This window comes from Bufo bufo, chromosome 3 (genome assembly GCF_905171765.1).
Source record: "Bufo bufo chromosome 3, aBufBuf1.1, whole genome shotgun sequence".
In the NCBI taxonomy this organism is placed as follows: domain Eukaryota; kingdom Metazoa; phylum Chordata; class Amphibia; order Anura; family Bufonidae; genus Bufo; species Bufo bufo.
Genome location: NC_053391.1, coordinates 345,501,548 through 345,645,726, shown reverse-complemented (window position 1 = coordinate 345,645,726; position 144,179 = coordinate 345,501,548). Strand labels below are relative to the sequence as shown.

At 43.8% G+C, this 144,179-nt stretch overlaps 1 protein-coding gene across 2 annotated transcripts; it reads right to left on the bottom strand.

Moving 5' to 3' along the window:
* Nucleotides 1-29,564: 29,564 nt before the first annotated feature.
* Nucleotides 29,565-107,947, bottom strand: FHL3 (four and a half LIM domains 3). Of its 2 annotated transcripts, none has more exons than XM_040424436.1 (6): nt 107,815-107,947; nt 42,619-42,787; nt 38,684-38,858; nt 32,177-32,346; nt 31,846-32,032; nt 29,565-30,410 (listed from the first exon to the last, which is right to left on the bottom strand). In XM_040424436.1, exons 2-6 carry the CDS (start codon nt 42,772-42,774, stop codon nt 30,256-30,258), a joined length of 843 nt encoding a protein of 280 aa, XP_040280370.1. In that variant the 5' UTR covers nt 42,775-42,787; nt 107,815-107,947; the 3' UTR covers nt 29,565-30,255. The 2 variants fall into 2 exon arrangements, with proteins under 2 accessions (XP_040280370.1, XP_040280371.1); XM_040424437.1 differs by lacking the exon at nt 107,815-107,947 and adding an exon at nt 61,255-61,260.
* Between the last annotated feature and the right edge of the window lie 36,232 nt (nt 107,948-144,179).

Here is a 144,179-nt window from a genome sequence, read left to right as displayed (position 1 = left end):
TAAGGAAAGACACCATTTATCACTGTGAAACCTGCCCTGAAAAAGCTGGCCTGTGCATGCAGGATTGTTTCAGAATCTATCACACATCCATGGAGTATTAATTTAATTTTATCCTGTATGCTCCCTGTAATATTTCCACTTTATATCTCTGATTTAGTCCACCTCGCTTGCATATCCACTTTCCAGCAACCACTACATTTTTTTTTCTGTGAGACAGCCGTGCCCTTTCCACCCCTTAAAATGTTCGCACGGGGGTGCACTTTACAAAAAGGGGTCCCTTCTTGTTTGTTTTTTCTGGGGACCCCCAATTTTTTAAATGCGACATTGCACCTAAAATCCATGTCTGTTTATTCAGGCCTACAAAAACCTAATATTGCACTTTGCCTCTAGAGCCCTTCTGTGAGGCTACAAGCACATATGGGGTGTTTGCAAAAAGGGGAGAAAATGGGGAACATATACTGGGGTGCATTTTCTCCTTTAACCCCTTGTGAAAGTGAAAAATGGGAGTCTGCTAGTAAATTTTCATTTTTACAAATGTGTTCTTTGAAATCCTTTCTCTAGTATTTCTGCCTTCTGTGAGACACCTGTTTGCTGAAAAGTACCCTTTTCACCACTTAAAATGTTCATATGGGGGTGCTATTTCTGAAATAGGGTCACTTCTTGGGGTTTCTCATTTCTGGGGACCTCAGGAATGTATTTAATGCGACATGGCACCTAAATAACATGTCTACCAATTCAGGTCAGCAAAATCCATATTTCGCTGTTTGACTCTAGAGCCCTGCCATGCGCCCATACATCACAAATCGGGTGTTGGCATATTCAGGGGGAAATGGTGAACAAAATGTGGCGTGCATTTTGTCCTGTTACCCCTTGTGAAAGTGAAAAATGTGGGTGTAAAGCAACTTTTTCTGGAAAAATTTTTAATTCTTAATTTTCATAGCCAAGCGTTTCCTAATTCTGTGAAACGCCCGATGGGTCAATGTGCTCTCTACACACTTTGAAATATTCCTTGAGGGGTTTAGTTTCTGGAATGGGGTCACTTTTTGGAGGTTTCCACTCTAGGGCCACCTCAGGGTGTCTTCACATGCGACATAGCTCCCAATTACCATTCCAGCTAAATCCACTCTCCTAACGCCATATGGTGCTCCTTCCACTCTGAAGCCTGCTATGTGCCAATACATCAGTTTTTGAGCACATATTGGGTCTTATCGTATTCAGGGGAAATGGGGAACAAAATGTGGGGTGCATTTTGTCCTGTTACCCCTTGTAAAAGGGAAAAATGAGGGTGTAAAGCAACTTTTTCTGGAAAAAATTGTAATGTTTCATTTTCACAGCCAAGCGTTTCCTAATTCTGTGAATCGCCCGATGGGTTAAATTGCTCACTACACACCTTGAAATATTCCTTGAGGGGTGCAGTTTCCGGAATGGGGTCACTTTTTGGGGGTTTCCACTCTAGGAGTACCTCAGGGTGTGTTCAATTGCAAGATGGCGCCTGTCAATTATTCTGGTGAAATCTGCCTTCCAGAAACCATTTGGTGCTCCTTTCCTTCTGACCCCTGTGGTATGTCAATATAGCAGTATACAAGCACATATGGGGTATTGCTGTAATCAGGAGAAAATTGGCAATAAATTGGGGGGTACATTTTCTCCAGTTCCTCCTTGTGAAAGTGAAAAATTTGGGCCTAAAGTTCATTTTTCTGGAAAAAAAATGTAATTTTTCATTTTCACAGTCAATTCCATGAATCACTGTTGAGCACAAAGTTCTCAATACACATCTTTAAATATACCTTGAGGGGTGTACTTTCCAGAATTTTTGGGGGTTTCCACTCTAGGGGTGCCCCCAGGGTGTCTTTATATGCGACATAGCTCCCAATTACTATTCCAGCTAAATCCGCTCTCCTAACGCCATATGGTGCTCCTTCCACTCTGAAGCCTGCTGTGAGCCCATACATCAGTTTTTGAGCACATATGGGATGTTGTCGCATTCAGGGGGAAATGGGGAACAAAATGTGGGGTGCATTTTGTCCTGTTACCCCTTGTAAAAGTGAAAAATGTGGGTGTAAAGAAAGTTTTTCTGGAAAAAATATAAAAAAAATTAATTTTTATAGCCAAGGGTTTCGTAATTCTGTGAAACGCCTGATGGGACAAAGTGCTCACTACACACCTTGAAATATTCCTTGAGGGGTGTAGTTTCTGTAATGGGGTCACTTTTTGGGCCCATACATCAGTTTTTGAGCACATATTGGGTGTTATCGTATTCAGGGGAGAAATGAGGAACAAAATATGAGGTGCATTTTGTCCTGTTACCCCTTGTGAAAGTGAAAAATGTTGGTGCAAAGCAACTTTTTCTGGCAAAAATTGCAATTTTTCATTTTCACAGCCAATCGTTTCCTCATTCTCGTGGGGCACCTAAAGGGTTAACAAAGTTTGTAAGATCCGTTTTGAATAGCTTGAGGGGTGTAGTTTCTAAAATGGGGTGATTTATGGGTGGTTTCTAATATGTAAGCCCCAGAAAGTTACTTCATAACTGAACTGGTCCTGAAAAAATTGGGGTTTGGAAATGTTTTGAAGATTTGCTTCTAAACTTCTAAGCCTTCTAACGTCCCCAAAAAATAAAATGTAATTTTTTAAATGATCCAAACATGAAGTAAACATATTGGGAATGTAAAGTAATAACTATTTTTGGAGGTATTACTATCTATTATAAAAGTAGAGAAGTTGAAATTTGTAAATTTGCTAATTTTTCCAAATTTTTTGTACATTTGGTATTTTTTTATAAATAAAAATTACATTTTTTGACTCAATTTTACCAGTGTCATGAAGAACAATATGTGACGAGAAATCAGTCTCAGAATGGCTTGGATAAGTAAAAGCGTTTTAAAGTTATTACCACATAAAGTGATACGCCAGATTTGCTAAAAATGGCCGGGGCAGAAAGGTGAAAAATGGCCCGGTCCTGAAAGGGTTAAACACTTGGGATTGATGAGGAAAGGTTCAATATGGGGCATTGCAGTAATATGGATACTAAAACGTTACTGCAGCAATCATCTAACTTCAGGCAAGTACAAGACAGGATACAACTTAAAGTTATATAACTTTCTACATATTGGGGGTCATTTATCATTAGGAGAATAGTTTAAGTCAGTTTTGCTTTAGTCTGCGATGGAGTACTTTATGCCACATTTACCAAATGTCTCATGTTGTTTGGAAAATTTGTCTTATTCTTAAACCTAACACCTTTGTCTAGAGAAGCTACTCCAGCTTCAACCTTCTCCTGGAGTGAGATTGTGACTTTCTAAAAAGGTTCATTGAGAAAACTAGGCCATGTAACCACATGCCACAGCAAAGAGCCAAAGTACATTATAGTGCAGGGATCAGCAACCTTTGGCACTCCAGCTGTTGTGAAACTACAATTCCCAGCATGCTCCATTCATTTCGATGTGAGTTCTAAGAAGAGCAGAACAAGTATGCATGCTGGGAGTTGTAGTTTCTCAACAGCTGGAGTGCCGGAGGTTGCCTACCCCTGTTATAGTGGATAACACGGTCATTCAAGTATGTGCGAGATAACCTTATGTCTGGACTAACATTGCCCTCAGCACAGAGCCTTGTGGGGTTGACCTATCATCATGGCCTCCTTTAGCACTACATACAGACTCTCTGTTCTCCAGACGGCTCCGCTAGATCACATGAATGAGTCACTCGCTTTTTAAGTTGATGATTTCATTTTTAACTGACGTAATTCTCAACTTCTCTGCCAGCTGTTCCAAATTACCTAGCAGATCTATAAGGCTCCACATTCACTCTCAGGCTGGGTTTCCATGTGGAGGATTTTGATGCAGTTTCAAAAGTCAAAGCTGGAGTGGATCATACATTCAGTGCACTTAGATAGGAAAGGTCGAGTCTGCTCCTCTTTTTGAATCTTTGGATTAAAAAACTGCAGTGAAAAACCGGAACGTAGAAGAAACAGCCTGCAAAGCGTTGTTTCAACCCATTCAGGGATCTTGCTGCTTGAACATGCTCAGCAACACTTGCATTTATGAACAATATGTACAGTTATTATTGTACTATAATTTTATAGTTTGGATCCATGTTAGTGGAACACTCCAGGAAAAACTGATCTACTGTGTTGCCTAGTGCGCTGCCTGAGGGACCTATGCATGACTCAGGGATTCAAAGAATACCAAAGACAGAAGTCATGCACCACCCCCTCAAGCCCTGCACTGGGCATATGAGTTTTAAATGGAGTGTTTCGTTCATGTTAATATTCACAAATCTTTCAAAAATTACTCATTCCCCTACCTGCTAAACTTTCTCATTATTCCTACTAGAGTGTAAGCTTTTGTGCAATACGTATTGTCAAGGTGTTTCTATTTTCCTTGCTATAGTAGAATGTCTTGATGGGCTTCTTAGGGCTCATGCACACGGCCGTTGTTCAGCCATGCCTGTATTGCAGCCGCGTGCACCCCGCATCATGGATGCGGACCCATTCATTTGAATGGGTTAGCAATCCAGGAGGTCGGTGTGGAATAGAGGCATGGAACCCCACGGAAGCACCACGGAGCGTGGGGATCATGGACCCATTCAAGTGAATTGATCTGGATACTTCACAGCAGCTGCATGGATGATGTTTTGCATTGAGGACCACAATTTGCAGCCTCCAATGTACGGAGCGGCCATGTGAATGAGCCCTTAGAAATATAATACCTGTAAATGTACGATTTCATTAAATTTGGAAAAATAATAAAAATAATTGTTTCTACCAGCAGTTATAAGAAGAATTTAAAGGGAATCTGTCACTAGCATATTATCAAAAATTTTTTTTTATGAATCCATGTGTAATAAAGTACCTTATTTCCATATGTCTTGTTCTTTTTATTCTGTGTCTTGTCATTTCTTAAAAAAAAAACGCTTTTTATGATATTCAAATGAAGCTGTAAGGAGCCCAGAGGGGCGTTATTCTTTGTCCACGGTGCCCAGGAACGCCCCTCTGAAGTGCCGTGCCCGCCTAAATTTGAAAACTAAGAACTCCTCCAAGATCGCCTAAATCGCCTCCCAGAGGCGAGGCTAAGTGCTTCCCCCCCCCCCCCCAGCGCCACGCTCTGCGGCAAACACCCCCGATCCTCCTCTCGCCTGCATCCGAAATCCGGCGCAGGCGCAGTGCTGGCGATTTATGTGGAGGGGGGGGGGGTGTTTCACATGTTTTAGCACATTATTTCAACCCTCAGCCATATATAATATAAAAAGATGTGGGAGCTTTTTATATCATATATGTTTGAGGGTTTTATTTGTGTGTGTGTGTGTGTGTGTGTGTGTGTGTGGGGGAGTGTATAGGATCATATGGCCATATATTATATTGATATGTAACTAGTGTAGGACAATAAATATACGTTGGTGTATAGTGGTAGTTATTAAAAAAAACATTTCCATCTCTACCTATACAGACTCAAATCCTCTGGTTGACGTCGGGACAGGGGACAGCGCCTTCAGCTTCCAGCTGGCTGAGGAAAAAGCGAACACGTCACTGGGATCGGCACATGCCCAGTGACGCTGTTGAAGCTGTTGCCCTCAGTCGTCTTATCATTGCGCAGGCAATCGCCGGCACTGCGCCTGCGCGGGATTTCGGATGCGGGCGAGAGGAGGAACGGGGGTGTTTGCCGCAGAGCGCGGCGCTGGGGGGGGCAGCACTTAGCCTCGCCTCTGGGAGGCGATTTAGGCGATCTTGGAGGAGTTCTTAGTTTTCAAATTTAGGCGGGCACGGCCCTTCAGAAGGGCGTTCCTGGGGACCGTGGACAAAGAATAACGCCCCTCTGGGCTCCTTACAGCTTCATTTGAATATCATAAAAAGCGTTTTTTTGAAGAAATGACAAGACACAGAATAAAAAGAACAAGACATATGGAAATAAGGTACTTTATTACACATGGATTCATTAAAAATATTTTTTGCTAATATGCTAGATTCCCTTTAACCACCTCCGGACCGCTGTACGCACAGACGCGTCCTGGAGGTGGTTGATTCATTCCTCCTGGACGCGCCGGCGCGTCATCTCGCGAGACGCGAGATTTCGGTCACAGCCGGCCCGCGCATGCGCATCGCGGGCCGGCAAAAGTTAGAGGAGTATTTCATCAGCAACCTGCCAGCCAATGATCGTCGCTGGCAGGTTGCTGATTTTTAAAAAATCGAATCACAAGCCAGATAACAGATCATATTAGTAAATATGATCTGTTATATGGCTTCTCTGCTTCTCTGCTGGTCCTTTTCGTCGGTTGGATCCAGCAGAGAAGCAGACATCACTGTGAGTACACACCAAACACTGCCCTTAGCCCCTGATCACCATCCATCACCCCCATCATCCAAATTAACCCCTTGATCGCCCCCTGTCAATCACTTAGTGAAAGACAAAAAGTGATCAGTGTAAACTGACACTTTTTTTTTCCACTAGTATTGGCTGTTAGGTTTTAGGGATAGTTTAGGCCCCTTGGTTAGGTAGTTAGCGTCAGTTAGCGCCCACCCCACCGCACCGCAGTCACTTTTATTCGCTGTTTAGCGTATCGCTAATCAGCATTTGTACTTTTATAGTATCTGTAAGTGATCAAAACTGATCACGGTCAGATCTATAATAGTATTAGTGTCACTTTAGTTCGCCCTCCACCCAAAACGCAGTGTTTGCCCGATCAGGCCTGATCGGTCGCCCACACGTGCGTTCACCCACGCCCGCCCCACCGCAGTGACAAAAAAATTTTTTTTTTTGATCACTGCACATTCACTTTACACGCTCTGCGGCGATAAAAAAATCAGTTTTGATATTTTTTATCAACCGCAGCGGCCTCCGGTACTTCGCTAGCCTCCCCTTTGTAAGACAGGCTTGCTTTTTTTCTTGGGTAGTCTCAGGGAATACCCCTAAATTTAGTAGTCCAAATGTCAAACAGGGGGTATTCTTCTGAAGAGGCCTACAGGATTCTGACCCAGTCGGATGAGGAGTGGGAACCCTCATCTGATGAATCTAGCGGGTCAGAATATGAACCTGTAGAAAGCAGTGGCTCTCTGACCCAAAGTTCGGACGAGGAGGTTGAGGTCCCTGGCAGCACCAGGCGTACCCGGCCCCGTGTCGCTAGACCACAGGTTATGCAGGATCCGCTTCAAGAGCAGCAGAGTGGGGCTGTCGCTGCCGGATCACGTGGTGAGGCATACACCAGCAGCGCAGCCCTTCCTGGACCTAGTACCAGCACTGCCGTACAACATGGTGAAGTAGCGAGCACCAGAAGGGCAGTTGAAGCTGGTACGGTGGCACGTGCACTAGTTACCCCGTCGCAGCCACCGCACAGACAGGCCCGTAGAGCCCCTAGAATCCCTGAGGTGCTGGCAAACCCTGATTGGCAGTCACCAACTTCAGCCGCACCAGTAGTTCCCCCTTTCACCGCCCAGTCTGGAGTTCGGGTTGAGACGGCTCAGATCAGTACGGCCCTGGGATTTTTTGAGCTGTTCTTGACTGCGGAGCTCTTGGACTTAGTCGTGGCAGAGACCAACCAATATGCCACACAATTTATAACCGCAAACCCGGGAAGCTTTTATGCCCAGCCTTTCCGGTGGAAACCAGTCCAAGTTTCCGAACTTAAAATTTTTCTGGGCCTTCTCCTCAACATGGGCCTGACAAAAAAGCATGAATTGCGGTCATATTGGTCAACGCACCCAATTCATCACATGCCCATGTTCTCTGCTGCTATGTCCAGGACACGATTTGAGGCCATCCTGCGTTTCCTGCACTTTAGCGACAACACCACCTCCCGTCCCAGAGGCCACCCAGCTTTTGACCGGCTCCACAAAATTCGGCCCCTCATAGACCATTTCAACCAGAAATTTGCAGATTTGTATACCCCTGAGCAAAACATCTGCGTAGACGAGTCCCTAATACATTTTACCGGGCGCCTTGGCTTCAAACAGTACATCCCAAGCAAGCGTGCCCGGTATGGGGTCAAATTGTATAAGCTCTGTGAAAGGGCCACAGGCTATACCCACAAATTTCGGATCTATGAGGGAAAAGATCAGACCCTGGAGCCGGTCGGTTGCCCTGACTACCTGGGGAGCAGTGGGAAGACAGTCTGGGACTTGGTGTCACCCTTATTCGGCAAGGGGTACCATCTTTATGTGGACAATTTTTACACAAGTGTGGCCCTCTTTAGGCATTTGTTTCTAGAACGGATTTGCGCCTGTGGCACCGCGCGAACTAGTCGCGTGGGCTTCCCCCAACGGCTTGTAACCACCCGTCTTGCAAGGGGGGAGAGGGCTGCCTTGTGTAACGAAGAACTGCTCGCGGTGAAATGGAGAGACAAGCGTGACGTTTACATGCTCTCCTCCATTCACGCAGACACGACAATACAAATTCAAAGGGCAACCCGTGTCATTGAAAAGCCCCTCTCAGTCCACGACTATAATGCGCTCATGGGAGGGGTGGACTTCAATGACCAGATGTTGGCTCCCTATTTAGTTTCCCGCAGAACCAGACGCTGGTATAAGAAGGTGTCTGTATATTTAATTCAATTGGCGCTCTACAATAGTTTTGTTCTCTACAGTAAGGCTGGGAGAACACGATCCTTCCTCAAATTCCAGGAAGAGATCATCGAGAACCTCCTTTACCCAGGAGGTTCCGTGGCCCCATCCACCAGTGTAGTTAGCCGTCTACACGAGCGACATTTCCCCAGTGTCGTTGCTGGTACCTCAACCCAACCGCCACCCCGAAAAAAATGTCGTGTCTGTAGCAGGAGTGGAATAAGGCGTGACACCCGCTATTTCTGTCCTGACTGTCCGGACCACCCTGCCCTATGCTTAGGAGAGTGTTTCCGGAAGTACCACACACAGGTACACCTAGCATAGGGATCACATCTCACCAGGACAGGCACACAGGGCTATTAGGGCCCTTTCTCTCACAGCTGCTGCAAACCTCTCCTTTCACCTGGGATAAAGTGCATAACGTACTTCGCCACATCTTTGGGCGATTTGCGCTTTGCACATTGTCCCATGGGGAAGGAGAGGTTTGTTCTATAAAGGTAAAAAAAACAAAACAAAAAAAAAATTACCGGTAAGTAAAAAAGTTTAAAAAGTTTAAAAAAGTTAATATGTTCTGTTCTAAAGTTAATAAAGTTATTGCTTTGCGGCCTGGTTTTTTCTTTTTTGTTTTGTTTTTTTTACCTTCCAGGTGGACCATCCGATCGACCAGCTGCAGCACTGATGTGCATTCGGACAGAAGCATTGCGCTGCTGTCAGATTACACGCAAGTCGGTGTATGCGGCGCTGCAAGACGAGATTTCTCCTCTGCAGTAAAAGATATGTTTGCCAAGGCATATGAGCTGAGGAGGTGGCGGTGTTCATATACTTTGGCAAACACTTTGTATATATATAAAAAAAAAAATCCCGGCAATGATTTATTCATCCACATCGATTGATGTGAATGGAGAAATCTGGTTTGCCAGGGCATACGAGCTGAAGTGGGTATGGATGTTGGGCGGAGCTCCTATGTCCTGGCAGACGCCTTTCCCCTCCTTTTTTCTTTTTTTGGCCGAGATTTTTTCATCCACATTGATCGATGCGAATGAAGAAATCTGTGCCGTTCATTTTTTTCTTTCAGCCCAGAGGCTGAACGGAAAAAAAAAATCTCATTACCCGTATGCTCAATATAAGGAGAATAGCAGAAACTCCTAATGCTGGGCATACATGTAATGATTGCGGAGACCCTCAAATGCCAGGGCAGTACAAACACCCCACAAATAACACCATTTTGGAAAGAAGACACCCCAAGGTATTCGCTGAGGGGCATATTGAGTCCATGAAAGATTGAAATTTTTGTCCCAAGTTAGCGGAAAGGGAGACTTTGTGAGAACAAAATCAAAAAAATCAATTTCCGCTAACTTGTGCCAAAATTTTTTTTTTTCAATGAACTCGCCATGCCCCTCATTGAATACCTTGGGGTGTCTTCTTTCCAAAATGGGGTCACATGTGGGGTATTTATACTGCCCTGGCATTTTAGGGGCCCCAAAGCGTGAGAAGAAGTCTGGTAACCAAATGTCTAAAAATGCCCTGCTAAAAGGAATTTGGGCCCCTTTGCCCACCTAGGCTGCAAAAAAGTGTCACACATCTGGTATCTCCGTACTCAGGAGAAGTTGAGGAATGTGTTTTGGGGTGTCTTTTTACATATACCCATGCTGGGTGAGATAAATATCTTGGTCAAATGCAAACTTTGTATAAAAAAAATGGGAAAAGTTGTCTTTGCCAAGATATTTCTCTCACCCAGCATGGGTATATGTAAAATGACACCCCAAAACACATTCCCCACCTTCTCCTGAGTACGGAGATACCAGATGTGTGACACTTTTTTGCAGCCTAGGTGGGCAAAGGGGCCCACATTCCAAAGAGCACCTTTCGGATTTCACAGGTCATTTACCTACTTACCACACATTAGGGCCCCTGTAAAATGCCAGGGCAGTATAACTACCCCACAAGTGACCCCATTTTGGAAAGAAGACACCCCAAGGTATTCCGTGAGGGGCATGGCAAGTTCCTAGAATTTTTAATTTTTAGTCACAAGTTAGTGGAAAATGATGATTTTTTTTTTTTTTTTTTTTTTCATACAAAGTCTCATATTCCACTAACTTGTGACAAAAAATAAAAACTTCCATGAACTCACTATGCCCATCAGCGAATACCTTGGGGTCTCTTCTTTCCAAAATGGGGTCACTTGTGGGGTAGTTATACTGCCCTGGCATTCTAGGGGCCCAAATGTGTGGTAAGGAGTTTGAAATCAAATTCAGTAAAAAATGACCTGTGAAATCCGAAAGGTGCTCTTTGGAATGTGGGCCCCTTTGCCCACCTAGGCTGCAAAAAAGTGTCACACATCTGGTATCTCCGTACTCAGGAGAAGTTGAGGAATGTGTTTTGGGGTGTCTTTTTACATATACCCATGCTGGGTGAGATAAATATCTTGGTCAAATGCCAACTTTGTATAAAAAAATGGGAAAAGTTGTCTTTTGCCAAGATATTTCTCTCACCCAGCATGGGTATATATAAAATGACACCCCAAAACACATTCCCCACCTTCTCCTGAGTACGGAGATACCAGATGTGTGACACTTTTTTGCAGCCTAGGTGGGCAAAGGGGCCCATATTCCAAAGAGCACCTTTCGGATTTCACAGGTCAATTTTTACAGAATTTGATTTCAAACTCCTTACCACACATTTGGGCCCCTAGAATGCCAGGGCAGTATAACTACCCCACAAGTGACCCCATTTTGGAAAGAAGACACCCCAAGGTATTCCGTGAGGGGCATAGTGAGTTCCTAGAATTTTTTATTTTTTGTCACAAGTTAGTGGAAAATGATGATTTTTTTTTTTTTTTTTTTTTTCATACAAAGTCTCATATTCCACTAACTTGTGACAAAAAATAAAAACTTCCATGAACTCACTATGCCCATCAGAGAATACCTTGGGGTCTCTTCTTTCCAAAATGGGGTCACTTGTGGGGTAGTTATACTGCCCTGGCATTCTAGGGGCCCAAATGTGTGGTAAGGAGTTTGAAATCAAATTCTGTAAAAATTGACCTGTGAAATCCGAAAGGTGCTCTTTGGAATATGGGCCCCTTTGCCCACCTAGGCTGCAAAAAAGTGTCACACATCTGGTATCTCCGTACTCAGGAGAAGGTGGGGAATGTGTTTTGGGGTGTCATTTTATATATACCCATGCTGGGTGAGAGAAATATCTTGGCAAAAGACAACTTTTCCCATTTTTTTATACAAAGTTGGCATTTGACCAAGATATTTATCTCACCCAGCATGGGTATATGTAAAAAGACACCCCAAAACACATTCCTCAACTTCTCCTGAGTACGTAGATACCAGATGTGTGACACTTTTTTGCAGCCTAGGTGGGCAAAGGGGCCCACATTCCAAAGAGCACCTTTCGGATTTCACAGGTCATTTTTTACTGAATTTGATTTCAAACTCCTTACCACACATTTGGGCCCCTAGAATGCCAGGGCAGTATAACTACCCCACAAGTGACCCCATTTTGGAAAGAAGACACCCCAAGGTATTCCGTGAGGGGCATGGTTAGTTCCTAGAATTTTTTATTTTTTGTCACAAGTTAGTGGAAAATGATGATTTTTTTTTTTTTTTTTTTTTTCATACAAAGTCTCATATTCCACTAACTTGTGACAAAAAATAAAAACTTCCATGAACTCACTATGCCCATCAGCGAATACCTTGGGGTCTCTTCTTTCCAAAATGGGGTCACTTGTGGGGTAGTTATACTGCCCTGGCATTCTAGGGGCCCAAATGTGTGGTAAGGAGTTTGAAATCAAATTCTGTAAAAATTGACCTGTGAAATCCGAAAGGTGCTCTTTGGAATATGGGCCCCTTTGCCCACCTAGGCTGCAAAAAAGTGTCACACATCTGGTATCTCCGTACTCAGGAGAAGTTGAGGAATGTGTTTTGGGGTGTCTTTTTACATATACCCATGCTGGGTGAGATAAATATCTTGGTCAAATGCCAACTTTGTATAAAAAAATGGGAAAAGTTGTCTTTTGCCAAGATATTTCTCTCACCCAGCATGGGTATATATAAAATGACACCCCAAAACACATTCCCCACCTTCTCCTGAGTACGGAGATACCAGATGTGTGACACTTTTTTGCAGCCTAGGTGGGCAAAGGGGCCCATATTCCAAAGAGCACCTTTCGGATTTCACAGGTCAATTTTTACAGAATTTGATTTCAAACTCCTTACCACACATTTGGGCCCCTAGAATGCCAGGGCAGTATAACTACCCCACAAGTGACCCCATTTTGGAAAGAAGAGACCCCAAGGTATTCGCTGATGGGCATAGTGAGTTCATAGAACTTTTTATTTTTTGTCACAAGTTAGTGGAATATGAGACTTTGTAAGAAAAAAAAAAAATAAAAAAAAAAAATCATCATTTTCCGCTAACTTGTGACAAAAAATAAAAAGTTCTATGAACTCACTATGCCCATCAGTGAATACCTTAGGGTGTCTACTTTCAGAAATGGGGTCATTTGTGGGGTGTTTGTACTGTCTGGGCATTGTAGAACCTCAGGAAACATGACAGGTGCTCAGAAAGTCAGAGCTGCTTCAAAAAGCGGAAATTCACATTTTTGTACCATAGTTTGTAAACGCTATAACTTTTACCCAAACCATTTTTTTTTTACCCAAACATTTTTTTTTTATCAAAGACATGTAGAACTATAAATTTAGAGCAAAATTTCTATATGGATGTCGTTTTTTTTGCAAAATTTTACACCTGAAAGTGAAAAATGTCATTTTTTTGCAAAAAAATCGTTAAATTTCGATTAATAACAAAAAAAGTAAAAATGTCAGCAGCAAAGAAATACCACCAAATGAAAGCTCTATTAGTGAGAAGAAAAGGAGGTAAAATTCATTTGGGTGGTAAGTTGCATGACCGAGCAATAAACGGTGAAAGTAGTGTAGGTCAGAAGTGTAAAAAGTGGCCTGGTCTTTCAGGGTGTTTAAGCACTGGGGGCTGAGGTGGTTAAATTACAGGGCCATATTCCGTACATATGGATTGATCTCTTAGCACCTACAGCAGGGATCAGCAACCTTCAGTTGCTGTGAAACTCCCATAGAAGTGAATGGAGAATTCTGGGAGTTGTAGTTTCAGAACATCTGGAGTGCCGGAGGTTGCAGATCCTTGCCCTACAGCATAACTGACATTGGATTTTTAAATCGCAATGGGTTAGTATATACTAGGCTAATTGTATCTACATTTTCAGACTTTTCTGTGTTATTCATGACCAGGCTGTTTTTATTTACAGTAGTATATACCGTATTTTTCGGACAATAAGACGCACCTAGGATTTGGAGGTGGAAAGTAAGTAAAAAAAAAAAAAATATATATATATATATTTTTTTTTTTCATCAGACCTCAGAGCAGACCCCCAAATTAGATCCCCATTCTTCATCAGACCTTCAAATATCATCAGGCCGCCATTCTTTATCACACCACAGATAATACCCCAAAATCATATCCCCAACCTCCATCAGCCTCAGATAAGACCCCTCAGCCTACACCAGCCTCAGATCAGACTCTCTAGCCCCCAGCAGACCCCCCCCAGCTTCCATCAGACTCAGACTTGACCCCCCCCAACCTCCATTAGACCTTAGATCAGACATTACAAAAATAAATAAACTTACCTCGCTGGCTGTGGACTGCGGGGCAGATCCAAGACTGTGTACGGTTATCTAACGGCACACAGCATCAGGTCATAGTGCATGCCCCATAGTGTGCAGTCAGGACACAACGTGACCAGGGAGGGCGAGTACAGCCAGCACAGGGCTTCCCGCACCTCCCTGGGCTTCCCACATGCTGATGACTGCTTCCATAATAGAAGAGGTCATTAGCATTTGGACTATAAGACGGACCACCAATTTATTTTTTTTTTATTTTTTTTATGCTTCTTATAGTCTGAAAAATACAGTAGCTGGACCTGACTTTCCCAGTTTTCATTTGAAGCCTATTGGCACAAGGAGAGAGGTGGATGGACACGATTGTTTTTGAGCAAAATATATTTGGCAAGTACCTAATATTCATTTAAATATATTGAATGTAGCATTAGTAAAATGTATCTTCCATATATTAAATGTTTGCAGAGTGCTGTTTTATTGTGTTTTCTTCTGTATTTCAGCCACAGCACATTTATTTCATTTTACAGAATGTGCTGACTAGCTCTGTTATTCTATTCATCACAAGTGTGATTACAATTTTGTGGTTAAAAAGGTGTACAGATGAAGATCATTAAAGAAAATACACAGCTACATCTAAACAATACTGTTATCAGCAAAATACCGTGGTTCCCTCCCATCACCTGAATATTTAAGAAAAAAAGTAAAGTCAGAAAAAATAGTTGCAGACTCATGAAAAACCCATATCTTAAAGCACTGAGCACGGTTTTGGATAAAGAGCTTTAATCCTAAGGTTACGCAAACACAGCCCCTGCTATCTGTCTAGCTGTAGAAAGGGGAGCTCTACTGACCTTGTCTGTCTGGAATGTCCTTATGGAGAAATACTAGCTGACTTTCACTAGATATTATAGGCCATTTATGTGGAGATACTTCATATAAGCATCACAAATCGGTTCATCTTTAGGGCTATTGAACAAATCTAGACCAGAAATTCAGTATGCATCAGGATTAGTGTTGAACGAGCATGCTCGGCCAAACACCAGTTCGGCTCGAGCATCGCTATGCTCGGCACATCGCGGAGTTCGGCCGAACACCGCGTCTGCTCGGGTCAGTGTATTTAAAGGGACACTGACAGGCCCTATAAACATATTTAGTTATTCCTATGCAGTCATAGATCTATTAAAGTGTATTCCAATGATATAAGAGTACCCCCTGTCCGCATTGTAAACCATGTAAAAACAACTTTATATTCATCTGTCAATCACATTTCTTTGTGCCCAAGGGGCGTTTTTTCTCATACCTTTGTGCCCAGCCGCGCCTCAGCTGTCGATTCCTACCACCGCCCAGCTCATTATTATTCACTGCGCTGGGCGGCTCTTACATTCCCCGATCCTGTCAGTTCCCGCGCATGCCCGATAGAGACTTATGGGCATCGGCCTCAATCGGACCATCTGCGCATGCGCCGGCACCCTCCCAAGCCTGTAATTGAATGCGCCTGCGTCCGATCTCTCCTCCAAGGCACTCGTATCCAGCCCTAAAGAGCGCTGATGTCATCAGAAATTCAGATAGTTAATGCGCCTGCGCCGGCCAAGAAACTCTTCTCTCCGCTGACAGGATCGGGGAATGTAAGAGCCGCCCAGCGCAGTGAATAATAATGAGCTGGGCGGCGGTAGGAATCGACAGTTGAGGCGCGGCTGGGCACAAAGGTATGAGAAAAAAACGCCCTTGGGCACAAAGAAATGTGATTGACAGATGAATATAAAGTTGTTTTTACATGGTTTACAATGCGGACAGGGGGTACTCTTATATCATTGGAATATACTTTAATAGATCTATGACTGCATAGGAATAACTAAATATGTTTATAGGGCCTGTCAGTGTCCCTTTAAATTTAATTTAGCCTCTATTTCTATGCAGTAGATCGCTGTACAGTGAGGGAATCCCTCAGTGTGAGTCCACGGCTTAGGAGTCCCTGCTCTGACTCCATATATAGTTATGTCCATAGATGGAGTCAGTGCTTGGGGACACCCCAGTGTATTAAAATCAAATTTAGCCTTTATTTCAAAAAAGTTTCTCCCAGGAAATAAAAACATGATAACATTTAATTATTTGTGTGTGATTAGTTTAAACGGACTGTGATTGTCTATTGTTGTGACTTAGATGAAGATCAGATCACATTTTATGACCAATTTGTGCAGAAATCATATTCTGGTGAGAAGCAATTAGGACATATGCACTATGCAGACCCCCACCCCCCCCAGAACAAGGGACTCCATTTCCTCATTGTAGCGGCGGACAAGAATGCTCTACTGCTCCACACAAAGTATACTGATGAAAACAGATGACCACCATTTCATTCAAACTCCTTCAAGCCATGGTCTAGCACCTGGGGGAAACCGGGGACTGCCAATCTAGCATTTATCCCCTCTCTCTTGGATAAGTGACAAGTACTTCTAACTGGAACCCTCTTTATCTGTATATAGTCCACAAATGCAGAGTCACCTTTTTTTTTTTCAATTAGTGCAGTGAAGAAAGAAAATGTATAGCTATCTAGTACCCTTTAAAGTGGGTCTACAGGATTCTACGACTGACGGCCTATCCTCAGGGTAGGCCATCAATATCAGACTCCCAGCCCCCCGTCAGTCAGCTGTCTTGCCTTCACATTGGTGGGAGCAGCACTGCAGTAACTATTTGTGCCCACTACATGAGCTGTGTAATTCTGGCACTGCTTTCCAGCACTGGAGCTACCCTGAAATGGCCGATTTGCTGGGGGGCAAGGTGGCAGACCCCTCATGGTCAAATATTGTTGGAATATTTAAATCCTGGCCAACCCCTTTAACCTCAAGCTAAGTGCAGTTAATAGATGTGTTATGATGGCTTGTGTTAAAGGGATTATTAATATTTTGGGTTAATATAAATAATTAATATTCATAAATAGGTGTGAGTCTATTGATAACTCTGCCTATTTATACTTTAAAAATACTAACTAACTAGCTTGTTGCTCTACCTCTTTAACTACATGTGCTATATTACGGCGGCGACTACAAATGACCATAAACTGTTTTGAACAACAAAGGAATTTATTAACAATCACAAGTCTACAGTCTATTATATTTGCTATATCTATATATATTTATATCAATGGTTATAAATATATATATACACTGCGTGCAGAATTATTAGGCAAATGAGTATTTTGACCACATCATCCTCTTTATGCATGTTGTCTTACTCCAAGCTGTATAGGCTCGAAAGCCTACTACCAATTAAGCATATTAGGTGATGTGCATCTCTGTAATGAGAAGGGGTGTGGTCTAATGACATCAACACCCTATATTAGGTGTGCATAATTATTAGGCAACTTTCTTTCCTTTGGCAAAATGGGTCAAAAGACTGACTTGACAGGCTCAGAAAAGTCAAAAATAGTGAGATATCTTGCAGAGGGATGCAGCACTCTTAAAATTGCAAAGCTTCTGAAGCGTGATCATTGAACAATCAAGCGTTTCATTCAAAATAGTCAACAGGGTCGCAAGAAGCGTGTGGAAAAACCAAGGCGCAAAATAACTGCCCATGAACTGAGAAAAGTCAAGCGTGCAGCTGCCAAGATGCCACTTGCCACCAGTTTGGCCATATTTCAGAGCTGCAACATCACTGGAGTGCCCAAAATCACAAGGTGTGCAATACTCAGAGACATGGCCAAGGTAAGAAAGGCTGAAAGACGACCACCACTGAACAAGACACACAAGCTGAAACGTCAAGACTGGGCCAAGAAATATCTCAAGACTAATTTTTCTAAGGTTTTATGGACTGATGAAATGAAAGTGAGTCTTGATGGGCCAGATGGATGGGCCCGTGGCTGGATTGGTAAAGGGCAGAGAGCTCCAGTCCGACTCAGACGCCAGCAAGGTGGAGGTGGAGTACTGGTTTGGGCTGGTATCATCAAAGATGAGCTTGTGGGGCCTTTTCGGGTTGAGGATGGAGTCAAGCTCAACTCCCAGTCCTACTGCCAGTTTCTGGAAGACACCTTCTTCAAGCAGTGGTACAGGAAGAAGTCTGCATCCTTCAAGAAAAACATGATTTTCATGCAGGACAATGCTCCATCACACGCGTCCAAGTACTCCACAGCGTGGCTGGCAAGAAAGGGTATAAAATAAGAAAATCTAATGACATGGCCTCCTTGTTCACCTGATCTGAACCCCATTGAGAACCTGTGGTCCATCATCAAATGTGAGATTTACAAGGAGGGAAAACAGTACACCTCTCTGAACAGTGTCTGGGAGGCTGTGGTTGCTGCTGCACGCAATGTTGATGGTGAACAGATCAAAACACTGACAGAATCCATGGATGGCAGGCTTTTGAGTGTCCTTGCAAAGAAAGGTGGCTATATTGGTCACTGATTTGTTTTTGTTTTGTTTTTGAATGTCAGAAATGTATATTTGTGAATGTTGAGATGTTATATTGGTTTCACTGGTAAAAATAAATAATTGAAATGGGTATATATTTGTTTTTTGTTAAGTTGCCTAATAATTATGCACAGTAATAGTCACCTGCACACACAGATATCCCCCTAAAATAGCTAAAACTAAAAACAAACTAAAAACTACTTCCAAAAATATTCAGCTTTGATATTAATGAGTTTTTGGGGTTCATTGAGAACATGGTTGTTGTTCAATAATAAAATTAATCCTCAAAAATACAACTTGCCTAATAATTCTGCACTCCCTGTACACACATATAGAATAACACTACAATACACCTAAAGTACGCTAACACAACACAATACACAATTACACCCCACAAAACTATCTAAATAACACACTTACATAACAGCACCCACCCACCCACCTGGCTACACACTGTCCCTATGGGGTATAAAGGGTTAACAGCAGGGGTTCAGGGGAGCTGTATCAATGCAGAGCAGGGAGATAGGGGTTTTAATGGGCAGGGTTTCAGGGATTGCAGGGGTTAATGATATAATGATGGGGGGTACAGCAGGGATAACAAAGGCTTCAGAGGTTAATCAATGCAGTGAGGGACTGCAGGGGTTAATTCTGGCATTTAACTGTGATGGTATAAGGGGTGGATAAATGCTGGTGTTCTAAGGAGTAGGGAAAGGGTACTTAGCCATTCATGCTCATCATCCTGGGGATGATTCTCTTCTTGCCTCAACTTCCCTTCCCTCCTTCCAACCATTGAGTGCAGCGCCGCCGGGTTATTTAAACCGTGTGGCGCTCGCTCCCAAGCCTCCCGCACTGCAGGCATGCGAACACGCCTGCAGCCAAATACAAGTGGGCTGGCGCGGTGATATGACGTCACCGCACCATCCCGCGCATGCTTCCAGGTGAGGGATGCTTTGATCCTCCCGCCTGTGAAGGGACTGCATATCTCTGGCGCTGTAATTACAGCGCCAGAGGTACGCGGAATACAGGGGCAGGGGAACTTTGTTCCCCTGTCTTTGTAATGTAAAACATCTCCGGCCCTGCCGGAAATGTTTTATCAAAAGGCAGAGGCTCTTTATTGATCCTCTGTTCTTTTGAAGTGACTGAAACTGGACATAATTGTCCAGTTATCGGCATCTCCCCCCTGCAGGCGCGCTGGTATGCACCTACAGGAGGATTAATCAGCTGGGGGGACATGCTGGCCACATTTAGATACAAATATATATAATTGGGGCATATATATTACATAATGCCTACATATACTGGGCACATGACAGGGGGGTATATATCTCCTAACTGGCCACTCAAGGCCAATATATATTAAAGAAACTCTGCGGCACTTCCGTGGATGTGTGTTTATTCACCCGGTATCATGCGACGTCTTAGTCCTCTCAGTGGGACAATTCTTAATCCGTAGTAACCACTGCTTGAGAATAGTCCCACTGAAAGGACTGAAACGTCGCATGATACCGGATGAATAAACGCACATTCACGGAAGTGCTGCAGAGTTTCTTTATTTTTTGTATTTTTGAGCTTGAGGGAATCGCCCTTCAGCTGCTGGCACTCCAGCATTTGCTTGATTTACAGCGGTGCTTCCTGATATATATACACTGCTCAAAAAAATAAAGGGAACACTTAAACAACACAATGTAACTCCAAGTCAATCACACTTCTGTGAAATCAAACTGTCCACTTAGGAAGCAACACTGAGTGACAATCAATTTCACATGCTGTTGTGCAAATGGGATAGACAACAGGTGGAAATTATAGGCAATTAGCAAGACACCCCCAATAAAGGAGTGGTTCTGCAGGTGGTGACCACAGACCAATTCTCAGTTCCTATGCTTCCTGGCTGATGTTTTGGTCACTTTTGAATGCTGGCGGTGCTTTCACTCTAGTGGTAGCAAGAGACGGAGTCTACAACCCACACAAGTGGCTCAGGTAGTGCAGCTTATCCAGGATGGCACATCAATGCGAGCTGTGGCACGAAGGTTTGCTGTGTCTGTCAGCGTAGTGTCCAGAGCATGGAGGCGCTACCAGGAGACAGGCCAGTACATCAGGAGACGTGGAGGCGGCCGTAGGAGGGCAACAACCCAGCAGCAGGACCGCTACCTCCGCCTTTGTGCAAGGAGGAACAGGAGGAGCACTGCCAGAGTCCTGCAAAATGACTTCCAGCAGGCCACAAATGTGCATGTGTCTGCTCAAACGGTCAGAAACAGACTCCATAAGGGTGATATGAGGGCCCGACGTCCACAGGTGGGGGTTGTGATTACAGCCCAACACCGTGCAGGACGTTTGGCATTTGCCAGAGAACACCAAGATTGGCAAATTCGCCACTGGCGCCCTGTGCTCTTCACAGATGAAAGCAGGTTCACACTGAGCACATGTGACAGACGTGACAGAGTCTGGAGACGCCGTGGAGAACGTTCTGCTGCCTGCAACATCCTCCAGTATGACCGGTTTGGCATTGGGTCAGTAATGGTGTGGAGTGGCATTTCTTTGGAGGGCCGCACAGCCCTCCATGTGCTCGCCAGAGGTAGCCTGACTGCCATTAGGTACCGAGATGAGATGCTCAGACCCCTTGTGAGACCATATGCTGGTGCGGTTGGCCCTGGGTTCCTCCTAATGCAAGACAATGCTAGACCTCATGTGGCTGGAGTGTGTCAGCAGTTCCTGCAAGACGAAGGCATTGATGCTATGGACTGGCCCGCCCGTTCCCCAGACCTGAATCCAATTGAGCACATCTGGGACATCATGTCTCGCTCTATCCACCAACGTCACGTTGCACCACAGACTGTCCAGGAGTTGGCAGATGCTTAAGTCCAGGTCTGGGAGGAGATCCCTCAGGAGACCGTCCGCCACCTCATCAGGAGCATGCACAGGCATTGTAGGGAGGTCATACAGGCACGTGGAGGCCACACACACTACTGAGCCTCATTTTGACTTGTTTTAAGGACATTACATCAAAGTTGGATCAGCCTGTAGTGTGTTTTTCCACTTTAATTTTGAGGGTGACTCCAAATCCAGACCTCCATGGGTTGAAAAATTTGATTTCCATTTTTTAATTTTTGTGTTATTTTGTTGTCAGCACATTCAACTATGTAAAGAACAAAGTATTTCAGAAGAATATTTAATTAATTCAGATCTAGGATGTGTTATTTTTGTGTTCCCTTTATTTTTTTGAGCAGTGTATATATATATATATATCTATATAAAATTATACCACTTCCCTCTACAGCTTGTGTACCCTAATAGTATTTAGTTCCAACGTCTTTTCAGTAAAATAGTCAGTTTAGCATATGACAGGCCAGTACTTGTGTACAAGCAGCACTGCAGAGGTGTTAATGTTATACTATCTTCCATAATAAGAGGATCAGATCTGACAGCAGCTCCTTGCTGATTGATTACAGGCATGGTAAAATATATACATATCTTGCTCAGAAACAAAGGGGTTGTTCCATTGCAAACCATTCTAATACTGACCCGGTCCTAAGGACTATTTTCCCATAATATATACAATCTTTAAGTCATGCAATTTCCTTATTCCAAAATCTGTTTCATTTTGGGGTTGCCCTTCGGCCCCCACTTTTTCTCTTATTCTCAGATTAAAGGAGTAGTATAATGAGGTCTGTAATTTAACTGACAATGTTACAACAAATAAAATAAAAAAAGACTGGACCATTTTAGAATGCCACCCAGTCAAAAATAAAAAAAAAACGGATATAATCTAAAACAGAGCGAGGTCTGCAAGTAATTTTAGATGATGCAGACATTTACTGCACCTAGCAAGAACGAAAAGGCAGCAAATAGTTAATATTTTCTTCCTTCTTAACATGTGTACAGGAGAGCTGCTGAGAGCCCTTCTACATAGGAGACAAGTGCTGTGAATACCCATGACAAGGATAAAATCCAGATGTGTCCCAGGCTTCCTCCGCCCCCAAGCTCAGCCTTCACAAATCCTTTTTCATTTCCTTTTTTGGCTAAAATTACAGAGCTCCCAGTCCATTTCAGGAGCACCCTGAAGCCTGTTAGTAATAAACTTTGCACAGTTACCAACACTATTTTAACCCATCCCTCACCGCTTTACACCAGTACTGATGTGAGGGGAATTTCTGTATACATTAGGGCATTCCGTAAACTGTTAATGTACTTGAAATGAACAGACGGCAGGACTCCTATTAGCAGTAAGATGTATACGATTCCTCGTTCATTGCACTTTCTGGGTCATTTAATAAGCAATACTAGGGAGTGCACCCTTCTTTTGATTCAAAGCTCCAATATTTGGAAAATAAAAATGCTAAAGAACCGTAGAAAAACTGCATTTTAGTGTACAGCTATACCACTAAAATAAGTCTAATAGGCACATTTATTTCTTTATTTAATTTGCCTTCAATTGTGTTATATGATTTATGCTAAAAATCTGTTTCTGATAATCCAGATACCTCTGATTTAAAGAAGTTGTGTCATCATAGACCGCAGTGGTGACATATCGCTAAGAACTATGAAAAAGTGGTATTCACAATAGGAAAGTGCAGTGTCAATTTTTCTCCTGTCTACAGCATGGATGAAAAGGGATTTGCAGCAGCATGAGATGATGTGGCAGTGCACGAACCCTGGTCTACATCAGCAGTGTCCGGACCGCTGTGGCAGATTCTAGAGATATGTCACCAATGCTTATGCTTAGAGAACTACCAAGCATCTTATTCTATATATGCATTTTATGCTTGGAGGGTTTTAAAGTGGAGCAGATTAATATACAGTTTTATAGGAATCTCTGCAAGGGTGGACTGGAAACTTAAAGTGGCCCTGTTTTGTAGTTGGGTCCAAGTTGATGGAAGGCAGGGCCAGCAATACCATATTGTGGCACATTATACTCCCCTAACAGAGCCAAATACCACAGTCCATCACAAAATACTGCCAGCAATACAAAATACATCCCCAAAAACTTCCACTGGCCGGCCGTGAGGAGGGCTCAGGTGTCCCCCTGTGCATCGGTCCACCAGGAAATTTCACTGTAAGGTCTATGGCCAATCCGCCCCTGCATCTCTGCTGTTCCAATTCTTAAAGTGAATCTGTCTAGAGAATAAATATTAAACCAACAGTATGTCTTGTATTATATTTTCATAAAATCCACTTTAAGCCATATGCTAATGAGCCATTGAGGAGTGCTTGGGCTCTGTAAGGAGGCGGGCCCTGGGCACCTAATGCCCCTCTGCGCACCTAAATGCCCCACTAGCTTATGGGTTAAAAGTGGATTTTATAAAGATTAATACAAGTTCCAAAGAAAAACATATGGATAAAAGGTATGAAGTACTATAAGGACATCTGTTTAATATCGATTCTCTAGGTGACCGATACCCTTTAACAGTCATGTGGACAGCACCTAACTGAATGACAAAACAGAGGGAAGGCCATCAGTCACTGAGCAGGACACCCACATGACTCCTAAGCATTAGAAGAGCAGAGGTTTAGAATGAATAAATTACAAGTTTTATGGAATCACTCAAAACTATACATCACTCTGCTCAGCTCCTCCGACTCTATAACATGCTGCCTGCAGATTGCACTGCATTTTCACGGTGACAGTTTTCTATAAACCATTATAAGAACAATTTTTCAGTACTGGACTAGTAATTGAGAAGGTTTCATAATCGGGTGCATTTTTTCTGTGCGGAAATTGATCTGCCACACAGTTTCTAAATCCGCAGCATGTCAATTATGTTTGCAGTTTTAGCTGCAGATTTCACTCTTTTCCAATGAAGGGTGAGACCAGCTGCAAAACTGCATCAAATGTGGATTTTGGTGTGGTTATGGTGCAGAAACGCACATAAATCTGCACGGAAATTCATGCAGATCTTATGGGCATTCACCGGCACTTGTGTGTAGGTGGTCTAAAGGGGTCGTCCACTTTCAAGAGAAAACTGGATAACCTTGGGAGGCAAGGACTTACCTGTACATCCTGCACTGGTTCTTCTGGCTGGGCTCGATTTACCCAACTGCAGTGATGACATAAAATTGTCAACATGTGACATCACCGCTGCAGCCGGGTAAATACAGCTCAGCCAAGAGAACCAGAGTGGCAGCAGGGGAACTGCCAGATATGTACCGGATCTTTATTGCAGGTAGAGCCCAAGAGTTGTCCGCTGGAACAATTTAATGATTTTATTTTACTCATTTGGGGTTAAAATATTTATTTTCAATTGGTCTTAAAAATATTGAGACCTTCACTTTGGGTCATCCAATAACCTTTATCTCTAAATTACCAAGAGGTCACTTATTTAAGCCACATTCTTCTTATCAGTAAGATAAAGATTGAGCTTTGATGAGTGTTTAATGTCTGAGAGCAGAAATAAAGAGCCAGCCTGAGAGCAGAGAAAATTCAGATCCTGCTAGTAGAGCATCTCAGCTCTGTACCGAGAAAAGGACTCCATATTTTTTTTTAATAAAGACCAGTTAAAAAAAAAAATAACTTAACTCATGAGTACAATGCACTAACAAAAAAAATTGCCCTGAAAAGGTGTACATAGCCTTTAAGGCTGCACTGAAAGTATCTTATAGTCATTTAACTTTGAGTTTCATTCTATATATCCACAGAGATACAACATAATATACCTGTTTTGCTGAAATTTTGGTGCAAAGGATTACAATATCCGATTACAAATCGCTACTAGTTTTCATTTATAAAACTCATATTTTAGTTTACTCTACATCCTCCTTTCCCATGTATTTTCTTGCTAATCAGAGTACATATATTTATTAACGTTGCAGAAGAAATTGCTCGAGTCAAAAACGACGCTTCTTAGGTTTCTTGTTTTACAAACTTTACCAAAATGTTTTTATTGCATAAACTTAAACATTAACATGATTACATGGTTATTATGCAAACACTATAAAAGAAAAAAACACTTTGATTATTCTCCAAACTGCAACTCTGATATGCCCGCATCAAAGTTCTTATAACAAAATAATGTATATTAAAAAAAACATGCAGATGCCCAGGTTCACACCGTGCAGTTTGCCTTTTGTTTTATAAAGCCTTTTTAATAATTTTCCTCCATTGGTTCTGGACAAAAATAAACCACACCAAAAACTTCTCCAAACTGCCCTTTGTGAACTATAGGCCCTAAAAACATTGCCCTGCAATACTTCAGGCAGTGAATTTATCATTGCACACAAGTGGGACACTTTGAGAACTGGTGTACAGTAATTGGATTATGTCTGATTAGGAGGTGTCCAGAGCCATGGGGCTTTGCTTCTGTTCATTCATAGGGCAACTTACTCTAGTTTTGGGCCAGCTCACTTTTGACAAGTAATTTTAACAACAAATCACCCATTCCCTTAAAAGGGACTCTGTCAGCCTATAACACACACACAATATATATATATATATATATATATATATATATATATATATATATATTTTACACATACACACACACATATATATACATATACACACACACACACACATATACACAGTACAGACCAAAAGTTTGGACACCTTCTCATTCAAAGTTTTTATTTTCATGACTATGAAAATTGTAGATTCACACTGAAGGCATCAAAACTGAATTCACACATGTTTGTTATGTATATAATTCCACAACTGTGAAACAACTGAAAATATGTCATATTCTAGGTTCTTCAAAGTAGCCACCTTTTGCTTTGATTACTGCTTTGCACATTCTTGGCATTCTCTTGATGAGCTTCAAGGAGTAGTCCCCTGAAATGGTTTTCACTTCACAGGTGTGCCCTGTCAGGTTTAATAAGTGGGATTTCTTGCCTTATAAAATGGGATTGGGACCATCAGTTGCGTTGAGGAGAAGTCAGGTAGATACACAGCTGATAGTCCTACTGAATAGACTGTTAGAATTTGTATTATGGCAAGAAAAAAGCAGCTAAGTAAAGAAAAACGAGTGGCCATCATTACTTTAAGAAATGAAGGTCAGTCAGATGAAAAATTGGGAAAACTTTGAAAGTAAGGGCTATTTGACCATGAAGGAGAGTGATGGGGTGCTGCGCCAGATGACCTGCCCTCCACAATCACCGGACCTGAACCCAATCGAGATGGTTTGGGGTGAGCTGGACCGCAGAGTGAAGGCAAAAAGGGCCAACAAGTGCTAAGCATCTCTGGGAACTCCTTCAAGACTGTTGGAAGACCATTTCAGGGGACTACCTCTTGAAGCTCATCAAGAGAATGCCAAGAGTGTGCAAAGCAGTAATTAAAGCAAAAGGTGGCTACTTTGAAGAACCTAGAATATGACATATTTTCAGTTGTTTCACACTTGTTTGTTATGTATATAATTCCACATGTGTTAATTCATAGTTTTGATGCCTTCATAGTCATGAAAATAAAGAAAACTCTTTGAATGAGAAGGTGTGTCCAAACTATTGGTCTGTACTGTATATAATCTCCTTTAGGTAATGGAGATGTGTCCTGGTCAGTGCCATCACAATCCGTGCTTTCAATTTCAAGAAATCAGCCTTTTAATTTAATGTAAACTAGCCCCTTGGTGAAAGGAGGGCATTGCCATTGCTCCCAGAGGCTCCATTTATTTTCTTCAGGCTTTGACTGACAGGGCTCCACATTGCACCAAGGGGCTAATCTGCATAAATTAAAAGACCGATTTCTTGAACTTGGAGGCACAGATCATGATGGGACAAAAACATTAGAATGTGCAGACCAGTGCAGATCAACCAAGGCAGATGCATATATATCTCAAGTTATGAGCCAACAGATTCCTTTTAATTAACCAAAGTCAAACTGTTTTCCGATGAACAATCACCCTAGAAACTGAGAAAATGAATTGGCTGCTTTAAGTAATATGATATTTCTTTGCACCTATTACAATAACTGTCCCCAGTAGATCTAAGAAATATAGAAGAGTAGACAGAGACCTTAAAAAAAAAAAAAAAAAAAATACAAATTGTAGTGAGAAAAAAGGACAGTTTATACTAGAGACCCAAAGAAAGAATGCCAATGTTCTGTATGAATAACTGATCAGACATTGCACATGCCAGATAATGGCTAAACAGGATGATTCAAATGTCTCCATACATAGGAAGTAGTGGGCATAACTGTTGTCTGGTTCCTTGATTGGTTGCTGTGGATAGGTCTCTAAGGCCCCCTGATCACAGCCCATGTATTACTGTGTGGGCACTGGTAGATCATGGATTTTCAGTATCAAGGAACATATTACAACTGCAACTATATACAAGTTGGAGACATATCGCAATGTGTTGTCAATGGAAATGTTAACCATGGAGCATATACTGTGAATGACCTACACACACACGGTATAAAGCCTTATTCACACTTCAGTGTTTTGGTCAGTGAATTCCATCAATGATTTTGAGCCAAAAACAGGTGCGGCTCTAAACGGAATAGGTGCAGATATTTCCCTTATACCTTACAGTAGGTCTGTAGCCTCCACACATGGTTTTGGCTCACAATCACTGATGGACATCACGGACCAAAACACTGACGTGTGAATGAGGCTTAAGACGGGATCAGCAACCTTCGGCCCTCCAGCTGCCGTGAAACTACAACTCCTATCATGCACACTTACTAGGCTGTTCTTGTAACTCCCATAGAAGTCAAAGATGGATTTTGGAAGTTACAGTTTCAGAACAGCTGGAGTGTCAGAGGTTGATGATCCCCGGTATAAAGGGTTCCCTATGTAGAGAGAGTTAGAATAATTCTGTATATGACCTGAAGAACAAACAGAAAATGAAAATCCGTTTGGAAATGAAACTACAAAATACACAATACGCATTTTACAGCTTTTTTTTTAATTATATATTGAAATATGTATTTGGTTTGTAAGAACATGACTGGCCAAATGTGAACAATCTCCTGTTATTGAGATACCACTACTGGGTATTTCTGTCTCTTTCCCAGCCCTATTTAGAGCAAAAAATAAAATTCTGATCTGGATACGCAAATGACTGACTCCATACACCAGTTCTGCAAGGTGTTGACCTTTCACTCCGGTGTACTTGCGCTCAACAGAAAAAGGCCAGTTGTTTGCATACCTGTGCCAATAAGGTTTACAACCGAGATCGGTGGGGGTCTGAACGCCATCTTCAGAACTCCTAAAGAAATGAATGGAGTGGCTGCACACATGCCAGACCAGCGGTTCATTTAGGAGGTTTCCAAGGGGTATGAGGTCCCTGTTCTCGTGATAGATCGGTGGGACTCCCACCTAATAGTTATAGTAATAACTTTACATAACTGTAATACCTCTTTAAGATATGTGGTGCACAACAGGCCATAAAGTGCTGTTCTATGGTATAATTTTTATCTGAAGGTCATAATCCAAATACAAAATTATTGCTGTGAAGCCAGTTATTGCTTGGGAATTCTTGCTGTAGCCCTTGTAGTGGATAAAGCCATTTTATATTTCAGAAGTGTATCAATGAACGATAAAAGGGTAACAGTAATTTTTTATTTATTTGCTAGTTTATTAGAGCTAGGCATCTATACCTGAGTTAGTCTGTCAATGATTGTCAAAAGATCTGTAATTACCTTATAATAACAGCTTTCATTATTTTCCCCTGTCCCTTTCCACTGCTCCCTTAAAAGACCGTAACTATGGCTCATCTGTCTCTGGCTAGGAAGACAGAGGGGCGGTCCTTCACACTGCATGCCTGCATTAGGCTTCAGAGTGAGGAGGCGTGTCTCTCAGTAATCCAATCTGATTGGCTGGCAGGAAGCTGCTGGCTACAGCAAGTTTGTATGTGACCTGAGGGAATGCAGTTTTGGCCTCAGAACTGGCAGAGGAGCCATCTTGAGAAGGTCCTCATATTGTAAATGTTTAAACAGCCGTAACTAAGGGAAAAACTCAAGGAAAAGTGGTATGTGAAGAAACTAAAGATTGCTTTATGCATAATGCTGCAGCAGCAGTAACATATGCAGATTTTTGGATGAAAACATGACAGTTACCCTTTAAATTATGAGAAAGATCATTTATTCTGCAGCCCCATTTTAAAGACTGCAGGCAATATTTAGCACATTTGTTTTATTTTTACTTCACCAAAATGTAGATTTGTCATTTGAAGACAGTGAAGGAAGCCATTTTGTAAGCCGGTCCAATATTTACTAGAGCAGAGACCAATAATCATGAATTCAACATTGCTTCCTAAATGAGGGAGTGTACAACTGTTGTAAGTGGACATCTACTTGCATTTACCAAGTCTTCACATCAAGTTTATTTTAAATAGTAAAGTTATAGAACAGAAAAATATGCATCAAAGAGCAACACCAAAAGCCACAGATGATTTTTTTTAACTTTACAATCATTTTATGTTAAACTTTTTATCCACTATTTAAGAATATTTAAATTACAAAGCATGTTCGGTAACTACTGAACAATAACACTTTACTGCAGAATCCAAACTGAATGAACCACTGTACTGCAGCAATGGAAAAGATAAGCAATGCAGACAAATGCTGGAGTGTCAAAAGGTGTTATAAGTACACAAAGTTACTGTGCAGTCCACAAGAATGTTTTTTGGGAAGAAAGCCTATTTGCTCCATAGCTTTGCCTTATGTGGACTCCAGACAAATGAAGGCGTACACACAGGGGTGCAGATAACACCTGCCCTCTTGAGAAGTTTATAGGTCACTGTTGCAGTCACGGCACAGAATGTCCTCATTATCTGGATAAAATCCTTTCCCTACCAGGGAACATGAGCAACGGGAGCAGTTAAAGCAGCTGTTATGCCAGTGCTTGTCTTCAAAGGAGACATACTTATCTCCTCCAAAAAAACCTAAACAGAACCAAACATGGAAAAGTTACAAAAAGCCAGAAATGAATCTTGTACAATGACGTGCTTTCTCGAACTGAAATATGGGATATTGTGCAGCTCAGTGTATGATCACAGCTTTAAAGGGTTTGTCAGATTTTTTTTTTTTATATTGATGATCTATACTCAGGATAGGTCATCAATATCAGATTGGCAGGGGTCCTACTCACAGCACCCCCACTGATCAGCTATTTGAAGAGAAAGCAGCGCTCTTACGAGAACTGCCTTTTCTTTATTGTTTAACTGCTTGCAGTTGCAACTGCAGCGGTGAGCAGGTGTAATTACTGTACAACTTTGCTGTCCCCTTCACTTCTATGGGACAGCTCTTTCCTGTTCAAGTGAATAGGAGGGAGCCGTCACACTGAAGTGAATGGGGACGGAGCAGTTTTAATGACACCTACTCACCGATGAAGTTGCAATGACTAGCAGAGCTTTCTCTTCAAACAGGTATGCCAGAAGTGGGTCCCCCACGATCTGATATTGATGACCTATCCTCAGGCTAGGTCATCAATATAAAAAAAAAAAAAAAAAAAAAAAAGCAGACAACTCCTTTAAGGGTACTTGGATGTAACTTTTTTAAATAGGGGGTACTTGACTTAAGGTGAATCTGTCACCTCTCCTTAGTATTATACATGTAGTACTGTACTTAATAGGGCCGTTTCTACTGACTCCTAGTCACTAATATTTATGTCTGTATACTGGCCCCCTTTCCTCAACTGTGATACCCATTAGATCAGCAGGACATCCACCAATCATGAGAATGGGTACCCTGTACCCCTCGAAGCCCCCCAAAATAAACAGAGGCGCAGGTCAGGCATGTTAACTGCCACTTCATTCACCTCTATGGGAATTCCAGAAAACTGAGCTCTGTACTGAATGGTGGCGGAAGAAAGGAGCACTCACTGGATCAGGAAGACAAAGGAATCATAGGTGTACGCAAAAATATAGGGAGTCATTTACTAATCTGAAATACACCTAAATTAGTTGTATTTCAGGAGCTGCTACCTGCAACTTTTCCCTGACTCGTGCCAGGTCTAAAATTGTGGGCGATGGCAGAGAAGGGTTGGCAGGCCCTTCTCACTTATTTTCTGGTTTAGGCGTAGAAAATGGTCTACATGTAAGACAGCTCGGAAGCGGTCTTACATTTAGAACAGGCGCTGGATGCGGCGAAGTTATGGAGAGGCCTGCGGCTCTTCATAACTTCGGTGGAACCACCGCCAGCTTAGGCCTTTATTTAGCCCGGCATCTAGAATTACATAATTACAAAACAATGCAAAAATGCTCAAAACCCACATGAGCAAAAACATCAACATCAGTATGCAATAAAGAGGCTCTGAAACTACATCCCTAATGTATTCATTTTTTTACATTGTGCAAAATAAAAGCAGAGCAAAAATACCTGTAATAGGTTTAGTACACCCAAAGCATTTCCTGGCATATAAGTTCCCAAAACACTTGATACAATAAGGCTTCTCATCCTGAGAGGTAAACTGTTGACCGGCCAACTGGGTCTTACACCCAGTACAGACAAAACATTCCTTGTGCCATGGCTCATCCCTGTAAGTTACGCCTCCTTTGGTCAGTGACTGGAAAGTAAAAGGATTGTGGTAATGATTAGTAAAACTTCAGGCAGTTATTACAATGAGTCACAAACCAACCAGATAATCCCCCATTTTAGATATTAAGACCACCACAAGTAAAAAGTCTATCCTTCAGCCAACATCTATTACCTTTTTGCAATGTGTGCAGCGAGGGGCAAACTTGCTCTCATAACATGGGATGCAATAATGGGCCTGGTTGTCAGGAATGAATGAGCGAGATCCGATGGGCTGCTTACAGCTATTGCATATGAAGCAATGCTCATGCCAAGTCTGTCCATTGTATTCCAATTTGCGAGATCCTACAGGAAAAATAAAAACCATACTAATGGAGACATTTAAGACAATTCTAATAGAGAATGTTTGAAAGAAACAGTGGAATCTGGCAAGTCACATTTCCAGCTTAGGGTACTTTCACACTAGCGTCGCTGGATTCCGCCAGGCAGTTCTGTCGCTGGAACTGCCTGCCGGATCCGGTAATCTGTATGCAAACGGATGCCAGCCTGCAGATCGATCCGTCTCACAAATGTATTACAATACCGGATCTGTCTCTCCGGTTGTTATCTGGAAAAAAAGGATCCGGTATTTATCTTTTTCACATTTTAAAAAGGTCTGAGCATGTGCAGACCGCAAAACCGGATCAGTTTTACCGGGACACTTAGAGCTGGATCCGGCATTAATGCATTTTAATGTAAAATAATTCCAGATCCAGCATTCCGGCAAGTGTTCCAGAATTTTGGACGCTGAGATTGGACAGCGCTACAGCCAGAGGAGAAGGAGACGCCCACAGAGAAAGGACTGCATCTCCTCCCCATTGCTCCGATGCTCCGTATTAGCATATTGAGCGTGGAATTTGTGGGGGGCCATAACGGGGCACAGGAGCGGTATTTAAAAAAAAAAAAACAGGCAGGGTGGCAGCACAGCAGAGGGTTCCCCGCAGGTACAGATATTTATATCACACACTACAAACCAATGAAAGGTCATCTGTCATAGATCTGAAACTGGCTGATCTGTTACATGTGCACTTGGCAGCTGAAGACATCTGTGTTGGTCCTATGTTCATATGTGCCCGCATTGCTGAGAAAAATTTGGTTTTAATATATGCAGATGAGCCTCTAGGAGCAATAGGGGTGTTGCCGTTCGTCCTAGAGGCTCTGCTCTCTCTGCAACGGCTATGCCCTCTGCACTTTGAAAGGATCAGGCATTGAGTGTCACGACACCTGGCCTTGGGCTGCGCCATGCACTTTAATATCTGGCACAGGGCAGTACAGGAAAGGGCTTTTTCTGTACTGTGCCGGATACTGAAGCACATGGCGCAGTGCAAGACTTTTGGAAAAGTCAGTGCCAGGAGTGATTACATTTACACTGCCTAGACCTGTCAAAGTGGAGAGGGCATGGCAGTTGGAGAGAGCAGAGCCTCTAGGTGTAATGGCAATGCCTCCGGTGTTCCTAAAATCTAATTTGCATATATTAAAAAACAATTTTTCTCAGCAATGCGGACACATGAACATGGGACCAACGCACATGCCTTTAACTACCAAGTGCATGTGTTAGGCCTCTTTCACACGGCCGTTTTTTTTTCCCGTTTACTGGCCGTTTTTTGCGGTCCGTATACGGTCCGTATACGGAGCCATTGATTTCAATGGGTCCGCAAAAAAAACGGAATGTACTCCGTATGCATTCCGTTTCCGTTTTTCCGTTCCGTTTTAACATAGAACATGTCCTATATTTGGCTGCAAATCACGTTCCGTGGCTCCATTAAAGTCTATGGGTCCGCAAAAAAACGGAATGCATACGGAAGTGCATCCGTATGTCTTCCGTATCCGTTCCGTTTTTTGCGGATCCATCTATTGAAAATGTTATGCCCAGCCCAATTTTTTCTATGAAATAACTGTATACTGTATTTGCCATACGGAAAAACGGAACGGAAAAACGGAACGGAAACAAAAAACGGAACAACGGATCCGTTTAAAACGGATCGCAAAACACTGAAAAAGCCATACGGTCGTGTGCAATAGGCCTAACAGGTCAGCCAGTTTCATAGGAACAAATCTGCTGACAAATGCCTTTTAACTAATGCTACTCATATTTAATCTAAAAAAAAAAATAGTACTCAGTCAAAAAGCCTTTTTAGAAAATATATCAATGGCAAGGAGAATACAACTGCTCTAAGTTTTTTAGCTCAGCCTTAACTTTTCCTTCTCTTCTGTAAACTCAGGGGAGCATGGTTATCTGTTTTCTAAGAAAAATCCACATCGGCTTACGGTATTTTAAATATTTATAGCTTGAAGAAGCCTTTAATCCTATTACTGCTGTCCCAAGAAGACTTCAGTCCAGAGCCAAGGCATAAAGTGAACTGTGATGTATCTAATCCCAGAGAACGTAGCAGATAGATATAGCACACTTGAACTAAGATATGAAAGATCACAGCCTAATTAAGTGATAACACAATCCAACGTGTAATCTAATCCTCAAGATAATGGAGTCTAATAGGTTTTGCATGGGCTAAAGCAGACTAAAGACATTGCATAACAGTCCAGTACAATTAGCATGCATGCATGAAGGGGCCATACTGTATTTATTTTAGGGTGGAGATGTAGAATATGGAATTGGCTTCTTCAGTAGATGAAATCCCAACGGCCTAATTTACTGTGAAAGGGCTGTGTGCTAGCTTGTACACACTGATACCTTTTGGCGCAACACCACAAAAGACATCATTCGCTTTTGTGGTTTTGCGCCAAAAGGTATCACAGTGTGTACAAGCTAGCACACAGCCCTTTTACAGTAATCTACATCACTCCTCTGGAGTACTGGCGACTCCTAGGATTGAGAAAGATACCGGCAGCATACCTCATCCGGATTGAACCCTTCTTCCCGCCCACCTTTGCAAGTGTTGTGCTGACACAAGCACAACACCAGAAGGTGCGTACAACTTTTAATTCAGTACTCCCTAAAACTATTCACTAAAAATTACTACCCTATGAGCGCCTTGTTTCTCGTTTATCTCGCCAACGGCCTAATTTGTCTGGCAGCCCCCAGAGATGGTCTATGGTCAAGAAATAGTGATGAAAAAAAAAATTAAGGGATTTGCTAATGGCATAGTTTATATGCCATTGCACATTTTATATACAGTATCAGCGCTCCAGATGGTGAGCAAAATGGTCACTGATGCGACATAGAATTTGCAGATGGTGACAAGACTTTTTAGTCTTGCCACCATCTGCGACTGGAGCGCTGCCGTGCCACATGGCACGGGAGCGCATAGTTCCCTGCCCCGCCGCCAATCACCACCATAGGTTTTAGGCCTAGTAGACCTGAGGCCTATGCGGTAGTAAAATTCTGGTGCAGGCGGGCGTGATGACATCATTGCGCGCCTGTGCTGGGATGCAACGCAGTGACGTGTGCATGTCTGCCTCACCACCCCGGCCTATACCATCTGCAAGCGAGCACCAGGACACAGGCGAGTATTTGCTTTTAGTTTTTTTTTTGTGTGTGTCAACTTTGGGGGACATTACTGCCACATGCGTGCAAGCTACTACATGGGGGCAGTGTGAGGGCAAACTACTACATGGGGCAGTGTGGGGGGAAATTACTATGTGGGGGGCATTGCTATTGGGGAGGAACTGTAGGTGCATTTCTATTACTGGGACATATTAGGGGACATTATTTTTGGGGACACTATACAGGCATTATTACCTGAAGCACAATATAGGGTGTTATTACTGGGGTCACGCTAGAGGGCATTATAATTGCTGTAGATACTATAGGGACATTTGGGGTCATTTATCAAACTGGTGTAAAGTAGAACTGGCTTCGTTGCCCATAGCAAACTGTCAGATTCCACCTTCCTTTTTGTCAGCTCCTTTGGAAAATGAAAGGTGGAATCTGATTGGTTGCTATGGGCAACTAAGCCACTTCTACTTTACACCAAATTACCCCAATTAGGTCTCCTGGGGTCAGTGTTTTTTTTTAGCAGTATAGTACCTGGGGAATTGGGGAGCACAGTGGGCACAGTATTGGGAGTGGCAGCAGGATGATATTGTCGGGACACCAGAATGGGAAGGTTGATGGAAAAATGTAGAAATCTAACATGTCTGTTAGAGACGAGATGCAGCTGAAAGAATTGATGGCGGTCTGGGTCAAACGGAGGAGAAGAGGAAAGAGAAGGTCTACATGACCGGAGATGTCACTGGAAGTAAGAGGTATGTAGTGCTGGCTCACTACTGTGACCCGTGTCTCATGTCCAAGAATTTATTATAAATTATATGTATTTTAAATTTGGCAACTAAAGATTTAATTTGGCTCCTAAATTTTTCAGTTTAGTAGCCAGTGGCTCATTGGTATTTTTGGGACACTGAGTATTATGGACTGGCATCTACGACATTATGCTCAATTCTACATACACATTTTGTAAATGAATTATATGCAAAAGTCTTTGCTTGGACTCTAAGCATCAGTTTAATGCAGCACTGTTTGCTATGGTTAGATATTTTTAAAGGGGTTGCTCAAGCAGAAACTGGATAACTCGGGGGCCTGACCTGTAATAAAGAAGAGATGATAATTTACCTGACAGATCTCTTGCTGCCCCATTTCTCCTGGCATGGCTCTGTCTTCCTAGTTGAAGTGTGACATTACATCAACAGCATGTGACCAGGGCGGAGCACTGAAGAGGCCAAAGACTGGCTGAAGCAGTCACGTGTTGTCACCACTGCAACTAGGAAGACAAGGTCATGCCGAGAAAACCAGAAAAAAATGCTATCCTTTCTTACAAGTTAATCCCCTGAGTTGCCCGATTTCCTCCTGAAACCAGAAAACCCTATTAACCGCCTAACAGTTTTGCCTGAGTTCTGTTCATGCTTCGGGAAAAGGACCTAACATCCTAAAGCAGAAATGTTTAATCTATAAAGGGTCTATAAATTCTAGATTTTTACTTATTTGGATTTGGCAGCATACATTCAGGTCATTAATAGTTACACTGATTTGGAAGGAAGTTCCAGGTACGTCATTAGAGAATGTTCTGGCACTGTCAAACACTTGCGAACAATTTGGCCCGCACACTACAAATGTACCATATGCCAAGAATTTCTGAACCTTGATTTATTTCCTTTTCTCGTGAATATTCTCTGAAGTCATTGAAGGATGGTGTGTTAGTTAGATGCAGAGTAGTTTTTCAGCCCTTTCATAAAAAGGCATGTTAATCAAAGTTGTAAATGACACTGAAAACTGGAAAAGAAACCCAGCCTTTTTTATACATGTAAAAAAGACACTTTTCTCCCCCCAAGGTACACTAGGCAAAACTGATGCACTTTACACGGGCCGCAAATCTGCAGATAATCTGGCAGTGTAAATGTACCGCCAATTACCCGATTAAAAGAACGAAATGCTTGTTCATTGGGTAATAGATCAATTGTACAGTCACCAATAATTATTGTTTGCCCGCTGCAGATGGTGCTGTGCAAACAACTAGGCGGTATGGGGACGAGCAATGGCATTAGCGATCACTCCTCCCCATACTGTGAAAGAGATTGTTGCATATAAATACAGCAGTCTCCTCCAACAGCGATCAGGCAATTGTCGGCAAGGAATGCTTCTTTACTGACAATCTGCTGCTGTATCATCCCATGTAAAAAGACCTTTAGTCATGCCTAGTGCAGATGGGCAGTTGCATGACAGATTGAAAAAGCCATAATAAAAAAATAAAAAATAAAAAGCCCTGGATCATGCACTACTCTTTCAGGCCTTGTACTAGCCTCACACTAGTCACAGCTCCTGAGATGTCCTTTTCAATAAATCTTTGTATTGCCCATTAAAGAGCAATTCTGGAGCATAATTCATGATTCCATTTTAGGCTGTTCCACCGATTTAAACCTGACTGTGACCGTACCCCAATACTTGCAGTACTGATTGGACAATGAAGCGATGCACCCCCAACTAGCGACATCCAGATGTTCATTCATAAATTTCTGATGAGTGCCACAACATAGTAAATGCTTATATTCATGAAATAACTAACATTTCAAGAGAGCTGATAAAAAGAAATGTTGGAGTTTTATAAAACGGTCAGGTTTAAAAAAAATAAAAATATTTATGTTCTATCCCTGTTTTAATTCAGTATAGAACCTCTTCAGAAGGGTTATTCCCACGTCAGATATTTAACCTGCTCAGCTTTCCTTGTAATTCTCATATATGCAGTTTGCCAAACTGTAATCAGTTGACCTATATTCTCCTGATAACTGAGTGGAGGTCCAAGTGCCGAGACCCCATGCATTTCTAAAATGAAGGGGCAGATGAGCTCTCTGGAGAATCAAGCATGGGCTTGCTTGGCTTGCTGTCTGAGGAGAGCCAAACAAAGCAAATCAGAACTGAAGGGGCTTCTGCACCCCTATTTAGTAATCAGTGAGGGTGATAAAGAACCCTTCCAGGAAAACCAGAGCAGCGGCATTGGATCTGCAGTAGAAGTACTGATCTATTCTTTAAAGCAGGCTGATCCCCTGTGTTGTCCTTTTTCTCCTGAAACCTGACAATCCCTTTAAACAGACTTCTAGAACTGAATATTCTGAAACATAATTACGGTTAAAGTATTGGCCTTTAGTGCTACTTTACTACTGGCACACCTTCACATTTCTCATTTTGCAGTACCTGGCATGACTGTCTTTTCACAGCTGACACACTTGGAGGAGAATTCACTGCAATAACAATCATTACATAGTAGTTCTTCATCTTGGCAAGTGAAGGGCTCATCAGCCAGTGATCGTTCACATCGAAAGCACCGGAAACAGTTCTCATGGTAATGACGATCCTCATAATAGAGCTCCTGTAATAAGTAGATAGTGAGCATTATTATAGAGCTGCATGTCACTACATAAAATGTAAAGTGAGTAAATCAAACCACGACCTCTCTGGCAGATGGTACCGGAAAAGCTGACAATGTGTATTGATACACGTGACTATCCCTTGAACTGAATGCTAGTGACAATATTGTATTTCAACAGAAAACAAAAAGCAAGGAGAAGACAACCTACTAAATTTTTTGGCCTTCTAAGGTTCTAGAGGACTTTGGTAGGGAGTTGTGGAGGATTGCTAGAAAATCCATGCAAAGTCCGAGTGCAGAAACTAGAAAGAAATAGCTGATGATTTCTGGGCCCAAATGCAAACATACAAAATGCTATGAAGCAGCATCAGAAATTCAGGATGTTTAAAAAAGGTATACAGGAGTTGATTTGGGGAAGGGTGCCCATATCCCTTTTGTGAGGAATTATGATCTAATTCCAGCCATTTGCTGTGAGATAACAGAGGGAGTGAACTCTGCAAGGGTCCTGGCTTCAAGCAGGCCACATGCGTACAATTCACACTTTACTCAGCCAGCACGGAGGTCAACTCATCCTACAGGAAAACCACCATCCATCAGAGATCATGGTACTGGGGATTCACAAGGAATTATGAATTGCCCGTCCATCACAGGCATAAACCAGTTATATATCTGCGACCCTGGGGCCAAGATGGACATGTCCCTGGTCGTAGTTTGGGGGTCAGGTGCCGGGAAGGAAATAAGAGATCACTCAGCAGGAACCTAATAACAGAGCCATTTTTGGTCTCCACCTGTAGCCGGAACCCAGGCGGACCAGTTTGTCGCAGAACCATCTCCCTATGACCTTCCGGTCTGGAGCTATGGGCCATAATGGATGTTGTGGGTCTTTGGCTACCAGGACAAGGAAGGGAGGGTGGACTCCTCGCAGAGGGAGGGGCGTGACAGACTACAGGAGAAAAGGCCCATGCAGGCCCGGGTATTTTTCTGAAGGGGGTCAGATCGAGTAATGGTGTTTGGAGGGACCGTGGACAAACTGCTGACATCACTGCCCCCCATGTGACTACAGCCAAGCCTTACAGCACCCCAGAACTCATCGTAACCCAAAGGACTACTCATCCATCTGGTAACTGACCCTTGCTCTGTTTAATTCTGTTGTATCATACCACCTGTATGTAGGTGTGGTCTTAATCACACCTTTAATAGCTGTTGGCTGAACGCTTGCTTTGCCAAAAGCGGTCTCTTCTGTCTTACATGCTCGGCAGAGTCGAGGATACATGTGTTTTCACTGGGATGAGAGGAGAAAACTGCTGGCAGACACCCTAAGGCTGGAGTCAGATGCGATATGTACACAGTGTCTGTATTCTGACTTAGTCCCAGGCCTCCCTGCCATTGTGCTTATCTGAACTTTGATCATCATAGGGTTCTGTAGAAGAACTGCAGGGGGTTTTGGTGTTGTGGCCATAATATGTATGCCAATAGGTGGAAACATTATGGCTCTCTTTATACAAACTTACCAATTTAATGGTTAAAGGACTTTTTCTGGGCTAGAATATTAATAATCTATACACAGGATAGGCCATCAATATCAGATTGTTGGAGGTCTGACACCGAGCAACACCACTGATCAACAGTTTGGAGAGGCCACATATACTTTTTGTAATAAAGTATATTACAAAAACATTTTTGGCTTATTTAGAACATTTTAAAGGAAAGCTGTAGAAAAGTTTAGTTACTCTTTAACCTTTTCCTTAGGAAAAGAATATGATATTTTGCCAGGATGAGAACAATTAAGTCCTGTTATTTCGATATAAAAAAGACTGTTCATCCTAACCACTAATTTCATATAGCAATATGATTAACCCCTTCCTCAGAAGAAATGGACATAATGAAACCAAAGCGCATTACAATTTTGGAATAAAGAGTCAAGCTTGGTGTCTGGGCCTGTGTATTAAGTTTTCCTTTTTTTTAATTAAACTAACCATCTTCTGCACAAGCCTGACATCTGGAAAGCATCCATGATGAGGCATCCACCCTGGCAGCCATCATCACACTTAAGTGATCCCCACATGCGACTGTTCACAACCATTAAAGATGACAGCATTACCTTAAAGATGAACTCCCACTAACATTTTTATTCTCTGTCCTGCTAGAACGGTGCATGATGTAATCTGTGACTATTTGCGAGTTCTCCTCCCTTCTGATCCTTAGCTGTGTCATGTGACCAACACTCTGATCTCCAACTGACACAGGACAGGAAGTCAGTTACTTCTCAATTCATTCCTATTTGACTGACATTGAGGCTCTCATAGGAATACAGGGGTTAACTGTCCGGACCCCTGCTGTCCCTTCCATTACATAGGAAGCAGCACAGCTATTAGGCTGCTTCCTAATCTGCTAGTATGCCACTAGGAAAGAGCTGGGGCACAAGCTCCTCCCCATGGAGGTGTGGGATGGAAGGGGAGGAGCGTGCTGAGGGAGATAGGTTCCCCCACATGCAGGCAACTTGTCTCTCAGCGCTTTCATCCGGCACCTGCACGTGGAGGAAGCTGTCTCAGCGCGCTCAGTGTTTACAGGTCCTTCCTCTCCTGCAGCAGCGGCATGTAAGGGAGCTTCAAGATCCAAAGGGCACTTACAGTACGTGCTGCTGGAGAAGAGGACTGACATCACCACTGCCACCAATGGAATAAGGTCCACAGTTTGCTGGGAGGGGACTGAGGAGTAGACACAGGCGGGAACGCATCACTGACTGCAGCAAAGGACTTCCTTCTACAGCTGACGTGTTCCCATCTTGGATGTGGAACAAAAATACATGTGTCTGTTCTGGGGCTGGGGTTGCCACCTGGCTGGCATCTCACCGGCAAGGCTGGTATTTTAGTGGCCCTGCCAGTGCTGGAAATTATTTTTACTACCGACAATATTAATGGACGGTATTTTACTGTGTGGACTGTTACTAATGAGGCTTCCATTGTGGAGCATGCATTAGTAAACACTTTACCTCCACCACCACTTACATTACTAAAAAAAAAAAAAAAAAAAAAAAAAAAAAAAAGTAAAAACCTCGCCTCGTCTATTTGCTCGCGCTGTGGGGGAACAGTCATTACTCACTGGAAGCTCAGGACAGGACCTGCGAGACGTCATCAGGCTGGAGTGCAGGTCCTCTCCTGAGCCTCCAGTCAGCAGAGAGTGTTCACCACGGAGTGAGCAAATGGAGGAGGCAATTTTATTATTTTTTTGCAAAAGCAGAGAAGGGGGCAATAATGGGGACATTATTCTTACTGGGGGTATTCATCTTGGACCTTCATCTGACTAAAGGTATGTGGACCTTTAATAAAACTAGTTGAGTACCCCTGACAGAGAAACTGGCTTCCTGTCCACATAACATTCTGTGTCATTTGGAAAGTCTGATTGCTGGTCACATGACAGGTGATAATCAGAAGGGATGGGATTTCTCACAAATGCAGTCACTGGTAAGAAGATTACATTCCCTACAGATTACATCAGGTACCCTTCTAACAGGTCCGAGAATTATATATATTTTTTTTTTAAGAGTTCTTCTTTAAGCTCTGTAATTTCAAAATTATTTTTTGGGTCATACTGTACTACTCCATGAATAATTTGCCGCTGTTTGATTTGATTTTGGATGTGATAGGCTTTATCATTATCGTAGAGGATTATTTCTTACATTTACATTGAACGTGTCTAGTAGTGTAAGCCCTTTCTTCACAAGTTTAATATGAAAACATGAAATTTAGACAGGTTGACCTACCCTTGAATCGTGGCCAATCAGCTCTTTACACTCATCACATGTGTTGGCAAACAGGCTGTCATAGCACGGTATACAGTAAGGACCTCCTTCCATCTGGATATACTTCCTTCCATATAGAGACTCCTTACAGCTATCACAGTTAAATTGTTCACTCATTTTTGTGCTGGTTCTTAGAGAGCAAAAAGAAAAAGACTCCCGGTTAAAATAGTTTTACTTTGGTAATTCTTCATACAAACTTGTGCAATATAATTTATAACGGATGAAGCACTGCTTACTGAGGACAGTCACAACTTTAATATTCATCCCATGGTTTTACGTTTCCTCCCACAATACTCCATTCACTTGCCTATATAACCAGAGCAGACGGACACCCCTCTTAATAACATAGTTTAAATGTTTCAGCCACATGCATTGCAAACTTAAAATCAAGCACTCAGACATGCAATCTCTATATACAAATACAAGAACTGCACATCAGGATTTCCATGTTAAAGAGGCTGCACGGGAGCCTACGTTCACCATGTGCAATGTGAAGAGTTTGCTGGAGTGGTATACAGAAAGCCAGAGACTGAGCATATGTGTCCACCTCAGTACATTTACTGTGGTGGACACAGAAAAGCTGTTCAATAGAAACAGCAGGGGTTGCTACTCTAACATTATTCCTATAAGTTAAATAAAAAAAAAGCTTATAATTATGTCCTGGATTTAAACAGCACTGGTCAGCAGGATCAAAACTATCAAACCAGGTGTACTGCCTGATAGGGTTGATCCTGGTGATTAAAAAGATGCCCGTCTGGTCAAAATCAGTTGCAGCATTCCTGAGGGAAAAAAAACCAAACAGAACCACATTTGCTTTGCAAAGGAGGGTTTCAGTGCACAGAGAAGTACGGCCAAGCTCCTCAGTGCACTTAAGCTTTCCAGTGCTGGCCATGCCATTTGGTTCACATTTAAATGGTTTAATTTGGACCATTTAATTTATCATATCTTGTATTGAAAAAAAAAAAAAAAAAAATTCCACCATGATTTTTGGGGTTTTGTTACGGCATTCCCTATGCACTTAAAATGATATGATGGCCTTATTCTGCGGGTCAGTAAGATTATGGAGATGCCATCTGTAAAGTTTTACTACTTTTAAAAATTAGAAAACCTTTGAAGAAAAAAAACAAACTTTTTTTATATCTGTCTACAGAGCTGTGTAAGGGCATGTTCTTGTATGGCAAACTATACACTACCATTTTGGGGTACCATTAACTTTTTCCATGACTATTGAATTTCAGTGGGGAACAAAATGACAAAAAAAAAAAAAAAAAAAAAAAAAAAAAAGGCAAATATATGGTATGGGGTAATATCTTTATATAACATCCTCTGTCAAACTCACTCCGGAGGTAGGAGGTAGCACTCCTGTCCCTGTTCCCAGGCCACACAAAAGATTATCCTGAGAGGTGGAAATCCTCCGTTCCTCCTTCCTGGACACAATGGGTAGAAGCCATCATGATAATAAGATAACGAGGATGGAGACGCTTGGAGCGGAGGATGCTAAAGCGAAGACTACCTTTCTTAAGACTTGGCTGCCCTGGTCTCAAATTAGGTCACCCCTGGTCATGCCATTCCCAGTGGGTGTCCGCTGTATTATAAAGACAGCACTTGCCAACATCAGATATCACAAGCACCAAAATAAAAAAGTGTTGAATTCTATCGAAGGCTTTTCAGTGAAAGGAGATTTTGGAGAAGCGAAACTGAGAAAGCAAGCATTAAAATAAGCCTCATCTAATCACAGAAAACGGTCTACGATGACAGACTGGTTGCTTCAAGTTATATACACACACACACACACACACACACACACACACACAAATAAAATGAATTTAGGCCCTTTCACACTGTTTTAGTGGTTTGTTTGGCTTATACACTGGAAAACCACTTGATGCATACGTCAAACAGATTTATTGGCCACCATTCAATAAATGGAGGCCCTTTTCTGCTGGGTAGGCCCAATAGAACGGCCAAGTTTTTGGTGGGGATGCACTGTGTGCTGTCTGCATTTTTTGAGGCCCCATTGAAATGAATGTGGATTGGATGCAGACTGAACATATGGTTGTGTCCATGAGCCCCAACAGTGCAGAATCATTGTAACAGATTCTCTTTAAAGGGGTTTTCTGAGATTTTTATACTGATGAACTATCCTCTAGACAGGTCATCAGTATCTGATCCGTGGGGGTCCGACACCCGAGACCCCTGCCAATCAGCTGTTTTGAGAAGACAGTGCCACTCACAGGAGCCTTCTTGCAGCTTACCAAGCACCGTGGCAGTGCTTGGTATCGTGCTCAGACCCATTCACTTCCAGAGGAGTACTGCTGCCTTCTCAAACAGCTAATTGGCGGGGCCCCGATCAGATACTGATGACCTTGTCCAGAGGATAGGTCATCACTATAAAAATTTTGGAAAACCCCTTTAAGGACTCTTTACATGGACCGACGATCAGAGCAATTATTTTGAACAAACATTCCTAGGGATGCTCATTCCCGATAATTGCCCTGTGTACCACCTATTACGCAATGAACTGATGAAAGCATAGGTTTATGCGCACACCAAAATCTGCAGATCGTCCTGTGTAAACTGAGCTACGGCCAGGAAACCAATCAATATGAGTGATTGCAGCAGCGATTGTCGTCCCCGTACAGAAGAGATCATTACTGTATGTAAATGCAGCTCTCACCTCCTCTGATTAACAGGCAGTTATCCTGAACAGATTGTGCTCGATAATTGCCTGCTGAGTCAACCCTTTCGGCTACCTCCATGTCTGCAATCGCAATTGTGGTTTTCTGTTTTGGCATATGCCGGACACCGTTGGGTGCTGGAAGTCAGGGGTATGCCGGATACGGCAATTCTGGTATCTATTCCTACACTAGATCAGGATACTGAAATTGTGATTACAGATGTGGACGTAGCGTTATACTGTTAAATAGTAGCAATCGCTAGTGCTTATGGGTTGTCCTACACCTTAGCCTACTAACACTGGCGTTTTGGTTTCCGTTTTCGAGATCCATTCAGGGCTCTCACAAGCGGTCCAAAATGGATCAGTTTTGCCCTTAATGCATTCTAAATGGAAAAGGATCCACTCAGAATGCATCAGTTTGGCTCCGTTCAGTCTTTATTCCACTTTTGAGGCGGATACCAAAACGCTGCTTGCAACGTTTTGGTGTCCATCTGACGAAACGGAGCTAAACGGATCTGTCCTGACACACAATGCAAGTCAATGGGGACGGATCCATTTTCACGCACAATAGAAAAAGGATCTGTCCCCTATTGACTTTTGATGGTGTTCAAGACGGAACCGTCTTGGCTATGTTAAAGATGATACAAACTGATCCTTTCTGAACGGATGCAGACAGTTGTATTATCTGAACAGATAAGTCTTGGCTATGTTAAAGATAATACATGTGGATCAGTTCTGAACGGATGAGTTTGTGCAGATCCATGACGGATCCACACCAAACGCGAGTGTGAAAGTAGCCTTACATTTCACAAGCAAATAGTGCTGTAACAATTCTGCACTAATGGTTTTCCTTTTGAGCTCCGTTTATTCAGCGCACTGAAATAACCTTTGTTCTGCTGCGGACATATCTTTGCCATGGTGGTGCACTGATTCACTGGAACTTTATCAGTGTAGGTTGTTCTTTATATAAAAGGCTAGGAACGCAGTCCATAAAAATCTGTCATACCTAATGTTGCACACAAAACAAACAGTCTTATCAGCATACACATCCCAGGAGCAAGTCTGAAAATCAAACACGCTTCAGCCCTTTCCCTTTTCGGTCAACAAAATGAAAACCACTCCCTGTACTATATCACGGGGATAAAGGTGAAAGCAAAAATAGGTCTTCAGTCTGTCTCAAGGTGTGTGGGCAAAGTGATACAAGAGAACCCGTCACCACAATTGTAGCCATTATAGGAGTTCTAGAATATTTTCTGCTGTATATGCATTTCTTCCTTTAAATTGCAGCTGGCCTGGTTTTATATAGCAAAATGGCTGCAATAAAATATTCATTAGGGGATCTGCCTTTATCCCACTGTCCTAAGCTGTGGGATAAAACTCGTCCAAACATACCAACCTGACTGGCCCACCATATAAATGTTTATGGGAGGCCTCCGACGACAGATGTTAGGGGAGATAAGAACCTGGCAGTTGGACTTCAACTGCCCACTCCTTTTGTTCTATGTGACTTAGAGGTATTCTGGTTATAACAAGTTCTCCTATCCATACGATAGGGAATAACTACAGCTAGGACTCCCACCAATCAGGAGAACAGGGGCGAAGTACCCTGTGAAGCCCCCTCTTAAATTGACAAAGTGGTTGGTAGGAAATGTGCCACTTATATGGGAGTGAAGGAGAGAGCCGAAAGCTCTCCTGTGGATAGGGGATAACTTGTTAAAACCAGAATATACCCCCTTTCAGCTGCTGCCAGGTGTCTGGAAGGGGCTTTCTCCCGTCTTCCCAATCAGGACACATGCAGTCTTGCAGGTAGTTATACATGAAAGACCATTTCTTATTACCCTTAATATGGGATAAAAGTTTCATACATACTGTACAGCTAAAAGGAATCTCAGATTTCTAAATTACTAACTGCATTGAAACCAATTACCGGCATCCTCATTGGCCGCAGAATATGCCGGTAAGAAGCCAGGAAGAGCGAGCTTCTTGGTTTTTCAACCTTTTAGCTGCCGTGATCTCACTTGATCTCGGCATCTAAAAAGGCTTTAATGACCGCGATCAGCATTATTGCAGGTCGAAGTCATTAGCCAAAGGTCCCTGCTGTTTGAAACAGCGCAGACCCACCGGCCATGACGCTTGGCTGCACATGCAAGCTAGCCCCATGTTTGCACTTTGCTCCAGCGCTGTACTTGTACGGCACTGGTAGCAAAGGAGTGAAGTATAATAGGGTCCAGCGGATATCCGTACGATGTTCCAGCAGACAAGCAGAGTCGGCCGGACACAAACTGCTGCATGCTGCGGTTCGTGCCCGGACGATTCTCCACGTTTCTGCTGGAACAGGGTGCCGGAGGTATGAAACTAGCCTTAGTGTTTTGTTAATGGAGAGATAAGCTGTTGTCAGAGAAGCCTGGCAGCAGCTTTCTCCCCTCTCCTTATTAAAGGGTTTTGTCACTTCAGCAAACAGCATTTATTATGTAGAGAAAGTGAATACACTTACTAATGTATTGCGATTGTTCATATTGCCCGCTTTGCTGGCGTGGTTCATTTTTCCATTACATTATACATTGCTCGTTTCCATGGTTACGACCACCCTGCAATCCATCAGCAGTGGTCATGCTTGCACGCTACAGGAAAAAGCACCAGCCTATGTGATCTCCCATGCATTATTTCCTATAGTGTGCAAACAAGCACCACTGCTGGATTGCAGGGTTGTTGTAATCATGGAAATGAGCAGTGTATAATATGATGGAAAAATGAATCTACCCAGCAAAGGAAGCAATATGGACCATCACAATACATTAGTAAGTGCCTTGTATTGACTTTCTCTACATGATAAATGCCCCTTGCTGAAGTGACAAAACCCCTTTAACTACATATGTCTGTTAGGCCAATTCTGCATGTTTTTGAGGAACAGGAGAGATATCGTGTATGGCCAGCTTTAAGCCAAACCACTTGGAACAAGGCCAGTGTTGGCACTTTATATTTAGCATCAATTAGCAGAGCGCATAAAGTAATTTGAGCGTCAAATCAGATTAGATTGGAAAGTAGATTGTGGCCACATAGGGACAGGAACTAATCTGAGCTAATGATACAGTACAATATCTTGGTGCCATCTAATAAGGCTTTTTTGCCATCAAATTTGTCCTGCGCTCTTCAGTCCTGTTTTGCATGTACTCTGGAGCTCCAGACATCCATCATCCATACACAAGTCTGAATATACAGTTCTAATATTAGGCAGCTTTCACATGGCCACAATACCCAGACCTCCCACAGTTCACTGAACCAGACTTAGATCACAACAGGATAAACCGTGGGAGTTCGTAGTATGGGGACCATGTGAAAAGTCTTTGGTTGCATCAAAGCTATACTAGGTGTACTGTTAACTACAGAGGCAAAAATGTGCATTACACTATCTACCGTCATAAACTGAAGAAAAAATTACCGAATGTTTTCGGACTTTGTGATAAAGTTTTGATATGAAAAAAAAACTTTAAGTGGACTTTTTAGATGTAGCGATATGTAATAGGTTTATTTATTTATGAATGATGTATATGTGTAAAATTGGGTAAGTGGGCGATTTATACTTTATTTTATTTTTTTCACTTTTTATTTAATAACTATTTCCCCCCTAGGGGCTAGAACCTGGGATCTTAATCCCTTGTCCTATTCCCCCCAATAGAGCTCTATTAGGGTGAATAAGATTTCACACTCCCTGCTGCCCTGTGCTTTGTGCACACAGCAGCAGGGAGCTTACCATGGCAGCCAGGGCTTCAGTAGCATCCTGGCTGCCATGGTAACCAGGATTACACTGCTGGGGCTCCGATCAGAACTGCCACTGCACCACCAATGATGAGGGGAGAGTGGACCCTGTGGCCACTGCTACCAATGATTTTAATACCTGGGAGGGGGGGGGGGGGGGGGGCACTGCACCACTAATTAACCTTTAATACAGATACAGGAGGCGGGTGCTGGCCCTCCTTCTCCACTGTCTGTACTGGGAGAACATAGTGCGCGCCAAGACCCATGTTCTCTCATAAGAGGAGATGATAACTGCGTAGTAGCGCAGCTTAGTATATAAAAAAAAAAAAAAAATATTAACATCCCAGTACCGAAATAGATTCTGGCATAGTACCCGAAACAACCCTAGCGTGGATCAAAACATCCAGCGATGGGGGCGGGGGGGGAGCAGCCAATAGCAGGCCGCGATGGTAACCAGCCTCCCTAGTATCGCGGGTGATGCTAGGAAGGCTGGTCACTGTCGTGTCCTGCTATTGGCTGCTCACCCCCCACCCCCAATCGCCAGAAGTTTTAACCCGTGCGATGGGGAGATGCAGCGGTGGCCATGCAGGGGACTAAGTATCTTCTATAGCAGGGGCCTGGGCATTGTTGGGTGGGAGTAGGGAAGGGGAAGGGTATTTCTAATATTGGATACGCCCTTTAAAAAGTTTGCATTAACAAAGACAACGACTTTCTAAATGCAACCACCATGGCGATCGGTGGCCCAGCCCCCGAAAACAAAACCCATTGCTGCAAAAGCTTCTGCTGCAGGGGAAATGTGGTAGTACATAACATAATCTGAAGCCCCAATTCAGAGTTATGATACTTTCTCTTAATATGCAAATTAGACCTTTGGTGCAACAAGGGCATCACCGATTTGTTTGGACAGCCCCTCCCTTTGCCACTGCCTGACCCTGTCAATCAAAGCAAGCAAGGAGAGGCTGGCCACAGAAATGAGCAGAGCATGGGTACAACAAGAGCAATGGTGCTGCCCTCATAGCACCTAAGGCCCATTTTAAATATTCAGAAAAAGTATCGTAACTCTGGAATGGAGTCTCAGATAAACAAAAGAAAAGCAGCATTTAAAAAAACCAGGTGAACCACAGCTATGTGTCCATGTAGACAGTTGGATAGTGTGGTCACTGGTGACAGATCCTTTAAGCTTTCAGAAGGCAATGTAACACTTCCAAATGTAAAGTGAAGTAGATACACGTGAGATGTGGTAAACAGACCAGACTCCAAGCGATTTAATTAGAGGCAGAACCTGACATTTATTCCCTGCTTTCATCAAATGTTAAATAGAGAAGCATGATGTCAACACTTACAATTAAAATCAGTGCTAGAATTCCTGACAGGTAAAAACAGCATTTGGTTTATAGGTTCCCAGAAAGGGTTGCAAAAATATTAAGCCATTTCTCCCGAAACAATGTGGTCACACACAACATGATCAGTCAGGTTCACTAATATGCTGGCAGGCGCCTGTTTAAAGCATATATTTTCTGTTTATTCTCAGTTACCAGTAAAGGCTTGTTCACATGGATGTCAGGCTGAATCCACACCTTTGTTTTCAATGAAAATCCACACTGCTGTCCACATGGCAGAGGATGATTTCCATGTGGCTTTCCAAACTGCGTCAAGTTGGGACAGTTTCCGTGGGGGAAAGGGCTAAAGCCACAGGTAGACCACTACATGCAAAATGTAGAACCATGACAGAAACCTGGGGGTCAGCCTCAGATTTGTCCTATGGAAGCATACCTTAAAGGGGTTCTGCACTTTGTTTAAACTGATGATCTATCCTCTGGATAGATCAGCATCTGATCAGCGAGGGTCCAACACCCGGGACCCCCGCTGATCAGCTGTTTAAGGCGGCAGCGGCACGGCCTTCTCATTGTTTACCACCGGCCCAGTGACGTCACGACTAGCATCAACTAGCGTGGGCGTGGCTAAGCTCTGTTCACTTGAATGGAGCTTAGCCCAGGCCAGGGATACTAGTCGAGACATCACTGGGCCGGCGGTAAATAGCGAAAAGGCCGCGGCGCTGCTGGAGCGCCGCTGCCTTCTCAAAAAGCTGATCGGCGGGGGTCCTGGGTGTCGGACTCCCGCCGATCAGTTTAAACAAAGTGCAGAACCCCGTTAACTTCTAAAATACAAGCGTGAATGACCTCATCTAAACAGGCCAACAGATTTACAGACAAACTTCAAAACTAACTGTTTTTGCAAAATTAAATTGTGGTAGTTTAAAATATTTTAATCAAAATTAAATTTAACAAAAAATTGATATGTGCTAGAAATATGTATATTCCTCGGAATACATTTGCAGCATTTACTGTGTAGTGTAAAATAAGAATTACCAATGATCTGCACAAGTGCTCAACTTCACAAAAACACAGGAAAGCTTGTATGAGCACTAGTGAAAACTCTTATTTTAAGGGTATTCACAAGCAGTGGTTAAGGTACGGTTAAAACCGCATCCAAATCACTTGCATTTTTACTGCTGTTTATCACTGTTTATCCTGGTGTACAGCTCAAGACCTACCGACCATTGAGAAACACAGATGGGGCCAGGATCAAGAAAACCATAATTTTATTATTATATATATATATATATATATATATATATATATATATATATAAAGCATGATATTGCTCTACAAACTGGCAGCATTACTTTTACAATCTTTTAATGCTGTCCCAGACTTTTTTTTTACATTTCTTGCGACTTATAAATATAGAGAAAAAAACTCTTTATTCACCGCTCCTGTCATATGCTAATTAGCACTTTGACGCCATGGAAGTTGTCGCTTTCTTCCTCAGAGTCAAGATTGCCGATGCAGTTTGTAGGCCAACATCCTGCTGACAAGTTTCCTTTAAGGGCACTTTTTGGCTCAGCTAAGGCAGAGTTCACATCAGTTTATTTTTCTGTTTTTGGATGGATCTTTTTAAAAAAAAAAAAAATTTTTATTGATTCTGGTCATTAGTTATGCACATTTGGTTTCAATTTAAACCATTTCAGTCTGAGATCCGTTATCTTCGACAGTTCAGAAGAATGGAAAAGTAAACGGTGATGTGAACTCGCCATTAGACTTGCATCATAATTCCATTGTGTGGAGTTTATCGTTATGTAGGGGACAACTACTGTATGGATCACTACAAAGTCCATAGTTTAATTTACAATACAGAAAACAGTAATATGATCCAAAAAGTACATTTTCAACAGGAAAATAGGAAACCTGAGTATGTAGTGCAGATATTGTATATACATATTCCAAATAAAGTTTTGGGCCTGTTAGACATAAATATGACTGCTTTATACAAGATGGTCTATTCCAACCAAAAAAACAATGGTAGTAATTTGTGTGGAAAAGCCAATATGAAGAATAAAGGGGTAGTGGTGGGATACAATCCATGACCAAGACGACAGCATGCATATGTATGGAAAAAGACCCACAGTTTGAGGTTTTAGATAAAATGTGGATATCCCAGAGGATCCATAAATCTACCGGCACCAGTGAAGTCCATTCTGGTTAATTGCCAGTAATATATTTGTCTTGGAGACTCGTTGCTTCTAGTTCTAAGGGCAAATAGCGTCATGCAATGAAGACCATTATAAAACATAAATTTTCATTTTATCACTCTTGGTAGAAGTATTGGAGGATTCTCATGTTATTAGGAGTACTTAGGCATGCCAAAAAGAAGCCAGCAAGTACAAACCAGTGGAGAGAGTCTTACTCCATAGAGTAATTTCTTATGAAAATAGCTCCAGCTTGTGAGTGAGGCAATTTTCACGCAAGCATATACATCCCAGGATACAAGCTCCATGTGACTGTTGTATTTCCCATGCTGAACACTGATCCTCTGAGGTGAACTCACATCATAATGATTTATGATGCTGTGTGTTACTGCCTGACTGCCGGTCTACTGAATTGTACTCACATAAAGGACGCGACTACAGTTAAGTAGAACCTTTGTCATGCAGGAATACACACCATCAGAAATCATTATGATGCTGCGACTTCACCTCAGAGGATCAGTGTTCAGTCCAAGAAATACAGCCGTCACATGCAGCGTGTTTCGCAGACTTTTACCACGCGCGTGTGAAATTGGCCCGAGACTGAAAATTAGATAAACACTAAGGAAGGGACTACTGGAAAAAATACAATCTGGGTACAGTGCTGTGGAATGTGTAAGCAACATGAAATAAATACTTCCCGAATGAATCAATTTAGGATTCAGGTTTTTCCAGGGATTCCGGACAAGCCTTTGCAATTCTGTTAATCCTATATAAAAAGGTGAACATTAATTGCCAACAAATAGTTCCCAGCATGGTATAAATGTTTAGTCAGGTGTGCCAATCCAAAGCACTGCATCACTTTAAGCCTTACGGCACCTGGTTGCTGATCTAGCTTTTGTTACTTTGTTACTAAGAAAAGCAAGGGTGTACGTGCCATAAAGGCATCACTTGAGGCCTTTGGAAAAAGGTTTGGTTGCTCCATCCCCTTAAAAAGGCATTGTGACCTCTGCAACTCCCCTAAACTACAGTAATCAGTAATAAGCATATAGAGACCCTGTCAGCAGTTCTGATCATGCAAAACTTATGACAGCACTAGGTAGGGTAGGTGCTGGGGAGAGAAGGACAAATGTCCTGTCTGTAAAGCTTGTTGCAGTGTGAAAGTGAACTTTATTCTCGAAGATTCTGCTCCTGCAAGTGCAGTTACCCAGCAATTCACTGCTAAAGGGTTAATACTCAGGTTCATCACTTTAAAATGTTGTCTGCTATCCTAACAGTGAACTGATCACAATGTATGCCAAAAGGTTACATGAAATGAACAAGTTAAACTGACCGTTCTCAAGTGTAGTTGCCAGGAGACAGGCTAGTCCTGCCCAACTGATTAGTTTAGAGTCTGCTAAAGAGACAAGACTAGCTTTGCTGTGCTCTACCAAATAGGCCCTGAAAGAGAACTATTATCCAGGAAAACATTTTCCGAGAGTGGTAAACTGCCAGGAAGCAGCTTTGTTAGAAGATTAGCCCCCGAGAGAAGGAATCACTGAATATTTACAAAATGTTGAGGACCAATTTAAGGCCGTGCTGGACCAAGTAAAGTAAATGTGAGTTTATAGCAATAGACTATTGCATGTGGAAAGGGTCAATTGCTTCTGGTGCTCGCTAAAGGCCATCCAATCCAGGACTGCACTCCACAACTGAAAACTGCAGATAAAAACTGGGAGTGACTGAGCACCTATGGTCAATCTTGGAAGATTTCTAGTATCTATAAAAAGACTCAGAGGACTACCACCATCATTGCCACCTCCTTTATACAGCTTTTGAGAAATGCCTACTCTTGCATATACCTCAGAACTGTGCCCATCACTTGTACCACAACCTTAATCATCTATTAAGTAAAGAGAGAGAGACTTGGTTATAAGCCAAAACAGGCCTGGTCATTGCCTCCACCATGCACGGTCAATCCACTTAATATCAAGGGCAACCCTGCCATGACCAGACAGGATACCACCAAAGACCAAGCTGTGCCCCAATGGAAAGAAAGATTGCAGCCCTCACCTGACTGCACAACCCAGGGAGTGCCACCGTGAGAGAAACCACCCCCATCAATTGCCCCTGCCACAACCACTCAGCTCTCCCCTCCTGGGCTTCCTGCACAGGTTCCTTGCAGGCAAAGCTTCACTCTGAAGTGCTCTCTGTATTGAGCTGCTTTACAACTCCTCCCATCTGCTGAGTGACAGCTATAGAAGTCTCCTGGTTGGACAGTACAGCTGTCACTCAGAGCAGAGGGTGGGGGTTATTGAAGCAGCTTCTGCAAAGAGCCCTTCACAGTGCACCACTGTCTCCTGGGTACTTGCAGGAGCAAACTGCTGACACTCTAAAAAGTGTGGATTGCAAATCGGTAATTTTTACCTTTCCATTCAGTTGCATTCCTTCTGCTGTGCTTCTACACAATGTGTGGGAGGTGTGTGCTGATGGAGAGCAGGAAGTCCTCTCCATTATTGTGCAAGTTTAGGAATCCTCTGTGTGTCAGTATGCAGAGCATGGCTCGATTGCCGGCACACAGAAAATAAAGTAGAAAGATAAATATTACAAAGTTGAAAGGTCTTTAAAGGTTTTTCCGGGAGTCTGATACTAGTGGCCTAAAGATAGTTCATCTGAGGGTGGGTGGAAGCCAATCAGTGCTTGAAAAGGCCACAGCGCTCTGGTGATCAACATGTACTTTCCTTAGGCCAATGACATGTTCATCGGTGACATTACCCATCTGCATCTCAATCCCATTCATCAATAATAAACTCCCAGAAAACCCCTTTAAGCTGTTACTGAATACTATAGTTTAGTAGGAGGGTTTTCAGAGGGGACAGTGTCTTAACCATCCCTGGCCTGAAGAACTACATTGCTTGCAAGTGGGTGGGAAATTTTAGCCAAAGATTTACAGGGGGCTAAACACACACCATGCACGACTTTCAGTTCTGGGTGGCAAAACCCAGCTCTACAACAGGATCCCAGTTTGATTTTTGCAGTGGGGCTCCCTCTCTTCTATATAGGTCGCTAAGAAAAAGTTACTAAACCATTATTAAAATAAAATTCTGATAATATCGATCAATAGCCACCACTGTGCTGTGGTTTGCGTGTTGAGGGATTCTAGGAAGATTTCCTACACTGCAAAGAACAAAATGAAATGGAGTGAAAAGAAAATACATATATCATACACTAAAGCTACATTCATACAACGTATTTTGTTTGCGGCAGTTTTTTTTTTTTTCCGGATTGGATGAGGACCCATTCATTTCAATGGGTCCACAAAAAAGGCAGACAGCACACCACGTGCTAGCCGCATCCAGATGTCCGTTCCGTAGCCCCGCAAGAAATAGAGCATGTCCTTTTCTTGTCTGTTTTGCAGACAAGTATATTGTTACAATGGATCCACAAAAAAAAAAAAAAAAAAAAATGTATTCAATACAGATGCCAAAAGGAAGTCATCCGTATTTTTTTGCAGATCAGTGTTTTGTGGACTGCAAAACACATACGGTCGTGTGAATGCAGCCTAAAAATTGTATTTAGTTTGCAGGCAATGCTTAATAAGTAATTAAAAATAATTTCTCATGCCAATTTTACTAGATAATCTTGGAGTTTCAGTCATTCATAGCCATTAGTGAAACTGACTTTCCCATTTATTGATCTAGTGAGGGAAACACTTTCTGTACAGTAACCTGTGAGGTATGCTGGCCTTTCTAACCTCTCCCTCGGGGCATGCTCTGTATGAGTGATAGGCAAATATGACACAGCCATACAGGTGGCAAGATCTGTCTGCTCGCAGAAGCCAAAAGCTGAGAATGAAAGAATGAGAAAAGGAACCACCCTGTCTGCATCAAGGCGTCATTCACGCAAGTCATCCAAATATCTGAAACTGGCCAGTAGACAAAACTACTGACATCTCTCCCTTCTGCTCAGGTAATGCAGTAAAACAAGAAAGCTTGCCTATGGCTGTGAGCCTGTCTGTGCTGTAAGTCTGCTTGTACGGACATATAAACCAATTACTCCTACTAACAACTGTTAACCAATGTAGGTTTGGCATACATTTGGGCACAAGATAATCAGTTTTGAAAAGGAAAAAAAAAAAAAAAAAGTTTTTGCAACCCTGTAGGGCGTTGCAGACTATACAAGATAAGGGCACATCTGTACATTTCATTTCCAACTCTAAGGTCTCGCCTGCATTCTGTCTGGTTTTTTTCTGCACCGATTCAAGTTTTTGATGTGCATTTCACATGCAATAATAAAAACAGAAAATTATCACAGCATCCCCCAGCAACTATCGGTTTTGGGATGGGGCTTTGTGAAAAATGGACAGTAAAAAACAGTGCAATTTTTTTTTTTTTTTTATGCAGAGATGATCAGTGAAAAAACTATTACATGCACGTACTCCCTGAAATTAAAAGGGACAGGATTTAGTCCGGATGCTGTCCGTCCACAATACGCAAAACTCACATGTAATAGAGGCCTAAACGTACCCAAACATCTTGTTTGACATCTCACCCCCATTCAAATATGACACTGACAAAACTTCACCAAGGTAGCGATGCTCGCGTTTACGTTTTGCATTCCCAATAGCCATAGCATTTACCTTCTGGCAAATGTTCAGTGATGTATGGGTTAGAGGAGAACAATTCCCTCGTTATATGTTTTTGATCTAACAAAACTCATCACGGAGTGACTGATCCTCCGTGCAATAAAATCACTGAAATCTCACCAGCAACTATAGGAGTGCCAGTATTTTCTTATTTATCACTATAGGAGATGAGCACCATTACCTTAGCTTGGCCATGCATATATGTGTTGTCAATGAGAGAGAGGAATAAGCTACTGCCAGACATCTGTTGGTGGCCTATCTCCTGGGAGCACAAAAGGATTGGGCGCTGTAATTCAATGGCAAATCCTTCTTTCCCGCAACATATGTGAAGGGAGATCACACACTCACATGCAATGCAGAGTGAAAAGTTTGATTCCCCAGATTAATAAAGTTTTGTTTTTTTAAATGTCAATTAAAGTGGATCACACACTTCATAAATATGGAGCTCATTCTAAACCACATATTTGTTAATGGATTTACACCAGAAAGTGGCATAAATACACTGAAAAATCTACTTCCCTTCACATGGTTTATTAGAAATCTATCTGCCTGCAGCCACCACTAGGAGGAGCTCAGTGTGTAGAACTGAATAAAATTTATCAGTGACTTTACTGGGAGCGCTACATAACCTCTTTGCACTGAGCTCCCCCTAGTGGAGGCCGATGTAAAAAGCTGTGAATCTATATCAGGAACAGGAGAAGCAGTTCAGTGCCGAGTCCACACTCCCCTCCAGGCCCTATAGCAGTTATGGTAAGTACACCACTCCACACCCTTGAAATGTGTAGCAGCAGTCACAATTTTTCTGCAAAGTAGATGTCAATAGGGGAGTGATCTATTCTAATTTAAAGCAGCATTTCCTGCCACCTGACCCAAATTCCAAATGAGATCATACATGCCTGGAGCGGTAAGTCATCTTCTCCCAATTACATATAGAAAAGGAGAACCACTGGATAGTGAAAGGTTATTCTGAACATATAAGAATATGAGTGCTCCAACTAAAATCTTGCCAGGGTCACTTGACAAAAAACAAAAAAAAACAAACACACATTACTCACCCCATCCACTTGATCGCACAGCCAGGATCCTCCTCTGTTCTTCTTGAAGGACCTGCAAAAGGACCTTCGCTGACGTCATCGCGCTCACCACGTGGTGAAAACAGATCCGTCCCCCATTGACTTTATATGGTGTTCAAGACGGATCCATTTTGGCTATGTTAAAAGGGAACCTGTCACCGGGATTTTGGTTATAGAGCTGAGGACATGGGTTGCTAGATGGCCACTAGCACATTTGTATTAAAGATAATACAAACGGATCCGTTCTTAACAGATGCATGCGGTTGTATTATCCGAACTGATGCGTTTGTGCAGATCCATCATGGATCCGCACCAAACGGGAGTGTGAAAGTAGCCTTAGAGAACAAAAGAGTTGGGAAAAAATAAAAATTATTTTTTCCCAACGCTTTTGTTCTAAGGCTACTTTCACACTCCCGTTTGGTGCGGATATCTAAAAAAAAAAATTAAAAAAAAAATTAAAAATTTATATATATATATATATATATATATATATATATATATATATATATACATACACACACACACACACACACACACATACATATATACACACACATATATACACACACACACACACACTATCCCCCAACAGGTCAGGGGAGAGTCAGGAGCTCCCCATACACATTAGACCGCTGAACTTATGGAGGCCTATAGAAAGTCTATTTCTCAGACTAGATGATTTCTATAACCATTCCTCATGAGCATGTTTAATGATGTGCATACAGAACAAGGCTTGCCAAAAACATGGTATGTAAAACTAACCACTTCTTTGGCATGAAGTAACTGTTAGAAAAAACGGTGATTACGTGTTGGAAAAAATAATTTAGCAGAGAACAAGAAATAAGAGCTTCTTAAGTGAGGGGTTGCATGCATACTCTGGATGAATCAGTTGTCAGCATTATTTATGGCAGGTGGGGCTGCTTCTCCACCCCCAACTAGAAATGCCACATTGACAGGACAGCTGTGGAGCTGGGAAGAGGTCAGCATAGAGGAGAGACGCAAGGCAACAAACTGGTCACCAGCTATAAGCAAGTCTGTGAGATCAGAGGGATTAGAATATATATATATCCAGGGAACAGAGGACTTAGATGACCCTGCAGGGTACTAATTTACATCTCAACCACAATCCCACACAGTCCTTAGAAAGTTAAATCACCAGACCTTATAATCTTAGAATAAATTTTATGTTAAAATGAATCAGTGGTATGGCAATTTGTACCTGGGGCTCCAGTCTAGTGACTCAGCAACCCCAACCCTCCCCCATATCTGATCGTTGCCAGTTTGTCACAGAAGGTCAGAGCTGCATTTACATTTGGCAATCACTTTTGCTATATGAGGACGAGCAATTGCTAGAGTGATTACTCATCCTCATACACCCGGCATCAGCAATGCTTTCACCCGATGAACAAGGGTTTGGTGGCATTGGTTACAAGATAGAAATTCCGTGTGGATACCTCTGCATGTGTTACTTTCAGATTTTCTTGCAGTTTTTCCCTGATCTCACCATTTGCAATGAAAAGGGCGAAATCCACACAAATAAAAATAAAAATCTATCAAAAAATTGACATGCTGAGGATTTCAAAATCCTCACGGAAGAAAAAAGTAGAGTGCACATGAGATTTGTCAAATCTCATTGGTACTCCATTATGATGTGGTTTTTCCTGCATGAAAATCCACGAGGAACAAATGCACGTAATCTGCAACATGTACAGGTAGCCATGCAGGGCAATTATGCCACACGTTCTGGTTTCGGCTTCAAAAACCATCAAAGAACCTGGAGTGGAGTCAAAAACATTGAGAAGTTGTATCTGCCCTTAATACACTGCTCAAAAAAATAAAGGGAACACAAAAATAACATCCTAGATCTGAATTAAATATTCTTCTGAAATACTTTGTTCTTTACATAGTTGAATGTGCTGACAAAAAATAAATAAATAATAAAAAAAAAAAAAAAAAAAAAATCAAATTAAAAAATGGAAATCAAATTTTTCAACCCATGGAGGTCTGGATTTGGAGTCACACTCAAAATTAAAGTGGAAAAACACACTACAGGCTGATCCGAATTTGATGTAATGTCCTTAAAACAAGTCAAAATGGAGAGGCTCAGTAGTGTGTGTGGCCTCCATGTGCCTGTATGACCTCCCTACAACGCCTGTGCATGCTCCTGATGAGGTGGCGGACGGTCTCCTGCGGGATCTCCTCCCAGACCTGGACTAAAGCATCTGCCAACTCCTGGACAGTCTGTGGTGCAACGTGACGTTGGTGGATAGAGAGACATGATGTCCCAGATGTGCTCAATTGGATTCAGGTCTGGGGAACGGGCGGGCCAGTCCATAGCATCAATGCCTTCGTCTTGCAGGAACTGCTGACACACTCCAGCCACATGAGGTCTAGCATTGTCTTGCATTAGGAGGAACCCAGGGCCAACCGCACCAGCATATGGTCTCACAAGGGGTCTGAGGATCTCATCTTAGTACCTAATGGCAGTCAGGCAACCTCTGGCGAGCACATGGAGGGCTGTGAGGCCCTCCAAAGAAATGCCACCCCACACCATTACTGACCCAATGCCAAACCGGTCATGCTGGAGGATGTTGCAGGCAGCAGAACGTTTTCCACGGCGTCTCAAGACTCTGTCACATGTGCTCAGTGTGAACCCGCTTTCATCTGTGAAGAGCACAGGGCGCCAGTGGCGAATTTGCCAATCTTGGTGTTCTCTGGCAAATGCCAAAACGTCCTGCACGGTGTTGGGCTGTAAGGAGTCTGTTTCTGACCATTTGAGCAGACACATGCACATTTGTGGCCTGCTGGAGGTCATTTTGCAGGGCTCTGGCAGTGCTCCTCCTGTTCCTCCTTGCACAAAGGCGGAGGTAGCGGTCCTGCTGCTGGGTTGTTGCCCTCCTACGGCCTCCTCCACATCTCCTGGCCTGTCTCCTGGTAGCACCTCCATGCTCTGGACACTATGCTGACAGACACAGCAAACCTTCTTGCCACAGCTCGCATTGATATGCCATCCTGGATAAGCTGCACTACCTGAGCCACTTGTGTGGGTTGTAGACTCCGTCTCATGCTACCACTAGAGTGAAAGCACCGCCAGCATTCAAAAGGGACCAAAAACATCAGCCAGGAAGCATAGGAACTGAGAAGTGGTCTGTGGTCACCACCTGCAGAACCACTCCTTTATTGGGGGTGTCTTGCTAATTGCCTATAATTTCCACCTGTTGTCTATCCCATTTGCACAACAGCATGTGAAATTGATTGTCACTCAGTGTTGCTTCCTAAGTGGACAGTTTGATTTCACAGAAGTGTGATTGACTTGGAGTAACATTGTGTTGTTTAAGCGTTCCCTTTATTTTTTTGAGCAGTGTATATTCTCTCCTGTTATACATCAATAAGCCTGAACGTGTGGCAGCACCCCAATCAGTTCATCTTTACGACTTATATAGGGCCTCTATAGCAGACAGCAGTGGTTAGGGGGACTAAAAGGTGCGCTTTTATGACCTAGGGCAGTGATGCCTAACCTCTGACACGCCAGCTGTGGTAAAACTACGACTCCCAAGATGTACACTTGCTTGGCTGTTCTCAGAACTCCATAGAAATGAGTAGAGCATGCTGGAAGTCGTAGTTTCACCACAGCTGGCGTGCCGGAGGTTAGCCATCACTGACCTAGGGGCTCAGGACTCAAAGTGGATCCTCTGGGTACGGCAAACAGTGCCAGATGTGCCTGGTAGTGTTAGCTGATTAATGGTTAGCTGGGCAGAACAAGTTTAAGATTCCAGGAAGAAAAAAAAATAAAAATCTACATTTAATAGGCAAGTAAAAAATCTATTGTGCTATGTGATGGATTGAGAGACTTCCATGACCTCTTGCCTCAAACTGAAGGCTATTAAATCTGTATAGCCTACAGTTTCAGTTGCAACAATTCCCTTGCTAAATTGGGCTTATCAGAAAGTACACAGAGAACATGAGCGATGCTGTGTAATCAAAATGACCGGAAAACAACTGATCTCTAAAAACAGCAGAAAGAACCTTGTAGGAAATGTCTACAAAGATAAATTCCTTCTAGATCCTCTTTACAGACACAAATGAGTTAATAAAAAGCCTTGAGAAAGCAAATTACATAGGCTTGGTCACTGTTCCAGCTGTTTCAGGATGAACCAGATGACATCATTGACCACAAGACGAAGCCAGACTAAATACCTACTTCTCAACGCTACTGTTTTAGGTTCCACAAGCAGTCAGTCAAAGCCCAGACACCCTCTCACAGATGAGTGAGGCACCTAATTACAGACCCAACCCACATATCACCCCACACAAACACAAGAAAAACAAACTAAATACCAGTCGTAAAGGCACAGGACAGGCCATGATTGCTCTCAACATTATTCTTCCAAGTTCCCTAAATGTAGGTTACATGCATCATGGTATGAAAATGATAGGAGTACTTTGTATTCAGTACAAATGGTACTTTAACCCTGGGCCTTAGGGTAATGATGAAAAGTGAAACGTGGCCTCTTTCAAAAGCAGCGGTAGCCACTTAACTGGGTTTTCCAAGACTTAAAAAATTATGACCTATCCTTAGGATAAGCCAAAAGTATCTGATCGGTGACCAGTCATTCAGATGTTTGAAAAGACACCAGCGCTCAGTAGAGACGTGGCCTTGTCTCAGCTTTCCTTAAGCCATGTGACAATATGTTAAATCGGTCACGTGGCCTAGGCACAGCTCAGCCCCATTCAACTGAATAGAGCCGAGTTGCGATAACACATGTTCTTGATAAGCTGTGATAGCTCACAGGTGGCTGCTAAGTTCTCAAACTGCTGATCGGCGGGGGTCCTGGGTGTCGGACCTCCAGAGGATAGGTCATCAGTTCTAAAGACTTGGCAAACCCTTTTAAGTTGGTCACCTAGAATGACCTGCACCGCGATTTCTAAACACTGGTTATCTTTTACACCGCACAACCATAATCACCTCAGATGTGGCTCGATTTGTGTAGTATTCATTTTGGTTTTGCAGGGAATGCCAAGTTATGGCAAATAGGTAACCATTTATAGTATACACAGAGCCATAACCACAAATGTCTTTCAGAGACACTTAAGTAGAATCCTTGGCAATATATTGCTATATACAGTAGATTTACCTACTGTAGAAGTGTAAAATAAGCCAATAAAACTTGCATGACATCTTAAAAAGTAATGTGTCAGACAATGACCTATTGTTTAAATCACATTTTTAATGTTTAACATTTTTTAAAGAATTTTTGATCACGTTATTTTTAATTTTCCATGTCAATATCTATAAACAAAAACAATCCTGCAGTTTTCAAACTGGCCACTAAGCCTAATAGGTGTCACTTCTACAGATCACTCTACTGCACAAATGGGGGAGCCCCATCCTGGTTGTGGACATACGGAGCTCGCCTGGGTAGGTCTTTCATTCATACCAGATTTACATGCTTTGGTGTCACGGTGCCTGGTTTTGGGTCCTCCTGAGCTTCTGCTGGGAACTATGCAGGCTTTGCGAAATTATATATATTTAATTTATTTATTATCTATATCACCATATAATTACTTGCGACCAACCCATGGTATTTATTTATTATATATTGACAAACAGCTGGCCATATCACAATATGTATGTGTAGCCCATGTCCCACCAGGGTGGTGTCTTTCTGTCAACTTGCTATTAAAAACAATGTCGTTCATATATGTATTTGTCATGAATTCAATATAGTATATCTATCTTTTTGTACTAGTACATGGTAAGCTCCATTTTTTGTATGTTTTGTGTTGCACCTCAGACTTCTAGGAGGAGAGCTTTATATGTATGCTCTGTGACCTGTGCAGATAGGCTGTAATATGGCCAACTGTGAATGGTGGATCTTGTGTTGTGTTGTCTTTACAAAAGGTATAAACATAGTGACATGGATTGTTTTGTGGAGCATCAAGGGTGTTAGTACTAACAAATTATGTATATTGGACATCATTGCTGAACTCATTCTTGCTTTTAAAGGGGGTCATGCGGTAAAAAATATTTGACATCCTCAGGATAGGTCATTAGTATCAGATCTGTGGGGGAGCGACACCTGCCACATCTGCAGACCAGCTGTTAGAAGAGGTCTTGACCGCCGCAGCCTCTTCCTGGGCTAGTGACATCACTGTACATCGGTCACATGGCCTAATCAATAAGACTGAGCTGCAATACCAAGCGCTGCCACTACACGATGTACGGCACTGTCCTTGGAAAGCTGCCAGCAGCCTGCATTGTTTACCAGAGCCCCGGTGAGCACAGCGCTCCCTGAATCAGCTGAGGACCACTGCTGATGTGATAACCCATCCTGAGGACAAATGATTATTATCTTTTCCAGGATAACCCCTTTAATGGAGGGATTTTTATTTATTACATATTACAACCACATATAACAATACGCCATGTAAGAAATTGCAGTTGCCATGTCTGGTTTCCCATATTCCTTATTTGGTTCTTCTTGGAGTCACTAACCTTTTTTTGTCTTGCAGGATTTTTATAGAATATCACTATACACAGCTAAAATGAAGAAATTACCATTTGGTGTTAGGTTATAAATCTCCTCAAAACAAGCTGTATAAAAAGGCATATTTTTACACATTAAAACAATGGTTGATTTCTTCAAAAGCAGCCCATTAAAAATATCAATGAGCCAGCACGGCTAAATTTAGCAGTTTCGGACATATGGATTTAGTTTCCCCTTCCATGGAGTAATACCCTTTCATATGGTGGAGGAAGAGGAGATGCTGAAGGAAGCAGAAATCCCTATAGAGGGAGACCTATATGCAAGGAAATGTTCTTTTTTTTATGTCACAAAGAATGCAGAACATCAACAAACTTTAGTGTTGTAACCAGACCTAATTTTTTCACTGAGAAGGGAGCACATCTTAATTTCCATTTAGCAGGATTGCATAAAATGTCAGTATCTATGGATAAGTCAGGTTCAAACATTTATTTTCCAATAAATATCCTTCATTTCAAAACTGAAAGACCCAATACAATAAAAGATAAGTTAATTTCTTGACATTCATTTTGGGCCAGATTCTAACTAATTGGTCGGCAGACTCGATTTGGGTACCGATAAATTTGAGCCCACTGTATACCTCTCCCGCTGCCAGATGGCCTCCAATGAGGGTCCACTCTATACCTCTCCTGGTGCCAAAAAGCTTCCAGTGAGTGCAGACCAGCCTGTCTGCCCCATAGGCTGATTTTAATTAGTACAAGTATAAAGCTGTAGCCTGCTCAGTCACTCGCTGGAAGCTTTTTGGCACCAGGAGAGGTACAAAATGGGCTCAGTATGCATGTTGGTACCTGCATTGCCTGAATTTAATGGAGGCCATTTTGGCACCAAAAAAGATAAAAAGCAGAGTGGACCCAGCATGCATGTGGAACCTGCACTCCCTGAATTTTATGGTGGCCGTTATGGCACATAACAGTTAGCATTGACCCTAAGTTCACACTTGCACGTTTTACAGCGCGTTCGAACGCGCTGTAAAACGCATAACCGATGCAAACCAATGCTTCCCTATGGGACTGGTTCACATTTTCGCGTTTTACAGCGCGTTCGAACGCGCTGAAAAACGCCAGACGCATAAATACGCGCGTTGACTATGGACAAAAACGCGCACAAAAACGAGCGACAAAAACGCGTGTTAAACGCGCATATCAAATACGCTCAGGTCTGAACCCAGTGTTAGCGTCAGGTTCCCATCTTACAGAGACCGCCTTGACGTTTGGCAGACTGGCCCAAATAATTTCGTACAAAATGTATTTGCCCAGAATCTCAAATTTACAAAATAAGCGTAGCATTAGCACCAGAATATTTTCTATTACTATGGCATTATTGTACTTTATTAGGTTTGCAGAGTGCTGTTGCATTGTTTTTACTTAGTGTTTCTAGCCATGGCAGCGCGCACCTGCGCTTTGGGATGTGCTGACTGACCCCCTTTTTCTTTGCTGCATAAGGGTATAGCCATTCACAATGAAACTCTTACATGCAGTTAATCTGAAAGTTGTGCCGACCTACATGCTGGCCCGGTTTCAGCCGCATGGAGGGGACAACTTGATTGAGGTGACATGTGAACACAGCCTAATGTTCGCTAGGAGAATTAGGACCTTTTCTGAGGCTGCGTAAATAGAGGAACAACATTAAAACCTCGCATGGATATTACATGCAGTAAGCTATGGCAACCTAGATTCAAAGCCAACTTCTTCAAAATCCGAAGGCTGTAAAATAAAGGGTTTTCTTTCTCACAATTAAATTTTTTTTATTTAGCGGTACCAGTCTTTATTGATATTAAAGCGATTACTCCTTGTGGTAAGCAATTATAATATTAGTCAAGGGTATTAAACTTGAATTTGGTGTTCCCTGTAATAATTGGATTTTCACATCGTATAAATAAAGCTGGAGCATTAACTGTTATTAATCTGTCATCTAGGAAAGATTTATTAAGTTATTAAAGATATTACAGTATGTACCTCTGGAAATCTCCCTATTTAAAAAGGTGTAAGCTATTGTAAAATAGGATTGCTTACCATTTTGACTGAATATTAAAAAAGGACTAAGTTTTTTTCTGCTAAGGATTTTCTGTATTACAAACCAGGCATATGAGAGAAGCCAGTAGCCTTGTCATGATTCATAAGCTCTCGCTGTCAGGGCAGACCATCTTCATTTCTTTATCTGTTCCAAAATTAGATTATAAGCACTACAGGACTTGTACTGAAACAATCGCTGCCCGGTGCAGTTCCATATATAAGAAAATATTAATATGATGCAGGCACGAGGGATGGGAGCCAGGGATTTCCTGAGGTCATTGTGCTCGCAGCGATAATAGCCACTTCCACCTGCTGTCTCATGTTATTTTAGGAAGTCCTTGTCTACAGGCCTGCTGATATTATTTCTCTGGCTGCCGCAAACAGGATACACCTGTATACTTCACTCAAATGTTGGACCCAGGTGTGTGGCACAAAAAGCTGACATACCTGCATGCCACACACATTAAGTGACTTTAGTACCTTGTACACCAGCTCTGATAATCATGGATATCATACTCCATCCCAAAAACTGGATGAGGCAGAAGCAGGAACCCTTCCTGCACACAGATTGTCCATAAAACCAGAGAACATATAAAATAAAAAAATAAAAGCATTGCTAGTATGAAAAGGGTTGCCCAGTTTAGAAAACCCATTTTCATATACCCCATTGGAGAATTGTGCATTTAGGTTCTGTTCAGGATAAGCTCTTGGCCACAAAAAATAGTCACAATGAACATCTCTCGCCCTGGAGGACCTGTCCATCCCTCATTACATAGGCAAGCCACTTATTTGAATGAGCTCTGTGTAATGCTTAACTTTGCCTGTGGTGGCGCTGCAGAGAAATTGGACAATTGTTGTAAAGTTCATCCATAAGCTACAGCACGGGGACATTTTTTGTGACTAGCTTTAAGTGTCCGTAAAAAAAAAAAAAAAAAAAAAATTGTATTGACCTTGACAATTAAGGCTGTAACTGCACATAAACACATCTATCAGGATAATTACTTCTAGAAACCAGAGCAAATAATTTTCAAAGGTTATATATGGTTACATGATCCATACAGCTCAGTTATTGTATATTACAAGCTGATCATGGTGTTGATTTATGAATCCAACCAACAAGCCTGTGCACAAATTCAGGAGAACTTTTGTGATGCAACGTAATGCAAATATTGCTGCAATATACTCCCATGCCTATGGCGAAGAACTTCTGATCCAGAGATGTAGTTTCCTTTATAGAGTACTGACCAGTACTTAATCTCTGTACTGCAAGCCTACTAAGCTTAAAGTGTTGAAAGGGTTTAAAAGTGGTAACTACGTTCTCGTCCTTAGCTGAGAAAAGTAAACTATGAACCATAGAGACTAGAAAAACCTGGCGACCATGTCTTGCCCCTGATCCTATACATATGAGCAGATCTTTCCACTGGGCTGTGTCTGCAGATTCGTTTATATTGACTGCTCCTGAAGGACAGAGCACATAGTACTACCCTTGTCTGACCGTCACGGTCTATTCAGGCCGCCTAGAATTCTGCTAACTTAGGAGAGATCAATATAGTAGTAGGAAGCTCTCTGCAGGGGGAACATGAAGGCGAGATTATCGATAAAGGGTTTGGGAAAGTACTGCTGGACTACTTGGGAGGATGCAGCTTTCACTACATGAGAAAATGGGGAGCTTGTTGTGACTAAGAAAAATACATTAGGAAGCATTGATCCTTGGAGGGGGGAGTATAAGTGACACCATTCTGAGTAATAGCTAGGAGTAGGTATTAGTGTGACTAGTGTAAAGAGAAGCCATATTGTGACTACTGGGGGTCGGGTATATCCATGCGTTTGCCGGATGGTATTTTTACCCAAACTGGGTTAAATTGGTTGGAGCAGTAAAGGATGTTACACACACATAGCAACTTTAAAAATATTGCTACTAAGGTACAGACAATCATTTCATCATCATTTAATAAGCGGCACTTCATGTGTGGCCTGAGTCACTTAACATAACACTTAACATGAAACACACCTTTGTTTTAGATAAAATAGGAATACACATTGTAGGTCTATACTGAAAACCACAAAAATATTCTACAACTAAAAATCCCAAAATATAGGAAAACCACACACAATTACAATATTTTTTGCCCCATGAGACGCACTCCCCCCCCAAAAAAAGTGGGGGGGGAAATGCCCCTGCATCTTATGGAGGGAATGCTGCCATTTTACAGACTGCGATGTATCAGCTGGAGGGGGGAGGTGCTGGTGTCGTGCAAATGCTGCAGGGCCGGTGCGGTCACTGTACTCCGGCCCTGCCGCCCACTCACTTCCTTAATGCCTAAACCTTTTATAACAACTTTAATTGAAGTTCCGATCCCCAGCCCCATCTGTACTACTTACTAAATGTCCTGTAGCTGGCAGAGCAGGGCGGCCAGAACTCACTGACGTCACGTGCCTGCGCCGCCTACTTCATTCATAAAGTAGGCGGCGCAGGCACGTGACAGTGAGTTCCGGCCGGCCGCCCGCCCGGCTTTGCCTGCTACAGGACATTTAGTAAGTAGTACAGCTAGGGATCGGAACTTCAATTAAAAGTTATGATAAAAAGGTTTAGGCATTAAGGAAGTGAGTGAGCGGTGGGGCCGGAGTACAGTGACCGCACCGGCCCCGCCGCATTTGCATGCCACTGGCCCCTCCTCCCTCCCACAGGTTCAGCTCCAGTATAGTAGGGCATCTGTGGATGCCACTATTTTGGGGTGGGGGGGGGGGAATCTGTGGGCAACATAAGTGCCATGCACAGATCACCCCCCCCATAACAGTGCCATCCACAGATCACCCATAGTAGTGTCATGCCCAGACCACTATTAGTTAAAAAACCCAACAGCACACCTTTTGGTTAAAAATATTTTTTTTCTTATTTTCCTCCTCAAAAACCTAGGTGCGTCTTATGAGCCGGTGCATCTTATAGGGTTAAAAATACCGTAAGTTTTTTTACAATATGTTTTTAATAGAGTGCTTTCAGATTTGGCATAGTATTTAGTGCTTATTCAGCAAAACCTTGAGTTCTGTGCATAGTACTGGAATCAAACAGCTAGACAAAAGCAATTTTTCCACCATAGTTTGTGGTTACAGTTAAGGACATTTCTGTGGAAGACGACAATGAAAAGCATCAGATCAGAATACATTTCTCTAGCTGTATTCTACATATAATACTACTTTGTTACAACGGCCCCTTACACACCATAGATAGAAAAAAAGATACAAAAAAATAAATAAATAAAATCACTTTAAAGGGGTTCCAGTTATTAAACATTATCCCCTATCCACATTATACACTGCGTGCAGAATTATTAGGCAAATGAGTATTTTGACCACATCATCCTCTTTATGCATGTTGTCTTACTCCAAGCTGTATAGGCTCGAAAGCCTACTACCAATTAAGCATATTAGGTGATGTGCATCTCTGTAATGAGAAGGGGTGTGGTCTAATGACATCAACACCCTATATCAGGTGTGCATAATTATTAGGCAAAATGGGTCAAAAGAAGGACTTGACAGGCTCAGAAAAGTCAAAAATAGTGAGATATCTTGCAGAGGGATGCAGCACTTAAAATTGCAAAGCTTCTGAAGCGTGATCATCGAACAATCAAGCGTTTCATTCAAAATAGTCAACAGGGTCGCAAGAAGCGTGTGGAAAAACCAAGGCGCAAAATAACTGCCCATGAACTGAGAAAAGTCAAGCGTGCAGCTGCCAAGATGCCACTTGCCACCAGTTTGGCCATATTTCAGAGCTGCAACATCACTGGAGTGCCCAAAAGCACAAGGTGTGCAATACTCAGAGACATGGCCAAGGTAAGAAAAGCTGAAAGATGACCACCACTGAACAAGACACACAAGCTGAAACGTCAAGACTGGGCCAAGAAATATCTCAAGACTGATTTTTCTAAGGTTTTATGGACTGATGAAATGAGAGTCTTGATGGGCCAGATGGATGGGCCCGTGGCTGGATTGGTTCAAGGGCAGAGAGCTCCAGTCCGACTCAGACGCCAGCAAGGTGGAGGTGGAGTACTGGTATCATCAAAGATGAGCTTGTGGGGCCTTTTCGGGTTGAGGATGGAGTCAAGCTCAACTCCCAGTCCTACTGCCAGTTTCTGGAAGACACCTTCTTCAAGCAGTGGTACAGGAAGAAGTCTGCATCCTTCAAGAAAAACATGATTTTCATGCAGGACAATGCTCCATCACACGCGTCCAAGTACTCCACAGCGTGGCTGGCAAGAAAGGGTATAAAAGAAGAAAATCTAATGATATGGCCTCCTTGTTCACCTGATCCCCATTGAGAACCTGTGGTCCATCATCAAATGTGAGATTTACAAGGAGGGAAAACAGTACACCTCTCTGAACAGTGTCTGGGAGGCTGTGGTTGCTGCTGCACGCAATGTTGATGGTGAACAGATCAAAACACTGACAGAATCCATGGATGGCAGGCTTTTGAGTGTCCTTGCAAAGAAAGGTATCTATATTGGTCACCGATTTGTTTTTGTTTTGTTTTTGAATGTCAGAAATGTATATTTGTGAATGTTGAGATGTTATATTGGTTTCACTGGTAAAAATAAATAATTGAAATGGGTATATATTTGTTTTTTGTTAAGTTGCCTAATAATTATGCACAGTAATAGTCACCTGCACACACATATATCCCCCTAAAATAGCTAAAAATAAAAAACTACTTCCAAAAATATTCAGCTTTGATATAGGAGTTTTTTGGGTTCATTGAGAACATGGTTGTTCAATAATAAAATTAATCCTCAAAAATACAACTTGCCTAATAATTCTGCACTCCCTGTAGGGGATGGTGGGGGCCCTACCACTGGGACCCCCACCAATCACAAGAACAGGTAAACCATAGATAACTGTCAGTCACCTGATAGTTGTACACGGGGGAGGAGTTATCAGCGATTCATGGTACTCTCTGCGTTAGGCTGCATGCACACAAACGTTAGGGCTCCGTGCCCGTGCTGCGGACCGCAAATTGAGGACTGCAATGAGCAGCCGCTTGAGGATCCATTCACTTGAATAGGGTCCGCAAGCCACACCGCAAAAAAGTAGTGCATGCGCTACTTTTTTGCGGTGCGGAGGCATGGTCAGAAACACCACGGAAGCACTCGGTTCTGAATCTCAGTGATTGCGGACCCATTCAAGTGAACGGGTCCGCAATCAGTTATGCGGAATGCACACGGCCGGTGCCAGTGTATTGCGGACCCGCTGTATGCGGGCCGCAATACAGCCACGGGGGGCACACGATCGTGTGCATGTAGCCTAAGTGTGTATAGAGAGATAGCCGTCAGTCACTGATAGTTGTACACAGGGAGGTGTTATCAGTGAATGATCTTATTCTCTATATAAGTGTGTATACAGAGATAGCCATCAGTCGTTGATAACTCCTCCCTGTGTAAAGGTATCAGTGACTGAGATAGCTATGTATACACACTTACACAGAGAATGCTGTCAGTCACTGATAATGTAATCAGAAACAGCAGAGATTAAAATGTATAAAATTACAAGTTTTACGGAATCTTTTTGCAAAAAAATTTATTAATCTCCTCCTGCTCTATAGCCTGTACTGCATTTCATGATGACAGGTCCAGGCGTTTGACTGGGAAGTGGCTGTACTTGGCAATGCAGCTCAATCCCATCAATTTTAACAGGACTTTGGTCACATGGCCTTTGTGAATCTAAGGACGTGATGTCACTAGCCAAGAAAGAAGCTGCAGTGCTAACCCAAGTGATCCCAGTTGATCGAGGAGAGTGCCAGGAATCAGATTTCCCCTGATCAGATATTGTTGACCTGAAAGCTAGGTCATTGATATTGAATTTCTGGAGAACCTCCTTTATTTTACTACATTCTGGGAAAAATGGATAGTTACGCAGTCTGAGATGTTAAGTTGCTGTTAATGTATCCCTTTCAGGAGTGATATCTATCAATATCAAAAAAATAACTCCAGAATAAATTGTACTCTCTCTCCATTAAAACTACAATGATCTGCTTAACATCACACCACTACTTATTTAATTAAAATACAACTAGATAACATACATTAAAGTGGATTGAATATGCAGAGTATTGTATCTGCTGCAAACCAAGGAACATCAACGATGTTTCTCTACATAGCTACCTCTCCTGACAATCCTTGATAGGAAGCAGTGAATACATCTCGGAGAGGTGATACAGCCAGCGTATGGGGGTCTCACAGGCAATGCTCCCTAGGAAAAGTATACTAACTTTTCCAAAAGGAATAGGTCTAGATAGGGCATCGGTATCTGATCAGTGGGGATCCAACAGCAATCACCTGTCTAAGAAGACAGTAGCACTGCAGCCTTCTCTCAGCTCACCATGTACAGCGGTTGTACTTAGTATTGCAGCTCAGTCCAATTTACTTCAAATGGGGCCGAGCTGCATTTAGGTCATGTGACCACTGAACGTGACATCACATGGCCTAGGAAAAGCTGGAGAAGGCTACAACACTACTGAGAGTGCCACTGACTCCTCAAACAGCTGATTGGTAGGGTACAACACCTGGAACCCACACCAGATACTGTTGACCTACTCAGAGGATAAGTTAAGTTATCAGTTAACCCCTTCAGGACACAGCCTTATTTCACCTTAAGGACCAGGCCATTTTTTTTGCAAATCTGACCAGTGTCACTTTAAGTGCTGATAACTTTAAAACGCTTTGACTTATCCAGGCCATTCTGAGAAAGTTTTTTCGTCACATATTGTACTTCATGACACTGGTAAAATGAAGTCCAAAATTATAAAAAATATAGCAAATTTACCAAAAATTTGTAAACAATTGCAAATTTCCAAGTTTCAATTTCTCTACTTCTACTGTAGAATACATAGTAATGCCTCCAAAAATAATTACTTTACATTCCCCATATGTCTACTTCATGATTGGATCCTTTTGGGAATGATATTTTTGGGGATGTTACAAGGCTTAGAAGTTTAGAAGCAAATCTTGAAATTTTTCAGAAATTTTCAAAAACCCAAAATTTTTAGGGACCAGTTCAGGTCTGAAGTCACTTTGCAAGGCTTACATAATAGAAACCACCCAAAAATGACCCCATTCTATAAACTACACCCCTCAAGGTATTCAAAACTGATTTTACAAACGTCGTTAACCCTTTAGGTGTTCCACAAGAATTAACGGAAAATGGAGATAATTTCAAAATTTCACTTTGGCAGATTTTCCAATTACAAAGCAAGGGTTAACAGCCAAACCAAACTCAATATTTATGGCCCTGATTCTGTAGTTTACAGAAACACACCATATGTGGTCGTAAACCACTGTGCGGGCACACGGCAGGGCGCAGAAGGAAAGGAATGCCATATGGTTTTTGGAAGGCAGGTTTTGCTGGACTGTTTTTTTTTTTTACACCATGTCCCATTTGAAGCCCCCCTGATGCACCCCTAGAGTAGAAACTCCAAAAAAGTGACCCCCATTTTAGAAACTACGGGATAGGGTGGCAGTATTGTTGGTACTAGTTTAGGGTACATATGATTTTCGGTTGCGCTATATTACACTTTTTGTGAGGCAAGGTAACAAGAAATAGCTGTTTTAGCACGGTTTTAATTTTTTGTTATTTACAACATTCATCTGACAGGTTAGATAATGTGATATTTTTATAGACCAGGTTGTCACGGATGCAGCGATACCCAATATGTATACTTTATTCATGTAAGTTTTACACAACAACAGCTTTTTTAAAACAAAAAAAATAAATAAATGTTAGTGTCTCCATAGTTTTTTTTATTTTTTGGGCGATCGTCTCAGGTAGGGGCTCATTTTTTGTGGGATGAGGTGACTGTTAGATTGCCCAAAATAGTACCAAACGCCTTTTTGATCGCTTGCTGTTGTACGTTGTGATGTAGGGTGACAAAAAAAATAAATGGTTTATTTAGCACAGTTTTTATTTTTACGGTGTTCATCTGAGGGGTTAGGTCATGTGATGTTTATAGAGCCGGTCGATACGGACGCGGCGATACCCAATATGTATACTTTTTTTTTTACAATTTTTTTACTTTATTTGGGGAAAATGACGTTTGTTTATTTTTACTTGAAACTTAATTTTTTGGGGGGGAAACTATTTTTTCTACTTTTTTTCCCACTTTATTTTTTGTCCCACTTTCGGACTTGAACTTTTGGGGGTCTAATCCTTTACAATGCATTCCAATACTTCTGTATTGGAATGCATTGGCTGTATGAGTAATACTGTGTGTATTACTCATACAGCTTCCGGCCTGTGAGATCCAGGGGGCTGGATCTCACAGGCTCGTCACCGGAAGGCAGCGCGATTCCTTCCATGCCATCGGGTCCCCCCCTACAGCCGCATGGGGACCCGATGGCACCAATGGCCGCCGCAAACCGCAGGTCTGAATTAACCTGTGGTTTTCAGCGATCGCCGACATGGGGGGGGGGGGGGGGGGGCCTCACAGGACCCCCCCCCTTGCATTTAGCCAAGGTGCCTGCTCAACGATTTGAGCAGGCACCGGGTTCCGATCACCGCCCGCCGGTGATCGGAAATACACATGTCCTTAAGTACCAGGATGTACCGGTACGCCCTGTGTCCGGAAGAGGTTAAAAAGTCTCTGAAAACCCCTTTAAATTTAAAGTTTCCAACTTTTAGACAGTTCCCAACACTACCTATCTTTTAATCCATGGATGATCTGCTAACCTGGAATAAAAATGTAAGCTTTTTTTTTAGAGCAGCTACCTGAACTTTTAATGTGGATGCCTTAAGATCCCCATCTAGCCCTGCTTGCAAAAATTCTAGGAATTTCTGGAGATTTAAAAAAGGGGTCTGGGCTATGACCTAGGAAGGTAGAAAAAAAAAAAAAAAAAGATATTCCAAACTTTAATATATTTAAGAGGTAACCGTCTTCATACTTTTCAGCAAGGTGGAGACCACTTTGTCAGACAATCCCCTTCTCGACCAGACTTCCCTTTCAAAATCCCCACCGAGAGATGAACTTCTGGGCTGGGATGAACTAACGAAACCCGGTAAAGAAGATCCTCTCTCAATGGCAGAGTCCATGGAGGTTGTACTGCCAACCTCAGAAGACTTGAGTACCAGGACCTCTTTGGAGCTATATAAATAACAGAGGCTCCATCTCTCTCTATTTTCTTCAACACCACTGCTAATGGACTGTCCAAATGATTGAGGGAGAAGAATCTCTCTACCTTCCTGTTGGCTCGAGGCAAAAAGATCCACTGTAGGAAGTAGGGATCGACCGATATTGATTTTTTAGGGCCGATACCGATAATTTGTGAACTTTCAGGCCGATAGCCGATAATTTATACCGATATTCTGGGAATTTTCATTTTTGAGAAAGAAAAAAAATTCCTACACAAATCTGCTGAAAATTAATATGTTTATTGTTAATGTGTATTTTTTTTTTTTATAAGTCTTTTTCATTTATACTTAATATTTTTGTGTTTTTTTTTTTACTAACTTTTAGCCCCCTTAGGGACTAGAACCCTTGTCCTATTCCCCCTGATAGATCTCTATCAGGGTGAATAGGATCGCACACTGTCCCTGCTGCTCTGTGCTTTGTGCACACAGCAGCATGGAGCTTACCATGGCAGCCAGGGCTTCAATAGCGTCCTGGCTGCCATGGTAACCGATCGGAGCCCCAGGCTTACACAGCTGGGGCTCCGATCGGAGGAGCAGGGGAGAGGGGATCCTGTGGCCACTGCCACCAATGAGTAATACTGGGTGGGGGGGGGGGGGGGGCGCACACTGCGCCACCAATGTTTTTACTATTGGCCGGGATTGGGGTGGGGGCGCACTGCGCCACCAATGATTAATACTGGGGGGCTGGGGGGCGCACTGCGCCACCAATGAAGATAAGTCTCTCAATCATTCATATACAGGAGGCGGGAGCTGGCTGCAGAATCACATAGCCGGCTCCCGACCTCTATGAGCGGTAGCTGCGATCCGCGGCACCTGAGGAGTTAACTACCGCGGATCGCAGCTATCGCTCATAGAGGCCGGGAGCCGGCTATGTGATTCTGCAGCCAGCTCCCGCCTCCTGTATATGAATGAATGGCTTATCTTCATTGGTGGCGCAGCGGCCACAGCCCCTCCCCTCCTCTTCTTCTCTTCTGTCATTGGCGGCAGCAGCACAGGGGGAGGAGACACTGCTTCCTTCTCCCCTGTGCTGCAGAGGGAACACAGAACGCGCTGAGAGCAGCGCGTTCTGTGTTCCCCATACGTTATCGGTATATCGGCAAAATAGATGCCGATAACGTTCAAAATCCTCAATATCGGCCAAACCGATAATCGGTCGATCCCTAGTAGAAAGACTGTACCTTTAGACTATCTGTAAAAAAAAAAAAAAAAACTTGTTCAGACACCAGTCTCCCTGTTTTATGGAAACCCGACTGAGGAAGTCCGCTCTGACATTCTCCTTGCTCTTCAAATGCACTGCTGAAAGAAAAAGCATTTTTTCGTCTGCTATATAAAAGATCTCCTGGCATAGACGTAAAACGAAAAGGGAAGAGACCCTCGTTCCTCCTTGACGGTTTATGTAGGCCACCGCTGTTGAATTGTCCGAATAGAAAACATTCCTGTTTATTTCTGGAAGAGAGACAACTTCAAAAGAATTAAAAGCAGTAGAGATGGCACCGGAGTTGGAAGATGCTGTCCTCGCATTCAAATCCCACCTCCCTTGCCAGTACCTGTTCTGGGAGTGGGCTACCCAAACCCAAGGGCTGGCATCTGCGGTAATTATAGTCTGGTCTACAAATGTCCATGGAGCTCCTGCTGATAGATTTTCTGGCACCGTCCACAACAGGGAGAGTCTTATCTTTGAAGAAAGGTGGAAATTTTGATCCAAGGAACAAGGGGAGCCATCCCACAATCTTAGGATGTCCACTTGAAGATCTCTGGAGTAGATCTGTGCATAAGGTACTGCTGGAATCGCTGATGTTATCTGCCTGAGCATCGCCATCGCCTCCCTGAAAGAACACTGGTAAGAAAGGAAGACTGACCATACTTGTTCCCTGATCGACTCTTCTTGGAAGGTGAAGAAAACTCCTTTGCAGACAGGAGTCCAATTTCCCAAAACAAAGCAAACTTGAGAAGGAATCAAATTTAATTTTTTCCAATTTATTATCCATCCTAAGTTCTCTAAAGTAAAGCAGAGGAATTCTACATCTTTTTCTAGCCCCTCTATTAAGAAATCGTCCAGATAGGGCACCAGAGTAATTCCTGATAGTCTTACAAAAGCTGCTAATTCTGCTACCACTTTGGTGAAGACTCTTGGAGCCCGAGATACCCCGAAGGGACGCACCCTGTATTGGAGATGCATCAACTTCCCCTGAACCCAGACTGCTGTTCTTAAAAACTTTTGGGCGGAAGAATGGATTGGAACATGATATTATGCATCTTCCGGATCCATGCTTGCCATCCAGCAATCCTGGAAGAGGAGACTCACTGTAGATTTTATCGTCTCCATGCGAAATTTCTTGTAGACCAGAGATTTGTTTCATTTCTTCAGATTTAAAATCACTCAAAATGTTCAATTTGTTTTCTTCAACCAAAAACAAAAAGGGAATAGAACCCTTTGCCCCTCTGTCTAGGGGACTGGACAAACTACTCCCTTGTCTAAGACAAAAAAAAAAAACAAAAAAACACCTGATTCCAAAGCCTTCCTTTTTTTGGATTTTTGGGACGAACTGCCTTTGATGACATCACTACGCTCATCACATGATCCATCACCATGGTGATGGACCATGTGATGAATGCAGTGACATCATCAAAAAGGTCCTATTGCTCACAGTTAAAGACAGAAGAGATGCCGGGCTGCGCGAACAAGTGGATTAAGGAGAGTTAAATTATTTTTATTTATTTTTAACCCCTCCAGCCCTATTGTACTATGCATTCTGTATTCAGAATTTATAACATGGTTATAAGGGAAAATAGCAATCTACAGAACACCGATCCCAAGCCTGAACTTCTGTGAAGAAGTTCGGGTTTGGGTACCAAACATGCACGATTTTTCTCACGCCAGTGCAAAACGCATTACAATGTTTTGCACTCGCGCGGAAAAATCGTGCATGTTCCCGCAACGCACCTGCACCTTTTCCTGCAACGCCCGTGTGAAACCAGCCTTAAAGGGGTTGTCCTGGTTCAGAGCTGAACCTGGACATACCCTTATTTTCACCCAGGCAGCCCCCCTGATGCTAGCATTGGAGCATCTCATGCTCTGATGCGCTCCCTTGCCCTGCGCAAGGGCTCTTTTGTTTTCAATCACACATGGCCGGGCGGAAACCTCTGCCCGGCAGTGTCACCGGCTCTGATGGGCAGGCTTTAGCGCTGCCCTAGCCGTTTTACTGGCTAGGGCAGCGCTAAATCCCGCCCAATGTCGGTGACGTCACCGGGCTTCCTGGTAGCCCCATGGAGAGCCCCAGTATGTCACCAGAACTCCTAAAAATGCCTTTGCCCTGGCGATTTAGCGAAGGGCAAAGGAGAGCATCGGAGCATCCGGCGTCACCTAGTTCTGACATGCCTGTGGAAAACTCCAGATCTGTGTGCGCACCAAGGCTGGCTGTCCCCTCCTGCTGCTGACCGACTTGTAACGCGCCTAGGCTCCTTTTTTACTCTAGCACCGCCGGGAATGACCGCATGCGCAGAGCGCATCAGAAGCGCTGGCTGCCATCTTGGATGCGGACGCTGGCTACCGCACCACTATAGACCGAGAGCCGCCTGAACACAGACACAGCGGCTCCCCAATGAGACTTACGAGGAGGCAGGAAGCAGGACAGACTGCTCCTAAGGAGACTTGCGCCGCCAGGGATAGGTCCCATTACGGTATTGTAGACCCAGACCTTCCCCAGAGGTGAGAACCAAGTTAAAAAAGAGCTCCTCAGGTTCCTCCTATCCAGAGGACAGGAAACCTGAGGTGGGGGTGTGAACCATTTTATCTCTTCAGGTTTCCGGTCCTGGATGGGAGGTCCTAGTCGCATGGGTGCCATCAGGGGTGAGGGGAAATACAAGGTTCCACAATAGCTGAAGATTTTTTGCCATATTAAGACAAGATGCGGTTACACAGCTATTTGCACAGTCCACAAACAAAGAACATCTGCCCTTGCGTAACCTTTACTGCGACTCGTGACTCATTTCTTACTCCTGTTTTTCTGGTCATTACACAGGAGACCACCATCTGTTTAAAGACATCAACTTCAGACATCTCTAGCTTGTATGTGTTGAGTTTCTGCCAGAAAGCTAATGGGGTTGTTCAGGATTTTCAAAACTGTGACTGACAGTAGGCAATAATAAAATAAAAGAATAGTCACCCGTTCACTCCCACGGCTCTGGTCCTGCAGTGAAGACATCACATACATCATACAAGTGGACAATTACTGGTCTTTGACTGTATGCAATGTCATCACTGCAAGACTGTCAGGGAGCCCCGGAGCAGAGGGAGAATTTGGGCGAGTATTAGTTTGTTGTTTTTTCAAAATACATCATATTATTGCCTACTTAGCCACATTTTAGAAAATGCTGGGCATCCCCTTTTCAGATTATATAGAGTTATAATTTTAAGGTGACATTTTTACCAATAGGCTTTCCAGAAACGTATCGCATATTTAAATAGATGAGTGAAAAGTAAAACTGCAGCCTCTCAGCTCAAATATACAATTATCCAATGCTGGAGTTATTTAGAAACAGATGAAAGGTGTCTCACTTATACGCAACTCGTATCTGAGTGTAGGAACATTCGTGTTTCCTTGTAAACCTTCTTAACCCATGGACAACACAGACTGGCATGAGGAAATGTGTGATTATAACAAGTATACTTGGTGCTTTAAAAGTTGACTGCTTCCAGGAAGCAGAGCAAAAAAATTTATAAAAATAATCCAATGTTTGCATCTTATACTATGTGGTAGTAACAAGGCATATACACTATGTGACACAGTAAAGGGAGTTGTATGGGGAGGCAGGTATTTTCCTCCCAGTGTGTGCTGCTGGACTGATTAGCGGCCAGGTGGGGGTCAAAAACCGGACTGGACTCAAGTATTGGGATCTGAGGCTTGTGCTGGGCTTGGAGGTCTGAGACCAGTGTGAGGGGAAACAGGTCTGTTTATGGACTCTTTGAGGCAGAACTGCCAGCTGGGTGTAAACTAACACCAAAACCAAAAGGTGACTGTGTTAAATGTGACTTGTTTATGAACTTGGCCAAGATGCGAAAAAAAACACTTAACCGTTTGATTTAAAGGGCTTCTGTCAGCCCACTAAACAGTTTTTTTTGTTTTGTTTAATAATCCCTACACTGCGAGCTCTGCATACATAAGTAAAATAATAATTTGTTCAGTAGAATTTGATAAAACGCTATTTTTATAATATGTAAATTACCTTGCTACCAGCAAGTAGGGCGGCTACTTGCATCTTCAATCTGCGCAGGCGCACTGAGAGGCGGCCACTCACTGCGCCTGCGCAGATTGAAGATACGTATGGCCGCGGCGCAGGCGCCAGATATTGAATGAAAACAGGCAGGGCCAGCAGAGAACGATTCCGTTCCCTGGCCCAGTCAATCACAATGCGGAGGGGGCGTCATTAGGGTCGGAGAATGCGGCTGCTACCAGCAATTTACATATTATAAAAATAGCGTTTTATCAAATTCTACTGAACGAAAATTATTTTACTTATGTATGCAGAGATCGCAGTGTAGGGATTATTATTAAACAAAAAAAAAAAAAAAAAAAGTTTAGTGGGCTGACAGAAGCCCTTTAAGAACTGGTTGGTGCCTCTATACTGCGTCCGCTTATCCTGCATACCAGAGCGAATCCCCACAACATCCAGAATGGCCACTTATAAAAACGGATGTCTATTACTCTATACAACAAAGCATGGAGGCATTATTTTTATTGTTTACTTTTGGAATTTAACTTCTTAAAGGAACCTGTCAGCAGATTTGTTCCTATGAAACTGGCTGACCTGTTACATGTGCACTTGGCAGCTGAAGACATCTGTGTTGGTCCCAAGTTCATATGTGCCCGCATTGCTGAGAAAAATGATGTTTTAATATATGCAAGTGAGCCTCTAGGAGCAACACGAGCGTTGCTGTTACACCTAGAGACTCAGTTTTATCTGTAACTGCCATCCCCTCTCCACTTTGATAGGCAGTGAAAAAGTTATGTCAGGGCCCGTTATTTTAAGTGCAGAAGAGCGGCAGTTAGAGAAAACGGAGCCTCTATGTGTTACGGCAATGCCCCTAGAGGCTCATTTGCAAATATTAAAACTTCATTTTATTCAGCAATGTGGGCACATATGAACATGGGACCAAAAGAGATGCCTTGTGCACGTGTAACAGGTCAGCCAGTTCCATAAGTACAAATCTCCTGACAGATGCCCTTTAACCACCTCAGCCCCCAGTGCTTAAACACCCTGAAAGACCAGGCCACTTTTTACACTTCTGACCTACACTACTTTCACCGTTTATTGCTCGGTCATGCAACTTACCACCCAAATGAATTTTACCTCCTTTTCTTCTCACTAATAGAGCTTTCATTTGGTGGTATTTCATTGCTGCTGACATTTTTACTTTTTTTGTTATTAATCGAAATTTAACGATTTTTTTGCAAAAAAAATGACATTTTTCACTTTCAGTTGTAAAATTTTGCAAAAAAAACGACATCCATATAGAAATTTTGCTCTAAATTTATAGTTCTACATGTCTGATAAAAAAAAAAATGTTTGGGTAAAAAAAAAATGGTTTGGGTAAAAGTTATAGCGTTTACAAACTATGGTACAAAAATGTGAATTTCCGCTTTTTGAAGCAGCTCTGACTTTCTGAGCACCTGTCATGTTTCCTGAGGTTCTACAATGCCCAGACAGTACAAACACCCCACAAATGACCCTATTTCTGAAAGTAGACACCCTAAGGTATTCGCTGATGGGCATAGTGAGTTCATAGAATTTTTTATTTTTTGTCACAAGTTAGCGGAAAATGATGATTTTTTTTTTTTTTTTTCTTACAAAGTCTCATATTCCACTAACTTGTGACAAAAAATAAAAAGTTCTATGAACTCACTATGCCCATCAGCGAATACCTTGGGGTCTCTTCTTTCCAAAATGGGGTCACTTGTGGGGTAGTTATACTGCCCTGGCATTCTAGGGGCCCAAATGTGTGGTAAGGAGTTTGAAATCAAATTCTGTAAAAAATGACCTGTGAAATCCGAAAGGTGCTCTTTGGAATATGGGCCCCTTTGCCCACCTAGGCTGCAAAAAAGTGTCACACATCTGGTATCTCCGTACTCAGGAGAAGGTGGGGAATGTGTTTTGGGGTGTCATTTTATATATACCCATGCTGGGTGAGAGAAATATCTTGGCAAAAGACAACTTTTCCCATTTTTTTATACAAAGTTGTCATTTGACCAAGATATTTATCTCACCCAGCATGGGTATATGTAAAAAGACACCCCAAAACACATTCCTCAACTTCTCCTGAGTACGGGGATACCAGATGTGTGACACTTTTTTGCAGCCTAGGTGGGCAAAGGGGCCCATATTCCAAAGAGCACCTTTCGGATTTCACAGGTCATTTTTTACTGAATTTGATTTCAAACTCCTTACCACACATTTGGGCCCCTAGAATACCAGGGCAGTATAACTACCCCACAAGTGACCCCATTTTGGAAAGAAGACACCCCAAGGTATTCCGTGAGGGGCATGGCGAGTTCCTAGAATTTTTTATTTTTTGTCACAAGTTAGTGGAAAATGGTGATTTTTTTTTTTTTCATACAAAGTCTCATATTCCACAAACTTGTGACAAAAAATAAAAACTTCCATGAACTCACTATGCCCATCAGCGAATACCTTGGGGTCTCTTCTTTCCAAAATGGGGTCACTTGTGGGGTAGTTATACTGCCCTGGCATTCTAGGGGCCCAAATGTGTGGTAAGTAGGTAAATGACCTGTTAAATCCGAAAGGTGCTCTTTGGAATGTGGGCCCCTTTGCCCACCTAGGCTGCAAAAAAGTGTCACACATCTGGTATCTCTGTATTCAGGAGAAGTTGAGGAATGTGTTTTGGGGTGTCTTTTTACATATACCCATGCTGGGTGAGATAAATATCTTGGTCAAATGCCAACTTTGTATAAAAAAAAAAAATGGGAAAAGTTGTCTTTTGCCAAGATATTTCTCTCACCCAGCATGGGTATATGTAAAATGACACCCCAAAACACATTCCCCAACTTCTCCCGATTACGGAGATACCAGATGTGTGACACTTTTTTGCAGCCGAGGTGGGCAAAGGGGCCCATATTCAAAAGAGCACCTTTCGGATTTCACAGGTCATTTTTTACAGAATTTGATTTCAAACTCCGTACCACACATTTGGGCCCCTAGAATGCCAGGGCAGTATAACTACCCCACAAGTGACCCCATTTTGGAAAGAAGAGACCCCAGGGTATTCGCTGATGGGCATAGTGAGTTCATGGAAGTTTTTATTTTTTGTCACAAGTTAGTGGAATATGAGACTTTGTATGAAAAAAACAAAAACAAAAAAAAAAAACACGCATTTTCCACTAACTTGTGACAAAAAATAAAAAATTCTAGGAACTCGCCATGCCCCTCACGGAATACCTTTGGGTGTCTTCTTTCCAAAATGGGGTCACTTGTGGGGTAGTTATACTGCCCTGGCATTTTCCAGGGGCCCTAATGTGTGGTAAGTAGGTAAATGACCTGTGAAATCCTAAAGGTGCTCTTTGGAATATGGGCCCCTTTGCCCACCTAGGCTGCAAAAAAGTGTCACACATGTGGTATCGCCGTATTCAGGAGAAGTTGGGGAATGTGTTTTGGGGTGTCATTTTACATATACCCATGCTGGGTGAGAGAAATATCTTGGCAAAAGACAACTTTTCCCATTTTTTTTATACAAAGTTGGCATTTGACCAAGATATTTCTCTCACCCAGCATGGGTATATGTAAAATGACACCCCAAAACACATTCCCCAACTTCTCCTGAGTACGGCGATACCAGATGTGTGACACTTTTTTGCAGCCTAGATGCGCAAAGGTGCCCAAATTCCTTTTAGGAGGGCATTTTTAGACATTTGGATACCAGACTTCTTCTCACGCTTTGGGGCCCCTAGAATGCCAGGGCAGTATAAATACCCCAAATGTGACCCCATTTTGGAAAGAAGACACCCCAAGGTATTCAATGAGGGGCATGGCGAGTTCATAGAAATTTTTTTTTTTTGGCACAAGTTAGCGGAAATTGATATTTTTAATTTTTTTCTCACAAAGTCTCCCGTTCCGCTAACTTGGGACAAAAATTTCAATCTTTCATGGACTCAATATGCCCCTCACGGAATACCTGGGGGTGTCTTCTTTCCGAAATGGGGTCACATGTGGGGTATTTATACTGCCCTGGCATTCTAGGGGCCCTAAAGCGTGAGAAGAAGTCTGGAATATAAATGTCTAAAAAATTTTACGCATTTGGATTCCGTGAGGGGTATGGTGAGTTCATGTGAGATTTTATTTTTTGACACAAGTTAGTGGAATATGAGACTTTGTAAGAAAAAAATAAATAAATTCCGCTAACTTGGGCCAAAAAAATATCTGAATGGAGCCTTACAGAGGGGTGATCAATGACAGGGGGGTGATCAATGACAGGGGGGTGATCAGGGAGTCTATATGGGGTGATCACCACAGTCATTGATCATGCCCCTGTAAGGCTTCATTCAGACGACCGGATGCGTTTTGCGGATCCGATCCATGTATCAGTGCATCCGTAAAAATCATGCGGACATCTGAATGGAGCTTTACAGGGGGGTGATCAGGGGCTAATAAGGGGTTAATAAGTGACGGGGGGGGGGGGGGGGTGTAGTGTAGTGGTGCTTGGTGCTACTTTACTGAGCTACCTGTGTCCTCTGGTGGTCGATCCAAACAAAGGGGACCACCAGAGGACCAGGTAGCAGGTATATTAGACGCTGTTATCAAAACAGCGTCTAATATACCTGTTAGGGGTTAAAAAAAACAGATCTCCAGCCTGCCAGCGAACGATCGCCGCTGGCAGGCTGGAGATCAACTCTCTTACCTTCCGTTCCTGTGAGCGCGCGCGCGCCTGTGTGCGCGCGTTCACAGGAAGTCTCGCGTCTCGCGAGATGACGCGTATATGCGTGACTGTGCGCAGCGCTGCCACCTCCGGAACGCGATCCTGCGTTAGGCGGTCCGGAGGTGGTTAAAATGGGTCACTTCCAGCATTTATCACATGCTAACAGCCTATAGGTGAATATTCTATGTATTTACTTTTAATAAACTGGTGTGTGGTTTTCTGGATATAATTTTTGAAGTCACTCCGTGTATTCTACTTCCTGTCTTGGCTCTTTAACTTCCTCATTGTTTGAACTTTTAGCACCACAACAGTCTTGCTTAACCTTTTCAGTTTACAGCTTCACGGCAACCAGAGAGGTCTCCTGTAGTGACTCAACTAAAGCATCACCTATTACACTTATTGATGCAATGCTATATACTACAAGCCAACACCCACCGTTATCATGAGGTTTACCCTTCAGATAACAGCTACAGTAAACTGACAATGGATTTATTATCTATACGAGGTCTTATTTGTGATGTCTGTTACAGAAGGACAATACTTTGTATTTCATTTTCAATGGAAAAGCACTGCTGAAATAAATATATTTTCTATAAATATTGCATTAAAACAATACCACTTTCTGATGAGGTGTCCCTTTAAGTAAATGTGCAGTGGCCGGGTTTGGGGTGGCCCCAACGCTAGGCTGGGTCCCCCGGACACAGTCGAGGTGCCACCACATGTTGCTGCTCTCCGGAAGGGATGGGAAGGTGTGGTGCACCCACAATGGGAAATAAGTCCAGAGAGTCAGGGTCTGCAGTAAACCAGGGTGCTTCTTTACTGGAGGAATTCAGGTACAAAATACAGACGAGGCATTGGTCTGGCTTCTCCAGTCTCCTCCCTGGCAGAAGGGTTTAATGCTGAGAAATAGTAATGAGCGGCAGGGGCAATATTCAAATTTGTGATATTTCACAAATATTCGTCATATTTGCAAAGTTGAGATTATTTTCTTGATTGCGAAAATCAGCAATGTAATATGCGTGTATTGCGCGCACAATACAGGCGTGGGTCACTTTTGCTACATTTTTCAAGCGGTTAGAAATTTCCTGAGACTGGAGAAAATGGCTGGCACGGCAGAATATTACAATAGCTTTATATGCAGATAGAGTGCTCCAATCGGCAATTAATTATGCGCATATTTTTGCGTAATACGTGCAACTTCACATTTTAGCAGGTCTGACTACATATTACTGATTGGTGCATTAAGTATTGTCACACTACCTAACACACTGGAACCTATCAGCTACACTGACCATCTCCCACTAGCAATCTTTAAAAAAAAAAATATATATATATATATTTAAAAGCCATTTTCTGTAGTTCTGAGAGACAGCAGCGTCATTTCTGAATGACATCAGAACTACAGAAAATGGCTGCTGGGGAGGTTCTTATATAGTAAGGGGTAGACAACTTTCCTATTGGTTGCTAGGGATGTTGCTAAGCTCAGACAAAGACATTGCAGCCTTCTCATTGGCCCACAAGCAAGAAAGGAGGTTACTGATCAAAACAAAAAAATAATATAGAATATTTGAGAATACGAATATATAGCACTATATTCTAAATATTAGTGAATTCTCGAAGTGGCAATATTCGCGATTCAAGTATTCGCGCCCAACACTGAGGAAAGGCCTGAGGTCTTCAGAAGGCTGGTGATCCAGGGTCTGTGGCAGCGTATCCCCATCTCAGCATCTTCTTCTGGTCACTCAGTAGTCTGGCAGAGTCTCCTCTTCCAAGCACTGGTCCCTAACTGCAGCACACTAGGGGCTCTGACTGCTCTCCCCATATACAGTTTCTGCTAGACTAGAACCTAGTGGGAGCGGTGGAGTGGAGAACTCAGCACAAACAGATACATTAGAGCTTCAATGATAATCGCAATGACAGGTTTTCCAGACAAAAACAAGTTTCCAGACATAACAGAGCTAAAACCAGACATTTAACCCCCTTAACGACCCAGGACGAGCATGCTCGTCCACAATCGCCGGCAGTTAGCGCTAGACGAGCGTTCTCGTCCTGCAGTCGTTTTGGCATCTTACATCACAAAAAGTGTAATAGCAGCCAAACAGTCATCTCATCCTGCAAAAAAAAGAGACAGAGACACAGAGACACAGAGACACAGAGACACAGAGACACAGAGACACAGAGACACAGAGACACAGAGACACAGAGACACAGAGACACAGAGACACAGAGACACAGAGACACAGAGACACAGAGACACAGAGACACAGAGACACAGAGACACAGAGACACAGAGACACAGAGACACAGAGACACAGAGACACAGAGACACAGAGACACAGAGACACAGAGACACAGAGACACAGAGACACAGAGACACAGAGACACAGAGACACAGAGACACAGAGACACAGAGACACAGAGACACAGAGACACAGAGACACAGAGACACAGAGACACAGAGACACAGAGACACAGAGACACAGAGACACAGAGACACAGAGACACAGAGACACAGAGACACAGAGACACAGAGACACAGAGACACAGAGACACAGAGACACAGAGACACAGAGACACAGAGACACAGAGACACAGAGACACAGAGACACAGAGACACAGAGACACAGAGACACAGAGACACAGAGACACAGAGACACAGAGACACAGAGACACAGAGACACAGAGACACAGAGACACAGAGACACAGAGACACAGAGACACAGAGACACAGAGACACAGAGACACAGAGACACAGAGACACAGAGACACAGAGACACAGAGACACAGAGACACAGAGACACAGAGACACAGAGACACAGAGACACAGAGACACAGAGACACAGAGACACAGAGACACAGAGACACAGAGACACAGAGACACAGAGACACAGAGACACAGACACACAGACACACACAGACACAGAGACACAGAGACACAGAGACACAGAGACACAGAGACACAGAGACACAGAGACACAGAGACACAGAGACACAGAGACACAGAGACACAGAGACACAGAGACACAGAGACACAGAGACACAGAGACACAGAGACACAGAGACACAGAGACACAGAGACACAGAGACACAGAGACACAGAGACACAGAGACACAGAGACACAGAGACACAGAGACACAGAGACACAGAGACACAGAGACACAGAGACACAGAGACACAGAGACACAGAGACACAGAGACACAGAGACACAGAGACACAGAGACACAGAGACACAGAGACACAGAGACACAGAGACACAGAGACACAGAGACACAGAGACACAGAGACACAGAGACACAGAGACACAGAGACACAGAGACACAGAGACACAGAGACACAGAGACACAGAGACACAGAGACACAGAGACACAGAGACACAGAGACACAGAGACACAGAGACACAGAGACACAGAGACACAGAGACACAGAGACACAGAGACACAGAGACACAGAGACACAGAGACACAGAGACACAGAGACACAGAGACACAGAGACACAGAGACACAGAGACACAGAGACACAGAGACACAGAGACACAGAGACACAGAGACACAGAGACACAGAGACACAGAGACACAGAGACACAGAGACACAGAGACACAGAGACACAGAGACACAGAGACACAGAGACACAGAGACACAGAGACACAGAGACACAGAGACACAGAGACACAGAGACACAGAGACACAGAGACACAGAGACACAGAGACACAGAGACACAGAGACACAGAGACACAGAGACACAGAGACACAGAGACACAGAGACACAGAGACACAGAGACACAGAGACACAGAGACACAGAGACACAGAGACACAGAGACACAGAGACACAGAGACACAGAGACACAGAGACACAGAGACACAGAGACACAGAGACACAGAGACACAGAGACACAGAGACACAGAGACACAGAGACACAGAGACACAGAGACACAGAGACACAGAGACACAGAGACACAGAGACACAGAGACACAGAGACACAGAGACACAGAGACACAGAGACACAGAGACACAGAGACACAGAGACACAGAGACACAGAGACACAGAGACACAGAGACACAGAGACACAGAGACACAGAGACACAGAGACACAGAGACACAGAGACACAGAGACACAGAGACACAGAGACACAGAGACACAGAGACACAGAGACACAGAGACACAGAGACACAGAGACACAGAGACACAGAGACACAGAGACACAGAGACACAGAGACACAGAGACACAGAGACACAGAGACACAGAGACACAGAGACACAGAGACACAGAGACACAGAGACACAGAGACACAGAGACACAGAGACACAGAGACACAGAGACACAGAGACACAGAGACACAGAGACACAGAGACACAGAGACACAGAGACACAGAGACACAGAGACACAGAGACACAGAGACACAGAGACACAGAGACACAGAGACACAGAGACACAGAGACACAGAGACACAGAGACACAGAGACACAGAGACACAGAGACAGAGACAGAGACAGAGACACTAAAATTTTGAAGTTGTATCTCCATTTTCCATTAATTCTTGTGGAACACCTAAAGGGTTAACAACGTTTGTAAAATCAGTTTTGAATACCTTGAGGGGTTTAGTTTCTAGAATGGGGTCATTTTTGGGTGGTTTCTATCATGTAAGCTTCACTAAGTGACTTCAGACCTGAACTGGTCCTTAAAAAGTTGGTTTTTGAAAATTTCTAAGAAATTTCAAGATTTACTTTGAAACTTTAAGCCTTGTAACATCCCCCAAAAACAAAATGTCATTCCCAAAATGATCCTAACATGAAGACATATGGGAAATGTAAAGTTATAACTATTTTTGAAGGTATTAATATGTATTATAGAGAAATTGAAACTTTGAAAATTGCAAATTTTTGGCAAATTTGGTATTTTTATAAATCAAAAAAATATATATTTCTGACTCCATTTTTCCAGTGTCATGAAGTACAATATGTGACGAAAAAAAAAAAAAAAAACTCAGAATGGCCTGGATAAGTCAAAGCGTTTTCATTCAAAGTATCCATTAACCCTTTCCACAGAGCCATGTAAATACAGTGATAATGAACAGGATATTTATCACAAGTTTCTATATATATATATATATATATATATATATATATATATATAATGCAGTGCAAGTTAACCTTTTTAGGTGAAAAAGTAAGAAGTTTTAACTTTGCATAGGGGAAATAGGCAAATGTCACCGTACTCCCTGCTCCAGGGCACTACAAATGTATCTAAAGTTGAAACAGGAATGTGCCCCCCCCCCCCCTCCTGACATTACTGCTTAAAAAATAGTTGTTGGTTTGAAAGAGCATGCACATGATTTGCCTCTACAGGGGTCCACAGTGCCCTCTGCCAAATCAGCTGTCTTGGGATAGGAACATAGAGGGCTGGAGTGAATTCAGAGACCATTAGTTAATACTAAGGTGGACTGTAAAATCTCTTATGTAAAAGTCTTAACTTGACATAAAAGAACACAATGTACTGAAAGACTGCAGGACATTAACCTATAATTTTATGTCACATATAATAGAATCTTTAAAGTCAGATCCTGACATTTCCAGCTAATCTTTGATACTTCCTTCCAAAGTAAATGAAATGCCACCACACAGCCGGAAATATGCACAAAATATTTCTGATGCATGTGAACAGGGTGTCGGAAACCTCATTCTCATGCATTGGATGCGGTTTTAAATGGGTTTTCAGAGATTTTGATGCAGATTGCCTATTCTCAGGATCGGTCATCAGTAGTGGTGTTGATCGACGCGAGCTCAATACTAGTCATCAGCATCAGATGGGCAGGAGTCCGACTTCTGGTTCCCCAGCCAATCAGCTGTATGAAGACATTGCGGCACTCCATGAGCGATTACGGTTCTTTCTAGGCCAGTTATGCCATGTTGGTCACATGGCCTAGGAGGTGAAGATCATTCCCAGTCAAGTCAACGGGGCTGAGCTGCAATACAAAGCACGGGCACTATCAAATGGATGGCAACGTGCTTGGTAAGCTGTGTGGAGGCTGTGGTGCTCATCGGAGCTACGACGAGTGCCGGGGCTTACCCAAACAGCTAGGGGTCAGACCCCCGCAAATCTCATACCTACCATCATCAATATGAAAACCCCTTTAACGAGCAATTATCCAGAGAATCTGTGCCGATATCTGATGCAGGCAAACATACCCTAAGAAGCCGTAATGAGTAGGACAGTACTGTATTTACATAGTCAAGGTACATTTCCATAAAAGTATCTCCACATATGACAGCACTAGAGCAAGTCTTTAGACAAACCTGTACATGTCATCCGCTTTCTCAACACTTCAGGGAAGTATTATCAAAGTCTGACCCCCTTCAGGAGTTAATCCTCTCCTCGCCTCCCAGGTACGAAACAACCTTCAGGCGTTCTCAATGCTAATTACCAAGCAAGTCAATGTCATGTTCTCATTTATCACCTATTGTAGGCGTCCTGTTGCCTGTCACTTTATACAATAGGTATTTAAAATCATAAATAAAAAGGAAAACCACATTTTTATTGATACCGTTTATTAGACGCTTTTATGTAAAACCAAGTGGCAGATTTGTTGCAGAAAGGTCTATGCCTCTCCCATTTATTTGAATAGGGTTTGCAGAAATCTATGGGCTTGCTGCAGAAATGACCACATCGGTGGATTTTCCACGGCAGAAGATCCAGTATTTCAGGCATCGGGGGTATTCCCTGAAAATATTCTTAGTAGTATAAAACGGATGATGTGTGTGTATAGGTCCCATCTGTAGGACGTATCTACAGGTCCACTTCCATCACAAACCTTGTGTATGCATTGAAAGATTCCGGCCTGAGACATCTTGAAGGGTAATGTTTCAATGTAATCCTGCCTCTTGACGGGGATCACAGTTCTGCACTTTACCTACTTACCTGGAAACAGTCAACAGATTGCCATTTTACTCAAGGACAGGTTAATCCTGTACAAGTAACAGTACACCACTGAACTATAGGTCTACAAATTAGATCCATTTTACGAGGAATTATGACACTTCAGATGTAAACTGTAGATTCTTGAGGTTGTGACAAAATTCTCAACTCGCTGAAACATGGGTTCACCAAAGTACATGCAAAGGAATCTACATCATGTGTGGTCATGTCCAAAGTATGCGTTTATCACACTAGAATGTGATATAAAGGGGGAAGATTTATCATCCCCATATGCCAGACCTGGGGTTTGTGACATTATAAACTCCACTGAGTTTTGTTTGCAAATGGAGTTTCTAAATGGCGTTTCACCACTGCCCTAGCCCCGTGGTGTGGGCGAGGCCATCAGCCTCAGATTTATCATGTACAGCAATTTCCTGGCTTAATTTATGCAAGGGTGTGAGCCTCGTCATAAATGAGGCATATCCTCTTATGCTGACTGCAATGGTACAATACACTAAAGATTAAAAAATGTATAGATTTACAGTAAGATTTTAGCTTCAGTAGTGTCTCCCTCCCTGTAATCAGCATACTGGGGGTCATGCATGTAGACAAGGTTTCAGATCTTTGAGTTCAGCTCATGCAAAATGGGAGCAAAACCAAAAGGGTTGCGTTTATATTTTTGTTCAGTGTAGAATGCAAGTATTAACTAAAACGGGTCAGGAGAGGTGACAGATCCTAAAAACACAGACTAGTGGAGTGACCTGTTGCTTCACTGCTAAAGACTTAAATGGCTTTTCCAGGACTTTTATACTGATTACCTGTCCTCTGGAGAGGTCATCGGTATCTGATTAGTGGGGGTCCGACACCCGGTACCCCGGACAATCAGCTTACCGGCGTCTTAATAACCCCCTATATCTTGCAGTGGATCTGCCAAAGTTACGAAGAGGCACCAACCCCCCTACATAACTTCAGCGCATCCAGCACCAGCCTAAATGTAAGTCAGCATACTTGCTGGATTCCATTTAGACTATTTTCTATGCCTAAAACAGGTCTAGAAAATGATGACTGAGATGGGCCTGGCGACCCATCCCCTTCCCCACCCACTTTTTTAGACCTGGCATGAGCAGGGATAAAAAAAAGTTGCAACGCAATCTTACTACGAGCAATTTTTCCTGATAATCTGCCCTTGTAAAGATGCCACAGATCACCCTTGGTCATCGAGTTAATTCACCATTCATTTCTAGGCAGCAGATCGTGCTGTGTGAAGAGCATGTTGCTGCCCAGCAACAATGAATCTGTACGAGTGCAGCGTCCCACATCAGTATGTAAATGGGACACTTTAAATATCTGCCTATGTATTTGCATTGTATGGCATTTCCCATTATCAGGCTGGCAATGTCATTACACCTATTTGCCCCTAGGTGGTGCTGGCACCACATTATATATAGCTTGGGTGTGCCTAGACAGGGTGTGGAGTTAGTCTACTTTCACACTCACGTTTTGAATGGAAAAGGATCCGCTCAGAATGCATCAGTTTAGTCTCCGTTCCGCTTTGGAGACGAACCCCAAAACACTGCTTGCAGCGTTTTGGTGTCAGTCTGATGAAACTGAGCCAAACGGATCCGTCCTCCATTGACTTTCAATGGTGCTCAAGATAGATCCATCTTGGCTATGTTAAAGATAATACAAATGGATCCGTTTAGAACGGATGCAGACGGTGGTTGTATTATCTGAACAGCTGAATCGAGCTTATGGACCTCATCAGCACCAGTGCCTGAGAGTAACTTTCTAAGTGCCAGGACCTTTATAGAAAATTAGTGCGCAGAATTGTCCTTTTCCACTATACAAGCCTTCCAGGAAAAACCTAAACCTTTTTAGTGGAGCATCCTGCAAATAATGAAGCAGAAGTGTCTGCCGTGAGGGTAACGCCCTTATTGGATAGCTCAAGATAAGTAGAAAACAGTATATTTAGTACCAGAATGCTATAGTTTGGACTTAAAATAATTACAGAAGTCTTGCCTGTAAAGTGTCAGCCTTAAAGAGAACTCCTCAACTGACAATTGCCTAAACCTGATAAAAGGAATACAATTGAACTCATTTCTGAGTCATCACTTATATCATACAAATAAACTGTCTGTACTGACTACCTGAAGACAATAGATTTAGTAAATGTTCAACTGTTTGATAACAACTGACTCCATCATTTCCACTACTACACTCAACATTTGCACCTAACAGTGCTGGCGTCACGAACCAGGGGCCCAGCCACTAAAGCACCTTAAACACCAATTACCATCAAGGGCATCTCAACCAACATCTGGCTGGTGTTCCCTGCAACAGAGTGCCCCGGAGGATTTTGTGCCGTCTTCCCATCCACTGTACACCAGACCAGGGAGGCATCTGCTAACCGTGAGTACATTAACTCAGGGCTTGACAAATTTCCTTGGAATCTAGGAGCCAGCTAAAAAAGTTAGGAGCCAGGCGGAGCCGCATCATAAAGCCCCTAGTAGGTGCCCCCATAGTGCCCCCCCCCACTTCTCCATAGAGCCCCCCCAATAATGCTGTACCATGTTACATATACCGCCGCTCCGTCCCCGGACCCTATTGACTATAATGGGGACGGGGGCGGAGCTCCGGCGCAGCACGGCAGTTCGCGGTGAGAGGCCGCCGGACTAAAGTTGGACATGCAGTACTTTTAGTCCGGCGGCCTTTCACCATGCACTGCCGTGCTGCGCCAGAGCTCTGCCCCCATTATAGTCAATGGGGACAGAGCTGTGGTCCGGCGAAACAGCGGAAGGACGGATCCGACAGGGTGAACCGCCTGCCAGATCCACCCTGCCGCAAGTGTGAAAGTACCCTTAGTTCTATAGCTACTGAATGAGACAGAAGGGGGGATGCCTTAAACATATAGATCTCCTTGAGAAGCCAATTTGATCCTAAAGGGTTAATTCAAACTGTAATCTAAACTGTGTCCTGTCACTTCTCTCATATCTCTGCTCCTGTCCCTTAATCTTATCACTGCTGCGAAAGCATCAGCCACAGCCTCAGTGTAACCTGTTCTAGAGTCTGACTGACTGTTCTTTTAACTCAAAGAATCGAATGAGTCACTGAGTCGGATCTTTAGATTCTTAACCTGTGACTCATTCGATTCCCTGTACTTGTGTCAGTGACTCAGACTCAGAGCTGCTGGTGCTTGCATTGCCTCAGCTCTGATTGGTTGGTGGGCGGGGAGGGGAGGGGCTGGCAGAAGCAGCTTCCACTCTAGGATCAGATTACACTCTTCCCGAGCCCCTCCCCTCCCTGCTGCCAGCGTCTCTGCTATTGTGTGCTGTGACGGAGCTGTTTCACACGGTGCTGCCTCCGGACAGAACGGCAGCCCCGCACCCATCGCCCGGGCACCTTTGAAAACGGGCTGACAAATACCCAAGCGCCAGGACTAAATTCCTGGTCGCCTTGGCGACCTGGCGCCTGGGATTTGTCAAGCCCTGCATTAACTATTACACCCATCAGTCCACCGTGAGCCTCATGTGTTTCCCCTGTGGTTTGGTAGCCATGACTCATCCCCATACAGTTGAGGTGATCATTGCATATAAATACAACTCTCCTCCACTGACGAGCAGGAAGTTATCGGGAAGGAACTGTCACTTCCCAAAAATTGACTTCTCCTTTGGCCGGTCTAAATCCACCTTAAGCAATGCAGATACTGGGGCAGTTTAACAAATCCTATAGATGGGGTAGACAGACTGCTTAGAAATGCACCAGATTTATCACCGTGGCTCAGGCTGGACGATAAATTTAAAGCATAGACAGACACTTTTGTCTACCTTTATACCAACTATTGATAGGCTTAGGTTGAGACCAAATTTTATCCCAGAACTGTGGCACAAAATGTTGCATATTAGGGCATGCCCTTTTGTCACAAAATCACACCCTTGTCAGCAAATTTTAGCAGTTTACTCCAAAAATCTAGGTGTTAAAAGTGGGCCTATAATAAAAATTAGCTGAATACAAACATCTATATGGCTTGCACAATTAGATCATGCAGTAAGCCCATTTTCCAGAAGGAGCGAATGCGGTATTAACACCTAGTGCAGAGTGCTGGCCCTAGGGAGACATGTGGTGGCAATAAGGGTGGTTGGAGTCCACCCAGTGGATAATCCCTGCTTCAGCACTCCTCAGGCAGCACATGCAGTGATTAAAGGGGCGCAAACCTTCCTTTGGGGCACACCCTGGACTTTGGGGTCTCCTGCTTGGAGGTGGCTGGGGTGTCGTTGATGTTAGTCAAGCATCATATGACCCAAACCACATGCAGTAATGTCTAAAGCTATTATGCATGCGTTACCTTTACTGACTATGTCCAAACAATCTTTAAATGGTCCTCAACCTTCTGCAATAACCAAATGCTTCTTTATCTCAGAGATTGGTTCTTAGAAAAGTTGTTTTTCTGACAGCTTGTCTGACTTACACACCAAAAGCATCATGCACTTCTTTACTCCTTGCTGGCTTGCCAGAAACACACCCAGAACCCCAGTCAATCAGCTGTTTGAGAAGGCACTGGCGCTCAATGACAATATGTTCATTGGTCACATGGCCTAGGAGCAGCTCAGCCCCATTCAAATGGGGCTGAACGTAATGCCAAGCACAGCAGCTATACAATGTGTGGTAAGCTGCGATAAGGCCGTGGTGCTCACAGAAGCGCCGCGTTTTCTCAAACAGCTGATCGACTGGGGTCCTGGGTGTCGGACCCCCACTAAATCAGATACTGATCCTCTCCAGAGGAAAGGTCATAAGTATAAAAGGCCTGGAAAACCCATTCAACTCTTTAGCAGTAAAGCAATAGGTCACCCCAACAATCTGTTTTTAGGATCTGTCATCTCTCCTGACATGCCCATTTTAGTAAATACTTACATTCTATACTGAACAAGGATATAAAACACAACACTTTTGGTTTTGCATCAGCTGATCTCAAAGATCTGAAACATTTTCTACATACACACAAGACCCATTACTCAAATATTGATCACAAATCTGTGTTAGAGATAATCCATCCCACCTCACAGGTGTGGCATATTAAGGTGCAGATTAGACAGCATGAATATTGCACAGGTGTGCCTTAGACTGCCCACAATAAAAAACCACTCTGAAATGTGCAGTTTGATCACACAGCACAATGCCACAGATGTCGCAACATTTAAGGGAGCGTGCAATTGGCATGCTGACTGCAGGAATGTCTACCAGAGCTGTTGCCCGTGCAATGAATGTTCATTTCTTTACCATAAGCCGCCTCCAGAAGGTGTTCCAGAGAATTTGGCAGTACATCCAACCAGCCTCAACTGCAGACCACGTGTAACCACACCAGCCCAGGACCTCCACATCCAGCACGTTCACCTCCATGATTGTATGAGACCAGCCACCCAGACAGCTGCAGCAACAATCTGTTTGCATAACCAAAGATTTTCTGCACAAACAGTCTCAGGGAAGGTCATCTGCATGCTTGTCATCCTCATTGGGGTCTGGACCTGACTGTAGTTAGTCGTCATAACCAACTTGAGTGGGCAAATTCTCACATTCGATGGAGTCTGGCACGTTGGAGAGGCGTTCTGTTCACGGATGAGTCCCGGTTTTCACTGTTCTGGGCAGATGGCAGACAGCGTGTGTGGCGTCGTGTGGGTGAGCGGTTTGCTGACGTCAACGTTGTGGATCGAGTAGCCCATGGTGGTGGTGGGGTTATGGTATGGACAGGCGTATGTTATGGACAGTGAACACAGGTGCATTTTATTGATGGCATTTTGAATGCACAGAGATACTGTGATGAGATCCTGAGGCCCATTGTTGTGCCATTCATCCACGACCATCACCTCATGTTGCAGCATGATAATGCCAGGATCTGTACACAATTCCTGGAAGCTGAAAATATCCCAGTTCTTGCATGGCCAGCATAGCCACCAGACATGTCACCCATTGAGCATGTTTGGGATGCTTTGGATCGCCAAATACGACAGCGTGTTCCAGTTCCTGCCAATATTCTGCAACTTCGAACAGCTATTGAAGAGGAGAGGACCAACATTCCACAATCAACAACCTGATCAACTCTATGAGACGGAGAGGTGTTGCACTGCGTGAGGCAAATTGTGGCCACACCAGATACTGACTGGTTTCCCAGTAAGGCAAAACTGGGCACATTTCAGAGTGGTCTTTTATTGTGGGCAGTCTAAGGCACACCTGTACAATATTCATGCTGTCTAATCAGCACCTTGATATGCCACACCTGTGAGGTGGGATGGATTATCTCGGCAAAGGAGAAGTGCTCACTAACAGAGATTTAGACAGATGTGTGAACAATATTTGAGTAATGGGTCTTTTGTGTATGTAGAAAATGTTTCAGATCTTTGAGTTCAGCTCATGCATAATGGGAGCAAAACCGAAAGTGTTGCGTTTATATTTTTGTTCAGTGTATATAAAAAATTCTGGAGCAACTTTTTAGAGCTCTGCATTGCACTGTTATTTCTCCTGAAAATGAATAAATTGACAACTAACTAACTGTTATGAACTGATTTGGTGATCCCATACACTTTATAGTCGGCCTATGCCACAAAGTGTGTACGGGCATTCATGGAGAATATAAGCATTTTGTGAAACAGAGCTGATGGATCCTCTTGAGTAAAGTTCATAGAAACCTACCCATATGGACAATCACAATGAAACGATGACCTCCATAGTATGGAGGTCACGCCTGGTGTGCTATGAACCTTGGTAGAACATGTCACTGAGGGCTAGATAGTAACACAAACCATGTATGGAACAGCTGAGAAAAGCACAGGACATCACTGCAAAAACATTAGACCTGATTGACAAGGAAATGGGACAATGCAAATAATGAATGTCATGAGGTTTCCTCTATGCAATTCTCTAGTCAGCTGTAATCCACTTCCTTGCTTTCTTCTTATTTTTCCCATATCATGAAAAACAACGGAACAGATAAGGGGTCTGATACATGCTACCGCTAGGATCATCTCTTGCAAAATTAATTAATTTAATTAATGGTATGGCGATGCACACTTTTTAGGTTAAGGCCACACAGTTTGCGCCAAAAAAGTTTGTCTGCAACTTGCTGTTGCACGACTATTTTGGAGCTGTGATTTGGCTGTAAAAAACACAACCAAGTCGCAGGCGAGTCGCATGTGGTACGTTGACTTGTGACATGATCCATCAGGTCTGGATTCGACTGTCACGATGCAGTATGTTGCATGTCATTATATGCAATGTCGTGTGACACCCACACTCAATTGTATCTGGTACTTTCTACCACCAGAAAAACACAATAGGAAGCTTGCGTTTTATTTCTATACCGCATGCGTTTCTTAGTGTTTTTAGCGGCAAAAATAAATAAATAAATGTTTGCGTGTTCATCATTTCATATTTCCCTATACACGCACAGCCACTATCTGGAGCTGGTGTTTTTACAAAAAATAAAATGGATTCACAAAAACACCCAAAAACCTATCCAAGTCCACTCAAAGTGTGCGCTAATACAAATTTGTGCCGCCTCATTACTCTCATCCACAGCAATTCATTTTAAATAGTAACACAATGAGCTAATATAATGTGGATATCAAGGGGTTTTATTTAACTTGACCTTACGCCTTGTATAATGAAAGGCTGGCCGTGCGCTTAAAAAGGGTTGTCCGAGACTTCTGGACAGGTCATCAGTATCCGATCGGTGGGGGTCCGATCAGCTGTTTAAGAAGGCACTGACGATTCTGCAAGCGGCGTGACCTTCTCTCTGCTCACAAACACAATGCCGTACATTGTATAGCGACTGTGCTTGGTATCACAGCTCAGTCCTATTCCCTTTAATGGGGCTGAGCTATGCCTAGGCCATGTAATCAATGAACGTGACATCACATGGCCTAGGGAAGGCGGCGAGAAGGCTGCGGTGCTACTGCGAGCGCCCTTGCCTTCTTAAAAACAGCTGATCGGTGATGGTCCCGGATGTTGGATTCCAACTGATCAGATACTGAAGACCTAGCCAGACGATTGCCACAACTCCAGAATCAGAAACAAAATCCAATTATTAGATTTCTTGAGATTTCTGGGGTTGCGATTAATGTGCAAGTCATGCTGCAACCTTATTCACCCACGTTGCTGTACCCTTCATACTGCTCCAAACCACACAAACATTAGGGCTGCAACGATTACGCGATGTAATAGAGTCAAAAAAATCCTCAATGCAATTTCCCTGCATCGAAGATTCATTTAAATCACGTGACCACGAAACGTGAGTGAAGTGAAGCCTCTCACTTAATGCTCTGTGGCTTCCATGGAGCCTCTGCTGGAGTGTCTGTTGCGGCAGTACAGGGGCTCAGGTCAGGTTACGGGAGGAAGCGCAGTGTGTGCTGCGGTGCCCGCGCTGTGGCGGTGTTCTGCCGGACCCGGTCACGTACTGCTGGCTCTGTCTGCAGGAAGAGCCCAGGAAGCGCTGCCGGCTGTGCCAGGGGGACATGGGGCTCCCGATCTATGTGCAGCTCAGGCAGCTGGCTGACAAGTGCGTGACCGGTAAGAGCTGGCAGCACCAGAATATCGCCGAGCTACTGGAGGCCGGGGAGCACTAGGAGGCGTTGGCCAGGATCCGCTCCGCCATAGACACAGGTAGGAAGCCTGCTGCCCATAGAGATCTGTGCCTGGGAAAGCTGGGTGGCAGCAGCACTAGGCTCTCCAAGGCTCCTGAATGCCAACACTGTGGTACTACTGCTGTGACTACAGGGGAGCATTGCAGTGACCCCTGTGCGGTGACTACTGGGGAGCGGGGTGTAGTGACCCCTGTGCGGTAACTACAGGGAGGGGACATGGCACTGGATGGCATGGAGGGGCAGATGGCACTGGGTGGAACGAAGGGTGTTGGGGACTGATAAGTTTTTATAAAGGAAAACAGTCTATTAATTCATTTTTTCTTCCCTAGAAACCCTGAAGCCACAGGGTCTAAATGTAGAATTCAGGGTCATTTAGTCATCTCCATTTATGCTTTTTAGTGTGGAAAACATGTGCTATATGTCTAATTGTGTTCCTCTTTTTTGTAGGACAACAACTATTAATTCTATTGTTAGGAATGGTCACGTTTGGAGAAGACTGGAGGGACCATGCAGGCGATCCATTATTACAGTAGAATGCAGTATATATTTGTTCGGTTGGGATATCACTTTTATGGGAACCATGATCATGGACACCCTTGTCTCTGACTCTGTGCCTCCCCTGCCCCCCATGGGGCCTGGGTGACACAGACTCGTGACGGGTTGGTCTGTCCATAAGTTAAATAAGTATACTATGTACTGCTCTGATTCAGTCTATCCGTGACTTCCCTTGTTTGGGAGGGATCCGGAGTCACATCACTGTGACATCCTGATGCCCCATCCCTATTGTTGTTGGGAGATTGCTCCAAGTTCTACTTGGATGCTCCCTTTACAACCCTGGGATAATGACATGGAGCAGATATGCTGATAGGTCTGGGAAGGGAGGTACTTGCGGTTTGACACTCCGTTACACACACCCCCCGGTACAGACACTGGTGGTTTCCCGTTAGTCTTCCGTCTGCTTAAACTGTGGAGCTTTGAACACATTCAGTGTGTCTTTGCAACTTTGTATGAGGAACTTCCCGGCCTGTATGGGCATGAGAATGCGCCCTGTACGAAAGATAGTCAGCGGCCATCTTTGTTGTGGTTCCCACATCTCCATACATTGTCTCGCGAGAGCACACGTAGCGGCGCATGCGCAGACCGCTCTTTCGGACGCCAAGCAGATTCCACCATGTCTCCACGACTGATCCGAATGTTTAAGGTTTTAATCAATTTGACATTGATATCCTCCACTGTGCACTAAAAATATATAAAATTTATTTTTTATCAAACTGCTCTAACCATCTCCGCCATTTGGGAAAAGTATGGAGGATCATTTTTCTGATAATCCTATGTAGCACATTCATTTCTCACACAAAGTAAATTCTATATAACTATGGAAAGGCAGAAGGCTCACACATGGTTTGGATTGTAAATGCTGTCTCGGCAGCCTTCCCGGAGGAACGCGCAGTCACAACTCATGCGCTTGTGCTCTGGAGATCAACATTACAGACGGAGACAAAAGAAACATGAAGACAAAGATCCGTTAATCTGTACATGAATCCGAATGCCCGCAGACCTAAACAATACCAGACATCTATATAGTGGTTCACCCATCGTATATACACCGTCTAAGGCCCCACTAGATCAGTGACCAATCATGTCACATGGTAGCAGCTGGCGGTCACCAGATTGTTTATATTGTGCTCTCAATTTTTGTAAACATTTACATTAATTATTATATAAATTGCATAAAACAAAAATAAAATAAAAACTAAAATGTTGGTTTAACCCCTTACGGACACATGACGTACCGATACGGCATGTTTCCCCGAGTCCTTAAGGACACATGACGTACCGGTACGTCATGTGTTGTTCCGATCACCGCCGCCCGGTGATCGGAACAAGGTGCCTGCTCAAATCATTGAGCAGGCACCTCGGCTAAATGCGCCGGGGGGGTCCCGTGACACACCCGCCACCCGTGTCAGCGATCCCCGCAAACCGCAGGTCAATTCAGACCTGCGGTTTGCGGCTTTTTATGGTGCGGGCGGCAGCAGTGCCATCAGGTCCCCATGGGGCTGTGGGTGGGGACCCGATGGCATGGAAGGCAGCGCGATGCCTTCCCGAGGCATCTGCGCTGCCTTCCGGTGAAGAGCCTGTGAGATCCAGTCCCCTGGATCTCACAGGCCCCGGGAGCTGTATGAGTAATACACACAGTATTACTCATACAGCCAATGCATTCCAATACAGAAGTATTGGAATGCATTGCAAAGGAATATACCCCCAAAAGTTCAAGTCCCAAAGTGGGACAAAAAATAAAGTGAAAATAAAGTTTTACCAAAAAAATAAAAAAATGTAAAGTTTCAAGCAAAAAAACAAAATGTCATTTTCCCCAAATAAAGTAAAAAGAAAAAAAAATTAAAAATATATACATTTTAGGTATCGCCGCGTCCGTATAGACCGGCTCTATAAAAATATCACATGACCTAACCTCTCAGATGAACACCATAAAAAATAAAAACTGTGCTAAATAAACCATTTTTTGTCAGCTTACATCACAAAAATTTTTATAGCAAGCGATCAAAAAGTCATATGCACCCCAAAATAGTGCCAAACAGTCATGTCATCCCGCAAAAAAATGAGACCCTACCTAAGATAATCGCCCAAAAACTGAAAAAAAAAACGATGGATCTCAGAATATGGAGACACTAAAACATGATTTTTTTTTTGTTTCAAAAATTATATTATTGTGTAAAACTTACATCAATAATAAGAAAAGTATACATATTAGGTATCGCCGCATCCGTGACAACCTGGTCTATAAAAATATCACATGATCTAACCTGTCAGATGAATGTTGTAAATAACAAAAAAGAAAAAAACAGTGCCAAAACAGCCATTTCTTGTTATCTTCCTCCATGATGTGCAGACAGGATCAGCCAGGTCGCAAACAGACACCGGCTAAAGAAATTCGCGCTCCTCTCATAGGGCGCCTGAAGATGACGTCATTGCCGACGTTCACGCCGGCCACATGACCGCAGGAGCGCTACCCGGCTTCTCACTGCCAAAGCCTCTCCTCTTCCTCCCCCTGGTGGCCGGCGTTCAATCTTCGCGGCACCTCCATGAAGGTGCCGGCTTTCCACTGCTCCAGCACACTGAATACCCCCTCCGGAGCTCAGCTGTGCCTCTGCTCAGCCCTTAGCGCACCACGATGCCGCCACCTTACCAGGGACCGCAGGTCAGTAGCGGAGCGCCACCCAGAGAGAGGGATCTGTTGATTCCATGCTGCAGGCTTCCCGACCAGAGACAGGAAACCACACTGAAGGGGAGGAGAGAGTGTCTGCCTTTTTGTTCTGCAGGTTTCCTGTCTCGTGGGGGCGGAACCTCCTCTCTGGTGGTGCTGTCATGGGCAACAGGAAAATCATATGTACCCTAAACTAGTACCAACAATACTGCCACCCTATCCCGTAGATTCTAAAATGGGGCCCACTTTTTTGGAGTTTCTACTCTAGGGGTGCATCAGAGGGGCTTCAAATGGGACATGGTGTAAAAAACAAAAAAAAAAAAAAACTGTCCAGCAAGACCTGCCTTCCAAAAACCGTATGGCATTCTCTTCCTTCTGCGCCCTGCCGTGTGCCCGTACTGCGGTTTACGACCACATATGGGGTGTTTCTGTAAACTACAGAATCAAATATTGAGTTTTGTTTGGCTGTTAACCCTTGCTTTGTAACCGGAAAAAAAATATTAAAAACGGAAAATCTGCCAAAAAAGTGAAATTTTGAAATTGTATCTCTATTTTCCATAAATTCTTGTGGAACACCTAAAGGGTTAAGAAAGTTTGTAAAATCAGTTTTGAATACCTTGAGGGGTGTAGTTCTAGAATGGGGTCATTTTTGGGTGGTTTCTATTATGTAAGCCTCGCAAAGTGACTTCAGACCTGAACTGGTCCCTAAAAATTGGGTTTTTGAAAATTTCTGAAAAATTTCAAGATTTGCTTCTAAACTTCTAAGCCTTGTAACATCCCCAAAAAATAAAATATCATTCCCAAAATGATCCAAACATGAAGTAGACATATGGGGAAATGTACAGTAATAACCATTTTTGGAGGTATTACTATGTATTATAGAAGTAGAGAAATTGATACATGGAAATTAATAAAAAATAATTTTTTGGACTTCATTTTACCAGTGTCATGAAGTACAATATGTGACGAAAAAAAACAATCTCAGAATGGCCTGGATAAGTAAAAGCGTTTTAAAGTTATCAGCACTTAAAGTGACACTGGTCAGATTTGCAAAAAATGGCCTGGTCCTTAAAGGGAACCTGTCACCGGGATTTTGTGTATAGAGCTGAGGACATGGGCTGCTAGATGGCCGCTAGCACACCCGCAAAACCCAGTCCCCATAGCTCTGTGTGCTTTTATTGTGTAAAAAAAACAATTTGATACATATGCAAATTAACATAAAAGAGTCATATCTTACTTGTGTGACCAGAGAAGAGTCATATTTTCAAACTCTGACTCATCTCAGGTTAATTTGCATATGTATCATATCTGTTTTTATACACAATAAAAGCACACAGAGCTATGGGGACTGGGTATTGCAGATGTGCTAGCGGCCATCTAGCAACCCATGACCTCAGCTCCATACACAAAATCCTGATGACAGGTTCCCTTTAAGGTGAAATAGGGCTGAGTCCTTAAGGGGTTAAACCCCAGATAGCAGCAGACATGCGGTGCCCACTGGTCATCATGGATGTGAATAGGTATGGTGCGCCCTTTCAGAAAGTGAACTTAGTCATCTTAGATCAGTTTCTACTTGTAAAGAAAAAAGAAATGAAACATTCTAGTGAGCGTCTTGGCAGGATACATAGTGATGTAGAGTTCACGACGTTGTGGAGAGCGCCCCCTGTGGGCATCCCACATGTACAGCATCATTCAGAAGTCAACTTTCCAGCATCTGGCACATTGCGGTGTAGTTGCTTTACCAGGAGACTCGCAGCAAACGTCTACACCCTCTCTTTTCCTTCTCTACAGGTCATGGAGCATTGCACTTCCAGATATCAGATACTTAGGTGGCGGGACCCTGTCACTGTTGGATGTGGCAGCCTATTGAAACAACCGAGCGGGCTGTGCTATGCCCTTTCCAAAAATCCCTTAGAGGTGGCACAGAAAGCTATGCAGTCTCTGGAATTTACGAGATGAAGAAAGCGGGCGACTTTGTTTCCGTAACGTCTATTGACTGCGGAAACAGTGTAGTACAGCCTGCTCGGCTTGGCCTTCATCATAGTCCCAACCATCCAGGTAAGGTGGTCAGTAAGGCCCCATTCTAGAGGAAGGTACAGGTGTCAGAAGTGGGACCTGCGTCTATCAGACTCCACAGGATAGGCCATAAATGTCTGAGATCAGAACCCTTTAAGATTGTCCAAAGCGGTTATTATAGGGAACTGTGGGATAATATACGGTAGTTTTCCACCAATCTGTAGAAATCCCATGAGCCGGGTAACAAATGCATCTAGAACCTACTACCAGCGCCATCTCCTACTGAGGTCTATAAAGTGCAGCATCTTGGCTTGCAAATCCAGTATTCATTTATTTTATAGCATTTTAAAGGGGTATCCCAGTTAGAAGAAAAAAGGTTATCCCAGGGGTGGACCACCAATGACGCTAAGTGAGGCGATTGCCTCAGGTGGCAAGACCTAGAGACAAGATGAGAAAGTGGCAGGGCTGTGGGAATATCTCTCTATATTCATCTCACAGGGCTGGAGGGGTCAGGCACCAGGGGTGCACCTAGCAGAAAGTCTAGGTGCACCCCTGGGTTATCCCCTAACCACAAGATAAGAGGACTGAGTCTGATCAGGACAGCAGGGGGCCCATAGCTCCTAATATATGGAGGGGCTGAGCGCTGTCCTGGGCTCTCTGGCATTCCCAGCAGGCTCCCATCCTCAATCAATGGTGGTCCCAGCAGTCAGCCCCCCACCTAACAGTTACCTTCTATCCTATACATAGGAGATAACGTCTACTAAACCCCTTTAACGAGTCAAGCTTCAGCTGTCAGAGGTATAGCAGAGAGGAGTTTCTCACTATGCACCACACCATTACACATTCAGCTCTGCTACATCCCGTCCAGGATACTGCTGGGGGGGCAATGGGACTGTCCCATCCCGTTACCATGTTCAGATCACATACATAGAGTACAAGCAGCGATATCACCTACTACACACCAAGCCAGTCAATGGGAAGTCACAGGTGACTGCATATGTTGCCGCTATAGCGCAGGAGCAACTGCTTGTGGGACATTCCCAAGTAAGCACTTACCTCCACTACTCCGAGGCGGCTGGTAGGTAGGTCGCCCTCCCTGGATGTGAATGCGCTCCTATGAGACACGCGTGGAAACGCAGCTCCTCACAGAGGAAATGACTAACAGCCCGGGACTGGCCCTCATTCCTGAAGTACGGCTCATTAGCATAGGCCACGCCCACCCAGTGTGTGCGGCGGGGGGGGGGGGGCGGGGATTGGCGGCGGGGCGGCGCTGAGCGCTGGTACCTGGCTGATCTGCCGCGGCCATTGCACAATAGTGCCAGGCTGGAGATGATAAGATACATTGCAGTGAGGTGAATCCAGCCAAGTGTGGGCATAACAATTGGCATCCACTTTCTAATAACCTGAATAAGTCAGTGGTGTTTGGAAACGGTTAAATGACTTTGAGCAACACACAGCGGGCAATACCCTGCATCATACCAAGTCAGCCTGGCCCAAAGTGGTCATAAAAACCACTGGCATTGAAGTGGGCAAACCTCACTTTTCACAGATTTTGGCTGGATTCGTATCTGCGGTTGCATTTGTTTTGTTCCGTTTTAGGAATAGAAACCTGAAAACGAAAGCAGTGCCAGATCTGTGACGTTCCAGACGCCAACCGGTGGCATAACTAGAACTGACTGGGCCCCACGGCAAATTTTTGAATGACTCCCGCCATGCAACCCTCACTTCAGCGAGCTCTCTCAGACCAGGCCCGGCAGCCGCTCCGTCCGTTTCAACGATACCAGACAAACCCAATTTACTATAATTGTGTCTAGGGCTAGAGCATGGGTAGGCAACCTCCGGGTGTTGTGAAACTACAACTCCCAGCATGCAAACCTGCTCTGCTCTTCTCATAACTCCAATAGAAATGAATGGAGCATGCTGGGAACAGTTGGAGTGCCTAAGGTTGTTGGAGGCCCCTGGGCAAAAAGATCTGGCGGAAGCCCCCCCACCCACAATTACATTTTCACTTACTGTAACCCACAAAAAGGCTAGGATAAAAATAAAAAAAAAGAACAATATCTATGTTTATATCTTATTATTTATTACTGGTCTGATTTCATTTTCTTCAAAAATATTTTAGAGGACATTTATCATTTGCGGTTGTTTATGTGTCCTTTTTAAAGGGAACCTGTCAGCTAATCTTGCTATATGTAACCCAAGCCAAGTCTATATAGTGCTGCCTGACACAATGAAGTATTTTAGTATTATTCATACTTCTGAACTGCAGAAAAAGAGCTGAATTGTGTGCAAATAAGGTCTCAAAGTGCCCAGAGGGGGTGTATAACAGTTATAGGAGCCCAGGCACACCTTCTACCAGTCTCGTGTAATCCCTACTGCCAGTCAGACAACAGTCTAGTGTAATCCCTATTGCCAGTCAGACCACAGTTTAGTGTAATCCCTACTAGCGGTCAGGACACTGACCAGTGTAATCCCTACTGCCAGTCAGTTCACATTCTAGTGTAATCCCTACTGTCGGTTAGACCACAGTCTAGTGTAATCCCTACTGCCAGTCAGACCACAGTCTAGTGTAATCCCTACTGCCGGTCAGAACACAGTCTATTGTAATCCCTACTGCCGGTCAGACCACAGTTTAGTGTAATCCCTACTAGCGGTCAGGACACTGACCAGTGTAATCCCTACTGCCAGTCAGTTCACATTCTAGTGTAATCCCTACTGTCGGTTAGACCACAGTCTAGTGTAATCCCTACTGCCAGTCAGACCACAGTCTAGTGTAATCCCTACTGCCGGTCAGAACACAGTCTAGTGTAATCCCTACTGCCAGTCAAACCACAGTCCAGTGTAATCCCTAATGCCAGTCACACCTTAGTCTAGTGTAATCCCTACTGCCAGTCATTCCACAGTCTAGTGTAATCCCTTCTGCCAGTCAGCCCACAATCTAGTGTAATCCCTATTGTCAGTCTGTAGTCTACTGTAATCCCTACTGCTGGTCAGTCTATAGTCTAGTGTAATCCCTACTGCAAATCAGACCACAGACCAGTGTAATCCCTACTGCTAGTAAATCCAGAATCTAGTGTAATCCCTACTGCCAGTCAGACCACAGTCTAGTGTAATCCCTACTGCCTGTCAGACCACAGTCTAGTGTAATCCCTACTGCCAGTCAGTCTACAGTCTAGTGTAATCTCTTCTCTCAGTCAGTCCACAATCTAGTGTAATCCCTTCTGCCAGTCAGTCCACAGTCTAGTGTAATGCCTATTGCAAATCAGACCACAGTCCAGTATAATCCCTACTGCCAGTCAGTCCACAATCTAATGTAATCCCTACTGCCGGTCAAACCACATTCTAGTGTAATCCCTACTGCCTAATGCCCTCTGTGCCCACTTTATAGTAGCAATGCCCTCTGTGCCCCTTTATAGTAGAAAAGCCCTTTGTGTCCCCTTTATACTACCAGTGCCCTCTGTGCCCCCTTTATAGTATAAAAGCCCTTTGTTCCCCCTTTATAGTACCAGTGCCCTCTGTGACCCCTTTATAGTAGAAAATACCTCTGTTCCCCCTTAATAGTAGTAATGCCCTCTGTGCCCCTTTGTAGTAGTAATGCCCTCTCCTCTGTGCCCCCTTTCTAGTAGTAATGCCCTCTTTGTGTTAAAAACAAAACACAACAAAAAACACAGTATCTACTCACCTTGTCCCATTCCTGAAGCTCACATACCTCTCTTCCCTGCAGACACAAATCGCTCTGTGCAACGCGCCCACTTGCAGGGCGTCTGGGGTATCCCTTGCCCCTTAGGAGGTTTCTACAAAATATGTCCCTCTTATAGAGCAAGAAATCGTGACATGGAGTCCCCTTTGTAGATGGTAGTTTTGGTACACAGGGTAGGATTGCCAGATTGGTGTAGAGTGGCCTACAATGTCTCTGTAGGTGTTGTATACACGTGTCATGGTGCTCCTACCTGGATTTCCTTGGATCCCAGACGTGAAGTGGTCTGAAGCAGTACAAAAAGGGTAGTTGAACTTGGATGATGAATAAGTAGAATAAATTGAGTCCAGACTTGTTGTAACATTGAACACAGCTTTACTTGGCACAAACGGTAATCCAAACAGTTTCCAAACTTTATCTTGGTCATCAGCAGGTATTGACTTAACTCCTTAAAGGATAACTGTCACACTTAGACCCTAATTTAAATTTTCATATATGTAGTTACTAATAACATGATATTCCAGAATCAGTTACTATTAGACTGACTTGTCCCATATTTAATAAGATTCAACCCTTAGCAACCAGTCTGCATAAAACTGCAATTTCACTATTCAGTTAAGATGGCCACCACTGCCCTCACCCTGAGGCTAATCCCGCCTGCCCTCACTAGCCAGTAACAATAGCCCCCCAAAAGTGTCAGTAACCAGAGCCCTCCCCCTAAAGGGTTAATCTCCTGCAGCACAAAGGGGTCCTCTCACCACATGTTGCTTTCATTTATACACTGAGCAGACGGCAGATCTCCCTTCCCTGGTCTGCGCTGATTCAACTCTGCATTCTCCAGCTCTGCTGAGTGAGGGAGCGTCTGCCAAGTGCAGGGACAGGGAGAAGTGCACACAGCCCAGGCACTGTTATCAGCTGCATGGGAGGACCTGGCTTTAATCATTTACTTACAGTCCCTGGCTTTCAGTAATGTGACCTTGCACGCAGCGTGCTTCTGCGTCCTCCGTCCTTCAACAGATAGACGGACCATGCCTAGCAACCCTATTTTAAGCACAGGTAAAAGTAGGCAGTACAGGGAACAAAAATGTGGAATTAAGGGGTAATTGAATACACAGTGAAAAATTGAAATAGGGCCACCAAGGAGATATTAATCACCACAATCCAATACTCCAAAAAATAAATAAATACGACAGTTATACTTTAAGGACACAGCCTTATTTCACCTTAAGGACCAGGCCATTTTTTGCAAATCTGACCAGTGCCACTTTAAGTGGTGATAACTTTAAAATGCTTTGACTTATCTAGGCCATTCTGAGATTGTTTTTCGTCACATAATGTACTTCATGACACTGGTGAAATTAAGTCAAAAAAAGAAATTTTTATTTATAAAAAAATACCAAATTTACCAAAAATGATTTAAAAATGGCAAATTTCCAAGTTTCAATTTCTCTACTTCTATAATACATAGTAATACCTCCAAAAATTGTTATTACTTTACATTTCTTCATATGTCTACTTTTTTGGGGGGATGTTACAAGGCTTAGAAGTTTAGAAGCAAATCTTGAAATTTTTCAGAAATTTTCAAAAACCCAATTTTTAGGGACCAGTTCAGGTCTGAAGTCACTTTGCGAAGCTTACATAATAGAAACCACCCAAAAATGACCCCATTCTATAAACTACACCCCTCAAGGTATTCAAAACTGATTTTACAAACTTTGTTTGTAAAATCAAGAATTAATGGAAAATAGAGATACAATTTCAATATTTCACTTTTTTGTCAGATTTCCCATTTAAATAATTTTTTTTTCAGTTACAAAACAAGGGTTAACAGCCAAACCAAACTCAATATTTATGGCTCTTATTCTGTAGTCTACAGAAACACCCCATATGTGGTCATAAACCGCTGTACGGGAACACGGCAGGGCGCAGAAGGAAAGGAATGCCAAACGGTTTTTGGAAGGCAGGTTTTGCTGGACAGTTTTTTTTTTTTTACACCATGTCCCATTTGAAGCCCCCCTGATGCACCCCTAGAGTAGAAACTCCATAAAAGTGACCCCATCTAAGAAACTACACCCCTCAAGGTATTCAAAACTGATTTTACAAACGTTGTTAACCCTTTAGGTGTTCCACAAGAATTAATGGAAAATAGAGATACAATTTCAAAATTTCACTTTTTTGGCAGTTTTTTCCATTTTAATATTTTTTTTCCAGTAACAAAGCAAGGATTAACAGCCAAGCAAAACTCAATATTTATGGCCCTGATTCTGTAGTTTACAGAAACACCCCATATGTGGTCGTAAACTGCTGTACGGGCACACGGCAGGGCGCAGAAGGAAAGGAATGCCATACGGTTTTTGGAAGGCAGATTTTGCTGGACTGTTTTTTTTTTACACCATGTCCCATTTGAAGCCCCCCTGATGCACCCCTAGAGTAGAAACTCAATATGATTTTTGGTTGCTCTATATTACACTTTTTGTGAGGCAAGATAACAAGAAATAGCTGTTTTGGCACCGTTTTTATTTTTTGTTATTTACAACATTCATCTGACAGGTTAGATCATGTGGTATTTTATAGACCAGGTTGTCACGGATGCGGCGATACCTAATATGTATACATTTTTTTTATTTATGTAAGTTTTACACAATGATTTCATTTTTGAAGCAAAAAAATCATGTTTTAGTGTTTCCATAGTCTGAGAGCCATAATTTTTTCAGTTTTTGGGCGATTACCTTGGGTAGGGTATGATTTTTGCGGGATAAGATGATGGTTTTACTGGCACTATTTTGGGGTGCGTGTGACTTTTTGATCGCTTGCTATTACACTTTTTGTGATGTAAGGTGACAAAAAATGGTTTATTTAGCACAGTTTTTATTTTTTATTTTTTACGGTGTTCTCCTGAGGGGTCATGTGATATTTGTATAGAGCCGGTCGATACGGACGCGGCGATACCTAATATGTATGCTTTTTTTTCTTTATGTAAGTTTTACACAATAACAGCTTTTTTAAAACAAAAAAAATTATGTTTTAGTGTCTCCATATTCTGAGCCATAGTTGTTTTTTTTTCGGGCGATTGTCTCAGGTAGGGGCTCATTTTTTGCGGGATGAAGTGACGGGTAGATTGGTACTATTTTGGTGGGCAAACGCCTGTTTATTTAGCACAGTTTTTTTTTTTTTTTTTTTTACGGTGTTCATCTGAGGGGTTAGGTCATGTGATATGTTTATAGAGTCGGTCGATACGGACGCGCGATACCTAATATGTATACTTTTTTTCCCCACTACCTTTTACCAATTTTTTTTAACTTTATTTGGGAAAATAACGTTTTTGTTTATTTTTACTTGAAACTTTTAATTTTTTGGGGGGAAACTTTATTTTTTCAACATTTTTTTTCACTTAATTTTTTTCCCCCACTTTGGGACTTGAACTTTGGGGGGTATATTCCTTTACAATGCATTCCAATACTTCTGTATTGGAATGCATTGGCTGTATGAGTAATACTGTGTGTATTACTCATACAGCTTCCGGCCTGTGAGATCCAGGGGGCTGGATCTCATAGGCTCGTCACCGGAAGGCAGAGCGATGCCTTCCTTAGACATCGCACTGCCTTCCATACCATCGGGTCCCCCCTACAGCCGCATAAGGACCCGATGGCACCGCCCGCCGCCGCAATAGGTAAAAGCCGCAAACCGCAGGTCTGAATTGCGGTTTGCGGCGATCGCCGACATGGGGGGTCACGGGACCCCCCCGGGCATTTAGCCGAAGTGCCTGCTCAATGATTTGAGCAGGCACCGGCGGTGATCAGAAATACACAGGGCTTACAGGTACGCCCTGTGTCCTTAAGTACCAGGACCTAAGGGCGTACCTGTACGCTCTGTGTCCTGAAGAGGTTAAATGGCAGGCAAATGCTAGAACTCAGTTTAGCTGTCTGTAGTCTGTATCTTACTTTAATCCTAGTAACTTCTTGTACCTCAAGCTCTAGCTTCAGCTTGGATGAAGGCAATGCAAGCCCAGGAGGGGACAGGCATCCATGTAGACTTCAGAGACTTGGCCTCTGGGCCTAGCAGAGCAGGCAGCACTCTGCTAGCCAACACACAACCTTTCCCCAGGAGGGGGTAGGCTAGACTGCACACTAACTAACTAACTCCTCCCTCTCTAGAGAGGGCTGGAAGGGAACTAGAAGGTTCCTCTCCAGGGAAACTAACACTGCCAATGTTGCTGCCACCTGTTGGTGAACCAGGCACATTACATGTTAACATAACATTAGTAAAGATATTCATATACACACATTGCAGGAAATGACATTAAATATCAGAAATGACGGATGATGCACCAACCAAGATAGTGGGGGTACATAGGAGGTTTTAATGCTCACTCTGGGTCATTACATTCCCCAGCCCTTAAGAGGCAAGCCGCCCTCAGCTTGTGCTTAGGTTATTTGCAAAATAAATACCAAATATATAAATATATATATATTGATCAAAAATATAAACGCAACACTTTTGGTTTTGCTCCCATTTTGCATGAGCTGAACTCAAAGATCTGAAGCATTTTCTACATGCACAAAAGACCCATTACTCTCAACTATTGTTCACAAATCTGTCTAAATCTGTGTTAGTGAGCACTTCTCCTTTGCCGAGATAATCCATCCCACCTCACAGGTGTGGCATATCAAGGTGCTGATTAGACAGCATGAATATTGCACAGGTGTGCCTTAGACTGCTAACAATAAAAGGCCACTCTGAAATGTGCAGTTTGATCACACAGCACAATGCCACAGATTCCGCAATGTTTGAGGGAGCGTGCAATTGGCATGCTGACTGCAGGAATGTCTACCAGAACTGTTGCCCGTGCAATGAATGTTCATTTCTCTACCATAAGCCGTCTCTAAAGGCGTTTCAGAGAATTTGGCAGTACATCCAACCGGCCTCACAACCGCAGACCACGTGTAACCACACCAGCCCAGGACCTCCACATCCAGCATGTTCACCTCCATGATCGTCTGAGACCAGCCACCCGGACAGCTGCAGCAACAATGGGTTTGCATAACCAAAGAATTTCTGCACAAACTGCCTCAGTCTCAGGGAAGCTCATCTGCATGCTCGTTGTCCTCATCGGTGTCTGAGCCTGACTGTAGTTTGTCGTCGTAACCGACTTAAGTGGGCAAATGCTCACATTTGATGGCGTTTGGCACGTTGGAGAGGCGTTCTGTTCACGGATGAGTCTCGGTTTTCACTGTTCAGGGCAGATGGCAGACAGCGTGTGGCGTCGTGTGGGTGAGTGGTTTGCTGATGTCAACGTTGTGGATCGAGTGGCCTATGGTGGCAGTGGGATTATGGTATGGGCAGACGTATGTTATGGACAACAAACACAGGTGCATTTCATTGATGTCATTTTAAATGCACAGAGATACTGTGACGAGATCCTGAGGCCCATTGTTGTGCCATTTATCCACGACCATCACCTCATGTTGCAGCATGATAATGCACGACCCCATTAAGCAAGGATCTGTACACACATCCTGAAGCTGAAAACATCCCAGTTCTTGCATGGCCAGCATACACACCGGACATGGGTCTTTTGTGTATGTAGAAAATGTTTCAGATCTTTGAGTTCAGCTCATGCAAAATGGTAGCAAAACCAAAAGTGTTGCGTTTATATTTTTGGTGAACATTTTCCGGAAGGGGTGGCATTCCAGGAGGGCACCTGCCTCCCGCTCATGATGCGCCTGCATCAGGTTCACGGGGAAAGCCTTCTGCCTTCCCCACGCATGGTCCAGGGGGATCAGGTACATCCTGGCATTGAGCTGCTGGTGCTCGAGGTACAGGCCTCCCCAGGCCGCCTGAAGCTTTTTCTGAGGTACGGGAACCAGTATCCACGCTTGCTGACCCACCTGGTGGGTCCTCTCACAACCCTGATGGTCGTACACCCACTTCTGGTCGGTCTGGGCCTGCCCCATACTTTCATGCACCAACCACGACAAGGCCTGCGCTTTTTCCTGAAACACACGACACACTCGACGACCAACACCCCAGGGGTGGCTACATCTCCCGTCCAGGCCTCTAACATAGCGGCCCCTGGGTATCCGGCCATCGCAATCTCGTGCGAAATCCACAAAAACTCTGCACTGAACGGAGAAGGTACCACGAATTGTCGGTCCCTAGGCCACGCTTCCGGTGAGCCCTGCTGGATCATTTCCTTGCACAACCGTCCTTGGTCCCAGACTGCCCTCTGGAGGTCTGAGTCCAAGGGAGGCCGTGCCACCTGCTCCATGAGAGCTTAGCCCCTAACGCCACCTGAAACCCCTGGTGGGACGTGGTCAGAATAGACGAAACTGTCACATCCCCTGTCAGTTCTACTGCCTGTTTTTTTACATATTCAATTTTTTCCTTATAGTTTTTCAGTGCTTCCTCACTACCCTCCTGTTTTAGTGATTTAAATGCTTTCTTTTTGTCATTTATTACCTTCCTTACAGTTTTATTTATCAACATTGGTTTCTTCTTATTCCTTAGCCTTTTATTCCCATACGGTATGTACTTCTCACAATTAGATTTTAGGATGCTTTCAAAAATATCCCATTTTGTGGCTGTATTTTTTATTTTTGAGGACTTTGTCCCAGTTAGTTAGGCCTATTGGCTAAATTTAGCTATTTTTAAGTTTGGTATTTTTGTTCCTCCCTGAAGAAGCACTCTTTTTAATGATAATTGGAAGGTTATTACTTTATGGTCACTATTTCCCAGGTGTCCCCCAACCTGCACATCATAAGTGCAATGAAAGTTTTTGTAATCCATGGGAATAATAGCAGTGTCACTCTTTGTAATCCAAATGAGGTAATAAAGGAAATTGTAATCCACATAAGGCAAAAAGTCATTTATAATCTACATGGGTGTGAAAGTTATTTGTAATCCACAAGGGTATGAAAGTAGCAGCACAGGTCATGAGAACCATTTAGCAAAGGAGCTCCCAAATAACCTGAAAAGAGGGAAAAAAAGAAAAGGAAAATTGGCGCAATCCCTGCACAACTTGGAGGTAGATAATAGCAACTGAGGGGAGTCCCAACTACACATGATCGTCCGGGTGAGGACATAAAGGGGGCAACCTGTAAACATAAAAACATATCAAAATACGCCAACAAGCCTTCACCCTTCAGGAGTAGTCGACGCTGTGGCTCCCAAAGTCATAGTTCTTTTTACTTTAAGGTAAAGATAGTCCTGCTCCTATGGGTGGTTCTGGGCTCCATTGGGACCCTGACCGGGTTCCTGCAGAGGCGGGCCTTGGTCCATTGGAAGATTTTCAGATGATCCGGCTGGGTTCGGCACGACCTGGTCGGGGCTTCGACTTAGCTCTGCGAGGATCTCCTAAGGTATCGAAGGTGGGGGCTGAGGCCAATAAGCGCTCTGGCGCGAAACGTGTTCCTTCCAGGCCTCCTAGACAAGGTCATCAGTCTCCTCCATCCACAAAGGGAGCCATAGGGAAGCTTCCAGCTCCCATCTGAGTATCGCTATCTGCGTCTGGGCGCTCAGGACCCTGCGGCACATTCTGTCCTTCAGCAACATCTTCTGGCACCAGGGTCTTCAGCTGGGTCAGCCAGTTAGCGGAGACCCACAGAACAAGCTGCATGGTGTCCGAGAGGCGTATCGGGTGCACCACGCTTATCAGGAGCGGGCGTACCACAGGCCGGGAATCCGGATGGCGGAAAACACCCTGTATCCCGTTCCTCCTGAGCAGTGGAGGGGGAGCTCCAGCCGCCTCCACCATACCGCCCAGTGCGGGGATGGGATGTGGCTCCTTCCTCTGGTATCGTTTGCGCTGCGGCTTAGGTGCCAGCGTTGCGTTCTCTGTCTCTCTAGCAAGCACTGGAGATGATGGAGGGGCTCTTGCTTCAGGGAGCTTATTCTTCCCGCTTCGGTAAGGTGTCGCCATGTTGTCTTCTCTGGCGCTGAAACTGGCAGGACTTCAGAGGCAGAGTTTATCCTTTCCTCTTCCATAATGTAAAGTCGTTCCCTGTAGGCAGGGCTAAGTTTTCGCGCTTCCAGAGGGGGCGTTTCTTCAGTTTTGCACCTTTGGGTATGAAGAAGATGCATACAAAAATGGCAAATTAACTCTTTGGGTGCCGGCGCACAGCGTTTTGCACCAGTCGCAGTGCAGCAAAGCCAACAAAGTCACATTCAAAGTCAATTAGTAAATCCAATAGGTTAATAAAGTTGGTGTAGGCACACAGTTTTGTTGTTTGACTCCTGTTCTTTACTATAATGGTATACGGCACACAGTATGGTATTGTTAGAATACTGTTCTTTAATATAATGGTATGCGGCACACAGTATGGTATTGTTGTTATCCTGTTCGTGACGCCACTTTGATGCAACTGGCCCACTGGCGGGCGTCTGGGGTATCCCTTGCCCCTGTGACCAGAACTGCAGCCAAGTGAAGCTGATCGTGTCCAAGACCCTGACCCTGTCCAGAGGAAGAAGGATTTCTGTCAGGGACGCTGTTGAGAGCTGAGGAGCAAAGCAACACACACTGCGGTATTGCGCGCTTGTTGGAGAAGCCTTTGTTTCATTCACAGTCACCAGCTGATGCAGAGCAGACCCGGGTCGATAAGACTGATCGTACACGCACCTCATTACAGTGTTGGCGCCTAGAATACTAGAGACTGAGACCAGGCCTGTACTTAGTTAGGGTTTCTGTATGTGTTCATTACAAGGACTGCACAGTTAAAGTTACATTTCACACCGGAGAGCTGATAAGCTTCACCGCAAACTTAAGCCAGGCTGGCATTTTCTCAGAAGAAACACTAAGGCATGTGCTACATGACCAGTTATTGGAGGAGGAATACTATGGAGTGGAGTATAATAAGATTGTAGGCCGTTGTGCTGCACTGCAGGCAAGCCTGCATTAAGCATCCAAATAGTTGTAATAACAGGTAAGGTGTGACGGTTTAGTCATGCCCGCCAGTAGGTAAATTACCTCTCTTACCTCCAGCATCCACCGGAGGACGCCGTGCTGTGCAGTACAAGGGTTTCGAAACTAACAAACTTACCTGAAATGGAACGTTAAAATTAAATAGTAAATCTTTATTGTGTTATAAAAGCTAAAACAAGAATCAGAGACTATCACTTGTGAATCGAGTAAATCAGGCTAGGGTACAACCCCAAATGATGGAGGAGAGGCACTGAAGTTAATTGTTTGTGCTTTCTATCTTGAAAACAGTAGCTCAAGCATAGAAAAGATGCCTCTCTGGACCCTATCAAACTTAGTAACACTGTGTCAGCACATATTGGCTATAATGTTGCTATTATTGTTACTAAAGAACATAAGCCTCAATGCCTGCTGATGTAAGAAGCAACCACTTAGTTATGTTACCACTGAACTGCCTATTAGAGCCAGCTGTAAGGGGCTATTGAGGTTTGCATCTCAACTCAAGTTGATTAGATCAATTTAGCTACACAGAGCGTCATTGTTGCGACACCTCTTCTTCAACTCCCACCCCTGCAGGCAAGCCCTATACATCTCTCTACCGCTCAACGCGCTTCTGTGCGGTGGTAAACCCGCACTTCATCATTAGCAGGTTAGTACTAAGCAAATAGAATATCTAGTGTTATATCTCCGCACATAGTGGTGTGCAGAGTGGCAGCATCTCGGCGCTATGACGGCTGTACCGGCCGCTCATTCGACGGATTCAAATGGTTCTGACTTTACTCCCACTGCTCGGTGTCCGCCGCTGGTCCATCCACGTAACAGGAGGAATCCATTGGCGGCCCTACTTGTCAGTCATCTTGGAAACACTGCAACTCGTCTCCACAGGCAGGTCTTACTATATTTATTCAATATGACAATCAAGTCTAACTCAGGGATTCATTGACACATAACAATTGAATCCCACCAAGGGAGAAATAGCCACCAATCAGACAATATATAGCATGCCAGCATAATCTCATGATGTCAGTACTATGAGGTGGATTCAGAAATGAAAGGGGAGGAAATTAGGGATTATATATAGCCTATAGTATTGCTGGATATATTGACAGTAATTATGTCGCTGAGGAATAGCGCCCTAAATGTATGTGTCTGGGATTTGATCTACTGTGTATCCAAATATGACATGTAGTGATGATCGAGCACCAAAGTATTTGGGTGTTCGGCCCGAACACATTGCTATATTCGTGTGCTCGACTGAGCACCCGAGTATAATGGAAGTCAATGGGAGACAACCAGGCACCCCCTGCTCTAAAGAGGGGAGGTTGCCTGGTCCATTGGAAAAAGTCCGAAAGTGACAGAATCCCCACCGAAATGGATCGGGAACACCATGGAGACGATGTTTGGATGCATCTTGGACTCCCAGGTCGCTGCAGGGAACTATGTTGTCCGAGTTGTATGCCACTTTTACAGACTTACAAAAATACGCAGAACCCCCCCCCCCCCAAAAAAAAAAAATCAATTTTACTGGAAAAATTGTTAGGAAACATTCTTTCCTATATATTCAATTGTATATAAAGTGCAAGTGCTGCAAAAAATTAGAAGCAAGAGGCACTCTGAAACAGCCTGTATATCACATAAAGGAGGGCCTCATTCACATTGTGGTACACTTGTTCAGGTAGTGGGACTCCTACACTCATAAAGCCTATGCACTAAGTGAAAGGGCTGCCAAAAATTACAAGGAACCAGCACTCCAAAACACCCTTTGTTACACATAAAGGAGGGCATCATACACACCCTTGAAAAATTATGATTGATGGCCTGCTGGTGACCCTCAAAAACATTTGGAGAAAGAGCCTGCTCATCTGACCATCTAAAATCTTAGGCGCAAGGGCCTGCTGCTGCATTGGTGACTCTAGATAACCTTCGGGCGATTGCACGTCCCCGTGGCGGCGACGCTTCATTTGGATGTCTGCACTATTAACTTTCAATATTCTTTTCTGCTCCTACCATGGTGATCACTTGTAATGGGAAATCAGGGTTCGATGCCGGAGAGGGAGATTAAAAAAGGGATACCACATCCAAGGTAGGTCAATGGCTGAAATCTGATTGGCTGTTGTTGCCTTGCCTCTTTTTTTTCCTAATTGTAAACCACCCAGAGAGGTTGGGGCAGGTTATTAAAGCAGAAGAATATAGGGAAGGCAGCAGGCGCACGGCAATTACCCACTCCCGACTCGGGGAGGTAGTGACCATAAATAACAATACAGCACTCCTAATCGGCCCTGTTATTGGAATGAGTACACTTTCCATTAACGAGGATCTATTGGAGGGCAAGTCTGGTGCCAGCAGCCAACTTGCTACCGGCCTCCACAACGTTCACCCAGTGTGTCATCATGGTGAGGATTATGTTGACCAGACTCTTGGCTACTGAGACTGGACTTGTAGGTGAGGGCCTACTGCAGCTTTGTTGACTCTAGATAACTTCTAGGCAATCGCACATCCCCGTAACGGTGACGATCCATTTGGATGTCTGCCCTATCAACTTTGGAGCAATTTTTCAACAAGGAACTTCTGGTATAGCACCGTTTTGCTTGTCCTCTCCACCATAGGAATGAGAGATGAGAAGTTATCTTTGTAGCAGGGGTCGAGAAGGGTGAACAACCAGTAATTAATGTTGTCTAAAATGATGCCCGGGTCGTGGGAAAGGCAGCCTAACATAAGGTCAGCCATGTGTGCCAGAGAACCAACAGGCAAGACTTTGCTGTCGTCATCAGAAGGTGAGCTGACCCTGTAAAAGATTTTAGGTGAGGGACTGCAGGTGAGCTGACCCTGTAAAACATTATATGCGAAGGCCTGCAGTTGAGCTGACCCTGTAGAAGATTTTAGGTGAGGGCCTGCAGGTGAGCTGACCCTGTAAAACATTATATGCGAGGGCCTGCAGTTGAGCTGACCCTGTAAAACACTATATGCGAGGGCCTGCTGCTGAGCTGACCCTCTAAAACATTAGGGGCGAGGGCCTGCTGGTGAGCTGACGCTCTAAAACATTATATGTGAGTGCCTGCTGGTGAGCTGACGCTGTAAAACATTATATGCGAGAGCCTGCAGGTGAGCTGACCCTGTAAAACATTATATGCGAGGGCCTGCAGTTGAGCTGACCCTGTAGAACACTATATGCGAGGGCCTGCTGCTGAGCTGACCCTCTAAAACATTAGGGGCGAGGGCCTGCTGGTGAGCTGACGCTCTAAAACATTATATGTGAGTGCCTGCTGGTGAGCTGACGCTGTAAAACATTATATGTGAATGCCTGCAGGTGAGCTGATACTCTAAAACCTTATATGCGAGTGCATGCTGTTCAAATTACGCTCTAAAACACTATTTTCAAGTGCATGTTGTTCAGCTAACGCTCTAAAACATTATTTGAGAGTGCCTTTAGGTGTGCTGATGCTCTAAAATATTCTTTTCAAGTGCATGTTGTTCAGCTGACGCTCTAAAACATTATTTGCGAGCGCCTTCAGGTGAGCTGACGCTCTAAAACATTATATGTGAGTGCATGCTTTTCAGCTGACCCTATAAAAAATTTGAGTTGAGAGCCTGCCGTTGAGTAGACCCTATAAAAAAAATTTGAGTTGAGGGCCTGCAGTTAAGCTGACCCTACAAAAAAATTTAGTAGAGGGAATATATACAATCTGGATGATGAGGAGGAGAAAACAAGATTCAACCATATACTCTTTTTTGTGGTGGAAAAGGTGCATGGGAATACACTACAGTTGATTGAGTGCATTATAAATGATAGATTGAAATTGCCTTTATGTTCATCATCAGCTCAGCTCTCCTCTGGTGGAGTTGAGAATTCAGAGGAAATCCAGGCCTTGTTCATTTTTATCTGAGTCAACCTGTCAGCATTGCCAGTGGACAAGCGGATACGCTTATCTGTTATAATGCCACCAGCAGCACTAAATACATGCTCAGACAAAACGCTGGCGGCAGGGCAGGCCAGCACAACCAAGGCATAGAGCGCAAGGCACTGAGGGATCATTTAGGACGCTGACCTTCACCATCTTCCAAAACTTTTCCCTCCTTGTACCACTAGGCCGCGCTTCAGGGTGAAGTTGCTGGCGGGAGTCATGAAAGTGTCCCATGCCTTGGAGAGTGTTGCCCTGCCTTTGTTGGAACTTCTGTGTGTTCCACTTGTCTCCCTTCCTCGGTTGCCTAACGAAGTATGGACTCTGCTGGCCACGTTGTCAGATGGAACATTTTGGAGCAATCTCTCAACAAGTACCTTCTGGTATTGCACCGTTTTACTTGTCCTCTCCACCACAGGAATTAGAGATGAGAAGTTCTCTTAGTAATCCGTGTTATCTAAAATGTGTATAACGCGAGGGTTGCGGGAAAGGCAGCCTAACATGAAGTCAGCCATGTCTGCCAGCGTACCAACAGGCAAGACGTCGATGTCGACATCAGGATGACTCTCCATCTCCCCATCCTCCTCCTCCTCCTCTTCTGCCCATCCACGCTGAACAGGTGGAATTAAAGTTCCATGGGTACTACCCTCTGTAGCAGAGGCAACTGTCTCCAGCTCCTCCTCCTCCTCTTCATGGTCCAATTCACTCTGAGAAGACGAACTGTGGGTGGTCTGGCTATCACCCTGTGTAATGTTCTTCCCTATTTCCTCGTCTGCCACATTCAGAGCGTCGTCCTTAATTGTGAGCAGCGATCGTTTGAGTAGACACAGCAGTGGGATGGTTACGCTGATAATAGCGTTATCGCCACTAACCATCTGTGTGTATTCATCAAAGTTTTTTAAAACCTCACAGAGGTCTGACATCAATGCCCACTCCTCGCTTGTGAATAGTGGCAGTTGACTCGAAAGGCGAAGACCATGTTGCAGCTGGTTTTTCACAACTGCCCTCTGCTGCTCACAAAGCCTGGCCAACATGTGGCGCGCCTTCACTAGTAGCTCTGGCAAATTGGGGTAGGTTTTGATAAACCGCTGAACAACTAAGTTTAAGACGTGGGCTAGGCATGGGATGTGTGTCAGGTTGCCGAGCTCCACAACCGCCACCAAGTTACGGCAATTGTCAGACACAACCATGCCTGGTTGTAGGTTGAGAGCCAAAGCTCGGTCTGGTCCCTTATACCATGCCACAGTTCTGCGGCTGTGTGCTGTTTGTCCCCTAAGCAAATCAACTTCAGCACGGCCTGTTGACGCTTACCCACAGCAGTGCTACACTGCTTCCAGCTAGCGACTGATGGCTGACTGCTGCTGGAGGTGGAAGTGGAGGAGGAGGCGGCGGAGGAGGAGAAGTGGGGGTTGGAGCCAGTAACATAGCTGCTGGCGAAGACCCTGATGGACGTTGGGCCTGCAATCCTGGACGTGGGTAGCACCTGTGCCATCCCAGGGTAAGACTCACTCCCGGCCTCCACAACATTCACCCAGTGTGCGGTCAGGGAAATGTAGCGTCCCTGGCCACCAGCACTTGTCCATGTGTCCGTGGCGAAGTGGAACTTCCCAGTAAGTGCGATGGTCAGGGCACGGGTGATGTTCTGGGACACATGCTGGTGTAAGGCGGCCATGGCACACCATGAAAAATAGTGGCGGCTGGGGACTGCATACCGAGGCGACGGCCGCCGACATCAGGCTGCAAAAGGCCTCAGTGTCCACAAGCCTCAATGGCAACATTTCAAGGGCCAGTAATTTTGAAAGTTGCGCATTTAGTCCTATGGCCTGTGGGTGGGTGGGTATTTGCGCTTGCATTCAAATGACTGTGTTATGGACATTTGGACGCTGCGCTGGGACAGGGAAGTGGATGTTGTTGCTGATGGTTCATGTGAAGGTCCAGGTACAGGGCGAAAGTCATCCGGGCCTGCGCCTTCAACAGAGGATTGGCCAGCAGTGCGTAACACAGGGGAAGAGGAGGCAGTGGTGTGACCCGCAGACCCAGATTGTGGACCTAGGCATTCGGCTTACTTGTTAGGGTGCTTTGATGCCATGTGGCGGATCATGCTGCTGGTGGTAAGGTTGCTAGTGTTCACGCCCCAGCTCATTTGGTACAGCACAGGTTGCAAACTACCACTCTTCTGTCGTCTGCACTTTCCTCAAAAAAGCACCATACTGCGGAACACCTACCCCTTGGCAAGGTAGATTTACGCTTTGGGGTGCTCGGTGTAACGGTTGCGGGCCTGTTTGGTGTGCGCCGACTTCTCCTTTTTGCAACCTCACTGCCTCTTCCAGCCTGTTGCGGTGCTGCGGATCCCTCCCCCTCTGTACTGCTGTCCTCGCTTGGCTTTTCAACCTCCCATGTTGGGTCAGTGACCTCATCGTCAACCACCTCCTCTTCTACTTCCTCACTCTGCTCATCCGCCTGACTTGACCTAACTACAACCTCAGTGATTGACAACTGTGTCTCATCATCATCCACCCCGTGAACGAATGATTGCCGTTCACTACCATCATCTTCTTGAGACTGTGAAGGCTCAAGAGGTTGGGAATCAGGGCACAATATCTCAGGTCCCTCTTCAAGTGTGCTGGGTGCGAGGGCCAAATGTAATAGTGGCACTGGAAAGAGCTCCTCAGAATATCTGAGTGTGGGATCACTTGCTTGGCAAGCATCTCCTTGGTGGGAGGAAGGATGATCAGAGTGAGGATTCGGTTGACCAGACTCTTGGCTACAGAGACTGGACTTGGTGGAAGAGAGGGTGGTGCTTAACTGACTGGAAGCATTATCTTCAGCAGTCCAACTGACAAACTGTTCGCACTAGTCCGACTTGGACAGTGTTGTCCTGCGCTGCCCAACTAAGTTGGACATGAAGCTGGGTACGGTGGATGTTTGATGGTACGGTGGATGGTGGTGATGGTTCACAGCCTCTGCGTGAACCACCAGCATCACGCCCACTTCCCCGTCCCTTAGTGCTCGCCTTCTTCATATTAATGGTTTTGTCACTAGATGTGGCGCAGATTGTATTACAGTCCGCTAAAGACACCATTTTCGCATGCAGGACAGTATATGTCACAGAACACCACAGAATATGGACACTATATTAGGCCCAGATTATTGGAATTTGCAATACAGACAGAGTTTTCGGATGCAGGACAGTATATGTCACAGAAACCCACAGAATATGGACACTATATTAGGCCCAGATTAGTTAAATTTGCCCTAAAGAAACAGTTTTTGGATGGCGTACTGTATATGTCACAGAAAGCCACACACTATGGACACTAGTTTAGACCCAGATTAGGTAAATTTGCTCTAAAGAAACAGTTTTCGGATGGCGTACTGTATATGTCACAGAAAACAACACAATATGGACACTAGATTAGGCCCAGATTATTTGAATTTACGCTAAAGAAACAGTTTTGTGATAGAGTACTGTTTATGTCACGCATGTGAATTACACGCACACACTTCAGAGACAGTAGATGAGGGCTAGCCCCTAATTATTTAAATTTACACTAAAGAAACAGTTTTCGGATGGCGTACTGTATATGTCACAGAAAGCCACACACTACAGACACTAGATTAGGCCCAGATTAGTTAAATTTGCCCTAAGGAAACAGTTTTTGGATGGCGTACTGTATATGTCACAGAAAACAACACACTATGGACATTAGATTAGGCCCAGATTATTTAAATTTACGCTAAAGAAACAGTTTTTCGGATGGAGTACTGTATATGTCACGGATGTGTATTACATGCACACACTACAGAGACAGTAGATGAGGACTGGCCCCTGATTATTTAAATTTACGCTAAAGAAACAGTTTTCGGATGGAGTACTGTATATGTCACGGATGTGTATTACATGCACACACTACAGAGACAGTAGATGAGGACTGGCCCCTGATTATTTAAATTTACGCTAAAGAAACAGTTTTCGGATGGAGTACTGTATATGTCATGGATGTGTATTAAACACACACTATAGACAATAAATGTGGCGCTGATTATTTGAATTTAGGGCAAAAAGACACAGTCTGCGGATGATGTACAGTATATGTCACTAATAGGTATTAAAGAAAAATATCTTGCTGCTGTCAAACACACACACAGTAGTCCTTAAAAGGAATTTGGGGTCTTTGAAAAGCTTTTGGTAGTAAAAAGAGTTAATTTCTCTCCCTGCACTATCTGTCCCTTCCTTAGCATGGATGTCCCTGAGACTGATCAATTTAGCGCAGGTAAAAATATATTGCTGCTCTAAAACACTCACACCCTCACACACAGTAGTCCTTAAAATGACTTTTGGGTCTTTAAAAAGCTTTCTTAGAATAATAACTGAGGATTTTGCTCCCTACACTGACTTTCCCTTCCTACACTCTGCTCTCCCTGACTATGATTGATCCTGAACCTATATAGCACCTGATGACGCGTTCCGGCCAGCCAATCACTGTAATGCCAGCAGCCAACATGGCTACTGGCATAACAGTGATGGCAGTACTTACCTGCACGTTTATTGGCTGCTTAGCAGCCGCGAAACGTGTGGGGTGGAGACTCGAGCATGCCGCTCGAGCACATGTGGTATTCGGCCGAGTACCGCCATGTGCCGTGCGTAGCAATGCTCGAGCCGAAGAGGTATTTGGCCGAGCATGCTCGCTCATCACTAATGACATGTTTTGTCATATTGGTAAGAGGTCTTACCCAGACATCATACATTAATAATCAGAGATACTCAGCACATGACTATATTCCCATAATGTACACTGGAGAACGAGGTTTACTAAATAAAGCAAGCATATCAAATAGCATCATTCAAACCCAATGGTTTCATCGTTTGCATCCTAAAGATCTATTAGGCTTTATTACATAGTAAAATAATATCCACATCACCTCCTTGTGTAGAACGTGCAACATGTTCTATCTCTTGAAATTTGACTACTTCACCCTTTCCAGCGTGGTATTCGCTCACATACCGTGCTATTGGTGTTTCTGCCTCATTTCTAATGTCTGAAAGGTGCTCGCCAATTCTTTTTCTGAATTCACGTTTTGTTTTGCCAATGTTTTGTTTACCACACTTACAAGTCAAGAGATAAATCACCCCTACTGTCTTGCAGTTCACAAAAGATCTCAACCCATATGTTATCCCTGTGGTCATGCTACTGAAATATTTGCCCTTCTTAATATATTTACAGAATGAGCATGTTTCACATGGGAACGTACCTTTCAGATCATTCCTTCGCTGATTTTGGGGCCTGGTACAGGCTGTGAACTAGGTGGTCTCTTAAATTGCGATTCTGCCGGTAGGTAATAGAGGGATATTCCGTAAGTAACGGCTCCACGTCAGATTTTAAAATATCCTAGTATGATGAAATGATTTCCCTGATATCTCGATGGTATCTGTCATAGGTGCCAATAATTCTGCATATTTTATCTTCCTCACTTCTAATTTTAGGACACAGAAGTTGCTCACGGTTGCTGTTGGTATGCGTTTTTTACAGTTTCCTGTGGGTAACCATGGTTCTGGAACTGAACTTTCAGGTCCCGTGCTGCCACTTTAAAATCTGCCAGTTCCGAGCAATTTCTCCGGGCTCTCGAATACTGCCCTTTTGGAATGCCCCTCTTTAGAGCTGTTGGGTGGTTACTATCCCATTTTAGGAGGTTGTTTGTTGCAGTAGATTTTCTTAATAGGTTAGTCACTATTCTCCCTGAATCACCTAATGCAATGGAGCGGTCCAGGAAAGATATTTCTCTGGCTTCTATAGTACAGTCGTGGCCAAAAGTTTTGAGAATTACATAAATATTGGAAATTGGAAAAGTTGCTGCTTAAGTTTTTATAATAGCAATTTGCATATACTCCAGAATGTTATGAAGAGTGATCAGATCAATTGCATAGTCCTTCTTTGCCATGAAAATTAACTTAATCCCAAAAAAACCTTTCCACTGCTTTTCATTGCTGTCATTAAAGGACCTGCTGAGATCATTTCAGTAATCGTCTTGTTAACTCAGGTGAGAATGTTGATGAGCACAAGGCTGGAGATCATTATGTCAGGCTGATTGGGTTAAAATGGCAGACTTGACATGTTAAAAGGAGGGTGATGCTTGAAATCATTGTTCTTCCATTGTTAACCATGGTGACCTGCAAAGAAACGCGTGCAGCCATAATTGCGTTGCATAAAAATGGCTTCACAGGCAAGGATATTGTGGCTACTAAGATGGCACCTCAATCAACAATTTATAGGATCATCAAGAACTTCAAGGAAAGAGGTTCAATTCTTGTTAAGAAGGCTTCAGGGCGTCCAAGAAAGTCCAGCAAGCGCCAGGATCGTCTCCTAAAGAGGATTCAGCTGCGGGATCGGAGTGCCACCAGTGCAGAGCTTGCTCAGGAATGGCAGCAGGCAGGTGTGAGCGCATCTGCACGCACAGTGAGGCGAAGACTTTTGGAAGATGGCCTGGTGTCAAGAAGGGCAGCAAAGAAGCCACTGCTCTCCAAAAAAAACATCAGGGACAGATTGATCTTCTGCAGAAAATATGGTGAATGGACTGCTGAGGACTGGGGCAAAGTCATATTCTCCGATAAAGCCTCTTTCCAATTGTTTGGGGCATCTGGAAAAAAGCTTGTCCGGAGAAGAAAAGGTGAGCGCTACCATCAGTCCTGTGTCATGCTAACAGTAAAGCATCCTGAGACCATTCATGTGTGGGGTTGCTTCTCATCCAAGGGAGTGGGCTCACTCACAATTTTGCCCAAAAACACAGCCATGAATAAAGAATGGTACCAAAACACCCTCCAACAGCAACTTCTTCCAACAATCCAACAACAGTTTGGTGAAGAACAATGGATTTTCCAGCACGATGGAGCACCGTGCCATAAGGCAAAAGTGATAACTAAGTGGCTCGGGGACCAAAACGTTGACATTTTGGGTCAATGGCCTGGAAACTACCCAGATCTTAATCCCATTGAGAACTTGTGGTCAATCCTCAAGAGGTGGGTGGACAAACAAAAACCCACTAATTCTGACAAACTCCAAGAAGTGATTATGAAAGAATGGGTTGCTATCAGTCAGGAATTGGCCCAGAAGTTGATTAAGAGCATGCCCAGTAGAATTGCAGAGGTCCTGAAAAAGAAGGGCCAACACTGCAAATACTGACTCTTTGCATAAATGTCATGTAATTGTCGATAAAAGCCTTTGAAACGTATGAAGTGCGTGTAATTATATTTCACTATATCACAGAAACAACTGAAACAAAGATCTAAAAGCAGTTTAGCAGCAAACTTTGTGAAAACTAATATTTGTGTCATTCTCAAAACTTTTGGCCACGACTGTAGATGTAAAATATAGCCCAAGTTGGTTCACAGTTAGTTTGGCTACAAATTGATGGAATTCAGCCCCCTGCCCTCCCCATAAGATGAATACATCATCGATAAATCATATCCAGAGTATTATCGATGACGTGAACCGTTCCATGATATCAGAGAAAACAACCTCACTCTCCCACCAGCCCAGGAAGAGATTGGCATAAGTCAGGGCACATGGGCTCCCCATTGTCACACCCCTGAGCTGATGGAAGATCTGGCCTGCAAACATGAATACATTCTGTGTCAGAATCAATATAATTAATTCCATGAGGATGGAATTGTGTCGTTGACAGTGCTTTCTCTTTGTTGGAGAAAAAACTGTATCACACGTTGTCGTGTGGGATGAAGCTATATAAAGCTTCTACATCAAGGCTAGCGAGCCATGTGCCCTTCTCACACTGGATGCCATCTAACCATTTCAGAACATCCATCGTGTCTCTCACATAGGATGGGAGCCCCTCCACAAAAGGTCTTAAAATTGTGTCAGCATATGTACTGATGTTTGATGTAAGGCTCCCGATCCCGGACACAATTGGTCTCCTTTTCAGTGGTGTCAACTCTTTATGCAATTTTGGCAAACTATAAAATGTTGCCAATACTGGATGTTCAGGGTTTAAGAACATAAATTCATTTTTGATTATAAGATTATCTGCCTGAGCTTTGAGCAAGATATAGTTAAACTCTTTTTTATATATTGACGTGGGATCACACGATAACTTTTTATACGTCTGATGATCAGTCAGAATTTTCATGCACATTTCCTCATACTGCTTATAGCCGAGGATGATTGCCCCTTTTTTTTAGATGGCTTGATCACAATTTCTGTGTCAAGCTACAGTTGTTTGAGGGCTAAATGTTCTTCTCTACTCATGTTGCCACAACTTTCACTCCCTTTCCTATTAGCCATTTCCAAAAGGCGCAATTGTTCAGTGACAACTGTCACGAACGTGTCAATTGGCGTATTATCATTCATGGGAGGATGTTTTTTCGAGGGTATTCTTAAAATTGTAAAAGGACCATCACCCATATTCTGATGGCCCTCAACATACAGATCTGCCAGTAGCTGAACATCAGGGAGATCCTGCTCCTCTATTCCCAGCTTTTGGCACGTCCATCTATCGTGACTGATAAAAAACTTTTTCCATTTTAGTTTACGTGCAAAAAGATGTAGATCCTTGACCCACTTGAATAAATCAAAACTACGTAAAGGAACAAAAGACAACCCTTTCTTCAGTAATTGTATTTCTGTTTCAGATAGCTGGCGTGAGATTAAGTTCACCACCTGTAGATCATCCCTTCTGTTTATCATTTTAGGAGCAGGTGCTACTTTTTCTTTCGCAGAAAGTAATCTGACACTGGGGGAGTACTGGCTAAAAAAGCCCCTTTATTGTTTCTTCCCCCTCTACCACGACCTCCATGTCTTCTGCCACTATATGGTCTTCTCTGGCCCTGAGTTAGACTTGATTGTCATATTGAATAAATCTAGTAAGACCTTAAATGATATATATCTCCTGCCTGTGGAGACAAGTTGCAGTGTTTCCAAGATAACTGATAAGTAGGGCCGCCAATGGATTCCTTCTGTTACGTGGATACGATTATTCAGCAGCTCCGAGCACCGCTACATCGCACCAGCGGAGGACGGCGAGCAGCGGAAGGAAACTGTGGACCCCCACTGTGATTGGCTGTCCCAGGAGACCGCGCCTGCTTAGGGGTGGAGTCAGAACTATTTAAAGCCGGCGAATGAGCGGTTGGTACGGCCATCATAGCGCCAAGATGCTGCCACTCTGCTCACCACTCTGTGCGGAGATATAACACCAGATATTCTATTTACTCTGTACTTACCTGCACCTGATGAAGTGTGGGTTTACCACCGCACAGAAATGCGTTGAGCGGGAGAGAGATGTATAGGGCTTGCCTGCAGGCAGGGCCGGCCTTTGGGGTGTGCGGGCTGTGCGGCCGCACAGGGCGCCATAGTAACAGGGGCACTGGGCGGCCGACAGCTCGCAATGTAATCTGCGGCAGGCGAGGCTGTACTTGTGTTCTCCCTCGGGGCGCCCCCTCCATCTCCCCCTCCCCTGTCTGACCTGCCTGCTGCCCCCGCCGCTGCCAATAAGAAGAGAGACGGGAGGAGGAGGGGAGGGGCTGTGGCCACTGCGCCACCAATGAAGAAAACTGACCTGAATACAAATACAGGAGGCGGGTGCCGGAATCAAATAGCCGGCACCCGACCTCTGTGACAGGGAGCTGCGATCAGCTGCAGTTGAGTTAACCCTTCAGGTGCGGTACCTGAGGGGTTAACTGCCGCTGATCGCAGCTCCCTGTCACAGAGGTCGGGTGCCGGCTATTTGATTCCGGCACCCGCCTCCTGTATTTGTATAAGAAACGTTGGTGGCACAGTGCGCCCCCCCCCAAACACCCCAGTATAAGAAACATAATTGGTGGCTCAGTGCGCCCCCCCCTAGTATAAGAAACGTTGGTGGCACAGTGTGCCCCCCCCAAACACCCCAGTATAAGAAACATAATTGGTGGCTCAGTGCGCCCCCCCTAGTATAAGAAACGTTGGTGGCACAGTGCGCCCCCCCCCCAAACATCCCAGTATAAGAAACATACTTGGTGGCTCAGTGCGCCCCCCCCCTAGTATAAGAAACGTTGGTGGCACAGTGCGCCCCCCCCCCCCCCCCCCAGTATAAGAAACATAGGTGGCTCAGTGGGAAGTGCCAATGAGGGTTAAAAAATAATTTAAAAAAATTAACTCACCTCCTCCAGTTGATCGCGTAGCTGCCGGTCTTTCTTCAGGACCTGTGGTGACGTCACTGAGCTCATCACATGACCCATTACCATGGTGATGGATCATGTGATGAGCACAGTGATGTCACCACAGGTCCTTTGACAGGTCATGAAGAAAGAACAGAAGACGATCAATTGAAGGAGGTGAGTTAATTATTTTTTTATTTTTTAACCCTCATTGGCACTGCCCACTGCGCCACCAATGTTTATTATATTGAGGGGGGGCGCACTGCGCCACCAATGTTTATTATATTGAGGGGGGGCGCACTGCGCCACCAATGTTTATTATACTGGGGTGTTGGGGGGGCGCACTGCGCCACCAATGTTTATTATATTGAGGGGGGGCGCACTGCGCAAATGTTTATTATACTGGGGTGTTGGGGGGGGCGCACTGCTCCACCAATGTTTATTATATTGAGGGGGGGCGCACTGCGCAAATGTTTATTATACTGGGGTGTTGGGGGCGGACGCACTGCGCCACCAATGTTTATTATACTGGGGTGTTGGGGGGGCGCACTGCGCCACCAATGTTTATTATACTGGGGTGTTGGGGGGGCGCACTGTGCCACCAATGTTTATTATATTGGGGGGGCGCACTGCGCACAACGATGGGTTAGGGAAATTTCACAGCAGAGTGCGCATGCGCTGGGAGCCTCGCCGGCGGTTAGGGTAGGGAAAAATTATGGGCCAGTGCACATGTGCGGTGATCGGATGGATGTTCTCAGCAGGACACCGGCCGACACTGCGCATGCGCTGGGAGCCTCACCAGCGGTTAGGGTAGGGAAAAAGCACTGGCCCGTACAAAATTTTTCCCTTCCCTAACCGCTGGTGAGGCTCCCGGTGCATGCGCAGTGTCGGCCGGTGTTCAGCTGAGAACATCCATCCGATCACTGCGTCTGCGCACTGGCCCATAGTTTTTCCCTACCCTAACCGCCGGCGAGACTCCTGGCGCATGCGCACTCTGCTGTGAAACTTCCCTAACCTGACGTTGTGCGCCTGCGCGGCGCTGCACACCTCCTCACGTCATGTCCGGTGCGACCGGAAGTGACGAGGGTAGGGAAATCTCACGAAGTAGGGAAGTATGACATTACACCGGCCTTTGGGGTGTGTGGGCTGGTAACTACTTGGTTGGATAGTCAGCCAGCCTATGCCATGATGCCAGCAACAAGCAGTGTTTTTTTTTTTTGGGGGGGGGGGGGGGGCGCCACAAGGTTAGCTCGCACAGGGCGCCTGGACACCTAAGGCCGGCCCTGCCTGCAGGGGTGGGAGTTGAAGGAGAGGTGTCTCAACAATGAAGCTCTGTGTATCTAAATTGATATAATCAACTTGAGTTCAGATACAAACCTCAATAGCCCCTACAGCCGGCTCTAATAGTCAGCTCAGTGGTAACAGCTTGCTTCTTACATCAGCAGGCATTGAGGCTTATGTTCTTTAGTAACAATAATAGCAACACTATAGCTAATATGTGTTGACACAGTGTTCTTAATTTTGATAGGGTCCAGAGAGGCATCTTTTCTATGCTTGAGCTACTGTTTTCAAGATAGAAAGCACAAACAATTAACTTCAGTGCCTCTCCTACATCATTTGGGGTTGTACCCTAGCCTGATTTACTCGATTCAAAAGTGATAATCTCTGATTCTTGTTTTAGCTTTTATAACACAGCACAAGGGTCTCAGTCTCCTTGCAGAGTGTATGTACATCTAATTGTGTGTTACCAGCATTTGTGGTCGTGCACATTACCACGTTTAACCACCTCAGCCCCCAGTGCTTAAACACCCTGAAAGACCAGGCCACTTTTTACACTTCTGACCTACACTACTTTCACCGTTTATTGCTCGGTCATGCAACTTACCACCCAAATGAATTTTACCTCCTTTTCTTCTCACTAATAGAGCTTTCATTTGGTGGTATTTCATTGCTGCTGACATTTTTACTTTTTTTGTTATTAATCGAAATTTAACGATTTTTTTGCAAAAAAATGACATTTTTCACTTTCAGTTGTAAAATTTTGCCAAAAAAACGAGATCCATATATAAATTTTGCTCTAAATTTATTGTTCTACATGTCTTTGATAAAAAAAAAATGTTTGGGTAAAAAAAAAAAATGGTTTGGGTAAAAGTTATAGCATTTACAAACTATGGTACAAAAATGTGAATTTCCGCTTTTTGAAGCAGCTCTGACTTTCTGAGCACCTGTCATGTTTCCTGAGGTTCTACAATGCCCAGACAGTACAAACACCCCACAAATGACCCCATTTCGGAAAGTACACACCCTAAGGTATTCGCTGATGGGCATAGTGAGTTCATAGAACTTTTTATTTTTTGTCACAAGTTAGCGGAAAATGATGATTTTTTTTTATTTTTTTCTTACAAAGTCTCATATTCCACTAACTTGTGACAAAAAATAAAAAGTTCTATGAACTCACTATGCCCATCACGAAATACCTTGGGGTCTCTTCTTTCCAAAATGGGGTCACTTGTGGGGTAGTTATACTGCCCTGGCATTCTAGGGGCCCAAATGTGTGGTAAGGAGTTTGAAATCAAATTCTGTAAAAAATGACCAGTGAAATCCGAAAGGTGCTCTTTGGAATATGGGCCCTTTGCCCACCTAGGCTGCAAGAAAGTGTCACACATCTGGTATCTCTGTATTCAAGAGAAGTTGAGGAATGTGTTTTGGGGTGTCTTTTTTCATATACCCATGCTGGGTGAGAGAAATATCTTGGCAAAAGACAACTTTTCCCATTTTTTTATACAAAGTTGGCATTTGACCAAGATATTTATCTCACCCAGCATGGGTATATGTAAAAAGACACCCTAAAACACATTCCTCAACTTCTCCTGAATACAGAGATACCAGATGTGTGACACTTTTTTGCAGCCTAGGTGGGCAAAGGGGCCCATATTCCAAAGAGCACCTTTCGGATTTCACTGGCCATTTTTTACAGAATTTGATTTCAAACTCCTTACCACACATTTGGGCCCCTAGAATGCCAGGGCAGTATAACTACCCCACAAGTGACCCCATTTTGGAAAGAAGAGACCCCAAGGTATTCGCTGATGGGCATAGTGAGTTCATGGAAGTTTTTATTTTTTGTCACAAGTTAGTGGAATATGAGACTTTGTATGAAAAAAAAAAATAAATAAAAATCATCATTTTTCACTAACTTGTGACAAAAAATAAAAAATTCTAGGAACTCTCCATGCCCCTCACGGAATACCTTGGGGTGTCTTCTTTCCAAAATGGGGTCACTTGTGGGGTAGTTATACTGCCCTGGCATTCTAGGGGCCCAAATGTGTGGTAAGGAGTTTGAAATCAAATTCTGTAAAAAATGACTGGTGAAATCCGAAAGCTGCTCTTTGGAATGTGGGCCCCTTTGCCCACCTAGGCTGCAAAAAAGTGTCACACATGTGGTATCTCCGTATTCAGGAGAAGTTGGGGAATGTGTTTTGGGGTGTCATTTTACATATATCCATGCTGGGTGAGAGATATATCTTGGCAAAAGACAACTTTTCCCATTTTTTTTATACAAAGTTGGCATTTGACCAAGATATTTCTCTCACCCAGCATGGGTATATGTAAAATGACACCCCAAAACACATTCCCCAACTTCTCCTGAATACGGAGATACCACATGTGTGACACTTTTTTGCAGCCTAGGTGGGCAAAGGGGCCCACATTCCAAAGAGCACCTTTCGGATTTCACAGGCCATTTTTTACAGAATTTGATTTCAAACTCCTTACCACACATTTGGGCCCCTAGAATGCCAGGGCAGTATAACTACCTTACAAGTGACCCCATTTTGGAAAGAAGACACCCCAAAGTATTTGCTGATGGGCATAGTGAGTTCATGGAAGTTTTTATTTTTTGTCACAAGTTAGTGGAATATGAGACTTTGTAAGAAAAAAATAAAATAAATCATCATTTTCCACTAACTTGTGACAAAAAAAAAAATTCTAGGAACTCGCTATGCCCATCAGCGAATACCTTGGGGTGTCTTCTTTCCAAAATGGGGTCACTTGTGGGGTAGTTATACTGCCCTGGCATTTTCAAGGGGCCCAAATGTGTGGTAAGTAGGTAAAAGACCTGTGAAATCCGAAAGGTGCTCTTTGGAATGTGGGCCCCTTTGCCCACCTAGGCTGCAAAAAAGTGTCACACCTGTGGTATCTCCGTATTCAGGAGCAGTTGGGGAATGTGTTTTGGGGTGTCATTTTACATATACCCATGCTGGGTGAGAGAAATATCTTGGCAAAAGACAACTTTTCCCATTTTTTTATACAAAGTTGGCATTTGACAAAGATATTTATCTCACCTAGCATGGGTATATGCAAAATGACACCCCAAAACACATTCCCCAACTTCTCCTGAATACGGAGATACCACATGTGTGACACTTTTTTGCAGCCTAGGTGGGCAAAGGGGCCCAAATTCCTTTTAGGAGGGCATTTTTAGACATTTGGATACCAGACTTCTTCTCACGCTTTGGGGCCCCTAAAATGCCAGGGCAGTATAAATACCCCACATGTGACCCCATTTTGGAAAGAAGACACCCCAAGGTATTCAATGAGAGGCATGGCGAGTTCATAGAAAAAAAAAAATTTTGGCACAAGTTAGCGGAAATTGATTTTTTTGATTTTTTTCTCACAAAGTCTCCCTTTCCGCTAACTTGGGACAAAAATTTCAATCTTTCATGGACTCAATATGCCCCTCAGCGAATACCTTGGGGTGTCTTCTTTCCAAAATGGTGTTATTTGTGGGGTGTTTGTACTGCCCTGGCATTTGAGGGTCTCCGCAATCATTACATGTATGCCCAGCATTAGGAGTTTCTGCTATTCTCCTTTTATTGAGCATACGGGTAATGAGATTTTTTTTTTCCGTTCAGCCTATGGGCTGAAAGAAAAAAATGAACGGCACAGATTTCTTCATTCGCATCGATCAATGTGGATGAAAAAATCTCTGCCAAAAAAAGAAAAAGGAGGGGAAAGGCGTCTGCCAGGACATAGGAGATCCGCCCAACATCCATACCCACTTAGCTCGTATGCCCTGGCAAACCAGATTTCTCCATTCACATCAATCGATGTGGATGAATAAATCATTGCCGGGATTTTTTTTTTTATATATACAAAGTATTTGCCAAAGTATATGAACACCGCCACCTCCTCAGCTCATATGCCTCGGCAAACGTATCTTTTACTGCAGAGGAGAAATCTCGTCTTGCAGCGCCGCATACACCGACTTGCGTGTAATCTGACAGCAGCACAATGCTTCTGTCCGAATGCACATCAGTGCTGCAGCTAGTCGATCGGTTGGTCCACCTGGAAGGTAAAAAAAAAAAAAACCAGGCCGCAACACAATAATTTTATTAACTTTGGAAGAGAACATCTAAACTTTAACTTTTTGAACCGAACATTAACCTTTTTGCCTACTGGTGTTATTTATTTTTTATTTTATTTTTTACCTTTATAGAACAAACCTCTCCTTCCCCATGGGACAATGTGCAAAGCGCAAATCGCCCAAAGATGTGGCGAAGTGCGTTATGCACTTTATCCCAGGTGAAAGGAGAGGTTTGCAGCAGCTGTGAGTGAATGGGCCCTAATAGCCCTGTGTGCCTGTCCTGGTGAGATGTGATCCCTATGCTAGGTGTGCCTGTGTGTGGTACTTCCGGAAACACTCTCCATAGCATAGGGCAGGGTGGTCAGGACAGTCAGGACAGAAATAGCGGGTGTCACGCCTTATTCCACTCCTGCTACAGACACGACATTTTTTTCGGGGTGGCGGTTGGGTTGAGGTACCAGCAACGACACTGGGGAAATGTCGCTCGTGTAGACGGCTAACTACACTGGTGGATGGGGCCACGGAACCTCCTGGATAAATGAGGTTCTCGATGATCTCTTCCTGGAATTTGAGGAAGGATCCTGTTCTCCCAGCCTTACTGTAGAGAACAAAACTATTATAAGCAGCCAATTGAATTAAATATACAGACACCTTCTTATACCAGCGTCTGGTTCTGCCGGAAACTAAATAGGAAGCCAACATCTGGTCATTGAAGTCCACCCCTCCCATGAGCGCATTATAGTCGTGGACTGAGAGGGGCTTTTCAATGACACGGGTTGCCCTTTCAATTTGGATTGTCGTGTCTGCGTGAATGGAGGAGAGCATGTAAACATCACGCTTGTCTCTCTATTTCACCGCGAGCAGTTCTTCGTTACACAAGGCAGCCCTCTCCCCCCTTGCAAGACGGGTGGTTACAAGCCGTTGGGGGAAGTCCACGCAACTAGTTCGCGCGGTGCCACAGGCGCAAATCCGTTCTAGAAACAAATGCCTAAAGAGGGCCACACTTGTGTAAAAATTGTCCACATAAAGATGGTACCCCTTGCCGAATAAGGGTGACACCAAGTCCCAGACTGTCTTCCCACTGCTCCCCAGGTAGTCAGGGCAACCGACCGGCTCCAGGGTCTGATCTTTTCCCTCATAGATCTGAAATTTGTGGGTATAGCCTGTGGCCCTTTCACAGAGCTTATACAATTTGACCCCATACCGGGCACGCTTGCTTGGGATGTATTGTTTGAAGCCAAGGCGCCCGGTAAAATGTGTTAGGGACTCGTCTACGCAGATGTTTTGCTCGGGGGTATACAAATCTGCAAATTTCTGGTTGAAATGGTCTATGAGGGGCCGAATTTTGTGGAGCCGGTCAAAAGCTGGGTGGCCTCTGGGACGGGAGGTGGTGTTGTCGCTAAAATGCAGGAAACGCAGGATGGTCTCAAATCGTGTCCTGGACATAGCAGCAGAGAACATGGGCATGTGATGAATTGGGTTCGTGGACCAATATAACCGCAATTCATGCTTTTTAGTTAGACCCATGTTGAGGAGAAGGCCCAGAAAAATTTTAAGTTCGGAAACTTGGACTGGTTTCCACCGGAAAGACTGGGCATAAGAGCTTCCCGGGTTGGCGGATATAAATTGTGTGGCATACCGGTTTGTCTCTGCCACGACTAAGTCCAAGAGCTCCGCAGTCAAGAACAGCTCAAAAAATCCCAGGGCCGAACTGATTTGAGCCGTCTCAACCCGAACTCCAGACTGGGCGGTGAAAGGGGGAACTACAGGTGCGGCTGAAGTTGGTGACTGCCAATCAGGGTTTGCCAGCACCTCAGGGATTCTAGGGGCTCTACGGGCCTGTCTGCGCGGTGGCTGCGACGGGGTAACTAGTGCACGTGCCACCGTACCAGCTTCAACTGCCCTTCTGGTGCTCGCCACGTCACCATGTTGTACGGCAGTGCTGGTACTAGGTCCAGGAAGGGCTGCGCTGCTGGTGTATGCCTCACCACGTGATCCGGCAGCGACAGCCCCACTCTGCTGCTCTTTAAACGGATCCTGCACAACCTGTGGTCTAGCGACACGGGGCCTGGTACGCCTGGTGCTGCCAGGGACCTCCACCTCCTCGTCCGAACTTTGGGTCAGAGAGCCACTGCTTTCCACAGGTTCATATTCTGACCCGCTAGATTCGTCAGATGAGGGTTCCCATTCCTCATCCGACTGGGTCAGAATCCTGTAGGCCTCTTCAGAAGAATACCCCCTGTTTGACATTTTGGACTACTAAATTTAGGGGTATTCCCTGAGACTACCCAAGAAAAAAAGCAAGCCTGTCTTACAAAGGGGAGGCTAGCGAAGTACCGGAGGCCGCTGCAGTTGATAAAAAATATCAAAACTGATTTTTTTATCGCCGCAGTGCGTGTAAAGTGAATGTTCAGTGATCAAAAAACAAATTTTTTTTTGTCACTGCAGTGGGGCGGGCGTGGGTGAACGCACGTGTGGGGGCGACCGATCAGGCCTGATCGGGCAAACACTGCGTTTTGGGTGGAGGGCGAACTAAAGTGATACTAATACTATTATAGATCTGACCGTGATCAGTTTTGATCACTTACAGATACTATAAAAGTACAAATGCTGATTAGCGATACGCTAATCAGCGAATAAGTGACTGCGGTGCGGTGGGCTGGGCGCTAACTGACGCTAAACTACCTAACCAAGGGGCCTAAACTAATCCTAAAACCTAACAGCCAATACTAGTGAAAAAAAAAAAAAAGTGACAGTTTACACTGATCACTTTTTGTCTTTCACTAAGTGATTGACAGGGGGCGATCAAGGGGTTAATTAGGATGATGGGGGTGATGGAGGGTGATCTGGGGCTAAGGTGTAGTGTTGGTGGGTACTCACAGTGATCTCTGCTTCTCTGCTGGATCCAACCGACGAAAAGGACCAGCAGAGGAGCAGAGAAGCCATATAACAGATCATATTTACTAATATGATCTGTTATCTGGCTTCTGATTAGATTTTTTGAAAATCGCCAGCCTGCCAGCCAATGATCGTGGCTGGCAGGCTGGTGACGAAATACTTCTTTAACTTTTGCCGGCCCGCGATGCGCATGCGCAGGCCGGCAATGCACGAAATCTCGCGTCTCGCGAGAGGACGCACCGGCGCGTCCACCCAGAACAACAGGACCGCCGCAAAGACGCAATCCTGCGTACGGCGGTCCTGAGGAGGTTAAGTAAAATACTATTTTGGAAAAAAGCTGGTGTTGGAGTTGCTTTCCACGTTCGTGACTTCGCTGTATCTTGGGGAGTCCACCTCGGTATATGGCTTACAAGAGTGCAGAACTAGACTTCACCTATGGCTTGACAGTATGAGCCGTGAAAAGACAAGAACGCCAAAAGCTTCAGCATGCTGTGTTTAATAAAAAAAAAATAACCAAACCCAAAAACTCCACCAAATTAGTTTTTACTACATAAGCACCCACAAATGCCAGTGTAAAATATGCCAGTAAATTTTCAAAAGTACACAAGAACTCATATGTGTGAATTCATCATTAAACACCTTCAATTGAGCTGAAATACACTGCCAGACACTCCCCAGGACAAAAACAACATGGTTTTAAAGTAAAGCCATATAAAAAAAAACTGTGCTTCTAGAGGAGGATATCTAAACAAGACATTGTTGTGCAGAGGCACCATAGAAAAAAGAGTGCCGAAATAACATCACCAAACATTCACCAAATTACAGTCCCATAAATTGCCCAAGTAAATAATAATAGCAAAATAAAATATACAGTCCAGACGGATCCATTATGCTGCTCTTTCCGTCATAGAATTCCGTTATGGCCCGTAGTAACAGAATCCTTAGCGGAATTGTTATAAAACCCGAACCTCGAACTTGAACTTGTAAAACACAAGTTTGCTCATCCGTACCTACCTCTATAAACTCCCAACTGCACAATATGGTATATGAAAATGGGTTTTCTAAACTAGGCAACCCCTTCAATAGAGGCCATATAACAGTGCCATACAAATCTGAAATAATACCCCCACCGTGTCCAAACTTGATCAATATTTCAATGTTTTAGGTAATTTCTAAGAATAAGCTGCTGTGTGTACATGAAGAATACCACTGTCTCTGGCCATTATATAACTAGTATTTGCCATTTTTTGCAATTTTCCTTCTACAATGTCTGTAAGGCTGCGTTCACACGGGCGAGTATTCCGCGCGGGTGCAATGCGGTAGGTGAACGTATTGCACCCGCACTGAATCCTGACCCATTCATTTCTATGGGCTGTTCAGATGAGCGGTGATTTTCACGCGTCACTTGTGCGTTGCGTGAAAATCGCAGCATGCTCTATATTCTGCGTTTTTCACGCAACGCAGGCCCCATAGAAGTGAATGGGGTTGCGTGAAAATCGCAAGCATCCGCAAGCAAGTGCGGATGCTGTGCGATTTTCACGCATGGTTGCTAGGTGACAGTCTATTCACTGTATTATTTTCCCTTATAACATGGTTATAAGGGAAAATAATAGCATTCTGAAAACAGAATGCATAGTAAGTGATCAGTTGAGGGTTAAAAAAAATAAAAAAAATTAACTCACCTTCTCCGTTTGTTCGCATAAGTCCCGGTCTCTTCTTTACTTCTCAAAAGATGAACTATGGGCTAAAGGACCTTTGGTGACGTAAGAGCACATGCTCCAATCACATGGTCCATCACCGCGGTGATGGACCATGTGATTGGTGCATGTGATCTGACGTCACCAAAGGTCCTTTAGCCCATAGTTTATCTTTTAAAGAACTAAAGACCGGGAGAACTACGCGAACAACAGGAGAAGGTGAGTTAATTTTTTTTATTTTTTTTAACCCTCAACTGATCACCTACTAAGCATTCTGTTTTCAGAATGCTATTATTTTCCCTTATAACCATGTTATAAGGGAAAATAATAACATCTACACAACACCAAACCCAAACCTGAACTTCTGTGAAGAAGTTCGGGTCTGGGTACCACAGTCGGTTTTTTATCACGCGCGTGCAAAACACATTGCACACGCACGATAAAAACTGAACATCGGAACGCAATCGCAGTCAAAACTGACTGCAATTGCATTCCTACTCGCGCGGGTTTGCCGCAACACACCGGGACGCATCCGGAACTAATCCGGACACGCTCGTGTGAACCCAGCCTAAGGGTACAACCACATGGCGCATTCATGATCCATTCTGGTCACGGGCAGTAGCGGTCAAGAACTATGCGACTAATTAGGGCGCGCAGTTCTGGTATTTAACTAATGAAGACCACACTATATAGGCGGTCTCAATTGTTAATGGGCGTGCGGTATTAAAGGTGAAATGTGACCATTAAGAATTCAGACTGCCTATACAGTGTGGTCTTCATTAGTTAAATATCAGGCATCTGTGACTTTTA

What these genes read in the sequence shown, in the direction of transcription:
- FHL3 (XM_040424436.1), bottom strand. Translation starts at nt 42,774, where the DNA reads ATGAGTGAACAATTTAACTGTGATAGCTGTAAGGAGTCTCTATATGGA. An exon ending in TGAAAAGACAGTCATGCCAG is followed by an intron (nt 32,347 to 38,683) that starts GTACTGCAAAAT and finishes TTTTTCCTGTAG; the next exon opens with GATCTCGCAAATTGGAATAC. An exon ending in GCTGCACACATTGCAAAAAG is followed by an intron (nt 32,033 to 32,176) that starts GTAATAGATGTT and finishes TTTACTTTCCAG; the next exon opens with TCACTGACCAAAGGAGGCGT.